The sequence below is a fragment of the Colletes latitarsis genome, chromosome 10 (genome assembly GCF_051014445.1).
Source record: "Colletes latitarsis isolate SP2378_abdomen chromosome 10, iyColLati1, whole genome shotgun sequence".
In the NCBI taxonomy this organism is placed as follows: Eukaryota; Metazoa; Arthropoda; class Insecta; order Hymenoptera; family Colletidae; genus Colletes; species Colletes latitarsis.
The window spans coordinates 11267793-11411971 of record NC_135143.1 but is presented as its reverse complement, the minus strand read 5'-3'; the positions used below and the strand labels follow the sequence as shown (position 1 = coordinate 11411971).

General features: G+C 41.1%; 1 protein-coding gene across 4 annotated transcripts; it reads left to right on the top strand.

Moving 5' to 3' along the window:
- Positions 1-59826: 59826 nt before the first annotated feature.
- Positions 59827-143902, top strand: LOC143346684 (protein apterous-like). 4 transcript variants are annotated; one of them, XR_013080492.1, is made up of 7 exons: positions 59827-60787; positions 83493-83784; positions 84123-84537; positions 127702-128231; positions 135678-135895; positions 142242-143027; positions 143163-143902. XR_013080492.1 is itself a non-coding variant. In XM_076775019.1 (6 exons), exons 1-6 carry the CDS (start codon positions 60740-60742, stop codon positions 142455-142457), a joined length of 1716 nt encoding a protein of 571 aa, XP_076631134.1. In that variant the 5' UTR covers positions 59827-60739; the 3' UTR covers positions 142458-143901. The 4 variants fall into 4 exon arrangements, 3 of the variants coding, with proteins under 3 accessions (XP_076631134.1, XP_076631135.1, XP_076631136.1); XM_076775019.1 differs by having other exon boundaries at positions 83496-83784; positions 142242-143901; XM_076775020.1 differs by having other exon boundaries at positions 84141-84537; positions 142242-143900.
- Positions 143903-144179: the final 277 nt, after the last annotated feature.

Below are 144179 nucleotides of genomic sequence, written 5' to 3'. Positions count from 1 at the left end.
GGGCATCAAAACGCGTATATACGTTTATTAACTTGTTAATTGCCAGTGCTGATTCGGTGTCGAAATGGTATTTCTGCAGATCGAAATTATTTCCTCGAAATTAATGCCGTTTCACACAGAATTCACTAAAACAACGAAGTAAATAAATACGTATCGATGGGCTTCGATCTATCGTGTCGTGTAATGTTCATAATCGGTTTTTTTGCAACGAGAAGAGAAGTAGATCTTGTCTGCATTTTAAGCTATTATTTAATGCAAAAATTAAATTAATAAACGCCAGGTGAATATGAAGATTAGTGCTCTGCCGAGTCACGAAGTATTAGTTGGAAAAATGCAGATGTACGCCATAAAAGAAATGTTTTTACGATCTGAGGAGCTGTACTAATTGAGATACAGTAATTATATAGGAGATGGCGAGTCAAAGACGTATAAAGGAGTGGTTGACGGTAAACCTTATGGAGATGAGACACAAATAATTAAAAAAAGGGTGCATCGGATACGTGCGAAAGAGAATGGGAACACGACTACATCAGCTTGTAAAAGGAGAAATAAAGGCAACGGTGGGAGGAATAAGTTCATCGGTGTTGCGATAAATAAGTGGAGCATCTATTATGGATTAGCGGTTCGTTGAATTTAATGTAAAAAAGATGAGAGATGTTCTTAATTACGTATTCGAGTCTTGTGGGGTGTTACAATACCGAAAATAAAATCGAAACATTCAGAATCGTAGTTATAGGCACAGATTTTCTAATTTAAAGAAAGCAAATCAGAAAAAAATAATAAAAATTGTGAGATGTTAAAAAGTAATATAATATAATACAAGAAATAAAAGAAAAAAGAAAACTAAATTCTATGGTGTCGTAGGATTTGAACTCGAGACAAAATATTACTAATTTCCTACACTGATCGCTACACCGTGATCATTTTTTACTTGAATATTTTGTTACTAAAATATATCATACTAAGCAACTTTTTCAAACTTTACACTTCCTTTTTTCATAATTAACTGGTCATCTACGGCTATAACTTCGGTTACGATTGTCGTACACACGAATCAACAAGCCTGCAAGATATCATAATCGATGAGTACCAGATCTGACATTTTCTCTTTCGTCGAAATTATTCAAAGTTCCGATGCATCTTTAAAACTTACAAAAATTACCAAGGAATCGATCGTCGCTGTTGGTCGTCATAAACAACAATAAGAAAAAAAAACAGCAGTCGAGTCGCCCCGTGTCGTCGATTAATACGATTCCCGGGTCGCCCTTCGCGAATTTTTCACTTGTCGGGGGCCGGTTGGTCTCCGTTTGCACTTCGATCAGTCGTGTGTACGAAAGATTACAAATTTCAATCTCACCGGTGCGTGACGCGGTGTTACATTCATGACCAACCCTCGAGAGGCAATCCTTTCACCCCTCCCCCCCCCTCCCCCACGCCTCGTCCTGTGTCACCCTGCCCCCTCCCCCGTTCGTTGGCTCGTTTATTTTAGGGACGAAGTTAGTGCTGTGCACACAAACGTTTGCGGTCGTGTTTGCTCGTAGCCTCCACAGTAGCCAACGTAAGCCAGTTTGATGCTCGGTTGCTTCGATCCCAGTAAATACCAGCCAGAGGGGTGACTGAATAATACGGCATGATTATACCGGGCCGACCCCGTGAAAACGAGGGAGGCTCGGATAATTCCCCCGACCGACCTGGGTACCGGTAATCTTCGCTAAAGGTGCTCGTTAGTTTTGCTTTTGCATCTCTCGCCCGCTGCGAGACCTATGCTCGCGCGTAGACGCTTCGCTGATTCGGGTCGTAGTACGCCTTTTTTTCCAAAAATTGTAGCGAGATTGTAGTTACGGAGTTACGGGCCGAACGGTACGGTAGAACGAGGACCCGATGCCGAGGAAAATAAATCTCAAACTCGCGTCCCGATCTTTAACAACGCGTTCTTGGGAATCGACTATATCGAATTTAAAAAATCATACTTTGGAACTTATGTAATATTGAAAAATATGTTTATAGTGTTTAAATGTAAAAATAGGAGTTCTGTTAGGTGACTTTTGTTAGCCCTTGATGGGATACCATGGGTAAAAATTCACATTTTAAATTTTTAAAGGGAATATAGTTATCGTTTCCAATATTACGAGTTAAACAATGAAGGTAAAAATTCGACCGTAGTATCGTTAGTGTAACAGTAAAGTATCGTACCACCTGAGGATTAATACGCGTTTTCTGTATTTACGCGTTGCCTGAATGGAAAACGAAAATACAGATGCCAGATATGGGATTTCGTTATTTTATTTTTTTCGCGTATAAATATTCAGTTCTACGATGCATAACGAAAATTAAATATTTACAAGGACAATATTTAATTTGAAATAGAGTACCATTACAAGAACGCGTTGAATCTGTTAAAAATTAACAGTGAATATTGGTTTTACTCCCCTTTTAAACATTCGTTGTCTATCATTGAGATAAAGAAATTGTCTACTTCTAGTTTATACTTTGAACGCAGAAAAGTATGAGTAAGCCTAATATCTGCGAAAAAAGGTTTTGCTCCCCGTCGCGGTATAACATATCTGATGTATCATGGAAGGTATACTTAATTATGAATTACTCAAACCAGGTGAAACAGTCACGGTGAATCGTTATCGACATCAATTGATCAATTTGTACGATAAATTGGCGCGAAAGAGATCGTTTACCGGTCAAGAAACCTGTCGAGTCACAATGTTGTATGATAACGGTTGGTTACACACTGCTCGGGCGGAAGTCATCTTCAACTTGGGCCGGGGAACTTATTACGCACGCGCCGTATTCTCCAAACTTAATCCTGTCCGGTTACCACCTGTTTCAGTTGCTTCGACACTCTGGTTCCACAAATATAAAAAACCAAACAGGTCGATCATAAGTAGTCAAAATGACGGTAAATGTTTTAATGCTCAGGCAAATATACTCGTACAAATTTCTAATGACCTTTAATGAAATAGAACAAGTTATATTTCTTAATTTTTTGGTAGAACTATATATCCAACGCGTTAATTTATTTTTAGAAATCTTGAAATGTCTTTCCATCGCAACAACGCACAAAATTAATGTTAACAGAGTTAATAATCGTTCATAAACTTGTTTTGAAGGATTCATGCATTATTAAGGTCGTGCAACGTCGAAATATTAAAGCGAATATTCGCGCGCAAATGTTATGCGTCCAGAGGCTGGTTTCGTTATAGTAATAATAACACTTACGTAAACGTGTTATTACGCGTTACATCGGAGGCAGTAACACGCGTCATCTGGCGGAGGATATCGTTTCTTCGTAGTAGCCATTATTTCAACAAGAATGCCGTAAGTCCAGAGGAAAAGTCGACCTAACGGCGTTCATAAATTAATTTAGGTAGCGTCTAACAACGCCGGTTGTTCCGTTCCGAGCGCTGCGTCGCACCGGGACGTGCTAAGCGCATAATAACTCATAAATTCCACTTCCTTGTTTTACGCGACGGTGTCGGAGTCACTTTGTTAGGCGATCATTGTTGCGGGACAAAAAGGGATGGTCGCGCGCGCGCCGTTCACCGCCATAATGCACGAATATAGCGCTTAGAGTTTTACCGCTTTATTCGTTTATTGCGCCCTTGAATCGATTCGAAAGATATGATTCTTTCTTCTCGACCCTTTGGTCTCGAGCGAGACGACTCAACGAGACGTCGAAAAGAAATTCGTGGTCCTTCCACGTTGTAAATTTTCATTTATATTGCGTCGGTTTTCGGGTAACATTCCGTGAACGTTGTGAGAAAACTGGACATAAAAGCGGGAAAATATTTACGAGTCGTATCGGTAGTTACCACGCCACCTTGTTTACGATTAAATACTTTTTACGAGACTTTTTCGGGAATCGTTCGGTTTCTGCGTATTTCAGGCTCGGTTGAGGGAGAGTGGGGACTCGATTATTTGAGGTGAGACATTTTTTAGATATTATCGTGGCTGTATAAGTACATTGTCGTCTATTTTGCTCAAATATAACGCGCAAGCGTGTATCTAATACGTAATAAATGGAGAGGAAGCGAAGCTCTTTTGATTCAAGATCAGTGAAATGAAAATTAACTGACGAAAGATACTCAGAGCAAGAAGATACTTTTGTTCGTTTGAAGCAGAACAATCGTACAAAAAGAATTGTTTGACTTCGTATTACGATGTAAAACAACGAAATAAAGGCAATAAAAGTCAATGGTTTAGAAAAATGATTAAATGAATGTTTATTAAGTTTTTAATTTTTCTTTACCATTGTATGACTATGTATAAACGAGGCTCTACCGTATTTGGTTGCACCTTGCTTTTGCGCAATTATTCTGGTATGATGGGCACACTTTCTTCTAGTTTGCATAATAAAGACGTTATAAGAATAACAATATACGCAAGTATAGGCAAGAGAAGCGTCCAATTTAATTATGGCACGATAAAACTTTAATGCATATATATATATTATCGATATCTACCATATTCTTAACGTATTATACTAGAATTCGAAATAATTGTGGTTATAATAATTTTTTTATCGGTTTCAATATTTCGCACAGTTTGCTTACGTAAGCATTTTTTAGATTAAAATACTGTTTTTGTTAGTGGCTAAAGAACCCAGAACTTGCGTCCAAAACCATTATACGTTCGAGAATGTTATGTATATTTTTATTTCTTTTTGACGATGATAAACAATTTATATCAACCGTTTAATAATAGTTTTATTTAAAAAACAAGACAAATAAATGAAAGGCACGTGTAAGCAAGTTGACAATTTCACAGTCAACAAATGAAATCATAAAGTAAATTAATGGCATCGTCTCTATCCACTCCGTATAATAAGAAACGGTAATTCGTAGTACAGTTTTTCAAAATTACGTCGTTAACATCACTAATCCAACGTCGTCGATCACGGTTCGCAAAATAATAGCGAACCATATCGCGGTGCATACGTTAGAACCCAAACACCGATTTAATCTTCAATAACGTTGAAGAAAATAATGTCGCGATCCTTGCAGCGACACGAAATACGATTGCAACAAACGGCGGCAGGATCAAACCGGGCGGACAAAACAGGTCGGAGCGAAAAAGAATATCCAGAACGAAATCCAAAGAGCGAGCGAGAGAGAGAGAGAGAGAGAAAGATAGAAAAAAAGAAAAGCGACCGATCCAGATCCCGATCTTCGAGTCGCGCTCGAATACTAATTACCGCATTAGCGGCGCGGCCATTACCAATTTGTCTTTCGCAGGACGAACATTTTCCCTCGCGAGCGTTCCACTCCGTTTAAATACTTATAAATAAGCCCGCCGGCGGGTAAGGGAGATTTTTACCTGCGAGCCTAACCGTAAACTCGTCCGCTGATGTACGATTTCGCGCGATATTAATTGCGCTGCTAACAGCATCCGCCTTTTTACCCCGCACAACAACGGCCGGCGCAGCGAGTGCCGGGCATGCCCGGTACCCGTGTAAAAGCGGAGAATTATTGCCACAGGAAATTCAATCAGACCTGCCCCACGGCTGTTGGTGTTCGCCTTGATTTTCCAGCTTGTAAGCAAAAGGGGCTTGCTCTCTCCCCTCTGTCGGCGACGACCTGCGCAGCCGCGGTCGCCGATATCTTCGTTAAGGCCACTCCGCATCGCGTGGCCTACGGGGGCTCACAATGGCCCTCGCGGGCCCTCACCGTGTGTGCCCAACACGCGTAATTACGCGCGAAACTGATAAGATCGATGATCCGGTGCCTATCATCTCGATCACCCTTCGATTTCATGCCGTATCGACCCATCGCCGGAACGCGCCACACTTCGAGCTTTTGGTGCCGTGGCGAGCTGAGCGACCAGAGATCCCCATTCAACGAGGGGTGAGAACGATGGCCTGTGAAAAGGATTGGCCGGTTCGTTAGCGGACGAGAAATTTCGGCGAGACGAGGCCAATCGGGTCCGAGGATCTTCTGGAAAAGCTTCGATCGCGATTGTCGCTGGTACCTACCGATAGGGGGGGAGGAGGAACCGAGAGGCTACCGGAGGTCCTCCAGAGTGGCTTTTGTGGGAACGGTTCGAGTGGCTCGGATAAGACGCGATACCCGTGAGCCCTTTCGCTGCCGCGCACTGGGACTAAGTGACGAACTAAAAGTACTTTCGTTCCTATGCACAGTGTGACACGAGCAATGGGCAAGAATAAAAAAACTGAAGTCTAAAATTCATAGCTCATTATATCTTAAAATACTAACGAAGGAACGTAGATTTTAATACTACTCAGAATTTGTAGTGAATTTTCCAATTTGTTGTCGAAAATAACGCTTGATATTTATTCCAGTTTTTGGTGAATTATTTTAAACGCGTCCTACTTGCCGAATGTTTATCTAATTAATTTGATATTTGTAAGTTACGTTTAGTATTACAAGACCTTTCAAACTGTAGAGTAACCTTTTTACAATATTGACAATTTTTGCCAATTTTATATGTTAAATGTTTATCAACTTTGACTTGAGTTTTTAAAAAAGTACCTCAAAGTACCTCTGTGATCTTTTGCACACTAACTGGTGGCCCTCGAATTTTTTTCGCGATTTTATATTAGCCTTTCCCCATTTGAGCTCGTTCAGATCCTCCGCTGGACGTCACGCGTATAGTTTGACACCTCGAGGAAGAAACTTGAGGCAGTGGCCTCATAATGGCGAGGTAAGTGGTAGGGAAGAGATCGGACGATGATACATAGAGCCACGTAGCTATCGAATGTAATCTCATACTGTTTAAATGCGGACTATGGAACGACGACAAGGCCTAAACGTTATATCGCCGTGGAATAGAGACGTTGATTTAATGTTCTAGTAAAGTATTTGACCTAGGAGATAGTTTTCAACGTTGAGTTTTTGGATAGTATCGAAAAAGTATACAAAGTTTAGGTATTCGAATTGAAATATCATGTAAAATGTGACCAGTCAGGAAACTGAAAGAGAGACTGAGTTGGAGCAGCGTTCTGCTGCCTCAGCAATCTTTCTTAAGTTGTCGAGCTATATATCTCATCGAAAGGGACGATAAGAAATAGTAGACAGTGTCCTAACGCTGCGTTACATGTTGAATATCTCAGAAAATATTCCGTTCGAAAGTGGACGAGTTCAACGACTTTTGATCCAAGGTTATTCAAGGTCAAGTAATATTAAATCTATTGGCTTTAGCATATTTCTATTATTAAAATGCTGTTTCATTTCACAAATACAACAATTCGTTAAGCCATCAATGATTTTAAAAATTTTTAATAAAATCTTGCCTCGTATCATGCTGGAATAGATTTCAAAGTAGATATTTCGACGAAAATCGTGTTTCAATTTGTAATCAATGCTATGCCTAATCAAACGAACTCTCGATAAACTTTCGATCGAACTAACAGCAAACGCTCGACGAAGTAAGAAGTTTGTAAGAGCACATAAGCAACAAATATCAAGAAAAAACCGTCCAAGTACGCTTGTCCGGTACCGTGGATGTAACGAACGTGGAACGCGTTAATTAAACCATTGCCAAGCTAACCGGAAACGAGACAAAGGCAGAAAGTCTCGATTAAAAACATGCGAACGACACCGGCCAGACCAGTATAGCGCCATTTAAGCCCCGTGAAACGCGTTCCGGGTCTTCCTGCGAACTGGAAAAGGCACGGAAGAAACGAGTCCTCGGGTCATCCGCAATTCCGTGACACGAGAGTTTCTCCTACGAGACTTTTCGCGTGGACAGGGCTCCGGGTATACCTGGACGGAAAGCGGTGGGCTCCGCGTTCTACAAAAGCGAAGGCTCATCGAGGCGGACGGCTCATCAGATAGCATTTAACAGTGGAGTCCACCGAGATGGGCCCGACGAACACTAAGCTCTGTGTGTGCGTGGCCATAGGTAAAACGCCACGCGACCACGGGGCCAAAACGTTCCTGTCGACCTAAAAGCCCATAGTTCGCACTGGGGACGTAGATGTCCGTCGGATAAGACGACAACTTGAATTATATTCACTCGGTGCCCCGGATACCTATCCGGCTGAGTTTCGGCCCACGAGATAAAGTTAATAGCTTTATTAACTGTGGGAAAGCCGGGAGTCGTCCGTTTTTCTCCTACCCTTTCTGCAACGACTCGAGGACTCCTCTCGCGAGATACGCGAACGTTCTCGCGACGTTGCACATTTGACGACAATTTCCTCGAAGACGGGAGTTTCCGGGAGCCCCGTCGTCGGACTTTTCGTAAAACTTGGAACGCGGAGTTTGGAGTGCGTCGCGACGGGGGAATTAATCCGCAATGAGATTAGCAACTTCGACGACACATGGATAATTTAACAGAGACTGCAGTCGGCTGCCTGGCAGTCTGGGTTTACTTTACGGAAACGAGAGTTTCACGGAATACGGTAAACATTCGGCACGACGCCGAGGAATGCAGGTACCGGTTGCAACGAACAAAATTTTGTTGACGGTCGAGGCAAATAATTTTATTGGCAGACGTATGGAAAAGTTGAGACGGATAAAGTTTTACTCTCCTTTGTAAGCAAAATGGCAATGTCATTTTCATATGGAATATCTTTCGAGAGACGAATGTTCATCTTATCAAATTTAGGGGTTGAAGTAACTCTCTACAAAACTCCCATCTCATTAATTCTATTAATAAAAATACAAATATATTTGCTGAACGAACATAATTCTGTGACCGACTGTAACTACCAAACCTGAAGACTCAGAATATTTCGTGGCCCCAAACAGATAACGAGTTAAGCCTCCATTGTGACAAATATTGCGACTTTCGTTACTGCGGGGCCCGGCATTTGCTTTCAATTTGTAAGTTACCCCCTGGTTGACAAGTATCGATGTAAAATCTCGCCTCTCCATGGCGTCCAAAGCCCTCCGTGGTCGGACGGATGGAGTTTCAAGGTTTCCCTAACAACCCAATAAACCTTACACCGTGTGCAAACTGGAGTCTCAACAATCGACGGGGCCCTGTCTCCGGCCACCTGGTACCACGTTTATTGGCGATAATCGCTTTTGCCCGGGCCTGATAAGTCCTCCCGGTAGCTCGTTTGCCGGAAAGTTTCCGCGAAAGGGGCAGAAAATGGTCAGCGCGTGTAGCACTTTCCTGTTCCTCGACCAAGATTATCCCGGGTACAATGGCACCGTTGAAAGGAGAGGACCGACGCGCGGCACGCTCGGCCTTAATGACATTTAAGGAAACATTTTCACGGCTGAACCTGCAAATGACCGGATTACCGGATCCAAAACGAGTGGCCCCCGGCTTCCTGCTTCTCCGTTTCGCCGGAATGCGAAATCGTCAAAGGCGGCTGCCGTGCCAATATCCTCTCGACGTCTTTGCCCGGTGGTTAACGGGTGATTTCGTACGATTCAATGCGGATTGAAAGCACAGAGGAAAGGATCACGAACAATTAAACGGTGGTAATTACGCGGTCAGCCGGCATTTTAATATTCGATCCAGCTAAGACACGATTTTTTATCACCAGTCTAAAACCGTAAAATTATTTACGAGACTAAAACTTTGATTTCAAACAATTGTACACTACATAACTTAAAACTTGTAGTACTTACTTTCGCAAATTCACTAAAATTTATGAAGCCTATACAAATTTATTTTCTTTAACGTTTCAACTTGAGAATTAATTGTTTTAGTTCCACTGTTAAAAGTTCTGTCACACATATATGGATGACATGACAGTCAAAGTGTTATAAATGGTACGATATTTTACTGTGAATTTTCACCCACACACAATAGTTACAATATTATTGTTTGGCTAGTAAGTAACATTGGAAATAAAAGACTGCATTCTCTTTGAAAGTTTATCTGTAGAAAAATTAAATACGTTTTTAATTCTATGCGTAATATAAATTAAATTCCGTACGTTTGCGGCAGGAACTAATTTAATGTTTATATTAGAATCAGTATCAACGAGCATCAGTGCCAACGAGCAAAGTGCTCAAATTGAATTGTACATTTTCATTCATTGCCCGCAAAAGTATTTAGCTATCACGAGTTCTTTTTCTTCTAACACTTTACCATAGTTATAATTCCAATCTAACAATAAGCTTGAATTATGTATGACGAAAATGTATTTACGAGGTTTTGATTTGAATAACAGCATTCAGATATAATCGGTTACAAAATGCTCGCGGCGAATTATGCAGTTACATCTGCTAGTTCTGAAAATAAGCATGTATCTAGCTAACGAGGGGGGAAAGTGGTTTCCTTATCCGGAAATTCTGATTCGCATAAGAGTTTGTGGGAACGCAGATTACGACGAAGGCTGTAGGAAATAATTTTTTCCTCTGTATCTCTGAAGGGGTGAACCCACTGTCTAAGGCTTGTATGTTTATACAAAATATCTCCTTTCACATAAATCTTGCAACATATTAATTTTTATGAAAACTGCGATTTAAAAACTCTAATAGCAGAGACGGCCAAACGTTACAAACCATTTCCAAGGCCGAGCGAACAAATTTTATTCACGAATAACGAGTAAACATTTTTATATTCGTCTGTAAACTAGCTTTCGTCCGTAGTTTCAATTACGAACGAATTTACGAGCGAACACAAACGGAAGTTAGTTTACGAATAAATCTGAAATTTGTATTCGTTATTCGCGAATAAATTTTGCTCGACTCTGGTTTAAAGTGACGTTTCCTGAACACTTCTAAATTTATGTTTTGAACGCAGACCGAATAAATTCGATAAACGCTGCGTGATGGATCTCGTTTAAAATTTCCCGTGGTCGAATAAATCAGTTTGCTATTTTTCAGTTAATAAAACTGTACGCTCGCAGAGAATCCCTGTGCCCGGTTTTTTTGTTTGATATTAAATTCTTTCTGTTTCAGAAATAGAAACATTTGTATGTATAAATTCTGAGACATAATTCTCTAAGATACCAACCTGCTTGTTATACCTAATAATAATAATAATAACAATTTTTATTTAAAAACCTTTACGAACTCCGAGAGCATAAAAATTACGTAAATTCAAATGGCATCTATTATAATAATCTGTTCCGTGAAACGCTCCAAGTCCGGGTGTTATAATTCGAAATTAGCACGGACTCACAATGAGTCAGGAAACCAACGAGACGTCAAATTAGCTTGGTTAACATGGCGCCCTAAAATTTCGGCGCTGATCGCGCCCCGTTTCTCAACGGTGTTCAAAAACGTCCTGACCGAACGAGCAATTATCGCCGAAGCGTTAAAGCAGCGCGTATTATTTTCTGGCAAATGTATGCGGCGATCAAAATACGATATACGGGGCAAAAGGCTCGATGGGCACCAAGGATGTGTTTCAGAATTTTTGACAGTCGTCTCTGTTTCTGTCTCTGTCTTCTTCGCGACGGAAATAAGCCGCGAACGCATCTTTACGCTTTCCTGCCGTCGCGAGCGCTGCTCTTTCCGACGTATCCGGTGTACAAACTATTTCCCTTGGCCTTCTCCTGCTGCCGAATAATTATTTGGCGCTGACTGACCGCGTCCAGATAAAGATTCGTTCGACCAGCAACGGAAAAGGACGCGCTTACGTCGCTCGGAAGCGGAGCAACGTGGACATACCGGTCGTCCCCGACCCCCTCCTCCTCGTCCGCGTTGTCGTCGAACCGACCAGCGAAAAATTTCTTCTTTTACGAATTAATGGAATAGTTTGTTTGGCTTTAACCAGACGATCTTATCGGGACCGGCAGACCATTTTTTTTCTGCTTGAGATCACACGTGAAGCGCGGCTGGGTCGGTCGGCGAGTGGCTCGTCCGCGCAGCCACGGTGCGCGCGATCTGCGCAGTTCGCTGGATCGCGCGCCGTGCTCACGCGCATGCGCGCTAGATCCACGTTTTCAGCGCGCCGAGGAGACCGGGATGCCGGGGACGATCGGTCGATCGAGACCGGGAGGAAGTGGAGAACCGTTAAAATGTAAACGGAAGGAGCGAGAACGGGCGAGATAGCCTGCCCCGGCATGATGTAATTAAACGGACGGTTTTGACATTATTAAGTAATAAATTCCGTGGTAGGTTTCCTCGGTATCGCTGCTCGCACGAAATTACACTTTGAATGGTTCCGCTCGTGAAATCGAGCTTGGACGAGGGTTCGCCGCGATAACGGGCTGGAGAATGGGGAGGAGGAAGATCCGACCCCTGTACAGCGGAACAAAAATTTTAAAAAACGTGGCCCAAAAGCGTCGTTATGGAATTTTTGACATTTTAGATAAGTAAGAAAAAAATTAGTTGGAAGACTTTATAGTTATTATCAAGAGACGCCAAACTATCAAAAAGACTTTATCTTCGTGCTCCTGTTCATAGTCATTCCTGGGACCGCCATTATATTTCATGCTCTCTTACCTATTGCCCAATTATCCGAGAAAGTTGAGGAAGCCAGAGACAAAGGTTTCAAAAGTATTCGCTGACATTTCACTTGGAAAATTTCAAAAGCAGCTACAAACGAGGATCTGTTAAAGATGCTCCTTATTTTGTCAGACCCTGTTATAAGCAGTTTTCATCCCCTTTTGTGCAGTATGAAAGTAGCTTTTCCTGTGAGATCGTATTGCTGCTCAAAGAATAACGGTATCTTTTAATCAGCTTGGAGAAATGACTAACGAAAAAGGAGAAATAGATTTTATTACGTTTCTAGGAAGCATTGCTTGAAAAAGATATTCACTCGGTTCTGATAACTTTATTTACAATTTAGTACACAACCGATGTGGTTCGATAGGCACGTTGACAGATCTTGTTAAAAATGTAAAGAAAGTTAATTTTACTTTTTATATCCAACCTTGTCATCTTGAGTTTGTTATGTAGGTTGACCTAATTTCTTTGAATGGAGAATGATAAATCGTTGATCGAATAAAACTGGCGATGTTTGTTTGAAAGGAGAAATTTGTAACTTTCACGTTTGCGGCCATGATGGTCGGTTTACGATTGTTACAAACATTTCTATCTGTGCTAGTTTGATAGCACATACTTAGAGTTTCTTTTTAAAAAGTGATCAACATTTGTTAGATATAGTATTCATGCATACGGTGGTAAAGATGTGATGGTTTAAGGAATGTAGAGTCTCTGAAAATTTTACGTACCTAATAAAATATTTTAATATCGAACCTTTCAGCACCTTTTTATCGCCTTTGGACAAATTTGGAATCCGTCGAGCCCGCGGGCAGAATCTTTTAACCCATAAATTAATACCATTTCTTGTTCTTCGTTTATAGTGAATGAAATCATTCAGTCTATAAAATACGAAAAAATACAAATCGAGAACTTTTTAAAATAATATCATTTGCAACAATACTATTAGTAATCGATTCATTTCGATAAATATTACTTATAAAATGAAAAAAAAGTATCAACGTAACGTTCAACGAAGTCGTAAGTCATCGTCCTGACGCGATAACGCGCTCCTGGGGAACCCATAACGCGCAAAATCTTCGCGATTTAGAAGCACACGTGAGCTCATAACTCGACGATAGTCTGAACTTGATGATGATCATCGATTCAGGAGGCAGATACCGGCGCATACATAATCACGGCATTATTTCGTCGTTCTCAGGATGGTGCACGGAGTTCCTCGTTCCCAGCTCTCAGATGTGCCAACTGCATTAATTAAAAATCTGGGATCTCGTTAAGTTCCCGTGGCACCGATCCGGTAAACCATGTCGAACTGGCGTTTCCTCGATTTGCGGGGCTTTATAATAATTGAAACGCGCATCGTCTCGCGCGATGCCCCGATGTGTTCATTTCGCTGTCAGTTGCGCGCATTCTGTTTCCTGTTTCGACTCACTTTGAAACCATTATCTCCAAGCCTGCATTTTTCATGAAATCCTCAGCACACCTAGAGCTAGAATTCGTTTCACTCGCGACTTTGATCTTTCGACGGTGATAATTATCATCGTCTGCGGATCGTTCGAGTGGTCATCTTCTTCTCGAAGACTGACTCATAAACTTCTAAGAAAGGTAGATTCCTTTTCGTGCCAGTTTCACGTAACTTCCTTTTTCGCAGTCGATAATTAGTGTTTTTTTACCCGAATTAGTGTATAGTAGTGTGCACGGTAGATTAGCGTTTCTTTAATATTCGATGTTTCGCGTAGAGATTAATTTATCGTCATCTTTGGAACTTGTAAATGGCTATCTTCTTTCTTAGATCGCAGCTTCGAGCTAGAATTTCTTCCGTTTAACTTACTTTCTCTGCAGCCTTTGATAACTTAATTACGTTACCGTCTTCTTCGAAACCGTTATTAACAATCAACATTCTTCGTGCATTCCTACATAATCTGAGGTAGATCATCTCTCTTCGAGCTTTGTTAACTTCCTTTCGTGGTGGTTCACGTTGTTGTTATTCGTAGAATCTTAATCCTTAGAAAGCCCCACCTTCCTCTCGAAATTAGAAGATCTTATCGCTATTATTGTAAATTCCTGTATATTATAAAATGAATCTTGGACTCCTTGGTTTAGAAAATAATTTGCATCGAAGACTGAGGCTATTCAAGCGCAAATAGAAATCTCGATTTTGTCAAAATTTTATCCTAACCCTTTAAATTATATATCAATCTCGCTTCTCTTTCTCGCATTTCACCTATAATGTACTAAAGGACCCTGTGATCAAACGAAGAAAGAAAAATTCCCTTCGGACAAACGGTGTCATAAAATACTTGGACCGTTGTTGAAAAGTTAATTGCGAATTAACCAAGGTGTGAATTTTTATACTCAAGTTATCGTGCAGAGCTAGCGTTCGGTACGGTTTTCGGGATATACGTTGCAAGTTTATAATTATTCATCTATGGTACAGGTTCCGGTCACTGAGTGGAGATGTTTATCCTATATGACTGGCAAGCACCTGCCAAAACCGATATGCAATTAATGCTAAATGTTCAGGCAGCATGCGATCTTTACATATTGCCCATCCCTTTGAGAGAACGAGCACCGCGTCACCTTCTCTCTCGTGCAACGTGTTCCTGCATCCTGTTTTTTCGCCAGGGTTTTGTTACACTAATGAATCGACGTAAAAATATAAAAACGACCAATCTGAAATTTACGTTTTCCATTGTACAGCGAGAAAGACGTCGAATATTTCATTCGAATCGTTCTCGATGCGTAAGTAATAGTTTCTTATGCACGCTTAAGAAATACTCAACGGTAACTGCATACTTGTGCAGGCGATTCGAAGTTACGATATTTCGTATCGACATTACGGGTTCTCTTCATTCTCTTTTTCTTTGGTGAAAAGGTTCGTTGCAGTAAACTTTATTTCTTCTTTCTTGAATGCCTTTATTGGATTCATTGCAACTCCTGTAATTTATGACGTTTTTCTACGAGCAAAATTGCAAATACTTTTGAAACACAGAGCTAGAAGCACGAATTCAAACTGAACGGGAAAACATAATTCTTTAGCAACAATTTCAATAATTTTCGTCGTGCATACTTCTCAACCCTAATCCATATTCTATTTAACAAATACTTCGCAACGATTCTACCGCGAAATTCTAAAGAAAAATCAGGTCTTTCTACTCGTTGTTGCTCATTTATACACACACGCATTTTTATATTTATACACCGCCCAAATGGGAAACGAGCCGATCGTTTAAAATATTAAAGCCACCGAGCTTCCCTGATGAGTTTTCCTCCACTATCGAACGTTATTCCCGATAAATTTTCTTAATCGTATCCTTTTTCAAAAAAACTGTCACCACTTGGCGTCTCGCCGAGTCACGCGACAATCGATGTCGATTTATATTCATATAAATAAACAAAAAAAAAAAAAAAAAATGAAAAAAACCGAAAGGGAAACGATAAGCTTCTTACGATGCATCTTGATAAGCCGTGCAAGTTGCGCAACGTGCAGATACAACGCGTTAAAAAGATATGAAACAAGGGAAACGGGAGAGGAAAAGTGCGGAAAGATCGAGCTCTGATGCCAAAGTACCGTATTTTGCATATTTCTCTGAAGTATGGGACGCTTCGATCGAATAAAGCATACCCATTAATGTAAAATTGCCCATACAAAGTGGCCCATAAAGTCGAAGGCTCCGATTAAGGAGACTTCGTCGATGGCTCGTTGGCCGGGACTGCACGATGCTGCTTAGCGTAGCGCGTCGCAAACCACCTGCCGCCCCGTGACGCGCCACGCCTGCCTCGTGCATGCGTATTACCTGTGCAATTTCCTAAAGTCACGGGATTCTACGGGGCAGCTGTAGCCATCGATGTCTCCGTGAACCTTGCGATCGATTTAGGACCGCGCGATACCACCATCCCTCGATCTTTCCGCGTTTAAAATGATTGAAACCTAACAATGGGTCCGATACCAGCCTTTCTCACGATTTTCGAGCAATTCAATGCTCGAGTACTTATTTGCCCCCTTATAATTCGTCGAAAGATTAGAGATTTGTAAAAAAAAAATATCAAGCCGTATCACAGTAACTCTAGAAGTATCGAGATTATTTAAACCAGCATCGAATTGTCGAATATTTACCGAATACAGTGATATAAATGATATTCTTGCAAATGGAGGAGACACAGAGGTCAACTTTATTTTTTTAAACGTTCAATTTTATATGCTCCATATCGATAGATTGTAGTATTCTCAGTATAAAAGCACCAAACTACGTTTGTCTTAAAATTCATAGTTTCTGAGATATTTGATTGTTTCCATGCAGCACGTTCAAAATGGCGGCCGATCTGCAACGATGCAACGTTGCAGCCTTTGCAGTATCGCGTCCCCTACGCGTCTTATTGTAGCATTTGCAATAATTTACTCGTCTCTAAAAAATCTGGGGTTGTTAAATTGTCTACGAAAACAAGTTCGCTGGCTCCAGGACTATTAATCGCTGCAACGATGTCGTGAAACAGTGGGTCCCCGTTAGAAAATACGTTCGCCGGTTATCCAAGTTGGTCTAACAGAAAAAGAAAGATGGACTTAACGAACGGGAATGGCGTAGCGATTTGCGAGATTCGCGGTTTTCTAAACGGGCGTCGGGATGCCGGGGATCGTTTCCAGCGGCGCGTCGCCGTGAAATTTATGTGCCAAAAAGTCAGTGGCGTGTTGCCGGAGCATAATTTTCGAGAGATTACCACCAAACGTGCATCAACCTTTTGCTGGAGCGTGTAATTAAACTGTCTATAGAACGCTCGGTATTACTTCATGGTAAACAGAACTATTGCTTCTCTGTTCATTGTACGGGCGCTGATTTTTCTCGTCGAAACGCCGATCGTCGCGTGACTGTTTCACGTGTCTGAACCCAGTACTGGTTTTTCTCCATTTTTTCCGTTCCAGCTTGGGGAGTCGTCCGCGTTTCCACGAGTTTCCCCAGCGTTCCGCGAAATAAGATGTACATTTTCAAACGTAACGAGACGCGATGCACGATAAAGCTACGCCCTTTTGTATGGGTTCTACCCAGCGTCGCGTTGTACGCAGGTGAACAGGAAGCAGAGTTGCCGTCGGAGGGAGAAAAACAAAACGACGAGGGTCGTCCTCGAGGAACGAAAATAAAGGGCAGAATCAATTCGAAACTTCGCGACGACGTCTTTCTACGCTCGCGATTATTCCGTGGGGTGATTAACGAAATCCCTTTTTAAAAAGATGAGAAACAGACGTGTAATTAAAATATGTTTTATTCTTTTCTAGCTACGTTGTTGGTACCACATTATAGATGCACTATGTAGAGCTTGAAAGATGATTAGCACGCCCTAAAAAGATCGCTACCTTCCCCCAGTGACTAAATAAGTAAGAGTGGATCGGTTTGCAAGGTAATGCTGCACTACATTTCGAATGCTAGCTTCTCAAAACACGAGATAAATTAGTTTCCACGATCGTGAGACGAGAGATTTCAGACTACTAATGTAAAAGGGAAATACGAAGCGACTGTGTTCATGTTTGGTAGTATAACATCGAAGTTGTTCACCAACCATATAATTCTTAATCTTTAAACAGCGATTAATTGTACACGCGACTTTGTATGGGCTAACTATAAACGAATAAACTCTTATCTCTAAAGAGTTCAAGTGAAGGTGTAGAGAGGTAGTTGATTCTTGCATCGTTAAGTTCTATCTAGCAACCCTTTCTTAAACTTTTCTCACGTTCGCAACCCTGTACCAATTCTTGACTTTATAGATACGGACCCATCCTCGTAAATGGATCACGCAGTGTCATACGTGCAATTTATTACCGTTTCGAGATAAAGCCGTACTAACCACTGTCTCACTCGACTGTTTTATATCCAGTAATTACGTTACGCATGAAAAAAAGAAAAGAAGAAGAAAGAGATCAAGACCCGTCTGCAAAGATCATCCGGACTTGTTTTCCGTGTAATTACGATTCCTTTTCCGGCGAGTGAATGCAGAGGCAAGGCTAAGGGCCCCGGCCTAATCACGTCTTAATTAATACACTTCGGCTCGACGATACTAGAAAACGAACCGTTCGCTGGCCATTCCTCCTACCTGGCCGTAATTAATCTGATAAGCGTGCACGCGTAACCGCGACATTTACACGTTACTTTCTCTACCGAGCAAACATTTACAGAAGTCTCAGGCGTGTGATCTATGCAAGATGAGAAAGATATGCCGTATTGTCGTACAAGTAGCACGGCCCCGTGCGATACGCGACGCATGGACGCCCCCTTAAAGGGGTCATCTACTCCAGGCGTTTAAAGAAACTAATATTTTCCTTTACGTTCTCTTCAATTTTTAAGCATTGGCTTCGTAATCCTACAAAATTAGCGAAATCGTGTTTCAGCTAAAACAAACCTCGAAAGAATAGAATTTTCTTCATTCAAGATGAAAAAAGATGATCGAATTGGATGCAGAGTATATCGACCAAGATGTTTTTTGCTTATCATTTCATACTAAGTTATCGCTTATTCAAAATGGTGCTGAAATTTAATTCACAACCTAATATTTTTTTAACAGTTTAATTTTTTAATGAATCTAGTTATAAAGGTTCGTATACAGTGGCGGCCAGATGTGGCTAATGGGAAATGAGATAAAATTTATGCGTAGAAAAAATAACATATAATCGATTGCGCGATCCTAGATATCGCAAAATAAATATACCCCAAAAAATTCAAAAACCATTCATCACTGTCTGGTAATTGGGTCTCACCCTATGGTGGGGATGGCTTTGAACGGTCGAAATCTTCCTCCTCGACCCTGATATCTGAAACACCGTCGCGCAGCCTCCGCCCCGTATGACTGACTGAATATCGTCGTGAACAAATGACCGTAGAACGCTGATTTCGCTTCGCGAAGTCGTTTCTGTTTCGCTCGCGGAAATCGGATAAAGAGAGAAAGATGAACAGGCTTCAGCGTTTCAGCAACCGACAAAAATCGTCGTTCGGTTTCTCCGTCCTTTCTCTTTTTTCGTCTGGCCGAGTGATCGCGCACGTGGGAATGCCGGGGCATAATGTAACAGTTTTATTCACGGCGGCCAATGTAAATATGCGAGATTATGAGCGCCGCGAGTGCAACACGGTACCGCGGCGGTTGCATAGGACCGCCGCGCGCCGGTTCGTGCATATATCTGCGACGCGTTTTGCGCCTAATTCCGCCGATCCCCGGGTCCGCTCCGATGATTCCATTAGCGGTTCGTGAGCCTGTCCCGTTCGTTCGCGTGTGCACGCCTGGCGATCCGCGATTTTCTGATAATAAACGGCTCGCGAAACTTTAATGGAACCCGCTTCTACGAACGACGTATAGACGCTGTGCCTCGTCGATCCCTCCCTCGAAAGGGAAACTTTCGGGTTTTTAGTCAATTGATGGCGAGAAAAACCAAACGAAACTCTGACCTGACCAGCAACGAAAGCTTTCTAGCAAGTGTAAGCGTTAAATTGTTTAAAATTTGTATTTTGGTGTTGGGGTTGCTGACTGTTGTAAAAAATAACAGCACGCAATAATGGTTTAATCTAAACATAAACGTTTATTGTAAACACAGGGAATTACGCGTATATGATGATACAGTGATAAATAACTAGCGGATAGACAAAATGCAGCAATTGTGCTACGTGCACTGTTCCTGTGTCTACCTTCGTTCTTTTGACTGACCCCTTTAGTCTTAACCTAAACAAGATACTTGAAACTAGGCGCTAAGATATTGGCTGTCACACTCAACGTCATCGTTGTCACGCATACATGCATTCCAACGCTGACAATATTCGTGAGATGCGAGGTCTGTTCAAAAAATAACCGAACTTTTTTAGTTGTGTGTTTGTGTATCGTCATAGCAACGAACAGTTGACAGCACTGCAATTGTCATAATCTTCCGCGTAACTGACTTTTTTACAAATTGTTTACATCTTGTTTAGTTTCCGAGTTATTGCTATTTGAGTGCAACGTGCTTCACTGTTTCACTGAAATTTTGCGTAAAACTGGATAAAACATTCATGGAATCGTTTGAACTTTTGAAGTAAGCTTACGGAAGTGATGCTTTTTCTCGTATGCAGTGTTACGAATGGTTTACCAGATTTAAAAATGGTCGTCAATCAATCGAAGATGATCCTCTATCAGGAAGGCCTTCGACTTCAACTGATGACATTCACATTCAGAAAATCAAAGATCTTGTGTGTATTAACCGTCGTCTGACTATCAGAGAACTTGTAGAAGAGGTTGGAGTATCAATTGGCTCATGTCATGAGATTTGGACTGAAAAATTAAACATGCATCGAGTTGCAGCAAAATTTGTTCCTCGTTTAATGACCGAAGTATAGAAGGAACATGTGGGTTAACAAAGGATCTTCACGCCCAAAAAAAAGCACAAGTTCAATCCTCTGTCAAGGTGATGCTCACCGTTTTTTTCGATTTCAACGGAGTTGTGCATTTTGAATTTTTGCCTCAAGGTCAAACAGTCAACGCTCAGTACTATGAAAGCGTTTTAAAAAGGTTCCTTCACCATGACAATGCGCTTGCCCACTCAGCCTTGTCAATTCGCCAGTTTTGTGCCAAAAATCAGATGACTGTCCTCCCTCAACCCCCCTATTCCCCAAACCTTGCTCCCTACAACTTTTTCTTGTTCCCAAAATTAAAATCAGTGTCGAAAAGATGCCGTTTTGACTCAATTGAGGACATTAAGAAAAATTCGTCACAGGCATTGAAGGATGTTCCAAAAGCAGCTTCCCAGGAATGCACCGTAAAATGGAAACATCGCTGGAACAAGTGTGTGAATAGAGGAGGGGAGTACTTTGAAGGAGACAAAGAGCAATAAGTAGTACATTAAATAAAAGAAATTTTTTAAAAATAGTTCAGCTATTTTTTGAGCAGACCTCGTATTTTTTCTTCGAGACGGATAGTGTCCCAGCATTATAGATCAGGTACACCTCCGGTTCTCAGCCCCGAGGAGCTACGCCCGTGGCTTTTCTCCTGCCTTGGGCGCGCGGAGGACTCGTGCGTGTCCAGGGGCAATTCACCGGGTAGATTCGCGATTCGCTCGGGATTTAATGTGGAAGGAAGCGGGCATAGTTGTACTGCTCGCTGTGATACACCGACGCACCGCCGGCGTGGCTTCCTTCGATAGAATAATACACGTACACGTACGCGTTACCCCTGTTTCGTTCAGGTTTCTGGGAGCAGCGATCGTACGTGTTCGAGTGTGTTCTGGTTTGTGCTTACCGGGCGCTGTATCGGGTGATCTGTATGTGTATAATAATTCAGAGCGATATGCGCGCGGCTGCGCGTGGGAAAACGTTACGTATGTTGTCGAATCGCGGATTGCGTTTCGTTCGTCGCGCATATTTTCATCCTGCGAACTGACGAACAAGAGTAACGGATATATCGAAGCTCTTTTTTCCTTTAGGAATGAAAATCGACGACAGGAGAGGAAATTATCGGTGCATCGAGTGCATAATTCCCGTATTATGACGGTAACAGTATCTAGAGAGATTGAATTTATCGCTCATTTCGTACTACTCTCTGTATTTTATTAGTTTAGAAGGGAGAAGAATTTTATCCGAATGATTTATGCTACCGATCCTTGCCTGAGCAGTATCCGATTGTGTTTGTGTAATAACTACGTTCAATATTGTAGCGTATATACTATTTATTAGTCAGCCTTTGTACGAGATGTTTTATTTATTTCAGTCACATATTTACCATAAATGAATTTTAATTTTTACTCTTCGTTGCACGTATGTTCAATGATTTGTTTTATATCCACGTGTTTCATTAATTGCACATGAACTGGTATTTATATATTTACTCGCTCGCAAGCCTACGACTAGTTGACCAGATTCTATTTATATTTTTCATCTATAAATATAGAAGGTTACGATATTAATATGAATGAATTTATGTATGCTATCGTGTATGGTATATGTTTATCTCGCAGAGATTTATGATTATCCCATCGTAGGAATACGGTTCAGTCGATTAGTAGAGTACTATGGATTGCGTTACAAAAAACTCTATTTATTTGATCGCAGTAAAAATATGATACGTAGAACCTTGTTAGACACAACCATATACGTTCTTCTAAAATTTGGTTTCACCCAGTTTCATAGATTGCAGATTATTTAATTCGCTAACTTTGCAGTAAACTAGATTTAAATTAAATTAGACAAATTCTAAGTAATAAGTAATGAAAACGAATTGAATGTGAACTATTTTAATGGTATAAATGAGATAGTGTCTAATGCAGATGTTCGTTAAGCTGTGAAATAGGACGAAATAGTACAATTATTTAAAAAAAGTGCAAATTACTTGAGAAAAAGATAAATGGTCTCCGTATACAGGGTGTTCGGTCACCCCTGGGAAAAATTTTAATGGGGGATTCTAGAGGCCAAAATAAGACGAAAATCAAGAATACCAATTTGTTGGTAAAAAAAAAAAATTTCAAATCGTTCTGGAAAAATTATTTTCGGTTGCGGGGGTCAATTACAATCATTTTTGGTGAATAGACATACCCCCGAAATCTTGCGCATTTTTGAGAAAAAAATTCAGTAGGGGCGAAACTTTAAACGTTAATTACTTTTTAACGAAGCCTCCATCAACAAATTAGTATTCTTGATTTTCGTCTTATTTTGACCTCTAGAATCCCCCATTAAAATTTTTCCCAGGGTTGGTCGAACACCCTGCATATAAACGACAGAACTTTTCGCCAAGGATCTATAAAAATTAATTCTCAAGATGAAATAAACGTGACTATAAAAATAAATACTGCAACGAATGTTAGAATAAGCAGTTTCCAAGTCGTCCGAGAGCGAAACGTTTGAAAATTTCATGGACTCGGTTTAGCGGTCAACGGGCTAAATATTTACAGCCGAGGAGTAGATAGACTTCTTAATGTTTTAAAGGGATTCGATAAAAAGTTTAATTGGTTGCACGGCGTTTCTCGTTAGCGTATCTGAACGACCCGAGACATACGCGAGGAAACCAAGAAGGGACACGGTTCGTACTGCGATTTAATGGGAGCCACGAACTAGATCTAGCAAACTGCGACTCAGCCACCCGCGCGTATTTATTGCCCTCCACGGACATGAGGGATGGTTCGCGCATAAAATTAGCGATACTCGTAATTGTTATTGCTTATGTGCCGGACGTCACCGCGATAACGGCTAATGTACGCTTATTTGTCGGGAAACGAGCGTGTTTCATGCGCACTTGGCTTTCCCTCCTCGTAATTAGCGACCCTTAAGTCCTTTGTCGCGTTTTCCCACCGTTTTCGTATCTGACCTTCGGTAAACGTTCTCCAGATTGCCGTGCAATGGTTTCGTATCCGAGAATCCTAGCTAGAATTCTGAAATTCAATTCTGATTCAGCTTTATTCGTTACTAGAATATTCATCGATCGATTGCTTGAATTTTGACTACATTTCGGGAAATTCTATCGTGCAACGAGCAACAGAGAAAATATCGAAGAAGAAACGTCGAATTGACGAAAAGATCGGCGGTTAATTCTCGCGCGAATGAGCGAACGCGAACGAGGCGCTGAAATAACACGATCTGCCTGCTTATGCAAGATAATTGCTTTCTCGAATGAGTTATATCGTGTATCTATTCGTGCTAGCTTACCCGTGGCAGAGCGTGGTTAATTTTTTGCCCGGAACTAGTGCGATTAAGCTTTCGTTTCGCGAAAGGAGATAAACGATGGTACGCGTCGGAAGCGATTACGATCATCGTGGAAACGGTCGTTCGTGTTTATCAGCGATTCTTTTTATATTTGGTCGATTTACCCGAAGAAACAGATACCAAAACGTGAGAAAACATTGGTGTAACCGACCTTAAAAATCACCGTTCGCAAGATAAGCCATTATACTTTTTATTTGCGTTAAGAATCACGGTGACTGCGACACAGAATCGAACGAGTCACTAAATATGCTGAATTCGAATTTGAAAATGACGCTTCTTTACAATATTAAATTCTTAAAAAGTACACACTTGGAAAAGTTCAGACGAACAAGAGAAGAGGCATTCTTCAAGTTTAAGAACAATACAGATATAAACTATATCTAAAGTGTATAAACTTATATTATTTCAATATTATTCATTCCTCCGGAGGAAGTTCTTTTTGTTTCGAGGACCCGATATAACAATTTATTCGTGGCGTATAAAAATAGAACAATCAAATTTTAATGCGTTCATTCTATAGCTAAAATGTTAATTTCTAAACAGTTATTTATCTTTTATTCATTATTCGATACCTTTATCGGGATAAAAGGATCTTGGCCATCCCTGTTGCAAAGAATAAATTTTCTTAGAAATTTCCATTTTGGCTATGAACGCTTGAAAATCACGCGCAAAACCATCAAAGATAGATACAGCAAAAACAACAGCTACTTTTTCGAGTAATGGAGTTTCACGATGTAACCTAGAAACAATTACAACCGCGAGCGTCACGCTCGGTTCCCATATACTTCTAACTGTTTTTTATCTAGAAACCATTATCGCAATTCACCGTATACCGTCAATTTTATATTTGAATGATTTATCTGGCGAAAACTTGAAAACTGGGTTAAAACTTCAGAAACATGCTATGATAAACAATAATCGTCTATTAGAAAAGCCATTACTTTCTTCTTCTCTGTTTGGTTTACGTGTTTAATGTAATTTTATTGAAATTTGACAAAAAGCAATTACATGTAATCATCTACTTACAGTCTACGTTCTGTGTATATTTTTAAATCAATTAATATTTTTTTGTTTTTCCTACATATGTCTTTCCTATTATTAGGTTGAAGTAAGTCGATCTAGCGTGCCTTATCTTAAATCAAACCATTAAGATTTGTTCTTAAGTGTATTTCAAGTAACCACTTTAGGTTCCAATTGCCTGAAGCTTTTCTATATTGCTGTGAACGCCTTTGGAATTTATAGTTTACCAAGGTTAATATTTATTTCCTCAAACTTAATAACGTTGACTTATATGGTTTTTGAATATTCTGTATTATATTTCGATTTTGGCTCATATTTAAAAATACAAACTAACTTCGAGGCTCTAAATCTAAAATATAAATGCATCGAAACTTTATATTTATACGTAGAAATGTTTTAGGGGAAATGTTCGAGTTTTCTAGAAATTTATTTCACCTAATAGCAATTTTCTCTTTCTTATTTATGTTTCGATCAAGTTGAACCAACGCACAGTGGTCTCAAATCCCGAAAAGTTGGCCGTAATATGAAAGAGTTTTTCAATTTAGCTAAAAATTTGTAGGTAGGGGTTTCCGAGGTCACTGATTACGAATCAAAAGTCATAATTAAAAAAATCAAAATATAGCTCACATATTCGAAATAAATAATTTTTTATCTAAATAGTTTAATGCAGATTTATAGCCAATAATGAACTAGATCAACTGGTCCATTAAAAAATATACAATTTTTAATAATAAAAAATTATTTATGCATTAGTTTAAAGATTTATTAAACCTAATAATAAGTCCACCCAAAATTATACATTATTTATTTGAAAAAATTTGTTGCATCTGCCACAGTTTCCAAGAAAAAATTGCGTGATTTAGTAACGCGGCCACCCTGCATTATAAAATAGGGCTGTACGATCAGGGGAGTAAAAAGTGGCAGCTAATTTTTGCAAATTCTATAAGATCAAAGTATGAAATACAAGTCTGAAGAAGAATTGTACCGTGATATTGTGGGATATGCAACTTTTTGCTTACTTGTTTGCGATGTATGCATGAAATTTTACATTTTATTTTCAGTAATATGTTGGTACTCAGAAATATTCTATTTACTTCCAGGAACAATATCCATTTTCCAAAATTGAAATTGATGCCTTCTAAAAAAACTTGTACACTTTTCACTTTATGGTATGCACTGACCCTTACGCTCTCGACAAACGACTGACTAACGAAACCGAAGTTTGGATCGCAATTGCCATCCAGATACAAAAATATGACTCATTTCATTTCCCCTAGCCTAAAGAGACGTCATTAAACTGACGATTCTAACAGGTCAAACCTCCACAACGAGAAATTATTTTTTGGGGTTCTGCGATTTGGGACCACTGTGCGACGCAACGCTGTGAATTTTCGCGTTACCAATGATTCACGGTTCCGCGAGATCAAGAAATTATCGTTCGTAACGTTCGCATTTTTCTACGAGCATACTACGGTTTCGTGCTCATCGACGCCAAAAGACGACCGGAGCATGCAACGCGGTTGGGAATACGAGCGGAAAAATTCCACGAAACTGCATTTGCAAACCTTTGTCGGCGAGGCCGGGTTAGTTTAATTCCGCGCGTCTCCCGCATTGAACGTAGTAATTGCGAGTATCGTTAAATTTCACGCGCGAGCTGTTCCCCCCGTTGCTCGTAATTAAACGCGAACGTCACAGACGAAAGAAGTCATTGCCAGGATATTATTCGGCGAGCGCGTTCCGCGGAACTCCGATCGTTCCGAGGCCTAAGGTTATCGCGAACGGAAATACGCATTAAACAGCCAAAATATTTCATCGATTTGATCTCTCAATTTTCAAAACAGCAATCTACACGATTTACAGCGCTGCTAATAATTATAAACTCAATCGTATTTATACATTTTTCCATAACGTTGATGCTAAAGTTAAAGAAACCGCGTGTTTTTACAAGAAATACAAAATAAATAAAAATAGTTGCGTTTATCCCTCGAAACCGAGCAAACTTTAGTATTTAACATTTTTCACAAAAATATGTTCTTTTCGAGATATTTAACTAACTCAAATCCGTAACTTTTAAATTGATGTAAGTATTTCGTATGTATATTCAGATATGATTTACTACATCTCAACAACAAATATGATGGTAACACATTAGATACTATTTCATTTGTACTATTCAAATAATTCAAATTGTTATTTACAATATGTCTAATTTAATTACGAAAGAAACGACATCGTATTCTTAGTTATTTCCTAGAGACAGCGATACGTAGAGGGAAGTAGTGGCGCCAAATAAAAGCTAACGTAATCTGGATTTGTCCTTTAGTTTCCCTTTGGCAATATGGCCGACGTAGGTGTGCTCCCCTTCCGAAAACCGACGAGATAATAGAATGACGAGACGCGATTGCGATCCCTGGTGGCAGGGATTCCGTCGTGGCAACATCGAGTAACAAAGGTGGAGGAAGGTAATTTCAGTCCGTGAAGGCGAACGGGAAGCAACGGCCGCGGCGATTACCACGGGGATACCGTGTTCCTGTCATCGACGGATCGAGATCTGTTATCTGATGCTGATTATGCCTGCGCGCGCACAGCCGTGTACATCGCGCCACACAATGTATAATAAAAAGGAGGTAAGGCGCGTCTTAGCTCGACTGTAACAAATATTACCTTCTCGACGCGTACAGCCCCGCGTGTACGCGTTACGACCCGTTCGGCTAGCTATTAAGCATAAATACCGCGTACCAAGTTCCGGTCTGCGGGAAAGCACCGAGTAGGAATCAACCACGCGATCCTGGCGTCTCTGATTGGTAATTAAACGCATGACATCCGACCGCTATTTCATCGACTGCACAGCCCTCCCACTCCTTGGCCCAGAACGTTCGTGCTCTTCTTGCTCAAGCATTTTTCGTGAGATATCTCAATTATTACTCCATCTCTTCGTATTGTTCAAAATCCACCAAAAATTATTACTGATTACTGACTTTTCTCGGCGAGTTTCGAAGGGAAAGTACAGTCACAAAAACGGTAAACGTTTGTGAGGTGTATGGAGAAGATAATGTAAATATTTCAACGTGTCAAAAGGGGTTCAACTTTTCTTAAGTAGAAATTATACAGGAACATAGGATAATAGATTTGTGTTATTCGTATATATAATTTCGTTAATTTTAAGAGTTCAGGCATAAGGTTTTGCAGATATATTTCTCAAAATGCAAAAAAAAATTGATTTCTTCGAAGGTTCACGCTAGGATGCTCCCTTAAAAGTAAATCTTAAATATCTAAGAGACGATAAAAAATCGTTTACAAGTATTTTATATGTGAGAAATATAATTTACCAGTGATAGGCTCCCCTCCTCAGTCTTTCTGGGGTTAACGAAGAAGAGTACACCCCGTTGGCTCTGGTGGGGGTAGGTTTGTCTGGAATTCGATGAATTAAACATTGAAGAAATTGAGTGGGAAGAGAAAATTCTGCCCTGTCTGGATCCACGAGTTTATGAATGAACGCGGTTAATGGGAACGACCGTGAGAGTTCGGTGGAAGGATGGGAGAACCGCGATTAGGTATGGAATGGATATAGGAGCGTTCTTTAGGGCAGATTATTGGTGACATAAATCTGTAAATGAAAAGTACAAGTCGTTACAGTTATCGTAATTAAAGTTGTAATTGCGATTTGTCGTTGTTTATAAAGGGCGTTGCACAATGTGTTAAGTTGTAAAACAGCGATTGCTGAATTTCATCCTTTCGCTGAAGCATAGCCATTGTTTATATTCTCTTTCTCCTTCTTTTATAGTTTACTTTATTTGCATTTTGTTATGGCGTAACGAAGTCGTTGAGTAAATAAGTAAAATTAACCAGAGACAAACACGTTACAATATTTTCTGATATGTCTGATAATGATTTTTATCTTTATTAGAAAAGATTGAGGAAAAATTTCACTCAAATTCATTTAGCTGTTTGAACGCTATCTTGTTAATAAAAAGACACCTTAATCTTAAGAACGTGATCAGGGAGTCTTAAAAGAAGAACGAAATGTTACAAATATTATAAATAAAATAATATAGTAAGATATCGTATTTAATACGCGAGCGTAATACATAAAAATTCGTAACGAAAAATAGAAATTTCCGAATGACGGTAATTTTTATGTTCCACCGACTTCAGGAGAATGATATGAAATGATTCATATTAGATTATGCATAAAATCTCGGAGCGTGGTGTGTAAATGTCTAAACGGAATGAATTACACCGGCTCAGTTTACAACGAGCATTATTGAAACACTAAAAACGCCTATAAACAGGAAACAAAGTCAGATAAGACAAATGTTTGCACGAACTTCTCTTATTGTTTTTGTGCTCTGAATTCACCTCCGAAAGCCACTCTTCATACGAAGCACTTTTATACGACTCGGAATAATTAGAATTTGTCTCCGGGACGATGAACCGAGAACTAAATGGCGAACGATCCAAATATAAATATTTCATATTTAATAACGTAAAATTGTCCATTAAACCGACATCCCATTGAATCCCACTGTTGAAATTTATTCCATGTCAGCGAATAAAAGTAGCCTGACTCTGTACCGGAATGAGTATCTATAAAATGGACGATAAATCGCGTTGAAAATTATTGCAAGAAATTTTTAACACAACCATACCTAACAGTACTTCCACAGTTTATAGATAGTAATATTGTTGATTGCTTTTGCGCGATGGAATCACATTTAATGCTTGCCTCGACAGTTCTTACTCAGGATGAATCGTTCAAGTAATGCGCAACGTAGCCCAGAAAGCGATTCACGCGCGAATTCGAGGCGAATTTGTCTCTGGATCCACGAAAAAGTACGGCGATCGGGGTCTCGGTTAAAATTAGATCGAGATTGTTTAAGACCTTTCCCAGCCGTTTCCGGGCTGGCGGGCATGGTCTTCCGGAAGATTTACGTCCCACATTGTTTCGTAATCGTAACCAGCCCGGTTCTCGTCAGGTCAGTGAACACTCACACGAACGCTATCTCGAGGATACTCGGAGGAAAGAGCGTTGTGTCGGACAACGGAATCAGGGAGCCGGTACACCCTGGCTGGCTGGATAGCTAGCGGTTTGTTCAGATCTAGATCGCAGATTTAACTGCAAATATTAATTAGGCTAGGCTGCGCTCGTGAATCCTAACGGACTGCGTCAACTCTTGCGTCGCTAAAATCCTCGGATCTCTACTTTGCTAAATTTCAACGAAAACCAAACCTACCTTTGGTCGATTTAAAATTAGCGATACATATTTCCTAGGTCTATGATAGATTTAACCAGAAGCGTACTATCTGATATGAGGAGAAAAATGCTCAGGGAACGTTAAGCTAAAATTAAGTTGAATCGTTCGAACCGAACAAAGCACTTCATTGTTACGCTTTAATAATAAAGTTTAGACAAGCTTGGGAAATCATGATTGTTCGAAAAATTTGAAACTACTTAAATAAAAAATAGTGAAATCTCCAATTTTCAGGTCGAAAGGGGTGAAAATTTATCCCTTGTGTTTGAAAATATCATGTACTTGGATGATTAATTGTTTAATGTTCCCTGAGGACTACAAGCATCTTAGGAAATAACATTTCGATACGATATCGTTCCCATCGCTACCCTTAAGTCCTTCGACGACCACTGGCACCTTCCCATCGTTTGGCCGCGGTTGTTCGAGTAATTGCGGGCAGATTTCCCCGGTGTCGACGCGGTAAAAATCGTTGTTACGACGCCACAGGAACATCAACCCTTATCGAAAGGTCGCGTTGTTCGCGTCGCAGCGGCGTCCACGTGCATCGTCGTCGAAACGACGGGGCTCGCGGACCTCATCCAGGTCGATTTGTTGAAAATAGTCATGTGCAGGATATGTTTTGCGTTATATATCGTTGGTGGTATGTCGCATAGCCGGGATTGGAGCTCGCCGGTTACAAGCGGCATCGCGCCGTACCCGCTGCGCTAGCAGCACGTCAGCGTGCCGCCACGAAATACGGTGAACTCGTACAGAGTTTCTCAAACAAGAACCTGGCAAACGGTACCGCACTGTCCAACGAGATTGTTGAAAAAATAAAGAAAAACTTGCGGTTGAGCGGCTCTGCTACTGCGGAGGGACGAATTTGTAGCGATCGCTACTGTACATTTAATCAATCTGGACTGAGAAAAAAAAATACGTTGTTACCAGAAAATTTCACTATTACCATGTACTGGTACGAGAAAATACAAATTGGGGGAGAAAGATGAAATATCCTAAAATATTACGGTTTTTGACATTTTCAAAGAAATTGAATCTGTTCAGAAATAGTCTTTCAATCGTATATTTTTCCAAAGGCCATGTGGAAAATGTCTTTAACTCCTTCAAAAAATTCATAAAATATTGTACACTTGTACATCGTTAAGTTCAACTTTTCCATAATACAATTATCTTTCGAGGTCTCGAGGTATTTGTGTATACGTGCTCCAACATTTTCTTTGGCAATATTTTATTACGAAATCCTGTGTTTGGTATCAGTGACGAATCCGAGTGCCGCCGGGAAGGTTGCCTAAACGTTTCACAAATTGAAAACGATCCTCGTCGGGGCTGGCCTGGACCTGTTTGAGTATCACTGGACGATTGGGACCGCATTCCCGGCTGGAAACCGCAGCAACGTTTGAAGACTGCATTTGGAGCGGCCACGTAATGCAAAGAGATAACCTATATGAAGAGCTGTCGGTCCGGCCGGCAGCAGTTATGCCGAATAAAATCGCTGATTTGTTGTATTACCGCCGATTCCGATTCCCTTGCGCGGCACGATGACCAACATTCCGTGGCGCGTTTATGGGCCTTCCACGTCGATCACCGATCGTTCGTACGGCCGGGCCTGATCCCCGGTCCTTAAAGGACGGCGAAAGTTTCGCATCGGGGACGGGAAAACGCGCGGCTGCACTTTATAGGATACTTAATAAGGGGCCTTATCGACCGGCGGTGAAGTTAGATACACAGGGAACGAGGTATCCACGTCGATATTGGTCGAGATATATCGTGTATTAGCCTGCCCGTTTAACCTTCCTGGCTGTCTTCGGCTGTTACGCGACGGACGTTCGCGAAATATCGGCGAGATAGAAAGTGCTGAATCGATTCCGCGGACTCCGTTCCTCGATCTTTTTTCTTCCCCCCTCTCGACCCCTTCGATCGGGTCAGGTCTCTGAATTTTACGGCGATGAACAAAACTGACAGACGTTTCCAAATGTGTTCTCGTGTATCTTGGAATCTCTTCGACGAGATAGCGGGAGAAAAGAAAAAAGGAGAAGGGAGTGGAACTTTATCGGTGAGGCCCTAGCAGGTTCTGCCTTAGCGATAAATACTGCAAATACTTTAGTTGTAAATCTTTGTTGTTATCGTGTACATAAATACGGTTATGTTATATTTTAAATATACTGTTATGATTATATATATATTATTACTTTTGGAGATATTCGTTTTGTTCGGTTTCGCGACGGTGAGTCGCTTAGCTGAGCGGAGAAACGATTTTCAGAAATAGAGGAATGATATAACCGAGCATCAAATCGTAAAATTATCCTCGTAAAAAGACACTTTTTAAAAGGAATTTTGATGGAGAGATCAACACGGGCTCGAGTGGAAAGACACGTCGGGTGAATCAACGGGATTACAAGATTTGGTATACGAGATGAAGTTCTTGGCTAGATTTATTGCTAGGCTAGGCTGGTATAAAAAATGACGCGCAGTCATAGAGTCTTTTCTTACAATGTAATATACGCTATTCAAACTTAGAAACGGTAAAGATGAAACGTTGTTAATTATAATTGTCGAATTTACAATATAATGCATTTGATTAAAATTCGTTTACCTAGATAATTGTAGAATTTATATGAATATTGGCCACAAGCTTTCAGTTCATTCTTTTCTTTTAGACTATATTTTCGTTTAAGATATTTTTATTTCGTATAAGGAAGAACGATTTACATTTATTAGCTGCAAGCAGCTTCTTTTTGTACTTACTGAATTTTTAACTTCTAAAAGGATCCTTTCAACGCAAAAATATGGAGCAGGTATATTAAAAAAAAGGAATACATAGTAATATTCGAATATTAGTTTATTAGTCTCAGCTCCACATATAATCCATACAACGTTATTATTATTTCGTTAACCAACTCGTCGAGAGAAACAAAATTTATTCGTTCCCAATTCTCTAAAGACACATTATTTAATGAAAGTCATTCGGATAGCAATTTTAAAATGAAGAATTTATAAGGTACGGTAAAAAATACTGTTCTGGCTCGTAAATTCTGCGTTACATTAGCACCATTATAAATATCCGAACGTTTCTACGGAGCGACACCCAATGTTTTACGGCTACAAACGACAGATTATGAAATCGGTTTTTTGGTAGTTTGACGACCGTTCGGGCATCTTTTGACGTTCGACGCGTTCCCGCGCCATTAGACGAAACACCGCGCCGCGGCGACGAAAGAATCCGACGGACAAAAGGATAGCCAAGAATTTTATAACGGTTTAACTGCTGTTGCCGTTGAACTTCTCATCGCGATGATTCTGTGATACTGAGCTTTCGAGGCGTCCCGCGTTAGACGGCACGCGTGTGTTCGTTCACGGAAATCAGAAAAACGTAGGAAGAAATTCTTGGAGGATCGTTGCTCACCGCGGTGATGAACGACGATGATAAACCAGAAAATGAATGATACGACACTTTACACGCGGAGGACGCTATAATTGTGGAGACATTACGTTCGCCGCGCGACGTTGAAAAGCGTTCGCTTTACTATTTGGTCTCACGACTAGCGAAAATATTTTGAATGACGTTTATTGGAGTTGACGAAACATTGGTTTCCGTTGCGCCGGGCAGCGCTGCGAAGTCAAAAGCAAATATACGATCCTCGTAAAACGATGCAAACGAACGCACAATGTAGCACAACGTAATCCGCGCCATAAAGCTGGCTGCGTTGAACCAATCTGCGTTTTGTGCCATCGTGAAAACATAATTTCGAACGAACGGATCGAAATAATTAAATAATAGAAAGAATCTAAACTTCAAGAAAAGAAGATTTCATAAACGCCGTCGCTTTTTTAATTATTCGCGATTGAAACGTTGCGCGCGCATCGTGCCGGGCGCCATATTGGTTGCACTCGGAAGCGGCGCGCGCTAAACGAACTTCGCGATCGAATTATCGAGCAAGGAAGACGAATTTTGAAAAATGTTGCCCTTGAAAATCGTCTCGTTTCGATGTCAAGAATCTATTAATAACTATAAAAGTGATTTTTCAAACATCAGTTTCCCACGTATATCAACAAGTTCCATTACAAGTTGAGGTTACGTAATTCGTAACGTTGTTTAAGATATATATTCGACGGGGAACCGCTAAATTTCCACCGTGCACGCGAGAATAATTTTTATTGCTCTATCAAAATGGTCTTTGATCAAGAGATTTGTACGCCGTCGGAGTTTACGAACCGGACCGTTTACGTCCGCCAGTTATCTTCGTTCGTTTCAAGGAAATCCCCGGAGCCTTCGAATGTTACGCCGGGGGACCGCAACGCGCGCGTTCCGAGATGAAAAATGCCCAGAGACACGTATAGCGGCATTGTGTCGCCAGTAACGTGAAACCATACGAACCTTACGCTCTTGAGCATAACACGGAGCTCGCATAACGCATGGCACGAGTCTCGGGAACGAGTGTGATAAACATGTCAGCGTGACTAGACCCCCTGTAGAGGGCCAGGGACCAGCGAGTTTGATGCCCCCTTTACCTGTCCCGAGACCTACACCCTGGCCCTGCGATATCGGGGACCTGCTTTCTCGAATTTTTCGGTTTCTCCGGCCTGCTTGCGGAATCCTTTACACCTGTGCTCGCTCGGTCGCACGACCTTCGTTCTCACGGTAGGCGCATCATTTTTTTCAAACACGTAGCGCGTAAAAGTACAATTCGGTGGACGTTTTTCGACAATTCACCGAGCTCTTGTCTCTCTACCTTTAGAATTCACTACCCCGTTTTGACTTCGTTGCATCCACTTAACCCTTTGTTTTTTTCGATATTTCAACTATTTCTCTACTCGTACTTGTTTACGTGTATTTTATTATTGATAGTCGTGACGGCTTGTTGTAGGAAGAAGCAAGCGAGATAGCAGAACAAGTGGAAAGAGAAGGAGAGGGGAACTAGTGGTCTTCGTCGGTAAGGCAACCCTAGCAGGTCCTGCCTTTGACGCCGGGATATTTAATGGAGTTACTAATCTGTATATCCAATGGTATGTCTTGTTTGCGATACAATTTGCATACTTAATGTTTCTTTTATTAACTAGATATTTATGTAACTGAGCCATGTGTGTAGATTAGTCCAATTTATAAAATGTTTGGAAGCTTTTTTTTTATCTACCATACATTGTATGGAAATGGTCATAGTTAAAAAAAAGAACATTTAATGGTCGATCGAAGAGTGTATACAGGGTGTACAGCCACCTCTGGGAAAAATTTTAATAGAGGATTCTAGAGGCCGAAATAAGACGAAAATCAAGAATACCAATTTATTAATGAAGGCTTCGTTAAAAAATGATTAAAAAATTAAATTAAAAAATTTTAGATCATACTGGAAAAATTATTTTCGGTTGCGAGGGTCAATTACAATCATTTTTAGTGAATAGATATACCCCCGAAAACCTACCCACTTTCTAGAAAAAAATTCGAGTAAGTGCTGAAAATTTTGGGTGAAAAAAAAGACTTTCGAATTGTCTTGGAAAAATTATTTTTAGTTGCAGGGGTCAATTGCAAGCATTTTTGGTCAATAGACATACCCCCGAAATCCTACTCAGTTTCGAGAAAAAAATTCCTTACCGAAAATATAATTTCTGGCCAGAAATGTTACCCCGAAATTTCACGCGAATCTTTAAAATGGCATAACTCCTGAACGGCTTGGACGATTTTAATGTTTAAAAAAGCAAACTACGCGTATTTTGGTGGAGAATATGTACAAATCGCAAAAATATTCGAAAAGTTGGTCCCTGACCTCGCAAAATGAGAAAAACCCCATAAAAATGGTCCAATTTTCAAACAGCTATAACTCCTATAATTGTGAATATATTTCAATGAAACTTTTTTCTGAAGTAGAGCTCATGGGTACCTACAAAAAAGTGTTAGACAACTTTTCTGTAGGGCGTCAAACAAAATTACTAAAAATGAAAACGGAATTTTTAAGAAAAATCGACAGGTAGTCCCCTTTTTCGGCGAAATTGAAAAGTTTCAAATCGTTCTGGAAAAATTATTTTCGGTTGTGGGGGTCAATTACAATCATTTTTGGTGAATAGACATACCCCCGAAATCCTACCCACTTCCGAGAAAAAAATTCCTTACCGAAAATATAATTTCTGGTCAGAAATGTCTGCCCGAATTTTCATGCGAATCTTTAAAACGTTATAACTTCTGAACGGATTGGACGATTTTAATGTTTAAAAAAACAAACTACGCGTATTTTGGTGGAGAATATGTACAAATCGCAAAAATATTCGAAAAGTTGGTCCCTGACCCCGCGAAATGAGAAAAACCCCATAAAAATGGTTCAATTTTCAAACAGCTGTAACTCCTACAATTGTGAATATATTTCAATGAAACTTTTTTCTGAAGTAGAGCTCATGGGTACCTACAGAAAAGTATTAGACAATTTTTCTGTAGGGCGTCAAACAAAATTACTAAAAATGAAAAAGGAATTTTTAAGAAAAATCGACAGGGTAGGTGCCTAAATTTTTTGGCGAGATTGAAAAGTTTCAAATCGTTCTGGAAAAATTATTTTCGGTTGCGGGGGTCAATCGCAATCATTTTTGGTGAATAGACATACCCCCGAAATCCTACCCACTTCCGAGAAAAAAATTCCTTACCGAAAATATAATTTCTGGTCAGAAATGTCTGCCCGAATTTTCATGCGAATCTTTAAAACGTTATAACTTCTGAACGGATTGGACGATTTTAATGTTTAAAAAAGCAAACTACGCGTATTTTGGTGGAGAATATGTACAAATCGCAAAAATATTCGAAAAGTTGGTCCCTGACCCCGCGAAATGAGAAAAACCCCATAAAAATGGTTCAATTTTCAAACAGCTGTAACTCCTACAATTGTGAATATATTTCAATGAAACTTTTTTCTGAAGTAGAGCTCATGGGTACCTACAGAAAAGTATTAGACAATTTTTCTGTAGGGCGTCAAACAAAATTACTAAAAATGAAAAAGGAATTTTTAAGAAAAATCGACAGGGTAGGTGCCTAAATTTTTTGGCGAGATTGAAAAGTTTCAAATCGTTCTGGAAAAATTATTTTCGGTTGCGGGGGTCAATCGCAATCATTTTTGGTGAATAGACATACCCCCGAAATCCTACCCACTTCCGAGAAAAAAATTCCTTACCGAAAATATAATTTCTGGTCAGAAATGTCTGCCCGAATTTTCATGCGAATCTTTAAAACGTTATAACTTCTGAACGGATTGGACGATTTTAATGTTTAAAAAAACAAACTACGCGTATTTTGGTGGAGAATATGTACAAATCGCAAAAATATTCGAAAAGTTGGTCCCTGACCCCGCGAAATGAGAAAAACCCCATAAAAATGGTTCAATTTTCAAACAGCTGTAACTCCTACAATTGTGAATATATTTCAATGAAACTTTTTTCTGAAGTAGAGCTCATGGGTACCTACAGAAAAGTATTAGACAATTTTTCTGTAGGGCGTCAAACAAAATTACTAAAAATGAAAAAGGAATTTTTAAGAAAAATCGACAGGGTAGGTGCCTAAATTTTTTGGCGAGATTGAAAAGTTTCAAATCGTTCTGGAAAAATTATTTTCGGTTGCGGGGGTCAATCGCAATCATTTTTGGTGAATAGACATACCCCCGAAATCCTACCCACTTCCGAGAAAAAAATTCCTTACCGAAAATATAATTTCTGGTCAGAAATGTCTGCCCGAATTTTCATGCGAATCTTTAAAACGTTATAACTTCTGAACGGATTGGACGATTTTAATGTTTAAAAAAGCAAACTACGCGTATTTTGGTGGAGAATATGTACAAATCGCAAAAATATTCGAAAAGTTGGTCCTTGGCCCCGCAAAATGAGAAAAACCCCATAAAAATGGTCCAATTTTCAAAAAGCCATAACTCCTACAATTGTGAATATATTTCAATGAACCTTTTTTCTGAAGTAGAGCTTATGGGTACCTACAAAAAAGTGTTAGACAACTTTTCTGTAGGGCGTCAAACAAAATTACTAAAAATGAAAACGGAATTTTTAAGAAAAATCGACGGGGGCAGGTGCTTAAATTTTTCGACGAAAAAAAAAATTTTTAATTAATTCTGAAAAAATTATTTTCTGATGGGAGGGTCAATTACAATCATTTTTGGTCAATAGACATACCCCCAAAATCCTACCCACTTTCTAGAAAAAAATTCGAGAAGTTGTGAAATTTTTCGACGTGAAAAAAAAATTTCAAATCGTTTTGGAAAAATTATTTTCAGTTGCAGGAGTCAATTACAATCATTTTTGGTCAATAGACGTACCCCTGAAATCTTGCGTATTTTCAAGAAAAAAATTCAGTACGGTCGGAACTTTAAACGTTAATAACTGTTTAACGAAGCCTTCATCAACAAATTGGTATTCTTGATATTCGTATTATTTTAGCATCTAGAATCCCCCATTGAAATTTTTCCCAGGGGTTGTCAAACACCTTGTATAAAGAAATAGGTAATCGGTCGAGTACTTGCGGAAGAGATACAGGTTGTGTGTGCCCCTCTATTGGCCAGTGCAGAAAGTGTCGCCACATAGTAACGATAACCCTATTAATATATTTAATATTGAAACTATTCGAACATTCGAATTTTTTCCTAAAAGAGTTATATTAATATTTTAGACAACAATTTCCTGAGCAGTTTAAGAAAATGGGAGGCAAATGTTAAAAATGCCGTGTTTCAAACAATGGGTTGGAGCATAGAATAATTATATTCAAAGTACATAATATTACAAGATAGACATAGCATTAGTAAAAAAATTTCATGTCGAGTTGTACAATCATACATGGAATTAATAATACCGTATCATCTCACGGGGTTTACAAATATAATTAGGACATGTCCGATTACTCTGACCGGTTGCCCTATAATTCAAATACAAGTTTCGTGAACAAGATTTAGTGGAAGAATACTTAAGCGATACGATAAAAATAGAAACCTAATCTTGCACCTATTAATCACGGAGGCGACTAAAAGATTTCTGGGCTATTAGATTCCCCGGTAGATTATTAACGCTGGAATAGACGTTTTTTTCAAGGTGAAATGCTAATTTTTCTCATTTATCACACCAAAGGAATTAATTACTCTCTCCTCTCCCAAACGAGAATGGTTAGCTAAGCGTCGACAGATGGTGACCGTGTCGGTCGTTCCGCCATTTTCGCCAAAATCACCGAATCATTTCCGGCGCTGAAGGGGCAAAAATACCCGGCACTCGTCTCGCCTATCATTCTTTTGCAACCTAACGACTTTAATCGGTCCTTGAAGAGCAGTCAGGCGCCTGGACCTCTCGTAAATTGCAGTTCAGCTGCGTCGCGACCGTAACATCTGATTAAAAGCAATTTTGACCGCATGATTAAGTATTAACACCGGCTACTGACCGCACTGCGCATCAATCGTCGATGAAGCAACTGGTTTGAACACGCTGCCAGGACAGGGTTCGCAAATTTTCGTTTGTACAATTTATATATTCATTAATTTCATATTTTAGATTGTGTTAAAGAACGTATCCCAATTATTCCAATGCTTAAGCGTGCCAAGTATCCCCCTCTAAATTTTTGTTTTATACTTCCATCAAAAAATCTATGACAAAATTTACTAACATTATATTTTCACTATTTTCGATTAAGCGTTTTCAAATTATGACGCTTCTTTAATAATACGAATTAAGGTTAGAAATAAAAAAACAATAAAACTAATTTGTAGTTCTACCAAAAAGGAGACGATGCAATTGCTAATCCCTTGGCGTACGATTTAATTACTATGTTTCAAACTACTATTTAATTTCCTTTAAATTTTGTGCCATGTTCGCAAGAAAAAGAACAGATTTGTTTTACGAATACCTTACGAACGTAGTAATCCGTTGATTTTAAAACATTAGACAAGCGTGATCTCGTAATTGCAAAACTTGGTACAAAGAACTTATGAAGTATGAGGAATCAGAGTCGCCATTGTACGGCAAGGGGTTAAGTTCTATAGCGTTCATGGAATATGGCGTAGATCAGAGTACCGAGTTCCCGAAAAACGGAAACAAGCCTGACTCTTTCCTCGAGTTGGCGTAAACAATAAAGCAACTGTTCGTTCTTGTTAGCACGAACTTGTCGGTCGAAATAGCGCGATTTCGAAACGATGGTCTTCGTGCTCCATCGCTACGGTTTTAAGCACCGCGGCGCAAGATAGATGCTTCCGGGAAACGGGGCACAGTCAGAATTCAGTCAAAGCACGACTATCTGTACGGTCCAGATGTTCGAGAGTCTTCAGTCAATGGTCCGTGAAGCGGTAGACGACGCAGATAAGCCTTAACAGCGATTTGCCTTCGAGATAACCGTTGGTCGCCTCTAATCCATCGAGGATTCCGGGGGAGTTATTGTTGGTATCTTTTTGGGCGCGTCGAGAACTCGCGCTACGAGAGAAAATATTTGTCGCGGCTCGACGAAATGACACGTGGAATCTCGACTCGTCGGATTATCTTCGTTTCGAACTCGAGAAAGAGTTCTTCGCGAATTTTTTTGAAATAGTTCTGTTATAAGACACTCGTGTTTAATATTGGAGCGGTTCTTAAATAGGTAATCACGGTTTTACCCTTTTGATAAAAATGAATTTTAATTCTTTTAGAAACGGTAAAATCAATTCCTCAAATTCTAGTAAGTTTCACAATTAGTCGTTACTCTGAATCATGCGAACTGATCCCTGAGTCACTCTACGCCGATCAGAACCAATCCTTTCCTATTCTGAAATCATGATATGAAATAGAAGCACTTGCCATAGTATTTTCCGAACCAGATATAATTGGTATTCAAAGTGTTCCGACGAAATGAAACGAGAAGTAAATTAGATACGAGCTACGTTGTTGACTCTGACTATTTCGACATTGCTAACGTGCAGTAGCCTTTCAGTTATCCCACATCGAGCTCATAACACGCAATTTAATGTTACGCTCGGCAATAATAATACACAAAAAAAAAATAATATTCCCGTAATACGGCGGAATTAGAAGCGGATTTAATTAGAATCGAGTTGGCTGGGGCAATTAAGCTCCCGGGCGAAAATGTCATCGATCGGCGTTCCTTTCACAGCGTAGCGTTCGAAAAATCACCGGTTACCTCGGAAGATCGATGGTAGATCTCGTAGACGAACGAAGGGAAGCCGAAAGGCAAAGAATAACTCGATGTTTACTCGGTCATTGTCTCCATCGCGGCCACTAAAGAGACTCGTCAAACGGGCATTTCGTGACCTAAGAAAATATTTATTTAGTCGGCGCCCGACCCGACCATGACCCGGCCTACTAATTTTTGGCAAGAAGAAAGGCGTGAAGTGGATGACGGTGCTTAATCGCGGATAATTCGCCATTTCCTATCTGTTTTTCTAAGATCTTGGCGACGGATCGCGATAAACCATGACCTCTTGCTGCACTTTCTTTCCTGATCTCATCAAAGATCCATGATGGAATGATTTTGCAGATCAACCTCGGGACTAAATAACTGATAGGATAACTGCCCGATAATGGGACAGTTAAACAAGAATAAAATTTATATATGAAGTTCGTAAACATTACAGTGTTAATATACACTCTAACAAATTTTATTTAATAAAAGAATTTTTTTTTATTTCTGAAAAGTAAAAAACATACAGGTAAACAGACAATTGTCGGGTCAACTACCCTCAAAAGCCTCAAAAGTGATTACTATTATTTTATCTTGTATGCTTCGATAACAATCCTTTTAATCTGCATTGCGCTTCTCAGACTCGAGGAAGACCAATGACCCTCTCTGGAAATTTCGTTCACAAATTTTCCGTGGCTGCGAATGACAAGGGAGCCCAGAATTTCGTCTGGAGGCAAACATTAAAAAGAAATCATGGTTCCGCTGTTACCGAAGTACGCGCAGTCCTCGAACACGATGTCGTCGCGATAACCTCGAACGTTTTTCCTTTTTTTTTTAATTCTTCAAGGATCTGAAACCGCGTCGACCGTGCTTTCTCCGCTCTTAATTTACTGGACTGTAAACGTCGCGGTTGCACGAGGACCGCGGCTTCCTCGGTTCGGGGATTTTTTGAAAGGAACGACGACCGGGCGACATCGGGCAAAAAAGTAACCCAACGCCTATCACACTGACACAATTTCCCTGGCGTCGCGGTGCTCGACGGTACGGGGCGCGCGACACACACGACGGAACGCGTGAGTTATTTACTGCGCGTAAATGAAGATATATCGTAGGGAAATCCTTTTTAACGACCGCCTCTCCTGGCTGTTTCGGGTTGCTCCCCTGAAAACCATTAAGCATCAAGCGCGTGTGCGCGGTCCCGGTGGTTCCCCGACGACGAGGTGCACGGTCCACGTGCACGAAATCGTCCACGGGGATTTAAATCCGTCGATTTTCGCGCGGGGGCGCCATCTGCAGCACGAACGGTGAAACGAAAGTCACCGCCTCGCGACTTTAACGGTTAAACAAATTAAGTAAACGCATAGATACGGATTCATAAAACGAAACACGTGATGTTCGATCGTGAAGGATACATATTTCGTATCTATTTTTTAACGTACGAGCTTCCGTGATATTTCGAAGGAGACGATTACAAGCGATCCGCCATTTTGATAGGAGAAATTGATCGTCTTTGTACCGCGAGAATATAAAAATTCTTTTGTATCGCAATTGAAAAAGGACCGTCGTGAATCGTTTGGTAAAGATTTTGCACAGTATTCGGTAATTCTGTTACAAATCATGCAACACTTGCCGCGCGCGCAGCAGCTATGTACCCGAGCCAATAAAAGCAACAGCTTGAAATTACTCGCTTTGAAACACGACTGGCCGACCGCTATGCAGAAGCCTTCCAGATCGAGTTCCAATCGTCCCGTATCAATGGTACAAAACCACCGAGCAAAACACGGCTCTCCCACCTTCGTCCCGATCGATCATATCGGGTAGCTCGACAACGAAGAATTTCCATGGTATCACCGACGGCGGACTGTTAGCGAAGATCTCCAAAGGACCGCCGAAAGGAAAGATGATCAGGACAAGCCGTCGTCGCAGCTGTGCTCGCGATGCAGTCGCATAATTTATAGCATCGGCCGGGTAGCGAAGCCGGAGAGAAACACAGCGGACGGAGAGAGGGTTCGGGAGGGCAGACGGGGAGGAAAGGATGCGTTCTCCGTGGCGATGAGACACGAAGAAACAGAGAGACGAGAAAGAGAATGGACAAGAAAAAGGGGAGAGGGCAGCGAGAGGGGCAAGAGGGGACAGAGGAACATTAAGATACCGACACTAGCTGGCAAGAGTGACGGGGAAAAGGCGCGGCCGAAGAAGAGAGGGACACGAGGGACAAGCATTCTTTATGCGTCTTATCGGGCTTATCAAACGGCCGGTAGTGATGTGACTCCGGCCAACTCGATGCCCCCCACCCCCCTTCTCGCCGTGCTTCCAGGCATATTCCCGTTGCTCGTCCCGTCGACCGTGTTATTTACGAGCATCACCGAAGCGAAGGGCACGGGGGGTCCGGACGAGCCACGGGGAAACGTCGTCTTCTCTTTTGGCTTTGCTCTAGCTGGATCCGTCCACGCGGGTCATCCTCTTGCACTTTTCGGACACACATGCGACTCGAATTCGCACGGTACGATACTCGAGATTTTCGTTTCGTTAAAGGCCACCTGGTCAGATATAATTATTTCATATTTTTAAAACTCGACCAATTTGATCAAAGTTTCATATAAAAGTAACTTCTCTACTCTTGAATTTTCAACATAGAATTTAATCGCACAACGAGTCGTTCGAATCGTAAGGTGGCTAGGGCATCATGGCTTTTATCGAGGTGCAAGTGTGACGTTATAACGCGGTCGTACAGTGGAAGTTTGGTTAAGATTTCTTCGGTGTCCTTGCGTCCCGAGTGTTCAGGGATCGTGAAACCGGGCAAATGTCCGCTGGTCCGAAAAAGGAGCCCGGTCTCCGATCTTTCTCGAGACCAGCCAGCCACGATCCATAAATCACCAAGGGGGGAAGAGTGCGCATCGGTGTCCGGCTCACTTTATTCGCCGTAGACTTAGATTATTTATCACTTTCGCATCGATGCATCCCGGTCCCGTCGCCGTTAATGCAACTGTCCATACATTTACATTGTCGAGTGCGCCAAAAGCGTTGCCACACCTACGTAACACGGCACTCCCGGTGGGAAGAAGCGCATCGCGACGTAACCCTCTTCACTCTCGAGGGGCTGTAGCCGGAGCTGGCGTCTGATTGATATACGGACTGTTAAGTGTTTGCAATAACCGACGTTTATATCCACCTCTAATACATCCAGCCATAAATAACCGGCCACTTCGAACGCCTGCACGCGGCACGAACCCGCGAGAGACGTGGAGGAGACCTGCAGCGGGACGAGGCGAATTTCTGCTGGCAGCATTCGAGGTGAGACGTTGACCAGAAGTCAGCTTTCGGGTAGCTGACAGTTTTGGGTGTCGATAACCTATTTTAACACACGGCTGGGAGAATGTATTTCCACGGTGTTGCATCGCGGGGCATCGTAAAACGGACGCTGTTTCGAGGGAGCTCTTGATTCGAAAGTTCAAAACGAAGGATCTAGGCTAAATTGGTAAAATTAAATTGAGTCAAATAGACTCAAGGGACTACAGTAGAATTCCGATTATCCGGCACTCGGTTATCCGAAATTTCCAAATAAGTGGCATATTTATTCCGACTATTCTTCGGTAAATGTTACGGATTATACTTCACGGGGGTAGGTGTCTAAAGTTTTCGGCAAGAAAAAAAAATTTCAAATCGTTCTGGAAAAATTATTTTTACTTGCGGGGCTTAATTACAATCATTTTTGGTGAATACATATACCCTTGAAATCCTAACCCTTTCGAAAAAAAAATTCGAGAAGGTGTGAAATTTTTCGGCGAAATTGAAAAGTTTCAAATCGTTCTGGAAAAATTATTTTCGGTTCCGGGGGTCAATCGCAATCATTTTTGGTGAATAGACATACCCCCGAAATCCTACTCAGTTTCGAGAAAAACATTCCTTACCGAAAATATAATTTCTCGCCAGAAATGTCTGCCCGAATTTTCATGTGAATCTTTAAAACGTCATAACTTCTGAATGGATTGGACGATTTTAATGTTTAAAAAAGCAAACTACGCGTATTTTGGTGGAGAATATGTACAAATCACAAAAATATTCGAAAAGTTGGTCCCTGACCTCGCAAAATGAGAAAAACCCCATAAAAATGGTCCAATTTTCAAACAGTTATAACTCCTACAATTGTGAATATATTTCAATGAAACTTTTTTCTGAAGTAGAGCTCATGGATACCTACAAAAAAGTGTTAGACAACTTTTCTGTAGGATGTCAAACAAAATTACTAAAAATGAAAAAGGAATTTTTAAGAAAAATCGACAGGTAGGTGCCTAAATTTTCGGCGAAATTGAAAAATTTCAAATCGTTCTGGAAAAATTATTTTCGGTTCCGGGGGTCAATCGCAATCATTTTTGGTGAATAGACATACACCCGAAATCCTACCCACTTCCGAGAAAAAAATTCGGGAAGGTGTGAAATTTTTTGACAAAATTAAAAAATTTCAAATCGTTCTAAAAAAATTATTTTTGGTTGCATGGGTCAATTAAAATCAATTTTGGTTATTACACATACCCACGAAATCCTATACACTTTCAAGAAAAAAATTTCATAATGATTTTTAACATGTAGTCCATGGACCCAAAGGTGACCGTACATAGATACTTGAGGATCCACGAATTTACACGTACAAATTTTAAATATTTATTTTCGGTTGTATACCTAAAAATACCAATTTTATCTGGAATTATTTTAACAATGTAATGTCTTGTACAGAGAAATTGCAATTTGTAATTTTCGCTAACAATTTGTCAGTTTGCTTCGAAGAAAACTCAAACACCATTTTAAACGACATCAAAGTCTCGTTGATTCGCCATTGACTGGCAAACTAGGGGCAAGTTGGTGGGCACGCTTCGGTTAATTTGTGTGAAATCAGCCGTTTACCCTTGACACGCTCAGTGTGTCGTCACGCCCTTTTGTGCCCACGGAACCATTGAATCCAATGATCTCTAGGAGGTCCTCCCGAGGGAACACCTGCGATCCCGGGATCCAGGTGTCGCCCACGGCTTAGAATCTTCCAAATTTGCTAAATCTCTGCCCTTAAGCGACCTCATCGCCGCGTCGAAAATGACCGTTTTGTTGTCGAAAGAGCATTCCTCTGGCTTGGATGAGCAAAACCCTGCGTCATTAGTAGCCAATAAGCGCCACTAAGTATGATTTGGGAAGGCTGATAGATCACACAGGAACTCTGTAGTTGATTTTCACGTCAACATACAATTCTTTTAAAAATTATTATATTTTCCTTACGTACATTCAAAGAAAGTGTATATTAAACAAATCGCATAAGAACGACATATATTTTAAAAATTGAGATAAAAGAATAAGAAACTACTGGTTATAGAAGACTAAAGTATCATTTTTCGATGTATCACAATTACAGTAATTATGTATTGTTTTAAGTTCAATTCTTCGGTGGTTTGTTTCAATGCCAGGGCCAATAGAATGGACAGGGAACGTCGTTGAACTTTTCCGACCTTTCGTTCGAGATCACCGGATTTTGCTTAACTAATTTGACATTTTATCCATCACCGGCTGCCACCGCTGTCGTTTTCATTAGGCTACGAGTCGCGGCGGCTTTTTCCGGGCTTGATGGATGAATTCTGGAAGTCTGTAACACGAAACTGGGGGCGAAGAGGCGGGGTGGGACGCGCGTCAGTCTGCACACGGGGGCTGATCGCGTTGTTTATGAGATTTTTATGGAGGCGAAATGTTGGGAAAGCGCGCACCCTCCCGCGATAAGCCGGATAATAAAACGTCGAGCAATCACGGAGACGGTTTTTTTTTTACCTCTCTCTCGAGGGTTCATAATTAGTGACTCGTGTGTCCTCTATTCCCCCCGCGGACAAGAAAGATCATCGTCGATAAATTATTTCTTTCCACGAACCTGTTGAATCCCCTCGGCTTGTACGTTCCCGACGAAGCTTCCAACTGATATTCAAAAAACTTGTAACTAGTTGTTTCTCGTGAATTTAATACACGTCGTAAAGATAAGATTACGACACTATACTTTTCTCTTTAAAGACAGGAACGTCTGATAAAAGATTAAATTCGTAATCCGTGCGTTGCTGAATGTTGTAAATATCTGAGAATCTTCGACGATAAAATACGATTCTTTTCTTTTTACGAAATATTCGGGGTGCAATCGGTCTGTAACATTGTAATTTACCCTTTTCCCTCCAAAAGAATTCTACGTGTTTCGAACAGGAGGATTTAACGAACAGAGTACTATTTTTCAAATCTATTTTTGCAACATTCGCGACGTCGACGACGTCGATTCCCCGGTACTTGCATCCCTCTTCTTTCTCTGGAAGAGAATATTATGTAAACGGTAATGGTCCGTCGGTTCTTCCCTTTTTCGTGGCGGCAAATTGGACCGCGCTATCTTTTTTTAGGACGAAAGAGAAGGAACGGCGTGGCGGGTGGCACGTAGCTTTCAGACCGTTTCCCACAATAAAGGGCACACGTGAGCTCGTCGCGGGGCGTAGAATGTAGTTTTTTTTTTTTTTAAGGGGGTATCCCTTACACGTCAGATCGACTCTCGTCTACATTTCGTATTGCTTTACACGCCGGATTAAACCGTCAAGCTCTCAAAGCACGACTTGGAGCTGACACGGTTCGTCAGATTGTCTGCGTTACTTCCCCCTCATTTCCCTTGAACCTTGAGCGCGACATTCAGCGTGGCGAATGACTTCAAAAAATTCAATTCTCGTGCGAACGTAAACATGCGTTGGATATCTCTGGCTTTAATTTACGCTCTGAATTCAATTATTGCTTCACTTTAACGACAATTCGATTACACAGTCAATTTTTTTCGTAAATTAGAATTATTGTCTACAATGAAGTTTTTGCAATCTTTTTATCTTTCTTTTTTTTTTCTTCAATTTTCTAGTTTCTTTGTTTCTTTCTGATTCTTTCGTAACGGAGATGTTCTGCAAGAGGGACAAGGCCAATTATTGTCTCATCGCGAACGCAACGTGACAGTTACAATCTTAACCTTTTTATTATTCCCTATATAAATTAGTCCGAGAGTTACACGTGTGGTCAATCGTATTAAATGAATTAAAATATCAGTGAGTGATGAGCTTCGTTCGAACGTACTGCAAATTTATGGAATCGCGAGGGAACAGTTTATCTATTACGAGTGACAAATTAATAATTGCATCCAAAGCAAAAAGGTACAAGGAATTGAAATATGACGGTAGTAAAACGAGTTGTTTTAATATTTGTTCGTTTTTAAAGGCGAATGGCTGGTAGGTGGGTAACAACTGTACCGTTTACCCTTATTGGCGAACAGGAACCAGCAATCCCCCCGTGCCGAATTTCAAAGCCATGGCGAGGCGCGCGATCGCAAGTGGAGACTCGAAAAATCTGACGTGTCCCGAATCTCTCTTAATTAATAGCCTTATAGGGCCGTGGAGAGGGGGCGCCGTTGGCCCGAAGGACCCTTTCCGTGCTCCTCGCAGGACTGGTCGGGCAAAAGGGGCACGTGCAGGCCACGTGTCGGTAAGAGGATATCCGTCCGTGCTACCCTAAGCGACCGCCTTCAAGGGAGAAAGACGGAACGAGGGGGCACTGGCAGCGTCGGTCTCAGGTGCCACGGGTTCCTTCTTCGTTCCTCCCTTTGGCGATCCTCTCCACTAGCGTGCACACACCGTGTAATCCCGGAGAGAGAGAAAGGGCCGAAAATAAAAGAAGGGAGCCACTCGTGTTGTTGCCGCTCGACCAAGCAAGGATTTCGCGCCGTAAGCGCGAGCCTTGATCCACGAGCGCGACGAATTTCGCTTAGGCGATCCGCTTCCTTCAAATCGAAGGACCAAAGTGGACGTGGATCATGCGAAGACGGCTAACGGGGAAAGTTCGATAATCGATACGCTCCGAAAATCTAAAATTTTGCACGAATTAATCCTTAATGGGGTACCATGGGTAAAAATTCACTCGAGAGAAATTTTGTCATGTGACAAATATCGTTTTATTAGTTAAATTTTTCTACGGACTTGTGTTTTAAAGAGAATATAATTTTTAAAAGTCAGAGAACTTGCAGACAGATTGAACATTGACCGTACTAAAAGAATAGTTAGACGTGCATGAGTCTTCTGAGAGGCATAATTTGACAAAAAATGAGGTTCCTTAAGGAGCCTCAGAATCATGTCGAAACGTAAATCGTCCGAATTATTCGCGTCAAATCATGCACCTGTCTCGCTGCTAATTTTATGTTAATGGTTAAAGGTGGCTAACCAATCCTTCTTCTCTCGCTAATAGGTACGTACGACGGGTTGTACAACAACCTGACATACTTTACAATTATCTTTTAAACGGCTGTCTCAACTATAGTTGTACGACTTATCGTACAATAAATCGTTACGTGTGCGACCCCTATAAGGGAGGCCTAATCCAGATCCGACACACACCTGCTTGTATAATAGTATGATTCGTTGCGACTGGGACCTTGGAATTTGAGATAACCTAACATGGATCTAACCCAGATCTAACACAGATCGGGTCTTAGGCTAACTCTTGGACTCGGGAATTTGAGAAGGTGCAGTGGGAAAAGAATACAATAAATATGTAGATATAAGCTTCGTTAGGATTAGATTTTGTAGCAAGGTTAGATTTCCTAACAGTATTTTTGGTTGTTCCTTGTCTTATACGCACAGTATTTTAACTATAATTTACCTTTATATGCATGTACATAATGTCTCCTTTAACATGTCTACGAAAAGTAGGACTAAATCTTAAAGATCGCGAAGGAGAAACCCGTTGGGAATCTCTGATAAAGAAAATCTTGTGTATACATATACGACTTTGTCTATAAGATCTATTTATATTAAAACTATTGGACAGCGATTCGATTCTAGGTGTGTCTGTCGATGGTTTTTACAGATAGAAAACAAACAATTCCTACAAAAGATAACTGACACTAAAAATTGATGAAGAACTCTGACGTCCCTTGATAATATACGGCCTAAACTTCTGTTATCAAAAATAAAAATGTTCCCTCGAAACGGACCACGGTGACAAAGCCGGATGCAAACGTGTAAAAACGGAACCACGAAACGTTAATCGCCGAAAACGACAAACAGAGCAACCAACCCTTCGAAATGTCCCTCGTCTGTTTGTTTATCCCCGAGGATCGAAGCTAATTCACAGCGACGCGCGGTGCACGCCCACGATCGCGAGACGCCGTGTCCGGCTCCGAGGGTTTAACAACTTCCCGGGACAACGGGCCCCGGAAAATTTCCCGCTACAAAGGGCCTTCTTTTCCGCTTTCTCGTCGACGACTGTCCACTTGGGCCGGACGAAAATCGACCGAAATCCCGTAATCCCCGCGGTGTCCATTGATCAGCACGCGTTTCTTACAACTTCGGGCTTAATTGTTCCGGGGGTTCCGAGCGACAGAGGTTTCCTCTTCGAGCACAATGGACGAGAAACATTTTCCAGCGGGGCCACACCGGGCCCGGAGGACGAAGGAGACCCGCGTGGGTCCGTCGACATTGTAATATCGTTGTCGAGCTGGCGCGTGTAACTGGCCCGTCCGGTCATTCATCGGCCTCGACTTCGTTCACGAGTCTATGCGAGCCAGAACCCGCACTCGTGGGCGAGACACGACCCCCGACAATGCTGACAATGCGCACGGGGTTGGAACGTTTAGGGGTGCTAGCTTTGTCGAAAATGGACGCCACCCCTCCGATAGAAATTGCCGCATTTCGGGGCCAGCGCTGCTTGCTCTCCTTTCTGACGTCTCTATTCCGACGCACCCTCGACCACCCCCTTGTCCGTTTCCTTTTCTGGTGGCTGGGCTTTTGTGCAGGGGCACGTTGGTTATGTCGGCGGTGAACTATAACTTATGATTCTTCAGACACCTTTGTAAATCTCATTTTGGTTTTGTTTTATCGACAGCCACGAAACGCTCGTAGAAACTACGAATTGCAAATAGATTGCTACTCGAAAAGAATTCAATTAATTAACAATAGGCATTAATCTGTTTACATGTACAAACCCAAATGGTTTGAAGAACTGTATTCTCCTGACTCGAATAATGTAAATTACAAATTCAATCCTGCAGAGCATCGGACCAAAACCGTGACATTAAAGTAGAACAATGTTGCTCTCGTTCTCCTTCTAACGCGAGCTAAGACAACTCTTGAGCAGACCTTCGTTAAAAACCAACGACAAACCTTGACCAACTTTAGCCAACGGCGAAATCCACAAAGCGACAGCGAGCACCACTTCTCGCACTCCAAATCTGTCTCCTCGTGCTGCGCGCTACAGTGCGTTTCATATTTATGAGAACTCTAACAAAAATTATACTTACTCAATGAGAAACGAAAAATTAATAGTCTCTGTAGCTTCCATTACAATTAATAACATTAGAAACTCTGTTTGATATGCTGTTCTTTTTTCACTTGCTCTCGCTCGTTGATCTTTTCTTCGGTTATCGCTGTATATAAAATTTGCTAGTGTCGAATTTCGCCCCCGATGTACGAAAAATTTGTTTCGTAAACATAAATTTACAGTAACATTTTATACTTTCCCTTGTTGCTTGTTAATAATGAACGAAAGTTTGTATTATTTTGCTGTTATTTACTTTGAATCGAGTCTCCTTTAGTTTCCCCATCAGTCACAATTATGAAAAATATTATATCGACGCGTGTCTGATCGAAAACTTTTTGCCAGGGCTTGTACTTCGAAAAACTGTAAGCTTGAAAAATCCATTGTATTCAAGAAAATGCTCGCGAGCAGCGTTGTCGAGACAACGATCCGACACGAGCGAGAGTAACAATTTCGCCGCCCGCGAAAACCGCTCGCGACTACTGTTTTCGCGAAACCTGCTCGAGGCGGAAGAAAACGAGAAGAAGGGCTGAGGGGGGGAGTTGTAGTGAAAAGCTAGAGAGGATTTAAGCGCTCGAAACGAGCGCCGAAGTTCTCCTTGCGCTGGCGGGAAAGCGCGTTTTCAGCGAAAACAACGCGGAACGCCGGCACGCGAACGGAATAAAAGAGCTTTCCGTCCTTTGACCCGGAATCCGCGTTTCCACCTCGGAAGCTGCTTCCGTGCTCTACGCTCTTCCGCTTCCTTTCTGCTGCGTCGTCATTTTCTTCCCGGGAACGAATCAAAGACCAGCGAAACTCGCGAGCGGAGGGGAACCCTTTGCTTTTGAATTTTAACGGTAAATAGCGCTATACTCGGGATCTTCAGTTCGTACTGGGTGTTTCCGAGTTGAAGATATTTTTCACTCTGGAACTCTAAAAAGAAGCATTGATTTCTGATTTTCTTTTTTTTTTTTTTTGTAATTATCGTTGGCAATAACTTTTTCAAACTTGGTACGTTTATTTAACACGTGTTTGGAGCGTGTGCTTTCGTTTGTATAGAATACACAGAGCGTTCGTTAAAAAAAAAAATATAATTATTTACTGTTTATTTTTAACAGGGAAAGTTAAGAATATCGAATACCCTAACTTCCATACATTGTTTCCTTTCTCTTTCGCACAATGCTTCGCTCCTTTTCCTGTACAATTCTGGGCACAATAACGACTTACTATTATACTGAAAATAACGTATTCCACCCTTTCGAGTTTATTTTTACACAATTCCTCTCTGCCCGGTTATACCACCCGTCCCGTCTTCCCCCCCCCCCTTGTATCTCCATAACTTGGCAATTACCATTAAATGCAAATTTCATTTCGCAAACAATTCTCAGCGGCGTTCGAAACGGTGGTATTGAAAAATATCAGTAACATCATTACCTTTCGAAAACTACCGGTACTGATCGCTCAATTTATTCCCAAACGTAACAAATGGATCAATGGGGGGGAGTTGGGGGGTCGTGTTCTAACGCTCGGGGAACGTATTGTGAACCTATCAATGAACGAACACAAATTTTAACAGTTCATCCGGTTACGTTGATCCCGAAGGTATAAGCGGTTTCACGGACCGACCCCCGAAACGCAAGGTTTCGCGCTTCTATGGGTCTTTCACGGATCTCGTCGAGTCCCACTCATGGGGGGTTCTCAACGGGCGGGGCCCCATTCTCCATGGGGCGCCAGCGTTCATTGTACCGTCACTGCGTGTTTAGTACTCACGCGTCAAGTTAACAGCATCCCTCCCCTTCTCACCTTTTTTTCTCCTCTCTCTCTCTCTCTCTGTTTCCATCTACGATCTCTTTCCCCTCAATCGCGTCTTCCTTCGTCGATTCCACGTTGCCGGCGACGATTTTCTCAAAGCTGGCCCCGACCAGACGCCAACTGTTTCCTCGTACCAATGTCTCCTAAACTATTTCGAATCGAGACCTCCCAAAAATAAAATTTCATTAAAAAGTATTTTTAACGGGGTACGGAAAACATTGATAATAGTTATTTTAGAATATAATTTAAAATTCACGGTTGGTTGCTATTTGAGGCTGTTATTTTTTACACGTACATATGTGGTTCTCAACCTTTTGTCGTAATGTTCTTCAGAATAATATTTTTCGATGTTAACTTTTTATTAGGTTTTTATTATTTTAGACGACAAGCAAATTACTTTGTTACTGCTACAACGGCTCACACTTTACTTCGAGAGCATTGCATATTTATATGCATACATACAAACATACCTCTGTACATACATACATACAAACATACATGGTAGATATATTTGGACAATAGATCTCACGATTTCAGCTATTCTTAACATTCGATATTAATTAATTTCAAACAATGTTGAAAATCCTAACAACTCACACGGGTGAAAACAATAAGTGAGATTCTCGTCTTAGTACCTCTGCCTAGACGGTTGCCTAATTTTTTCGGATTCCCTAATGCGGCCAGGTGTCGGGAAACCCGGGTTTTTGTTTCCAGGGCAACTTCTGACCCCTTAATCGATCTTCCTTCGAAACGTTGGGTCCGTCTAGAAGTTCATTTTTCAGATTCAGTTCCTCGAAACGAACTTTTTCGAACCACCGCGTTAATGGTCCTATCGCTAATAGAACCCTCCTCGAAAAGTCAAATGCTTTTGCAGCTGGCGATTCTGGCACGCGATCTGCAAATCTGAAGGTTGTGGATTGCAGAGAAACACTCAGATCTATTTACATTCCATCGAACTACACTTGATATTCAAATAATATAATTTTTCTTCTCGACGTTGTGGAATTATATAAAGCTTCTGTTGGAAATCCTATAAAAAAAAAACAATACAAAAACTGAAACGACTAATGTAAAATAAACGTTATTGTGCCTATGGAAGTATAAAGAATTCACCCCAAGATTCTGGACTTTTCCATTATATCCAGATACGTATATATTTAAAACAAAGGACGGCGTCCTAACAACTGCCACAGCGAGGTGTAATCGCTAGTGAACGCAGTCGTTATGCGAATGTCGCTCTGCAGATCTCAGAGGATAAAGACCATTCTTAGAATACGGTGTTTTTCATTAAATATCCCATAATATCCAATAGCTTCCAATAATTTCTATAAGCATCTATTACTTCTATTGCATCTTCAAATTCAATGTACTGACGCATAATAAAAAAAATAATTATGATTTATGGAACTTCTGCACGTGTTCGCTTAGGAGTTCGATTCCATTTGTAAAAAATAAATTTCAAGATCCTCACAGACGAAAGTCCCAGAGTCGAGTCTTCGTTGGCCGTCTCATTACGATCTAGCCGTTTTCCCGCTCGATCCACGATCCCGGTACGAATCGCCTAACCTCTATACAGTGGAGAGGACCGCGCGCGGCCGGTCTCGAACAAAAGGCGCAACAAAAAGGGCCCCGGTTTTCATTCTTTTTCCCTGCAGCCTCGAGGCACGGGCGTAACGCGCCCGCCGCTTCCTTCCTTCTCTTCCCGGTGTTGCGTCTCCGTGCAACGAAAAAAGAAAAGAAAAAAACGACAGGTTTTCAGCGAGAAACAGGACAGCGAGGCGGCCGTTGAATGCGCGGAACGAAGAAGGACGGGACGAGCAGGAGACCCGACCAGCTGAAACAGAAACGACGACTGTCCGTCCGATATATTCCGTCATAAAAAAGAACCGGTTTCGTTGGCGAACATAGACGGAAACCGTCGTCGTCGTCCCGGTAGGCTTCGATGACGCCCGTCGAACGATAGAGTCCGCGAAAATATCGTCCCCCGAGCCGGTCGACTAAGAAAAAATAGACTCCGGTCGAGAAGAAAGACCCGAGAGGAAACGTGGAAAGTGTAGGACTGCATATTTTTATTGATAGAATTAACGAAACGGGAGCTTCGTAGAGGGTTGTCTCCACCCCTAAATACAATAATTCTTACTTTAAGTATTTCTTATATTTTTGTGAATTAAAATGCATAAACATCCACAGTCTAATAATGATAATAAATATGTACAATACAATAAAAAAAAATTGTATTTGATACATTATGATCTACGAGAACCCTGTGTATTCGAGACATTTAAATTCGGGTCAGGATGGACCCCGACTCCGACGTTCGCGGTTGTAAATGGTCCGTGGGAGGGTTAAAATCGAGTGTTTATAGGCAGTCCGGGATGCGGAATGCAGAAAAACACGTCGACGAAGCGAATCGTCGTCTCGCGGAGAGGAGTTTCTTGGTAGCAGTCGTTCGCTTCGATCTTCCGCTGACTGTGTTGTATTCGGATTTTACGGCGAGATCGATTGCCGATAGGGAATCGCGGAACGGTAGCCAGCGGGAAGATGAAGAGCGCGATCACGCGCGGCATCGTCTTTTATCCGAGACGATTGCTATCCTCCCCGATCTGCCATCCTACTCGCGGCGCGGAAACGTCATCCGGGGTCCACGTGGTGGTCTTTGAAAGATGACGGTGCCTTCAGGCGTGATTTAGGGTGGAATCGTGCGATACTTAACCTTTAACTCGCGTGACGATCTCGAAATTACTTGAAACACCCAAATACGAGCAACTGTCAGCTAACGTATCACTGAACGTCATTCCTGTCTACGAAAATAATTATTTACGTGGGATTAAAGTATAGAAATGTTTTGATACCTTAAAATTTCGACGAAATATTTTTTGAAGCGTTAAGTGAAAGTGTTTTATCATCACGAAATTTTCTGTACTGAATTTTGGAATAAATGCATCATTAATTTGCCTTCTTCCTGCTAGAGCAACACGAACAGAAGTCCAAATTGAAGAATCACGAAATGACCAGTTGAAATGAAATAAAAAAAGAGAAATGAATTGTCACTTGTATAATTGTATATAGTTTCACTTTATGCTCGTAAACGATTATAGCCGCTTCCGATTCAACGGACGAGGCGACAAATTTTATGAAATATTAGCGGTACTCGCGGTCACGAAACTTTCACACCGAGTCCAGAACTGTCATGGCCACCGCTGTTTACTGTGGCTGGTTTGGAAGCCTGTTATTTATCTCACAGAAGACGCCGTTTATAATTTACATCTTTATTGGCACTAAACGGCAACGTAAATGAGTCGTAAGATTTATAGGATTTAAAATATTACACCATTGTTATTATTATTATTCGTAAATAGTATTCCAACGTTCTCTTATGTAAGATAAACTAGTAACAGTTGTCGAAGAAATTGTGTAAAAGATACATTTTTGTTTCAACTTCCGACCTTTGCTCTGGATCCGGTTCAACAAGATTTTTGGTTAATGATATTTGTAGTAATTTAACGATTGGGTTATAAAACTGAGTAGTTAAGATAAAAGTTTGAATAAACGAGTAGTCAGAGTTCTCTGCAAGTACAATATAAGTTTAGAGAATTATAACATCCGTGAAATATCTCATTTACGTAAAAGAACTGCAATTTATCATACGTATTACTAATAAAATGTCTAATTAGGTTTATGAATCCTGAGTTATAACAGCATAGTAGACTAGGTTTACGATGGGGCTAAAACCCATCGTTTTTCTGAATTACAATTTCACTATTATGCCCAACTGCGTATCAGTACACAGTCCTCTGCCATAAACCACGGAATTTCCAACCACAAAACCCACCCCCACAAGTCAAGTATTTCCTTCCAAGGGTTAAGGGCGCGCTGGAAGGGAGGATTTGAATTTACACTAGACAACTCATCGTCAGTCTTAACACTTTGATGGCAATGTTGACAAAGTTTCCAAACCGTGTTTCGACACAAAATTTTTCAATTCGACATTCTGTACGCGTCTTGATCGAAAAAAAGGTACGGAGGAGTCTGTATTCGATCGAACGTCTAGTAAACTTTTGTCTATCGTTGTGCAACGGCAAGAAAATCACAGCCAAACAGTTTAATCGCGAATAGAGAGACGAACGGACAATGTCGTATAGAAAGGCATCGATCGGCGCGTTGCAAAAAGATGAAGGCCGCTACTGTTCCGCCGAATCGACTTTCCAGGAGCGAAATAAAAAGATCGCTGCCCGATGGAGAGACCGCAGAAAGTATGGTTGGATGTATCCGACTGTCCGCTTCGCTGACTTCTGGATTATCCTCGAACGTATCGTCGATGACGCAAGTTTCGTGTCAGACATTTTTCTACCTTCCTTTCCGAACGCTTTTCGCGATGAAAAAATTGCCATCAAATCGAAGCACCAAGTAGATATCGTACAGACATCGATAAATATATCGATAGGTATCGATTCATTCTGATACTCACGTTTTTTATATGTTTCGATACTGAATCGAAATTTATAAACTGGTATCGATACTGTCTATCGAGTATTTTGGTATCAAACTGATCAAATATGACAAGTAACTATAAATCATCATTTCGAACATTTAATTTAATTCAAACGAAGGAATTGCGCCCCTAAAAGCTGTTATTGCTTGATTATAAATTTCTGAATGTAAGGTTATTCCAAAGTATGTATATATAATTATGAAAATTGTACTTACTAAAGGAAGCAGAGAGAGAGAGAAGTTACCATAAATATTTCTGTATTGAGATAGTGTATTTATCTCAGCTTCGCATGATTTAATGGAAACGTGATAAATCACTGACCCAATAATTTGACTCTGACCAAGAGCCGTAATAATTCAGTTAAAGAGTTGCAGATTGCCGATTCCTGTCATACGTTTGCCATAAAATTAGTCAAAGTTTTGCTTCTCGATAACGAAAAGACTTCTACTGTTGCTAGTAGATTTTTGTATTCTTTTAATTAATTCTGTTTAAAAAGACTAAAAGAAGCGTTGATCTACGATCATCTACGAATGTTCGTATCTTTGCCCGTCAAAAAGATAGTAGCATTTTACAACTTCTTACGAAAAAATGGGTATTTTATGGCGTGTAACAAGAAAGACACTTCGCATTCTAAGAAAGTAATGACCTGTCTAGAGGGACATACGAGGAAATATTCATTACGAGCTTCTTCTACCCTACCAAACCATCAATTCTGATATTTACTGTCAGTTATTATTAGACGAGTACGCGAACGCCTTCAATGAAACCGCCCGTAAATCATTAATAGGAAAGGAATTCTCTACTTCTAAAATAACACTCGACCACGAGTCGACTTAATGATCCTGAAAAACTTAAGGAACTCAATTAGAGAAATTTTTATTCAAATCGATGCAAAATCATTTGAAGACATTAATGCACAAGTGTACTTTTATTTATAGCAAAAAAGCATTTGTGTACATTTTGTATTGACTAACATATATGGATTACAAATTGGGTGAACTTCACGTTTGCAATAAGTAAATTCTAATACTAGCAAAATTTTTAAATAACATTACTATCATTAACAATGCTCGGAAAAATGGAGTGGTAGTTAAATAAAGTTTGCTTTAACATTGTTGAGAAGAAGCATTGCATGTATGTATTTTCAATGAAAATTTGTATCCATTGGTACAGTCCCCTTCCTTGCCAAGTCAGTACTACCTGAGAAGGACACTCGTTTATTTCACCCCCCGAGCATCTCGTTTTTTTGTCCGAGTCTCACGCTCAGTTAGCAGAAAACCGTCAAGCTAAGAACAGCATTTCCGTTTTGTAAAACTAGATTAATTAAATACATATTCAGGTCGAAACTTTATCGTATTTATTTAGCAAATAAATATTCAACAAACATCAACCCGATCGTGTTCTTTTCTTCTCGCCAGACGCGGTTCCGCAGCGGTGCGCAAGGACTCGAAGAAACGGACGTCCGACTCGTCCGGTCGAAGCGTCTATTCCGCCGAAACGCATAGGCGTCTACGCCACTGTGTGCCGCTGTCCTCTCAGCGCGGACGGTTCTCCGGAGGCAGCGGCGTGGAGTTGTCTCGCGGTGGCCGGGACAGAGACGGGAACAACGACAGAACGCCTAAGATGGAAGAGGAGAGGGGAAGCCTGGTTTCTGTGCAGGGGCGGTGCTTGTCGTTCCTCTGTCGGCGGTGGTGGGGGGCTCGGTGGGCCGTCCTTCGCGGAACCGTGTTCGCCCCACCTTCTGTCGTGCGGTTTACGAGGCTTCGCCGCGATGCGGCGCTGCCTCTGGCTGGAACCAGTTGCAGCTGTGCCGGTTCCCTCACTCCGCAACGCGGCTTCGGCACGATAGACGGGCCTGTAAAGTATTTACCGTGGCGCAGCGTGCTCGCGCGTACGTCCGTTCCCTTGGCGTTCGTTCCTTAGCGGCGTGTCGTCGTCGTCGTCGTCTGCGTCGGGTGTCGTCGAGTGCCGTCACCGGGCACATGCGCCATGAAACGGGTCTGATATGCGTCCGGTCGTTCCTTCGCCGGAGGACGGACTGAGAGATCGATCCCCGAGGACACCTCGAGAGTGGTAGTATTTGAGTGCAGGTGCGCGGACCGGCCGGGTGTTGCTTCGATCGTTCTACCCAAGTGCTTTGTGAACGGTTCGGGTTTCGGGGGCTGACGATGGAACCGGGGTTCCCGCTGGATTCCGCGTCCCGAACTGTGTATAGCGATCCCAACTAGCGCGGATGAACCTGTCCGTCAGTGATTGTGCAGTGAGGGGGTGTACTTTGTCCTGGAGGATCGTGACTCTGCTACGGTGTTTCCGTACCGTTTCCCGGGTGGGGGAGCAAGACAGAGTCGGGGGTGCTTCTTTTTCAGGCGAGATGTGCCCGTGAGGGCGCGCGTGGTTACCCTCTCAGACAGCGATCGGTACTGCCTGGAATCGTCCTGAATCGTCGTTGAAAGCCAAGGGGAGATCCGCGGAGTTGACTAGTGAGGTTGTTGAGTGCGGAATAATCGTCGGACCGAGGTAACCGCGAGAGAAGCTTAAGGTGACAGCGGTGGAGAAGGAAGAAGAGGAGGCAGAAGAAGAGAACCTGCGCAGCGGACGCCATCTCCGCGTTATCGGCAAGCGGATCCTCCGGGACTCCCCCCCAAGCAGCTTCGGCGTCGCGCACCCTCGGCGGGATCTACCCCGCGACAGCAGCCACCCTGATGGGAGTGTATGAGGAGCGCGCCCCTCCTACCACCGGCATGCACTGGGTGAGTGTCATCCCTCTGTTCTTTCTCCTTTGCTCATTGGCCGTACACGAACCGTCAAGGGGTGCCTGGCCTTTGTGTCGGTGGCCTCGATGATCTGTGGATGATGATCCTTGCCCAGCCCTTTGATCTTCTCTGTGTCTGCCTTCCTGCGAGCTCGCGCTTCCACTTCGCGGAGGGTTTTCTTTTATTGGGGGAAATTGCATCCATTGGGACACTCGTAGGATTCTCTAGCAAACGATGATCTCAGTGCACTCTAGTGCCTCCTTTTAAGACATTCGCTAAATTCTATAGACTCTACCTCGAGCATTCCAGTCAGTTAGGGTTACTCGACCCAAAAGACCATAAGCTCCTCCGAATTTGGAGTACCATTCCCATTATTAAGACTCTCGATGTACCAAGTTCAGCCAAGCGTTCGTTCTCTGTTAGGTGTCGCCGATAGTTTTCTCGATTAGCTCGCTAAAAATGCGAACAACTTTGTCTCGATCGATCTGTTCGTCGATAATTAACAGAGTTCTACGATATTAATTGAAACTCTCCGATCTATCAAGAGCAGCACGACGCCGGAGTCGGATCGGAACGCGACGTTCGTGTCGTATGTACCACTTAATGGAAACAAATCCCAGGTACAGGTAATTCGAGCCAGTGATTTTATTGCTCCTGATCCCGTAATTGGAATATTGCTGGTCGTCGCGCGACCAGTCGCGGACGAGTCCGACGCTTATCGGCGACGTAACGCCCGGGTGATATATTCACCGAGCAACCGCGACACGGGCGAAACGGGTTTCTTGATCTGCGACGTTGTAGATCGCCGACGACAGACCCGGCCGCTGACATCTGGGTTTGACGGATCGTTACGAAGGTCACGAATTTTCGGGTGTCATCGACATAACGAATCGAGACGCTGTCTCGTTTCTTAATCGATACTCTAGAATTTCGACGGTTCGTCGATCGTTCGAGAAATCCCAGTTCATTCGAGTCCTCGAAAATAGGCTTCACACGTGGTAGTAATGAAATTTATTGGTCACATTATTGGTCAGTGGGGGGTCTGGTTTTTTCTAAACAGAGGGACTCAACTATCTGATTATCCCAACGATTCTAGTTTTCTAATTTTCTCTCTAGGTTTCGCGATTCTATGATAAAATATCGATATAAATGCATACTACTATCGCGGTATTTCATAATATTCTGCGTCTATTTCTTTAATTGTACTCGAGGAAAATATGTACAATATTTTTACATTTGGGAGTTTAATATGGTTCTAAGTTAGGTTGGATTCAAATAATTATTGTTAATTATTAAAATATAATATACTTATATCGTGTAAAAATTGATACTCTGCATACATTCTCCGTTACTGTCTATTACTGTTTTTCGACGTTCTCCAGAAAATATTTCGAAATAATGGTTTAGATTTTCCTTGGTCGGTTGTAAAATATTTTTCTACTGCTTGAAACCCAACGACATAATTTACGTTCAAATTGGCTTGAAAAAATTTATAGCTGAAAATAAAAGATTCCGTAATGAAAAATGTATTGAAATAAATTTAAAGCGCGGTTTAGATTCTTACACAATAATCTCTAAACAAACTTCAAATTTAATACAAGTATTCCGACACACTGGCTCCAATATATTCTCAAATTTTTTCTCAAAATTCGCGTATTAAACAAAATAAAAAATTTCAAACGAAACGTGAAAAATAAATTTCACGATGTCCTTAAAATGAAAATAAACCCATACAAAACTCCGAAAACATATAATTCCTATACGATTATTTATCGTGATTTTTTCTTTCTGTTATTTTCACCCTCCTGATTAGAATCTAATGAGTTGCTCTAATTCAAGTTGAAATAGGGACATTTAATAAATTTAATAACAATTACATACGTTGCATCGTATCATCGACTTTCATTCCGCTCAATAATTTACATCAAAGACAATACACGAGTAATACAGATTGCAAGACAAATTCAACGCGAATCTAGAATAATTAAAATAAAATCGTATCGCGAACGAATTCCCCAGATGTTTCTCCAGCGAAAGCGATCGAATGGTGGTTTTGGGACTCGATCGAGTTACTTTGGATAAATTCCACGCGACTGTAAGACCGTGGTCCATCGATGAAAATAATTTTGAGGCGTCGAATCGAATCTGTCCCGGTGTAAGTCCGCTCGTGCCTCTCATTCCATCGGCGAAACCGCGTGTAGAATCAAACGCACGAACGTTGTTCACCGTTCTGACCGGTGACATTCGTTTCCATCTCACAAGCGTTCCGAGTGCCCGAACAACGTGCAATCAGCGTAGCCGGCGTTCATCTTCGAGGAATGTTAATTCCGTTTTAAACGACTGCTCAATGGCTACGTCGTTAACAGGTACACCTTGTAAACAAACGTAATTGATTGTTCCGTGTCACCGCGTTGGCCGCTAATTGAACCGATGCATTAACCGCGCCTACGCCGACGAAAGGTGCTGGTCGCTGAAACGATCTGGCGTCCCTTAGAGCGTTTCAGCGACATTTTTCGCCGATTCGGTTTCAAATTGAACGACCTTCGGTTGTCGGATAGTCGATATAAACGACGATCGTGACAGCTGTCGCTATTTTCCTTCGTTATCGACGGGTCAAGTTTTATCGAGCAAAGTTCACAGACATTTCTCTTGTACCGAAACTTTGCTTGTCAATGTATGGCGCTCAAATTAATTCGGAGGACAATGTTTTCGAACTATTAAGCCAATATTAGAAACGAATATTTTCTATTTAGTATATGATAATGTTTTACTCGCGGCGAGTTGGTCAAACCTTTAACGCGTCGGTCGATAATTCGTTCGAGTAGGCGATCGTTCGATCATTCGATCATTTTGCAGAGTTTTTTTTTATGAAGAATTCAGGAGGTTCTTCGATCGATTTTTATAAAATATTAATTTCAACATTGTAATTGATGGAAGGAGTTATCTTGTTTTCTGTCAGGTTTCTGTAATCTGTATGAGTATTTTTAACGCAATAAATGATTAAGTAGTTGAATAAAATGAGCATTTAGGAAATTGTCGTTTTAATCCCTTAACGCTCATACCCGAGTCTGACTGCTTTGAAAAACGATATTTTTTTAATTTCACGTTTTAAGGGATAACAATACCTGTTTTCCTTCAAATTATACATTAGATACAACATTGTAATTAACAAAAACCGTATTTTTATATAGCTTAGAAACAAGTCCAATACAGAAAACTAATCATTCTTGGGAAAAATATGAGCGTCAAGGGGTTAAGCGTACAGTAATTCTTGTATTACTAATTCTTGGTTCATTCTTCCGAGGTTAACGCATTTCGACAAGTGAATTTTATGAAAGGAATTAAGTTTCATCATAGAGGACGAACCAAACCATCGAGGTTATTAAGTGTAACTGTGTAACTAATTGTGCATTCTCTTTCATAAAGTTCTAACCTTCACTCTAATTCAAGTTCTGCTAAATGTCCATTAATCGATCGTTGTGATTTAAAAGGTTGCAACGAATTTCTTCCTTTTCTTGCTTAGATCTCATTAAACGCGTTTCATTCGCATTATTTACTACGATGCATCGATTCAATAGAGTACTTTGCTACCGAGCCACCTTTTGCAAGATTATTCCCATCCATTTGAACGCTGTTCACCGTCAGATTGTTATTACATTGTTCAAAACAATTCTAAAATCACTCGTTCGGATTTCATTGCTGATACTCAATATTCTCAGCAGTAATTTATAGCGTAATTAGGATAAACTTAGCTTGTACGAACTTGTAAATTGTCACCTCAATCTCTTTAGTTCGTTCTTCATGATCGTTTGACGACGATTTTTTGTTTCTATCGAACTGTGAATTTTTCTTCTGTTTTGGTAAAATAGTTTAAGCACATATTTAATTTATACCACGCATTAGCGTTTACGCGTATTAGAACTGTGTCAGAAGAACGTAATTAGTACTACTTTTGTGTGATTCTATTTAAATATTTGTTATTAGCGACTCACTCTACACGTGTGTATATTTTTGGCACATTTATTTCGCCAAACAATAAAAAATCGAGGACGAATATTCAAATACAAGCTGACTGTTGTTACAAGAGCTAATGTTCGTATCATACACGTGTATAATCTCGTAATAATTTATATTATTATTTAAAAAAGACGAACAACGCGTTGGATTAGAATTCTGACCGGAAAATGGTTGCTTTTACAAGTTCAAAAAAAAATGATTGACTCGTCTCGGTCCAAGGTCCTTCGAGTTCCGAAACTTGGATCAAAAATGTGTTGAATGCACGATGAAGACGATGATCGAGGACATTGTGTGCATCATTCATCATCGAACCCTACCAGCCTCGATCGATTTCGATCGACCGCCCGGTTTGCTCTCCGCTGACTGGGAGAAAAAAAGAATCCCTCGATCGTCTGCGAAATAATTCGGATTAGAAGAGTCGCCGGACAGCCCCGTGTTCGAGCGAAATTAATTTCTGTCGGACGAGCAGAACCGGTAGCGGTTCCGTCGCCCTTTCAACGAACGAATCTCGGGGTTCGTCTCTTCCTCTAATCCGTGCCATTCGTTCGGCCGGTTTAATAGATTTCTCACTGTCGCGGCGGGACCGACTCGCCATCGAGAGTCTTAATTCCAGACTATCTGTTCGATGAATTTTTCTGTATTTTCGTTAAAAAGTTGCCATACGTTAAGTCTGAAACTTAAACGGTTCAAACCGAACGCTTTCGCGACGTGGCTGCTTCGATCCGTGGTGTATTTTTCGCGTAAATTTAAATAAAATTCTAAAAATACCCTGTAGTGCATCGAAGGCCTTGGATAGCTTTACTTTTTACAAATTGATTTCTTATTGGGATTTTTAGGTCTTTGTAAAAATTCTACTGATATCAGATTTTACATTGTGCACATAGTAATAAGTACTCAATTGTTTCTCTATTTTCCACTGGAATATTTACTTGATAATTTTCTTACGCAATAAAATATTCATGCAACCATACGGACATTTATATAGAACAATTAATGAAGAAACCAAACGTGATCTTTAATTACATAGAAAAAGTTTTTACATTGGATAATCAATTTTTATATTCAGAAAAATACAGTACAATCACAACTGACCATATACTGACCAGTTATTATCATCTTGATTAAAGTAGCGAGGTCGTATCGCAGCAAAGGCACTCAGCTTATCATTGGTCGAGAAAGCGTCCAGCATTTTTATACGCATTTATGGTGTTGCAGATAATATAAATAAAAAGTGTAATTACGAGTGTGAATATTTTGTATTTTATTCTGGTAACGAATTCATTTTAATACGATATTCGTCCACGATTTTTCTAATTCTGGTACGTAAAAGGTCCTCGTTTTATTTTCACTGCTTCAGAAAAAGATTCTTTAACACTAGGTTTACGGTACGCGTCAATTTGACGCATTCAGATTCTAAACTTAACGTTATAGGACTCATAAATATTATTTGTTAGCAATTTATGTTGAATTGAATTGATGTAATGATATGGATGTATCCTCTAATTAAAAGAAAAAACTGCATTTTAATGCAACTGTCAATGTAGCGAATTATAATAAAAGTATGCGCAACGAGTGTCCGTAAACCTAGTGTTAAATTAATACAGTTCCTAATCGTGAATAATTATAATATGATTTTTAGAAATTGTAAAACAATAGAAATTCATTAAACCTCGTAGTCAGTAATGACTGGTCTATTAGGTGTTTACATTTTAGGTAAACGAAGAAATAATAAAATTCACATTTCACATTTGCATATAGATTAATCATCGTGTCGATTTATTGCAGGACAAACTTAATTTCAGCTTGTTGACATCTTTTTGAAGTTGTTAGAATTTTAAAATACGTATCGATTATTATGCAAATTTTGAAGTCATCCGTGTAAATGTGCACACTGTAGAGGAATCAAGCTCGAGAATAACTTGGTGGAAAATTCCACTTGGCACTAGGGTTGGGGTTGTCAAATTATTCTGTACTCGAGTATGTGAACGCTTCAGTGACTCGATTATTATTCAAATACTTGAGGTATTCGAGTATTTAGGGTCGATCGACTATCTGGATATTTATATAGGTACTTAAATAATGCAATATGGACCATAAATCGAACTCTTTATCGACGATACCCCATAGAACCTATGTTAACAAAGAAAACGTAACGTAGTTATAGTTTACAGCTATAAGTAACTTCTTTTCGGAATTACTCTAATTTTAATCTTATATGATCCTTCATTGTACATCCTTCGTCTTTTAACTGTCTCCAGACTATCCTAAACCATTTCTTTCAGAATCGTGAGCTTGTTAAATTAACGAAATTAATAGATAAAGAACTTAAAAATTCAATCAGAAACTTTGCACTGGAACGCGACATAATAAAATTCATGTTCGGGTCTAAATAGACCCATCAGTCTATCGTAACACGTGCAAGCTATCGTTTCTCAGCAACAGTCGTAGAAAGTCCAAGCGTGTTTATTCGTTCAAACTTTTCGTAGATCTCGTACGAAAATTCGTAATACGCGTTGCTGTTATTATCCCCTAACGTTGAACGTTAGATTAAAACGAAAACATGATTTTTCTCGTTCGTCGAGGGGAAAAACCAGGGCAGAAGGAATGGTTATCAGGTCTTTCGAATAAAAAGAAGAAAGGTCCCGTGCTGTTTAGGAATCTCTTCGCCACGAATGCGTTAGGGCGAGTGCGTGATCGTCGAGATGCGCGCGAATCGAGCGGCGTAAATATTTTGTTTACCGAAATATCGCCGGACCGATTAAAGCCTATCGCGTAAAGTCCACGGGCGCCGTGCGTTCAGCGTCCTAATCTCCTTCGGGCAGCGATTATTTTATCGCCAGAGCCTCGCACAGAGCCCGGCGAGACGATTTTTCGACGAACGAACCGATTTTCTCGCGCGCGTTGCGCAACGAGATTTTCCCGCCGCGGCACAGTAATTCATTTTCGCGGACCGGCGCGGGGCAAAACACGAAAATAAATAACCGATCCACGAAACGCCGTCGCCCCGTGAATTACGACCGGTCGAGCGAATTTTTGGGACCCGCGCGCGTCGTTTCGACGAGAATTATTCGCCGCGTTCAGAAATTCAGCGAGGGGTAGCAACCGAAAATTGACAGAGACGAATACTTGGACGAGAATAAATGGAAGGCGCGACCATAATGGCGAGAGAAGACAAAAACTGTGATTTTCTTTGCAATTCGGTCTGGAAATAATTCAAACGGAGAATGGATATTTTTTTAATTAGTACTAAAAGAACTGTTCGATAGAGATGGGCAAAATTTCAAAGAGAAGTAAAGATGAACAATTTTCTATCCGTGGATAGAAGGGGATGGAAGGGGAATATTTCAAATTAAATGTAAATTTAAAATGTCGTTGTTAGCCATGTTTGTAATGTGCTTTATTGAATTTCATTGGGGAATGAAACTGTAAATTTTTGTAACTGACTTGGGAGAGGCTATAGTAATAGTATTTAGGAGCAATTCTATGATAGCAAGTCTTTTGTATACAATATAAATTCAGAGATTAAATAAAATATGACAAATAATGCACGCTGTTTTTACATGCCAATGCTATTGGTGAGAGATAGGTACACTTGTAATTAGTTGCTTACTGGCCTCGTGCAGGCATAAATAGCACTACTATAGTATAACACGAATTGTGTATTTCGTTATCTTAAAAATGCACCTAAAGATATTACAAATAAAATTTATACTCAGATTGATTAACGATATTCTTCGGAACTTTATTAAGAATTGACAAACGTCCTAATAGATAATATTTCGCTCGGACAACAATAATTGCCAACCAAAAATATATTTACCCGTCTATCTTATTAATTTATAAGTGGACTGTGGATCTTCGTGCAAATTCATATTTTAATTAACAGAATTACTGAAATGGGAGTCTCTTAGAGGGCTGCCTCAACCCTTAAATATAATAATTCATATCGAGTGTATTTCGTAGTTCTTTAAGAATTAAAATTTCCCATAAATGTATAAACATCCGCAGTCTATTTACAAGCTTAAATTCTCCAATTTTTAAGAATTTAGTTTTCGAAAGAAGTGTGAATCCCCTTTGCCATTCTCTGAATGCCCCCCCTCCCCTAATTCTAAGATGAAAAGAAAAAATAATAACGATTGAAAAAACCTTGAAAGCTCACAAACTCCAGTTTGAGAAACGCTGTTCCAATGTAATATTTGTGACAATATAATATTGATTCTATTTTTACGTGCTCACGGCTGCACCATTGGACCCGAATTTTTCTGATTCCCCGGGGAGACAAACGCGTCACGGTATCAATGACACCCTGGCCCGATTCGGCGTCGTTTAGTCTCACGACGCTTTCGATGTTTTCCACGCTCGCGGCCCGGACGCGTGCGTCAACGCGGAGCCGAGACTCAGTCGGCCGAAGAGTGTGTGATTATTGTAACTTCGATGAGATAAGGGCATCGTGCCACGAACGTGTCTGCTCGTGATAGTGGTCCGTTTGTGCCGAGCGTAATTTATTAGACGGCCAGGCCGAGATATATACGCGGCGGTCATCGCGGCCTGAACGTTTCGAACCTTTTTCACAGTTCGACGGAACGTTTAATTTCGTTCGAACCACCTTCGTTTTATTACGTCGATTCGAGGAAAACGTGCTGGATACAAATTTCCTTTTCGTTGCTCCACTCTTCAAACACCGAATTATTTTCTGTTTACACGCGTCTCAAATATGAAACTAAAATAGTTTATTATTGTCTCCGCCAGGCATGTTAAAAACTCGTACGAAAATTGATATCTTCGAAAAATGAAGTATATCAAGTGTATGGGGTAAAGATAAATCCATTTAGAAATCCAATGTGGTTCTGAATCTTTCAGTTTTTGGAATATTCTCTATTGTAATCTGACAATAGTTTGTAGTTTGATTAACACTCGATCACAGAGTTCTAATTTGGAGTATAATAGATGCAGTCGGAAAGGGGTTGGCGAAATCAGGGGAATCAGCCTGAACACCAAATTGAAAATATTTGTTTAAATAAAAGTCTTGTGAGCGGCTGTATCGCTTGTTTCGGCGTATATCTATCTCTCAGAGACTAAACAGTTAGGCTCGTCGTGCTGAGTGAACTAAGCAAGGGTTGATAAAGAGGCGTTCCGTCGCCATTTTATTTATTGCGCCGCGATACGGTTGCCGGGTGGACTCTTGGAAAACCGCGGTTCGAATCAAAGATGGACACAATTTTATTGAAATAAAAGGTAACAGATACACGAATTTATTCGCGACATTCGTTAGAGTAGTTAATAATGTAATCAAATTTGTATTTATTCCTCACTGGAATATAAAAATTGTGGCCTTCTCTGCTGGAGATTAATATCTCAGAAATAGTAGGACACTCTCTAACCTTACTTTCCTTTATAGAATACTCAGTTGTATGGTAAACTTAGGATTTCTCGAGTAAATCAACATAAACAATTCAAATCTAAGTATAATATGTGTATATTGTCTTTTTGGATACTTTTATATAAATTTCCATTAGCAGACAATGTAACTTGATAAATTTGTTATAGTAGTGATCTTAATTTCGGAGTATCTACAACTTCGATGCACTTGAATAAATGCAGAAAATATGAGTTTTGTATAAACAAGAGATAACGAACAGAGAATCTTAATTTCATTTAAAATGTTTCGATAAAGCCCATTAATAGCTTCCAGTAGCTAAAATGTTCTCTATTATCTTTAAAACTACATTCAATTCGAATATAGACTATAGTTGTTCATCACAGTCGTGAAATTTCGGTTTTAAAATAAATAATAATATCACTAGACATTAATTGAGCTTGTAAAATTAACGAAATAAACGAAGGATTCGCAAACACGAAAACTCGGAGAATCATTGCACTGGAATACGAAGTAATAAAATTTCGATTCGACTCAAAATGTTTATCTACTATCCCTAGCCCAATTTCGTTTTCGATTGGCGGTGTTGAAGTAGTTAAAAGATTCGAGCCAGCGAAGATGTCGTTTTGTTCACTTTTCTAATTGACAAAAACTCTCGTAGCAGAAGCAAGATGGCGGCGATGGTGGTTTCCTCGAGCCACGAATTCTCGTAATCGTTGGTTCGTGCAATTTCGCGAAACGTTTAAATGGGTCTGGCGGTGGAACGGTCGAGGCGTTCGCTCACTCTGTCAACGGATCGATTGCGATTCGGGCATGATCGATCGCGGTTGGATCGCTGGCGTTGGCAGCGGAGACGCGGACAGAATTTTCGCGGAACGCGAACTGTACGTCGAAGGGGGGAAGCAATATCTCGGGGTCGGGTCGTGATTCTTGGCCTGCTCCGGCATGCGCCGCTTTCTGTCACTGCATCGCTCGTTCTCGCTCTTAGCATTTAAATAATCGGTTTCTCGTGTCTCCGAATACGTACGTGTTTTCGTTTCGACGGTGTCGCGTGGACGACCCCCGCGATCTCCGTGCCTCGATCACTCGTTCGAGATTTCGAGAACTAGGAATATCGAAACTGTTTCTCTCTTTCGTACGAGGTTCTCGTGCCAACCAGTCGAAGCTAACGACACATGTCGCGATGAAAGTTTCGATTTTCTGCTCGAACTCTTGATCCCAGATCAAAAGTTTGTAAGCGTCCGTACTATTCCGCTGTACGTTCTATTAGTATCGTATGTTTCTCTCTGTTGCAAAATTCTCCGATTTTTATACAACAATCCCTCGTCATAGATTCGGACGAGGAAACGAAATCGATCTTGGAATATTCTCTGTGCAATTTTAGTAAAGTACAAGAATTTCTATTGTTTAACCGATCGAAAGTTTTGTTAATAATTTCCTTGGTAGGATCAGAAAAAGAGAAAATTGTAAAAGATCAACTTGTGTGGTTTTCGTATATCGTGCTCCGAAGTGTCAGATTTTGTTTGTTCTTTTCAGTGAGTGAAGTATAAATTATTTTAGGTAGATTTTTTTTTATTCTTCAACATAATCTCCTTTTAGGTCTGTACACTTTTCCAAGCGTTTTTCTAGATTTTTTAAGCCATCTAAAAAGTAGGATTTTGGAAGGTCCTCAAAATAGGCATCTATTTGGGCGGTGACCTCCTCGTTCGACGTGAGCCGTCGTCCGCCGAGTCATTTTTAAAAATTTGGAAATAAACAAAACTGACTGCTGGCCAAATCTGGTGAATACGGTGGATGTTGTAATAATTCGAACTTTAATTCCATGATTTTGGCCATCGAAACTGCACAGGTCTGTATCCATGCATTGTCTTGATGGAAGAGGATCTTTTTCTTCTTCAAATGAGGACGTTTTTTCTTGATTTCTTCGCTCAACCGGTGCAATAACGACACATAATACTCTCCAGTTATTGTTTTTCCTTTTTCCAAGTAATCGGTGTAAATGATTCCACGTGATTCCGTCTTCGCCTTCTTCGGAGCTCGTTCGTCTTCAAAAACCCACTGTTTCGACTGTTCCTTTTTCTCTGGAGTGTAGTGGTGTATCCACGTTTCGTTCATAGTTATTTATCGACGCAGAAACTCGTCAGGATTGCGACGAAAAAGCGCTAAAACAACCTCAGAATCGACCACACGATTGCGTTTATTCGCAACTGAGAGCAAACGTGACACCCATCTTGTCGAGATTTTTTTCATACCCAATTTTTCGTGCAAAATTGAAAACACTGTACCTTGCGATTTTGGTTCGTCGATCACTCGAAACCATATCGTGGATTTTGTCAATCATTTCGGTAGTAGTCACTTCCACTGGACGTCCCGAACGACGTTCATCATTTGTGGATCTACGGCCACGTTTAAACTCATTTACCTAATTGTAAATAGTTGCAAACGCAGGAGCAGATGTGCCATGAGCTTCATCCAACTCACTTTTGATCTCTTTCGGTGTCAAGCCTTTTAAATACAAGTGTTTAATCACCGCTCGAAACTCACTTTTTTCCATTTTTCTAAATAAGCAAAAGTTTCTTGCTTCGATGGACAATAAAAATAAAATCGTGTGATGGATATAGCTGAGAATTTGACAGCTGTCTAGTAAGTCATGATGCTTACTAAAAACAAAAGTTTTCGATGCTACGAGCACCAACTCTTGGATTTTCTAAGGACTTATTGAACGACCCTCGTAATATGGACATGAAACTTTACGCTAAGACATTTATGCAACTAATGTTGAATTCCCAGAATTCTCTAAATTGTTACAATATTATTATAGCCATTGGAACGCAGAATGAAAATTGTGCATTTAATCGCGTACACCGTGAATAAAATAAGTTGAAAAATGAATTAGAATTTAATGCAAAATGCTATAATGGAAGAATCGCAACATTGTTGGGGTATATCAGATTCCCAGAAGAACAGAAAGACCCATGCTCGAAGCTCGTAATTTCTCAATTGGTATTACGTGTTCCTTGTTCCAAATTAATCAAATTGCTTTGCTTCCTTTCGTTGCATCTCGAGTGGTTGCGCAATAATGCAGCGGATGCACGGCAAGGACAACAACGTTCGATTTAATGTGCGTGTACCATTTGAGTTCACATAAATATTCGGGTATGTGTTTCGATACGTAGGGGTAAAACCAATTGTCGACCACCTGAGATTGTTTGTGTTAAATGTTGCAGAATTTATTCGCGTTTACGAAGTGATAAAATTTATCTGTTTTTATCGAATACTTTTAATCTATACTCTACCAATTTTGTTTGCATGATCACCTAATATTTTAAATATGTTATATTATGTATTATTACGTAGAAAAGTGACATGGACAAAATCTCGATGGTGGGTTTTATAAATATATATTTTTCCTTACATATTTTACTTCAATCGCGTATGCACGGACGTGCTGCATATTTTTTGCATACCGAGTATATTTATCTCGTGAGATTTGTTTTGTTTGTCATTGAATTTTCGCACGATGACATTGAAGCGTATTGATAATATGTTATCGATGATATAACCATACTGAAAAACATAAAATATCAAAGTTTGAGTATCTGGAAACAGGTAAGAGTATTCGAGCGTTAGATGTAGCAAGAAAACCATGTTAGTATTTAATTAAAACAGTTTTTCTAATTGTTGATCATCGGTTAACGTTAAATCTAGGTTTTAATAGGAATGATATATTAGAATATAAATTTGTTCACTGTACATACGTTGTTGATTGCAAAGATATTGTTAAATATGCTCTTGGTTTTGCATTTATTTCTTAAAATTCTGTTAATTATAATTATGAGCGGATGGTTTGTTGCTAAGTTATACACTACTTTGGATAAAATAGTTTTAAAAGTGTAATAAAATGTTACACCTGTTCGGACAATGTTCTTCACGGTATGCGTATACCGTATACATTACTTGCATATTTTGCGTTTATATGTGCATATTTTTCGTGAATATATGCATATTTTACGGTCATAAACGTCACAGGTTCGTTGCATATCTTACATGCATTAACATCCGCAGACTTGCAATATATTATGCTTGTACAGACTATATTCAGGGCCGTCTTTACGGTGTTGATGGTAACCTGTTAATAATGAACAACATTAAATACAAAATTAAAACTGCCAATGTAGTCAAACTATAAAGGGGAATCTTTTTTAATCAACTTCATTTTCTGAACATCGTTTACAAAAATTTAATTTATTTTTCTACTACGAATTTCCCTCCGCTTCTTTTGATGCAATTCTTTTAAATGCTTAGGCACTTAAAACATTATATTGGTCGGTGCATATAAAATATCAAATTTTACAAGCATTCTCGTATTAATCAAAATAATTTCCATCAAGGATATAAATAGGTGTTAGTTCGTTTTAAATCTGAATTTATAGACTCGGTGACAACTTTGACAACCACTTTAATTTCTTCTTCGTTCAAAAAATTTGTTCCCTTTGAGAGGATGCTGTAGAATCTCATAGCTTAAATCACTCAGGTCAAAACTATTGTTTGTCATTTTTCAGTACAGTAGTATGGCCAGTGTTTAATATTATTATCTGTAAGTTTTCTGGGAGTTTCGCGAGGGTCTTCTAATAAAAATTCTCCTATTTTTAAGATCGTTCTTTCTGGGCGCGCCACTTGTAAGTTACGATCACGTTTATTGAATCAGCCTGTACATTTGGAATTCGACCGGACGGTTGTCTCTCCTCCTCGTGGTGATTTTTTCTTTCCCCAGTCCGCCGAATAAACCGAGGTGGCACAGTAGCACGAGTAGCCACACGGTCCAATATTTTTGTTCGCGAGTGGCTCGATCCGGCCCGGTTGGTAGCCCGTTCGCCGCGGAGAAGTGCAGATAGCGAGCAGTTTATCGGTTCTCTGCGGTGTTAACCGTCGCCCACGCGTTTTAAGAGAGAAACCACAGCATCCCAGCCGTACGCCCGGAGTGGACGACGAGGCTGTTTATTGTTATCACTATCATGGCCGGCCAAGGGAAGCCGATACGCACCAACACGTAGACACGCGCGTGCTTGTAGAATCGTGAAAGCTGTGCTTGTGGGCCGATTGCTGTTTGTCCGACCGTGGATCGTTGGGACAAACCGGGGGGATATCGGTTTCGCTCGAGTTTCCTGGTTGACGATGCTCGGGCTAGACCGATTTTCCAACCGATAGTTTTAACCATCTATAACCCAAGTTATGTTCGGGCTTCCGAAACATATTATACGATATCACCTTTGATAAACGCTAATAACCAGACAGATCTGACGGTTTGCTGGTTGGAGAAGCGAGCGAGATAGGAGAAAAGGAAAGAGGCACGTTCGATGGTCAATCGAAGAGTGTATGTAAGAGTAAGTGGTCCGAGTACTTGTGAGAGAGAGAGGTTCAACGTAGCCCTCTTGTGACGAGTACAGAAGGTTTCTTTATAAATTTCAATAATTTTAAACCCCCTGGAGTTCTCCTTAATGTACTTCTGTCTTTGAATAATTGCCTTCTGAGTACGCTTACTTTCTAGCGGAGAATCTGATTCACTTGGTAATTAAGTTCGCGAGAATGAAGTAGAAATGGTCGGTGAAATTAGCGAGTACCGTCTCCATTAGAGTTTCAAACTCTTTGTTTACGACTTCTGTTACACCATTTTCCACTGAACGAAAGGAAGGAATAAGTGTAACGAAAATGGTCGACGAACGAGACAGGATTCACTGAAATATTGCTTTAAGGTGAAGTACAAAACTCGACGATATAATATATGTAGGAATAGGTGGTTGGTCGAGTACTTGTGAGAAAGATAAAGCTTTACGTAGCCCTCTGTTGGCGAACGCGGGTGGTGCCATATATCAAGGACTTATTTTGCGCACATTGACAATAAAGAATTGTAGTTTGGCAGTATTTTCCCCACAATTCAGAGTCGAATCTCGTTCCAAAGTGCTCGACGTCTTTCGAAGCACAAACTTTCCACCATCCCGTGGAAGGAACGTCGAATTTCGCGTTACTTTTTGCCCCCCCCCCCTCCGCCCCTGCGATCGATGGTCAAGCTTTCGATTCGAGACACGCGACTGAAAATACGTTCGTCGCGTTTCCACCTGGTTACCTGGGGGCTCCCCCGATCGTCCTTGAAACTTTTCCCGGGGAGAAGCTCCCCATGGAACCTTCTCATGACGAAGTGGAATCGATTCGAGCCGTTTTCCCATCGTTAAGCGCGAGAGACGTCTCGACGTCGTTCTACGAGCAAGGGGAACCTTCGCAGAAAAATTCTCGCGGTTGTTCCTGATCCATACCGATGGCTTCTCATAAATCATAAGAGATCGCGGCGCGCGACAAAAAGAATTGCGCTCCAATTACCTCGATTCCTTGCCCGTAAAGAGCAGGAAAAAGCAGCCGCTGACGGGAGAAAAAGTCGGGAAGTTAATCCTCTCGACTTTGTTGCACGGTGGTTTCTGTACGCGATAAGATACCGTGAAATAAATTCATTAGATACGGCCGCGGACGATATTTCGCGGAATCGTTTGCCACTACGGTTTCTCGCCGTAGATCCCGGAGTACGCGGAATCGATCTTTCCGCGTCGATCGATGGTTTGCACGCGACCGAGAAAGAGAAAACCAGCCTGAGTTTTATAAAAATATTTTCGATCGACCCGTGTTTGATTAGAAATTCATTAATTTTGTGTGTCCTCCAGTTTAGTTTTTCTTTCGTGACTATTTCCTTTTATTACGAATTTCTCGGACACCTAAAAATTTTTATTATACTAGTTTTATTGGTATTTCTATTTTTATTCCCTTCAAGTAATGCTCCAAATGTCTATTTCTCCTATTTAAGGGGGGTTTGTTATGTAATTATTGCTAAAATTATTGTCAAAATTTGATTATGTTTCGGAGAGAAATGTAAAGAGATGTTTTCATATTGAAGACAACAATTTTTGTATGTAGATTCTTTTTATTATTTGAAGAAAATCTGTTTAACCTCTTCGACGATGTAAACGATTAAAAGAAAATTTATATAATGTATCAAAAATTATACTTAAAATAACGCATAACAAAAAGTTGGTTCCACTGTTTTGTCTTCACAACACTGTATCTGGTCACATAAATACCTGAAACGAGTAACTTGTTTGGATTTTAAAGCTTTCAAAGGTTGTCGGATCATAGAGAGACAATTTATCCGAAATATTAAAGTCGAAAACTTGAATTTTAGGTACTCAACGTCGCTTTTCAGACTACCTTGCGCCACGCGGGATTCAAATTATTCTCTCTGTGCGACGAGCGCGTTAACTAAATGTAATCGTAGATGTAAGCAAATTTCTATGCAAGTAATAACGAATGGCTAATATAATCATATACGTAACAGAATCACTAATGAATATTTCATTCGATCGATTTTTCATCGAAAAGTGGACCGCGTTGGCTTTTATACCAACTGGTCGTACAAGCCACCAAAGTCTCGGACCCTTTTTTTCAACATCCTGTGTATCTTCGCGGGCGCTCGCATTAGCCATTCATTCGCTGCACAAGCTCCGACAGCGACCGGCAGAAAAATGAATCACCGATTCGTTATCAATCCCGAAGTCACGCCGCGGACTCACTAAATCATGTTCTTATCGCGCGCCGCAGTCGTTCGGCGTGTCCACACATACGGAAATAAATAAAAAAAAAAAGAGAAAAAAAGAAAAAAGGATAGGAAAAAAAGTAAGGAAAGAAGGAAAGAAAAAGAGGTGCTCGCGCGCGGTCGCAATTGGCGGTCGATATCTCGAAACGGTTCGACCACTGACGGCGCACAATCGACTGTCGAGCTGCATTTCTGGCGGCATTCTACCGGCTTTCCGTGCCGGCGTCCCGCGAGGCGGATTCCGCGCTTGTTATTTACCTCGCGTTTCGTGAAAATGATAAAGGCGGAGTCTTGTGCAAGCTCGTCGACCGGTGAAAGTCGCAAACCGTTGCTGGTCCACTCCCGATATGGATAAGGATCGTCGGTGAATGAAGATCGATCGACCGGTCGCGCCATTTCGTGGGAAATGAACAGGATGGCCGTATCGATCGGTCCATGAACGCGGATTACGAAATCGCGGGAAAATCCTAGAAATATGAAATTGGTGGGAAATCGTCGTCGTGAACCACGAGCGCGAAAACTTTCACCTTTCGCGGCAAAGATGTATCATATTTTGAATCGTTAAATGTTTATGCATTTATGGGAGATTTTAATTTTCAAAAAATTACAGAATGAAACTCAAAGCGTGATACGAATTATTATATTTAGGGGTTGAGGCAATTCTCTGCAAAGCTCCGGTTTCATTAATTCTCTGAGTTTGCCTAAAGATACGCGATAATTACGTATGTTAGATAACAGAACTTAGGATTCCAGGATTTATTTGGTTGCACGAAGGATGAAACCATCTTCGACGTATGCTCTTTTTATCGAGAGTTGGAAAATACGTTCCTTCTGTGTCGACACAAAATTGGGGGCGATCAAGTTATGGGCGTAACTATCAGCACGTCGGGTCCCTTTCATCGGTATTTTCAGTTTCGGGAATGGAAAGTAATCTTATCGGCGGTAGCTATCGAATTAAAGAAGTTGCTTCGACCGCAGGACGGTGAAAAAGAAATTATAGATATCGTTCGAATTTAAAGTCATAGATTCTCTTTTTTCATTCGAGAGCTGCATTTGAGAATGTAAAATTTAGTTGTCAAAACATTCGTAACATTAGTAACGAAATTTACAAATATGCTACACCGTTTTATATATATTTATTGTAAATAATTTTCGAAATGAGAATTTTAAAATAATCGTAATGTTCCAAGACCCTCAAAGAGTCGTTGAAAAACATAAATTAAAGATGCGTGGCAACAATAAAAACTCAAAGAAAGCGTCCCAGTAATGAAAAAGAATCGTAACGAGGAAGGACATGTGAGAAAAGTATAGTGATTGTAGTTGGTAGCGCACGATTAATGGAGTTCTAATGATCTAAATTGCGTGCAAAATATCTTATTGTTATTATTCTTTCATTTTATTTTTAACAAAGCACTTATACATTATTCGAGTACGCCGCTTTAGATACATTATATGCCGTATCCTGAATCTCACCACTAACCTCGAGTTCTTTCATCGTTAAAACGAACTTCGGTCTAACAGTACCGCTCAGACATGTAGGTCGCTAATCCTAACACTTGTGTCTGCGTAAGAAGCATGCTTGTGGTTCATAAAATTCTCGCATCAGTCTACATAGTATGCAAATACATAGGCGTTTAGTGTGCTTGTGCTCCAAAACGGGGGATGGCAAAAAGCAACGTGTTCGTGAGAAACACGCACGCCGATGGAAAAACGCGAGATAATTTCCAGTCGTTAGAAGAAATAACTCTATTTGCATTCGTTGTTGGTATTTCTTTCGTTAATGCCCAATACAAGAAATTACTGGGAAACGTTACTGAAACGCGTCGAAAGAAAAGCGGCAACCACGGGACCGACGGTGCTCCTAAAGGACATTTTCACGCGCTACACAAGCCCGATTTAACACAATGGAGTGTTAAGAAGCGCGTCTGATCGCTGGAAAAGGCGCGCATTGTGTCGGTAACTCGACTGTTGATAATGACATTAAATGCGTTGAACCGTTGTACAGTTTTTACGTTGCACAGGGTGAATCCTAATTAGACGACACCGATACCATAAAGAGCGAACCTAGAGTCGAAAACGAGATCAACCTTTATTTTACAAATTGTATTACGTTAAAGAACACGATTGAAACGATCAGTTTCTGAAACGTGCGTTGCAGCGCGTTAAACAACTGTTTATATTCGTTCAATTAAATAAACACCACGAATAAATTGTTGTACAATGGCCTTATTCGTCGTCTGTTGTTCGAATAAAATTTTGCTCGTCTCTGTTGGAATTTATAGCAAAACCCCGATAGTTGCGGGGAAATAATTTATGCAACTATGGAGGAGTGGTAACAGTCAAAATATAAATCTTGCAAATTAGCACACTTAGTAATCCATCGTGAAAGTGTTGTTTATTTTTAAATCAGACGTTCTTTAAATTTGATTTTAGACAACGTTTTCGTGGCACACAGTGATTCTCTAGTGGTTTGTTTATGACAACGTACAACAATAATATTGAATTCTTGATGCTCGTCATTTCAACTAGTCAAGCAATTCACCGTACGTTTAAATGCAGAATCTAGAAACGAACAAAGATGCAAAAATATGGTACGAGTGCAGAAAAGATATAAGACATATAGAATAAAGACTTTGGATATCAAACAAGAAACTAGAATTCCAAGAGTATCGTCATCATCCTTCGCAATATTCGCTCGCTTACCAGTTAACGGATAGAGCAAACTGGTTCAAAAATAGCATATTTGTCCAGGGAATCGAGTTTACCTCCGCGGGGTGTCTCGGATAAAACGCGCCGCAAGAAAGTCGCCCAATCAAAGTTCCAATCGAAGCTTAATCAATGATCTTCGAAGGAAACGAGCCGAGTTCCCGATACGTTGCACGACAGAAGCATTGGAAAGACACTTGGAAACGCGCGTTCTTAGAATTCTTTACGCGACCCGGTTTATTACATAAGAAACAACGGCCGTCCGCGTAACGGTTACGTTGCACGGTGAAAATCCGTCGTAACAAACAAAATTTCTATTAGTTTTCCCTCGTATGGAATAAGCTCTCGACCAGTTCTATCCGATCGATCGGATCGCTTCACGCGCCTCGAACGCACGACCTTACGCGAAACAGTAGCCGCTGATAAATCGATCGATACCAATAACAAAGAGAATTAAATCCATTATTTATACATTCTTTATTTAACGAGCAATTTTAGGTTTTTTAAGCGATATCGATCGCTCAATTGCCACGCCCAAATTAATTCCAGTAGCACAGCCAGGCAAACAAGTGAAATCATGCTGCCTAACTAATAAAGAATGAAATAGAAACATATTCTCGTAATTGTTTTTCGATATTCAGAAATCGGGTATGAGAAAATTGGATATACGTGTTTGATGAGAAAGAAGTAGGATTCCTTCGGGTAGGGACTTTTGTTAACAAAGTTTAACCCTTTGCTCTCAGCTGTCCTCTCTGGAGGGGCAATTTGGGTGTACATTCTAAGGAAACATAACGATATTATTGTTTTAAAGCGATTATATGGGACAAAATAGATAAGCAGAGAATGTAAAAGAAACATGTTTACTTGGATATTTACTATCTATTTCGTGAGAAAGGGTGTTTGAGTTAGTAGTAGGTGGTCGAAGAAAAGTCTCCGAGTGCAAAGGGTTAAGTTACTAGTGGAAATTAAGTATATTCTTGGATATCCTTGAATAAGTAAATGATTTATTTTATTAAATAAATACAGATTTCAATAAACTTCTTCTTCATATAACAACTATTTTTCCAACTCGAAGATTGTCGTTTCTGGTTTTATTGCATCTCAACAAAAATATACATGGAGTTCGAGAAAGTTTTGTCTCATAAGCCAGCGTGGAGTCGGAGTACTTGGAGGTTTTTGCACGATCCCCATTTTTTTAAAACACCTGTAATCGTGGGGCACGCTAAAAATTTTGCATTTCGAAACGTACAAATGAATGGAGAATGGTCGAGAGCGATTTTGCGACGCAATAAGAACATCAGAAATTTTTGTACCGATGGAAAAGGATTAAAAGTTATCGAAAGTGATTTTGGGGGAACTCCGCCTCCCGCGGTGGCGTTACCCTTTAAATTCGTCAGAAGCTGGGATCCTCGCGCGACGGAACGATCTTTACGACGTCCTGCGGGCTGAAGTTAACCGCCCTTCGGTGGCGATCGCAAACGCGCCGCTTTTGCTAAGGCGCAGTAAATACCGGTATCTGGTGTCGTAAAGTGCAGCATTGGTTTTCCACCGTGAGAGCTGGAGGGGAGGGGAACAAGAACGGAGCTGGAAGGAAATGGTGAAGAAAGGGTCGAAGGGAGGAGAGACAGAGAACGAGAGAGAGAGAGAGAGAGGGAGAGAGTGCGGGGTATACACACATATAGAGAGAAAAAAAAGGCAGGCGGAAGGAGAGGGACGAGAAAGAGAGGACCAGGGCAGCTCACCGCGTAATTTATGTCTCGAGCGCGCCGCGGCCGCGTTGACAGTTGAAACACGGCGGCGGCTCGGATTGGTCGGCTTCGGGCGCCTTATAGGGTCGCGCGCATGCGCACACCGCCTTACGACATCCATCAGAGGCGACCGGCTACTGCCGTCAGCGTGCCACTCTTTATCTTTCTCCTTTTCTCTAGCCCCCTTGCCCTTTGCCGATGTCAACCGAGCCGTAATCCGCTGTCACTTCGGATACTCTCCCCGTCCTCGTGTTCGTGCCGGTTAGGTTGTTGTCCTATTTCGCCTATTCCGGTTAGCTGTCGCTGACGGCGGAGGTAATCCTTACGCGAACGTCTTCCGACGATGTCCTTTGCGGTCCCTCCTCGTCGACCACGGTGGAAAGTGTCTTCTCCTTCCTCGGTCGTTCGTCGCTTACTTTTACTCGATAAACTTTTTTCCCCCCCTCCCCCTCCCCCGCCTCGTCGTCGCCGGAGGTTACAGGTTTTCAGGAGGCAGCCTCGGGTGTCTCACGACGCCTTTTGTCCCCGCGGAGCTCTTTTCTCTTTGAACCCTTAATTGGATGCTCCTTGATTACTTTCACTGCCTGTTTCTTTTTGCTCATTGATTTTTCGCTGTCGACTTTTTCTCGCCCGACGATCACCGTTCGAGTTTACTTGTTTTCGAAGTAGATCTGGATAGCCGTTTAAGGATCGCGAGGCGCGAAGATTTCATTCGAGTCGATTCTTCCTTGCAGATCGGAAGGATTAGGTTCTTTCGAGGCCTGTTTTACGATATGATTATCGAACCGTGAAGAATGGAGCAACGGTCCGCGCACCTTTGAGCGCCGCGAGATCGCGTTGCAGAACAGGCGCCTGTTGAACAATCGTTTAATGGTACGACACGGCGGTAAGGATCAATTAATGTACCCATTCACACTCCGTACGCTCCCTCCTCTGTTCACCACCGCTTCGAACGAATAGAAACGTTCGACGACTTTGAAATAGACACAGAAGAAGATCTCGACGCTTCGTCATCGAAACCTAATAAACGCGATCTCTCGTGGCAATTAAGAGAACGTTGCCTCGCGTTCCATTTCGTCCGGCGTTTTCGCCGATAGCCTTCAGCATTATGCAATTGTGATCAGCGATTCGTTGAGCAACCGTCGAGTGACCGTGCAGCGCCGCGTCTCTCCACGAAAGCTGAAGTTTCTAAAGTCCTCGACTCGGTGTTTGTTCCAGCAGCCGGCCAGCTCGCAGGAGCGTGGCAGCGGCTTGGCTGTGGGGCGTCAAGGGGGGCCCGGCAGCGCGGGGGGGCCCGGAGCAGTGGACCAGGCGAGGGACCTAAGTCCCTGCCTCCCCGCGTCCATGGGCGACGCTGCACGACCTACCACCTTACCGTGCAGTCCTCCTGCCGCCCACCATCACGGGCCCCATCATACGCCCCTGCATCAGACCCACTGCGGTACCAACAACAACTGCTACGACGGACCCACCACCCCCTACGACTCTAGGGACTACGATTCTCCTGGAGGTTGGTTAATTTCTGCTTTGAATTGGGCTCTCCTTGGATCTTTCAAACTTTGCCATCCGCCCTTTACGTTGTAGACTTTTGTAATACTTTCGTTTCGATTTAACGTACTTTAAGATACTAGAAAGTCTTCGTTTGCATCGCCACGCATTCGCCGTAATTGTAAAGTTTCACGTATCTTTCGTAAATTATTACAAAAATACAAACGAAGGTCAATATCCTGATCACGATCACTTAACCGGTCGCTCCTTCCGCAGCCTCTTCATCCCCAGCCTCGTAGACCAATTTGTAAACGTGCCAGGAATTGTGATTGATCGTAAAAATTTTTTTTTTTACCCAAGTGTTTAAATATCGATTAGGTGGACAAGAGTACAGGAACAACAATAGCAACTTCGAGAATCCGAGCGACCTGAGCATGCCGCCCCAAACGACCCACCACCACCATCACCATCACCACCACCACCATTCCCATCTGCATCACCAAACTCATTCGCAAGAACAGCAGACCACGGAACATTTGCACGCTATCCCGAAGCTGGAGCCGCCGCCCACCCCTCCAGCGCAGTCCGAGGACGTTCCAGGGGTGGTTTGCGCCGGATGTGGCCTCCGGATATCCGACAGGTTCTACCTGCAGGCCGTCGACAGGAGGTGGCACGCCGCCTGTCTTCAGTGCTCGCACTGCCGTCAGGGCCTCGACGGCGAAGTCACCTGTTTCAGCAGGGACGGAAACATTTACTGCAAGAAGGACTACTATCGGTGAGTCGATGGCACGTTTGTTAAGGCGGTTCAACCCTCGGCTAGCAGGGTTGAAATATTAGCTGGAAAACTTGTTACATAATCTGGTGGTGGTCAATTTGATTCCTGTCAAGGATACAAATAGGGGATAGTACGTTTTAACCGAACCTCTAACTCGTATTCGCGTTGGTCGTGCAATCTTCGAAATCAGAGTAAATGGTTTTCCACTGGTAATAAATTTATTGTAAATGTAGTAATCAGATGTCATATTTTTGAAATCAGATTCGTATACGTAAGTAGTCGAAGCATGATCTTTTATAGAATGTAGTAATTGTTGATCCCACAATAGTAAAGAACCAAATGGAATTATTATTAAACAGTAATATGTTTACAAGTACCAAAGAAACAACTGACAATACGTTTTAACCGAACGTCTGACTGGTATTCGCGTTGTGCAATCTTCAAAATCAGAGTAAATAGTAATCAGAATTATAAATATAATAATCAGATATCATATTTCTAAAGTCAGATTCATTATACGGAAGTAGTAGAAGGATGAACTTTTATAAATAGTAGTAATTGTTGATCCCTTAATAATGAAGAATCAAATGGAATTATTATTAAACAGTGATATGTTTACAAGTACCAAAGAAACAACTGACAATACGTTTTAACCGAACGTCTGACTGGTATTCGCGTTGTACAATCTTCAAAATCAGAGTAAATAGTAATCAGAATTATAAATATAATAATCAGATATCATATTTCTAAAGTCAGATTCATTATACGGAAGTAGTAGAAGGATGAACTTTTATAAATAGTAGTAATTGTTGATCCCTTAATAATGAAGAATCAAATGGAATTATTATTAAACTGTGACAAGTTTACAAGTACCAAACGACAATTAAACCTCTAATTGATATTCGCATTGGCGTTAGTTATGGAACTCTAACCTGTAAAGTCGAGGTGAATCGTTGCTGACTGGTAAGAAGTTTACAGGTATAATTACAGACAATAATTAGATACTTTGGAAGAATACTGAGCGCCGGAACGACCTTACTCTACCGACGAAACAAATGGAATACACGTTTTATCGAATCAAGATGGTAGTCGGTGCTCGCGTTAACGTTAATTACGTAACTATAATTTCCAAAACCAGTGCGAATAGTTGCTAACTGGTAATCATTTTACCGCTAGAGTTGTAATAATCGTACGTCGCCTAATTACATTTCTATCCGATGCTAGAGCCAGCCGTTAATTATGGCGTTCGAATCTTCAAAGCCACGGTAAACGATTGCTAATTGGTAATAAGTTTATTATAGTAATTAGTTAGATAGGAAACCTCGAAAGAACAATCTATATCTCTTTAACCTCACCTTACCGGTCGTGGATTAAAGCTTTCAATTAACAATCCGCGCATGTACCTATGAATCTTCGCATCGTCGGCTGATTATCTTCCCAAGCAGAGCAATTAGTTGTAACCGCAAAAGGGTAGCGTCTCTGTCGTTTATCAACAATGTTTCCCGTGGAAGTGCTGCGGTTAGGGCTGTATCGTTGCTTTGGAACCATTATCTATCGCGTGTAACCTTGATAATTTTATACGCACAACTTTTACATTGCACCTGCAGCACTTCCGGAATCGCAAACTTTATTTTCTCCCTTTTATCATAATCTTGTTCGTAATGTTCCTTGTCAAGAACAGTATTTAATACTGTAGGGTCAATGCACATCAGCGTCATTCTGTTGGTAAAATAGAACGATGTCAAAAGTAACAATTTGACTTTGGAATACGATTTTATAAGAATTGTTACGGTTAAAAGTGTTACGACTAAGGACGAAGATACAATTATTAGCTTTATTAACGAGAGGATAAATAATCGTGTAAAAGTTAAACTTCTCACGTTTTATAATTTTTTACAGAAATATTTCTAAAGATGGGCTCACAAATTCCACCGAATCTTAAATATTTCTTTGACCTTCGGAGTTCGCATTGCGTCGACTGCTCGCTGATCATCGCCGTTTCCTTCAATCTTTCTTTCGCGTTTTTTCTGCTCCCTCCCCCTTTAGCTGACCAATTTTCATCGACATTACATTGTTCTCCGTTTCCGCGGCGCGTCGTACAATTTCAATAACGAACAATCCATGCAACGGGGTCAGCTCGTAACAATCCGCCAAGAATAGTCGGGTCGCTTGTCACGTCAGCAAGTCAAGCGAGAAGCAATTTCTGTAATTTCAAGAGCCGTTTGAAGACGCTGTTCGAGAGTACTCGTGTCGCATCAAAGCGGACGCCGTTTTGCGCAACGCGTCGACGAAGGCCTCCGGGTTCTTTTCGACCGGGGCACGATAAGGGCCCGTTTTATCGACGTGCACGCGATTGGCATCAAATTACCGTTGCAACGACGCAGGACGAGGACGAATCGAGCTAGGAATAACGATAAAAGTATCGCCGCCATGACGGTTGGTACGTTACGTTACTCGAATCGACGCACAGCTGGTCAAAATTCAGTTTTCCGCTTGAAAGTATAGGAAATAATAAAAATTAGCGGGAGAAATAATTAATTTTAATCAACTTCAGTGGTTTTAAATTTATTGCATTCAATCTTTATACAGATTTTTAAAAATTTAAATTAGTTAATCCGATCGTGGACGATTTTATCAAAACGAAAACGAAATTGAGGACTCGTTTTTCCTATATGTTACAAGTTCTTGATGTCAAGTTTTACAATCACTCATCCAGTCTTATATATTAAAATCAATACATTTTTACGTTCACGAGATATTCGCAAAGCAAATCTATTCTTTCTCGTAGTCACTTTTTGTAAAGCAAATTTAAACAAAATTAAATAATATATGCGTTTGAAGAATTATTTGTAATTAGATCGTACGTCAAGGGGTTGTACTTGAAATAGTTTTGGTAGATTTGCTGACAAAAAAATCCTCCGACGTAACGAAGACACAGCCGCCATTGTGAATGCTTTCATAACGTAGAAAAGCATTTCTGCGCGAATAGCTCGTCGTTTGATCAATTGTACCGTAAGATATCGGCGATAAACAGTACACCGGAAGTTACGCGAGCGCGTCGACTTCCGGAGGGCGGGAAAAAGCGGAGTTTTTAAGCGCGGATGCAGGAATGCACGGCGTTGTGTCTCTCCGCGGAAATTCCGCGGCTCCTTTAACGAACGAATTCCCATACGAGACCCCCCACCTATGCACTTGGCACAGCTTAATAAGCATTCTCTCACGTTTCGCCGGGTCTGCGGCGATATTTCCATTCCGAGGAAAACAATTGCGCCCCCCCGACGGACCAGTAGTAAACGGAAATCACCTGTCTCGCCATATTTCGCGCGTCGATACGAGACACTAATCCACGACGGGGGAACTCGAAGGGGACTCGCGATAATTCAGCAGGTATACGGCGCTAACCGGGACACGTAATCTTTTCGAGCGAAAATTGCTACCTTTAAACGCCTTTAAACGAAACCGTCGACCGTTTCTCCGTGATTTTATATTCCGGTTTGGATCGGGATACATTGTTTCCGGTATTCGATGCCTCGTCGAACGCTTTCGATTTGGATTACATATTCACCTTGGTTCCAGATAATGATCAAATCCTTCGAAAGTAACAGAAATTAATTACACGTTTGAATCGTTCTCCCAAAGACAGTATGGAATCGTATAAACACGATGCAAATTCTTATTAACCCTTTGCTAACTCGTTGCAATTCTTGATGTCAAGTTTCGCAATAATGAGGCTACTCGTCATCAAGTCTTATATAGAGTGTTCGCCACTTCTGGGAAAAATTTTAATGGGAGATTCTAGAGGCCAAAATAAGACGAAAATTAAGAATATCAATTTCTTGATTGAGGTTTCGTTAAAGAGTTATTAAAAAATTAAATTAAAAAATTTCAAATCATTTTGGAAAAATTATTTTCGGTTGCAGGGGTCAATTACAATAATTTTTGGTGAATAAACATACCTCCGAAATCCTACGTACTTTCGAGAAAAAATATTCCCATAGACCTAAGGTGACCGTAGTTAGATACTTGAGGATCTCTTTAGAATCTCTCATTAAAATGTTTCCCAAGGATGGCCGAACACCCTGTATATTAAAATCAATACATTTTTACATTCACGAGATATTCGTAAAACAAATCTACTCTTTTTTATTATCATTCCTTGCACGAACAAATTTGAACGAAATTAAATAGTATACGTTTGAAAAATTATTCGGAATTAAATCGTACGTCCAGGGGTTAAGAGACTGAAAGCGATGCAGCCATCTTTTCCTCTGTATTTTGTCCAATATCTCACCTTTTGCTCAACTATATTAGTGGAACTCAGAACTACGTGGTTGAAAGTGTAAGTAAAAAGTGTTCTTTTTTAACTTGCTGTGAGGTGATTGCGAGATAAGCATGTGTGGTCTTGTTTTATCTCAAACCGTGATTTAACGAGACCCTCTAACGTTTGGAATTACATATCCTCGAAACAGCTACTCGCGATTACTGATCTAAAGCTTTTAAAGATGATCGTTTTCCATTTTTTTTTATTCCCATAAGTAGATAGTAACAAGGGGCATGTGAATATTCCGCACGGTATCTTCAAAGTTGATTTATTACCATCGGTTCAAATCACCACAGGTGTACGGCTATCAATTCACACATCATATATGTGTGAGACGCTAGATCCTAACAATACTTCGCGAACTCCATTTCCACCTTTCATGTTCCTTGTAACATAAACCTCCAGTCCTAGGCGGTCGTCGACCAAATCTATAGAGTTATCCAAATTGAGTGTGACATCTTTCAATTGAAATAAAACACAAACTATTTGAGATATTTCAGGTTTCTTCATTTTAATAGCAATGCTACAAACATTACGAATATTATATAATCCATAGCGACAAAAAAAATTCCTCAGAATCGATGTATCGTACGCTCGTTTGACGGGGAAAAGGATAAGAAAAGACACAACATAAATTTCATGCTCTAAATCGTATCTCACGCATTTATTAATTACTAGAAAATAGTCGATTAAATGTGTATAAAATGGGGATCAGAATAACAGTTACAGCAATTTATTTTTATTTTCGTCGTGAAATATTTATTTTTATAATTGAAATTCGTATCTCCAACGTGTAATGGATAAACATTCGTTATCGAAATTCGTATCTGGATAAGAATTTTCCTCGTCTCAGATCTCGATCAGCTGTTTGAGAATCACCTCCTAAGCGTAAACGACTGTTAATTTTCGAAAAAAAAAATAGACTCATAGATCTTAACAAAAGGAGCAAAAAAGTCTAGTACCGCGAGCTTCTAAAACGCAGATTTGTATCTAAAAAATGCAATTATTCCTTGAACATCGTGCGATATTTAATGCATAGCAAGATGGCGTCGCTCGTAGAGCGCTGCTCACCGACCAAGGAGACGACGAAGAAGAACCGCGTTTCCAGCTATAAATATTCATTACAGAAGAAATAGTTATAATTTTTGCTCTTTTCGTTCAGATCTATACAACGATATCGGGCCGTTTCCTTCGTACGAGTTGGAAATATTAATCGTCGATCTTATTCGTTCCGTACCAACAAAGAATCGTGTTCGTTAAACGATCGTCGCGGACCTATACGGTTCGAAACACACACAACTCGTTACCGAACGCGTGCTTCCCACTTCTCTTCCTCCGCTCGAGAGGAATGAAAATATCAACCTTCCCGTTCATCGCGATTCGCTCGTCCGCCTACTGATCGTCCCCGACAGATCGGCGCGCAAAATAATTTAAAGGTTCATGCAGGGAATATCTCGGGTGGACGTTGGTAGAGAGACAGGAACATCGTGTTGGGCCGTGGAAGGCCTCACACGGCGCGGATATTAGCGTACTCCCTCGCCGGACGATTCGCACACACGGCCAACCGCGTATGTACGGACTGACCAGTCCGTGGACTAATGGTCACGACTCGACCATTTACCTCCGGCGAAGCGTCGATTCTTGATAAGTAAATCACCGTCGATCTACATTTCACCAGCGCCAGACGATATACACGTGCAGCGGCCGGACGTCATCCGATGGCGCACCGACGGCCGTCATCCCCCGGATGTCCTCGGTGCACTTGCTCCACTTCGTCCTTTTTCATCCACCTATCCACCTCCCCCGACGATGAATTTGCTTTATTCCTTTTTACATTTAATTAAATCGTCGATAAGCTCAATGGAAATTAGGGAACGTGTTGTTCGAGAGTTTCTAAAAAATATCGACTTTTACAGGATTACCTTAAAATTGTGGTGAAATTTTAAAAAAACTTGACAATGTTATTTGGACCTTAACCCCTGCCGTACAATGACGAGTCTCATTCGTTGTAAGTTCTTGATGTCAAGTTTCACAATCATGAGGCTACTTACTCGATATCGAGTTTTATACAGGGTGTTCGGCCACTCCTGAGAAAAATTGTAATGATAGATTCTAGAGGCCAAAATAGGACAAAAATCAAGAATACCATTTTGTTGATGGAGGCTTTCTTGAAAAGTTATTAACGTTTAAAGTTCCGCCCGTACTGAATTTTTTTCTCGAAAGTGGGTAGGATTTCGGGAGTATGTCTATTCACCAAAAATGATTATAATCGACCCCTGCAACTAAAAATAATTTTTCCAGAACGATTTGAAACTTTTCAATTTCGCCGAAAAATTTAGGCACCTACCCCCTGTCGATTTTTCTTAAAAATTCCGTTTTCATTTTTAGTAATTTTGTTTGACGCCCTACAGAAAAGTTGTCTAATACTTTTTTGTAGGTACCCATGGACTCTGTTTCAGAAAAAAATTTCAATGAAATATATTCACTATTGTAGGAGATATGGTCGTTTGAAAATTGGACCATTTTTATGAGATTTTTCTAACTTTACGAGGTCAAGAAACAACTTTTCGAATATTTTTATAATTCCTACATATTCTACACTAAAATACGCGACGTTTGCCTTTTTAAACATTAAAATCGTCCAATCCGTTCAGAAGTTATGATGTTTTAAAGATTTGCATGAAATTTCCGGACAACATTTCTAGCCATAAATTACATTTTCGATTAGGAATTTTTTTCTCCAAAATGCGTAGGATTTCGAGGGTATGTCTATTCACCAAAAATGATTATAATCGACCCCTGCAACTAAAAATAATTTTTTTAGAACGATTTGAAACATGTGAAATTTCAGGGGAATCATTCATTCATGATCAGACAGTACATTTTCGATAACGAATTTTTTTCTCGAAACTGGATAGGATTTCGGGGATATGTGTATTCACCAAAAATAATTGTAACTGACCCTCGCAACCAAAAATAATTTTTTCAGAATGATTTGAAATTTTTAATTTTTTTAATAACTTTTTAACGAAGCCTTAGTCAAGAATTAATATTCTTGTTTTCCGTCTTATTTTTGCCTCTAAAATCTCCGATTAAAATTTTTTCCAGGGGTGGCCGAACACCCTGTATATTAAAATCAACACATTTTTACATTTACGAGGTATTTATAAAAAAAATCTATTCTTTTTCGTGGGCAAATTTAAAAGACCATACTAATGTTATTGGACCTCATATAGGACTGCATACGGTGCTATATTGTAAATCTGTTTTACTGAAAACGACAATTTTTTCGTCTTCGCTCATCTTTGTCGATCAACTTGAAATTTGAATATGGTATATAAAAATATATCATTCTGTTAATTATCCTTCTTGTACGAACTCATTTTAAAATGATCTTACAAGATTAGAAGGATGTTGCAAATGTAATAATTTATAGCTTAATCTTAATAAATGCAAAGTTATCGGATTCAATCTTAATGCTAACTTGAAGCAACACACCTTGTTATATAACTATCTTCTATACTTGTATCTCTTTCTGTATTAATGGGTGTTTAATAATAATAAATAAGTAAAATGTAAATATAACTATGTATGGGGCGATATGATCGCCATTATGTGTAAGATGAACTTTTTTATGAAACGTGAACGTTCCTTTTCTTCTTCAAACGCCACAATACTTTCAGTACATTTTCCATAAATTATCGTATAAGCACGACGCGAATTTAGAGTATTTTGATTAAATTAATTTTGATAGTTCCGTCCATTGGATTATTTAAACTATTATGGTCTGATCGAGCGAGGAGATCATCGTTCCTACCGAACGAGCAGAATGTTTATTTGGCTGTGCATCGGCGGTAGTGAAATTTCTCGCGATTTCGATAGCCAAGCGCGTAGCAGAGTCTCCTCTTGGCGGTCTTTGGCCCTGTTTGCTCTTCTTCGGGCTTCTGCTCGCTCGTAGACGCGGTGGTATGCCTCGAAAATCGCGCCAGCCGATCTCTGAAGCCACGGTCGAGATCCCTCGGGATAAGTGGCTGGTTTTATCGCGCGAACGAGGACGCGGCAGGGAAGACACCCTCTGACAGCGACGAGATTAAAGTTCGCGGGTAGAAGAGTCGCGTATCAGATATTCAAATACGTATCCCGATGATTTCGCGTACCGCCCGCGATACTGAAAATCCAAATTACGGGAATTTTAAATTTATTCAAAGTTTCACGCCAAAATCCTGCTCGAAGTATCGTGCATAACACGTGGAATTATTACTTAATTATTAATATATTATATATTAATGCGATCGACAGTCTTTCGATTTGATTAATCGTACTCCGCTGTGTCGATTTATTTACAAATATTTCGGTGATTTGTTTCACTGCTCTCTGGAATTTCTTACGTATCTTTGGTGTATCGTCACATTTCTTAAATAACAAATACCCAAATAAAATCGACAGTAATAAAATTACACACAAAATAGTTTTAACAATTGTATTACTTTTTATTTTGAAAGGAAGCTGATTTCAGAGCTCGCGAAGACAAGTATCGCCAAAATATTAATCACGTACGAATATTTTTGGTCAACCCAGTAGAACGTTGACTTGGAATGGAATTTCAGGGGTTGAAACGTACATTTAACCGAACCCTCAAAGAAAATGTCTTCGTGGGCGTATCGAACGAGGAAAGATTCTAAAAAGCACATTATAATCGACGTGGGGACAATTCCGTGTCCTTTCCTTGGAAGTTGCAGGTTAGATTGGTACATTGGGGGCACGGTTTTCGAGACGGTCGCGTTTCCCATTGTCGCTGGGCGCAGGAACTTTATTCGCGGCGGATAGTGTGTCGGCGATACGCGATATCTACTAGGAAAAGGAATAAATTTGTCGCTGCGATGTGCGGCCGCGATTCCCCCGTGATTTACTCGCGCGGCACTCGTAAATTAAGCCTTGAAATTTGAGAACGTAGATTTCCCGTTGATGCGATTGTGTAAGACGAGCCCCCCGGGTTTTTGCACGCGCGCGGATCACGTTGATTCGTTGTTTCGTGCCCAAGATGCAAATGTTGCGGTCGACGATTACGCGAGAGCCTCGCGGTTGCCTCTGTATCAGCGACAAAGGATCGAGACGAGGGCCAACGTTTTCCTCGATATCCTAGAAGAACGAAATGACCCTACTCTCGTTGCAAACAGAGATGGCCAAATTCTACGACTCGCGACTCGAAGTGATCGTTGTCTTTTGGTGTTTGAACGGACGAGCTTACAAATTTAATTTCCAACAAAATATATCGTACGTACTTTTGCTGCGAAAGCAAGCTGAAACGAGACTTTTATAGTTGGTATCGCTAATTACTCCTCTTTTGATAGGAAGTTTAAATTTCATTGTAATCCCTTCAATTCTGAACACGATCACCACTTAGAGATACTGTAGTAATTAAAAAAAATAATAGAAGCTGTCGAAATTATTAAATCTTTCTAATCGGGCGTTGAAGAGTAATGCAATGCAATATAATTAATAAAAGGAAAAATGAAAAAAACATTCTACGTCCTGAGATTCGATCCCTGAATAAAATATGAGTTGTTTCCTATGCTAGCTGCTGCACTGCAGTAATTTTTTACCATGACGATTTATTACTAAAATATATCTGGCTAAGCGATTTTTTCAGACTTTATTTTTTTCATAACTAACTAGCCATCTGTACACGTGAATGTACACTTGATGTACACGTGAATCTACGAGCTCGCAAGATATCATTAAAATCGGCGAGTATCAGATCTGACATTCTCCCCCGCGAGTCTCAGCAATAAGAGTACCTTTTACCATTTCTCACAAGGTTCGTGTCAGATTATCCGCCATCAGTTTCACCTCAACAATATGTGAATCTTTTAATACGATCCTCGAACAAAGCGCACACTTCTCACGAATCAAACGCTTATGATCGAACGATTAAACAACCGACATCGGATGCACAGTGCTTACCACGAAATCGCAGGATCGCGAGTGTAGCTATTTAGTTAGCGAGGTATAACTGTACGTAGCATCTAAAAGATCTGCTCGAGATAGGATAGGTTGAAACACAGGATAATAACAATCTATATGAACACAAATACGAAACTTCATTAACATGGTATTGAATTTCTCATAACCTCTGACTGTAGTATCAGTGTTACCTAACGTCCCCACTCAACAATAGGCGAATATTTTGATACAAAGTGCTTCTCACGAATCGAAGGTAACGCGATCGGGCCATTAAAAGCTGGAATCCTCTGTGTACTAAGTATTAAGTTGTACAAAAACTGCAATTAGCGAGAAACGACAGGAATGTGTTATTTAATCGTTCTGTATCGATTTCGTTCAAATTTGGCGTGTAATTCTATCTATTTTTATAGATATTTCAACTTCAAAATACTGCCATTTTTTTAATTATCAATTGTTTTCTGCCCTTTTAGTACCGGCTATAGAAAAATGCACCCTAATTAAGAATCTTTTTGACTCAGACAAACAGAATGACTGGAATTATGGAAGACATTAGAACATTTGTACTGTACTGCCACTAATTTTGTCTATTTCTCGTCATAAAAATTTCTGAATATTACTGAAAGAGTAATAAACATATATGAGAAACGCCGATGCAAGAACTTGCATAGCGTCTTTATAAAAAAATACCAAAGAGAACATTAAAAAACGCGTTTTATATTAGAAGACCCTCTTAAGGGTTAATTGGACAATACGAATATTGTCAATTTCGAAGCTATCGCCCGGAAAAACGGTCTTTGTAGCATTTTCCAAGATCGGTTCGAGTAGTCGGGGTGCGAGAAACTGGCGAACGAAGTGTCTCGAGGCAGAAGGCGTGGCGGAGTCGTGTTCACACGTCGGTCAGCCCTTGCACGCGAGACCCTGGGACGCACAGCACGCTTCCTCGTCGTAAGAACTACGGTATTTACCCCGTGTGTATGTGTGTGTGTGTAGAATCCGCGCGGACTGCATATGTCGTCATACAAGACTGACAGGCAAGATGGAATAGCGCAGACATCCCGTCACGACACGGCTTCGGGCCCGAAACTCTCTTATCTCGGTGGCTCGCATGTGCGATCTGCTGTTGTCGCCGCATAGCCGGCGTGTCGTTGCTGCCGCAACCGGTGTTATTAGGCAGCGCGTTCGCGTGTCCGTCCAGTGAACCCGGTTTTGCGCGCGTGACACCCTTTCGTAACTCCCGCGGAAGGCTCTATCGGAAGGAATTATTTCCAGCAGCGGTCCCGTGGCCGCTTTTCTAACGCCGTGGAATCGCTACAGCCAACGATTGATCCAACGCGACGACGCGTTCAGCCGTCCAAGCTTTCTAAGTGTCGGGTTACTGGACCGATCCACTACAGCCTCGACGCGTTGACGATGATAGGGGTTGTTGTCTGCGCGTCAAAAGTCGCCTCCGCGAGGCGTACCGCCGTGAAATTTCGTTCAAAACTCAACCAGCGTGCCAACCCCTCTTGCATACCTGGACTTCATGTCCATTTTGACCCTTGCAAATTATTTAAATTTTAAACCTACTGTTTAGCTAATTATTCCCCCTCTGATTGTTGTCTTGGATATAGTAATAGTATTCATCTCCAAGATCAACACACTGTACCATAGAGAGATGACGTGTTGGCTAGGCATTTACAAACAGAAGAGTGCAAGTGCATAGCAGGTCTTAATTCCCACCAGAAATCCCCGCTTTAATAAGGAATAAAGCAAAACATTCGAAGTAAATTTGTTAGCACTGATGATCCTCGTTTCACGGCGCGTTGACGGTGATAGGGGTTACTGTCTAAGCGTAGTTAACTTCGCTTTAGCTTCTTCTAGACCCCAATAATCCACTTAAGGATTAATCACTTAGTCAGAACCTTCAAACCAAGTTTCTTGGCGCTTCCAAGTTCCCCAGTCGGATACGTCAGAATCGAATGCAATATCGACGGAAAGATATTCCATGGAACCTTCCAAAATACTCGCCGAAATCGATGCAATCTCGCGAACACAGTCTCGCTTTGCCCGCTATCCGTGTTTATCAGCGGTCCTCGAGAGCACATCGCTCCGGCAAAACGAGAAACAAAGCGTGGCTCCCTATCCGCTCGGTGACCAGATCTTGATATTTTGACACCGAACAGGATGCAATTAGCGAAAACGGGGAACCAGTCGCAGGGTTTCGGCGCACAGGTGCCCCTTCCCTCCCCCCCTGGGGGGTTACACGACTTATTCGTTTCATTTCTCGAACGCATCGACGAGCGTTAACGAGCCACTTTCCAAGGGAAATACGAATAAGCACGGTTCTCCGTCGGGCGTGGAACGTCGAAAGTAGTGTCTGGTCGCCTCGCGTGTTCGCTCGGCCCGGCCGGGTGGCTTTGCCGTAAAAATTGCTTGCGCGTAAAGAGATAGTTGCATGGGCTAGGCAAGAAGCTTCCTGGATTGTTCCGTTTCTTTCCTCCGTTGGTTCTCGTCGCGTCGTTGGACGCTTCTTTACCCGCTCCGTCTCTCGTTTACGGGCGCGTTCGTACGGCCTGGATAGTCCGTTAATATGAGCGGCGTCGGTAATCGAAGCGTGTCCAGCCCCCTGATCGCTGATAAATTCCTCTAATGCGACTAATGAACTACCCGCTACAAGATCCCCGAGCGCTCTCTCGGTTGCTTTCGTTTGCTTCGCGAGACCGACGACGATGGCTCTGCGATCGCTAGCGCGCGCGCCTGCGCGCTCCCCGCGACAGGGAAGTTCAATGCCGGCTTGGTAATTAATTCGGGACCCGTCTCGCTTCGGGGACCTTTCGGAATTTGTTGCCCACGCCGGGCAAATTCGCCCGTTAAACGATGCAGATTCGTTACGTAGGCGGCCACCATTCGGGATATCAGCCTCGAACCGGACCGATAATTAATAGGCAGAGGCGTTTAATCATTTTAGGATTCGTTCTTTTGTTCCTACGATCGGATTCAAGCAACTGGGGAAAGTTTATAAATCGAACTCTTGCGTTATTTTTATTTTAACTTGAGTTAAAACGTCTGTACGTATGCTGCAGTTCCGTGTGCCTTTGTTTCCTTATTTATTTTCTATTACTTTCTTCGTTTCTCCATTTTGACCATTTTACCATCAGTGAGTTCAATATGTCGGCTGTATGCCATTGCATGTTACTGTAGGATTTAAAGAAGAGAATTGTATTTGAAACAAATATACAAACGTATTTAAAACATACTGTGCACATAATCTTTTTACACAAATCAATATTACATAGGAATCACATCTGTTCTTCATAACCACTCAAAAAATCGTTTTGTTCTCAAAAAATCTCAATAAAATTTATCTCTTCAGGAATTATTGAAGGAAGTAGACTATTATCCATGACAACAGTATTAATTGAAAAGTTCGATAAATCAGAAGTTTTTATAGAAACACTAATTTGATGATCTAATAATAATCCTTCATGCGATAATTACTGATATCCTGGAACTTAATATTCTGATTATTCACTTTCACAATGAAGTTCTCGTAAATTAAGTGTAATTATCGTCGCTTTAACTTCTTCTAGGCTGGTCGAGCACTTCTTTGAACAATATTGAAAGTTTGTTGGGTTTTCTAACGTTCACCTAATAGATAAGATAATTCTAAATGTGAACAGTAATTATTCGATGAAACTTCATTTCTAATAAAAATAGAAAGCAAGGCAATTCACGAGCCAAGTAATTACGAGGATATCGTTAAAAAGTGATAACGATTTGTATTATTTTATGGATACTGCACGCGATAATATCAAGCTTACTAGGAGTTTGACGATTTCAACGATGGTTTGGTTAATTTGTGAGAATTAATTCAATTAGCTGATAACTATGACAGGAACAGGAAAGCTTCGTGCAATATTATTAACACAGCGTTTAAAAATAATATTTTTTCGTCATACATTCTGTCCAATTAAATATGAGTAATCTAAAAGGAATTTATAAAAATTCTGTTCGAAGAAACCAGTCTGATTCTGAACATACAGATAGAATTACATTACGAGTCGAACGCTTATAGTGTATGTATAGCATGCAATCAACGATTCTAACGACAATGTAATTATTCTACATGAGAAAATGAATTAAAAATATAAAATAAAGTTTTAACATACGACGCTTTGTTTTTGAGAAAATTAATTTTGAAAGTTCATCGGACACGCGCGCGATTGACTGACACGTCTGTCCATTACTGGTTACTTCTACTTCAAGAGAACCGACTTCGAATACACTGCGAAAAATGCTTTTGGAGAATACGTTTGGTTCAAATTCACGTAAATCACGATGAACAGAGTCATTTGAACCAACTGTAGCTCTCAAAAAAATTCTTATCAACTAACAATGATACTTGACTGCATCGACTCGACGGATTTTTCTATACGTATTAATTTTATTTGGTAACCGAGTACGCGCAAGAAACTGAACGCTCATTTTTTAATGGTAAAAGCAAACTCTCGTATTATTATTAATAATCAAAAATAATAGTAAACATTTATAAACAAATTTTCTATGAAACAAGTAGAGTAACTGTGACAGTGATCGGACAATCGACGAAGCTTTTTCTCAATATTAAAAAAACAAGATGTGTTTAGGTCTGGGTTACAGTTTTTAATCTTATTCCTAAACGATATTCATTTGTTACGTGATTATTGATACATCTAGGTACGTTCTGATTACAATAATTTCGTTGAAATGAAAGGACATTGGATGTATTTATTTAAAAAATTTAAACGTAGAAAGTTTTATGACAAAAACGATCGTGTTAATCAATTTCTAAGAAGTAAACATTTTATTTTGTCTTAATCGTTGAATTATTGGGGAGGTTACTCTATAATGCATACTTTAATGCTGATAAAGAAATCAGGGAATTTCTTTTCTTCCCGAAACTTTTACAATTTGCGTTTCGACGGAGCGTTACGTGAAGATATTCGGAGGATACACGGGGCTACGTGTTTCCACGTGTCGCGGGAGGGAGAAGTACGGGAGGGGTCGTTAAATTTACCAACGAGTCCGAGTACCGAAGGGTACGTCAGATCGGATTTGTCGGAACGTTCGTTCCTGCAGGTTTATTTTCGCTATTGGTAGTCGAAATCATCGCTGGAACCCCACGTCCCCCTCCCTTCCCTTGCCCTTCGATGGGTTTTCGAGAACAGGAGGGGGAAGGATGAGGGCACCGGTCTCGCCACTCATTATTTATCGAGTAAACTCGTACCAGCGCCACGTGGGACGCTGGACACGCATAATTTATCGCGTGGCTTTTTTACATACAGCGAACGTATGAACTTCGTCGAGGATTTGCACGTATTTCGAATCGCGAGTTTCACGATTTCGAGGATTCGTAACTCTTCCGATAACCTCCAACGATACAGAGCTCTACTAATACTTATGGAATTTTGAATGGTATCGCTTAAATCCGTCGAATATTTTTCAAGGTTTGCATCCGCCATCTTGAAAGACACGATTGTACGCATTCTCGATAAAACGTTCAAGATTCGGCTGTAATTTCGTATCTTGTAGACTTCACAGTAACACGGTAATAAAATGTTTCTTCGATATGCATACAACGAAAATAAATGAAGTAATTAACGTCGAGAACGTTCAGTTTTGTTTCGAGCGAAAGAAACGCGAAGATAGAAGGTATCGAAAGATAGTTATAGACTCGAAGATTGTGACAGTCCGCGTTTACGTTCTATATAAATCACTATGTATACTCGTGTATTAGTCAGTATCGTCGGAACGTCATTATATTTTCGCAATGGAAGATACACGACCGCATAAAATTCACTTATTCCTTGTAGAACCACCGATACGTTTGAACCGGTTCGGTAGAGTATCTCGTGAGTCGTCGTTCGCCAATGGCTCTGTTTCCACAGGACTCGAACGACTTAATGCCGTTCCTCTTGGACTTCATTTTACCTTCTTTGGGTTCCAGTTTCTTTAGGATGCTGCAAACACTGTAACTCGAATGTTTTCTCCATAACCAGCGTTGACTTTTCAATTTTCAACCGGATAATATCATTTCCAGTATCCCTTTTCCAATCCTCTTTCTCGCCATCAGCTTTTGCAATTTGGAGTTCCACTCGTGTCAAATGTTCATCTCTTAAAAAGTTTCATGAATGGAAATATCTATTAGAAAATATAAAAGATGAGATACACCAAGAACACTGGTCTCGAGAGCTTGATGCAATTTCGTTTGTGGCGACAGTTTCCACGCTCGCCGCCGGAGGACTATATTCTCTCACAAGTACTTGATCGACCATCGAATTCTACATGGAAATATCCACTAATGAAAGTAACTATACGCAAACTGAGACTCCCGAAGTTTTCTACTCAAACTTCTCAACTTGGACGGTCTGCAATCGGGCACAACAACGAGTTTCGTGAAATTCTTGGCTCCGAAAAACCTCATAAAACGCGTCCACTTGAGGCGATAAAATACTGTCATTCCATCTTGGCTCGTCAAGAAAATTTAGCAATTTGGCTACCTGCTCTCCAAACGGAACTCGAGATTTTGTAACCTTGAAATTCGACCAAAGATCGAGTACAAGTTGTGGCTATTCCAAGACAGTCTGCTTCTAAGAACGTCTGCTGGTGGAAAAAAGTATACGGGAGATCTGGAGACTTTCTTTGTCTTTATCCTTGGCTCCTCGACTTTGAAAGGTTGCAATTTGCAAAACCCGAAGTCAGCGACGTCTTGTGAACGACTCTATTCGAAACTTAGTAGAGACGATGACTATCTGTCGGGAGGACACAAGAGGACGTCGTTCGTAATTGCAGACGAAGAAACGTCGGGGAAACGATCGCGGATCGGGGCTTGGCGAGCTCGACTTCCTGGAGTTTCTGGAGGCTGGCTGTTCGGGCCGGTGGCAGCGGTCATGCATCGTGGCCATGGCGTGTGTTGTGCCAGGACGCTTTCGTGCGATTCACCGGCGTCTAAAGCGCATCTCCGTGCACGGTTGTACGTACATACGCGTCTCGTTGCGCTCGGATATTAGTCGTAAAGTATATATCGCTGTAAACGTCTCGGCGGATAAGGCTGCCATGCGTGAGGCCGCTACCGACAACTGAATTTGGATTTCATGATCTCGTCCGCGCCCAGACATTGTCTTCCTGCGTGCTCTAATTAGCTGAACGAAATTCCCGTCGCTTTCTTCTCCTTCCTGGATGATCTAGTTCCTTCTGTCTACACGCGACCGACCGTTGGGAACATTGGAAAACTTGGCCATCGGTGGAAGTATTCCTTTCGTAGCTATTTACGTCGATATCTTATTTATTAACTAGAATTTTTGGTAATTAAATCATAGTTTTCTTAAAAATGCTATCAAATATTTGTATATAAACATCGATTAGATGTTTATACGTTGCCGAATTTTATTATTTTCTCCTGCGTGAACGAGTTTTGAAATTTGAATTTTTTGTAACAGGGTTTCCCAACATTTGAAAACTATGCTGAAAGCTCTATTTTTCTAGTGTGTATTTCTATCTGGAATCTTTTAAATTCTTCGTGAAATTGTACGGATTCGTAGCCTTTTTAAAGAATTTCAATAGCTATGATTTTTTGTTTCTGAACTTTCGAATAATCTGCTCTAAATTACTAATTTTAGTATCGATAAACGAAACGACTTTCTTCACGCTGAATGAAACTTTTCGTTTGTAGTACAATGTCTACAGACAGCATGGTAAACATTACGAGATCGCAATGTTTAGATTAGAATACTAAATAGTTGCGTGCAGTCCGGCACCGTCATTTTAAGTTTTATGATTTCCTCCCGAAGTGGGCTGCAATTACCTCCTATCTGATCACATTAAATTTCGATTGCGATCTTTTACGCTTTACATCTTAATCTTTCGATGACGAGCTTGCCATTGCAATAATATCATTCGTGAGTTGCCATCAGAATGCTCGCAATTACTCTTCGCACGTGACGTACCGTATCGTGCGTCTCTTTCGCGATCATTCGCCCAATTATATGAAATTTATTTTCAACAAAGTTAAATCGCGATCGCTGGGTCTTTTCAGACCCATATCTTGCACTGTGCGATTCTTATACATTCTACAATAATGTAGAATATTTACTCTACGCATTTGTTAAAAGACACAATGATCCTAATTTTGAGTTTTATTAAAAGAATAGATATTTTATTAAATTCATTTTAAATAGTCTCAGAGTGCATAACGAATACCAGAAAAGTAAGTGTTATCTGGGTCCAAACCACCAATGTAAAATTTGATCTCGATAGAATCTTTACACCAGTGAAACCTAAAAATTCCAACAACATCAAATACAGTTTCATATAAAAATTTTTAGTAGAAGGTTCTCTCCGTACAATTATTGCACTGCGAAGCCATTTTTGAACGCATTTACTGTATCTGGTGAATCGTTTTACGTAATCTCCCGTAACGAAACGCGATCGTTAACGATCCTTCTCGGAGCATCGCCAAATTCGTTTTCAGGAACGAAAACTAGTCGAGCCTGGAAGAGTCGCGTAACAATCGCGAGCATGGTTCGTCTCTATTCGCGGCGAACGATTTAAAGATTGCCCAAAGAAGGAGGCTCGAGCGGTTGTCCCGTGAATCGAGAAAGATCAAACGGTGCTCCCTCGTTAAAGGCGGGGACCGAGCGAGTTTCTCGCGGTTTCTGCCGGCCGAAACGATCACGAAGGACGTCCTTTCGGGCGCAGGAAGTGGTCGCCTTAAATCAACGGCTCGCAAAGGAAATAGCGAGTGGTAATTGAGCCATAACCCTCGGCCGGCGAACGCACAAATATTTCAGCGCCGGGAGCTCGCTCATAATTTAGCCCTCATAATTAAGATGCGCCAGCGCAGACTCCGGGGCCCGCTTAACCCCCTGCTCGTGTCGTACGCGCGAGAATCCTTGCTCGAAAAAGGACGACCGTGAAGCCCGCTCTACCAGTTCGTCCCGAAAGATTCTCGCGAAAATAGATACCGACCTGTTTCTGACCGCTCGCTCGAGATCGTTTCTATTTCGGGCCTAGCTTTTTTTCTCAGAAATCTATTGCACTGTTTTTGGGGGAAACATAACTTTAGGAAAGGAATTTTAACTGTAATTTTGTATTAAAGTAAAGATTATTTATGGGATATAACTCTTTGAAGATAGAGAAAAGTAACTATTGGAGATAAATTCGTATTCGTATAGCAGAGTGATTAATCATTTTGTAAGGTCCCTGTGAAATATCGAAGCAAATATTAATTTCTGTCGCAATTGTTGAATAAACCTCTAAAAGTAAAGTTTCACTCGATCCAAGAGCCTCAAAGCGAGGGCCAGAGCGGACCTCGTCAGTCGGCCATCAGCGACAGAGGATGACCCTCGGGGCGACACACAGTGGGCCAAATAGCGATTGTAGCTTGTAAAAAATCCTATTTGTCAGAGACAGTTTCTTATGTCAATTTTTGTGGCGTTGCTGGGAAAGGGAAGACATCATTTTTCAAATTTATAATGATGCAGACCGTGAAAAAGATGTAAGCTGCTCACAGTCGTTCGAATTATCTGTAATACGTTTAACAAATTTAAGATAAATTCATGTCTCTTTAATTTATCTTTAATATAATTATAAACATATGCGCTTAAATTTAAGCGAAAAGAAATCATCTAAAATTGTGGCAAATCTGTTTAAATCTGAACACTGACAGGGGGAGGTCACGACCTGTCAACCTGGGATTTGAACCAAAGGGTATAGCCGAATAAGGGGGTCAAATGTGCCCCCAAACCGAATTGAACGAACGATGGGCCATTCAATAGCTTATCCAAAAAAAACCATGTGTGCAAATTTTTAACTTGAAATCTCGACCGTGGGGGTAGTAATGGGGTGAAAACGAAAATCATGTTTTTGAACAATTTCTCTTAACCTATTGAGTAAAAAAATGTAAAAAAATTCAGAGACACTTCGGGTACTGGGACACATATTTTGGGAGATTTTCAGATTTTTTGATCGAAGAACCAGGTAGTAAAAAATAAAAAACCGCAAAAAATGCCGAAAAATGCCAATTACGTATCGAAGGAGGCCCGGAACTACTTTTATACTTTTACAGTAAACACGTATTGCTATTGCTATTATTCTCAATTTTTTTCAGATTTTTCATTTTGGTGCGCCGCAGTGAAAAAAAATAAAAACCGATTTTTTCCTCATTTTCTGCGTATTAGAGTAACTTACACGTTGAATTTTTATGCATTCTTCAATATGCGAGTGTTTTGTACACTGTTTAATGTTTCTACACTAAGCAAAATTACATAACAATTGAAAGAAATAAAATAAACCAACCGTTGAGCGCAACATATCCTAAAAAATCAACGATGTTTTCAACGACGTCGTTGGCGCAGCGTTAGAGTGTCCGACTGTGGAACCGCTGGAAGTTTTTTTACCGTAGGTTCGGGTCTCTCTTTGGGACTTAGAATTTTTTTTTATTCGTTATTTTTTTTTTCAAATTCTAACTATATAACAATGGTTTATATTTATTTATAAATATTCTAAAGGCATTTTACAAATATTTTAACCTGAAATATGTATAAATATAATTTTGGTGCGATTTTTGCATAGGATGATTTTCTTATCTCCACATCATTTAAAAATAACTTCAAAAAAATTAAGGATACATATTGTTAAACTATAGCAATATTTAATATACTGTTAAAATCCAAAGTGATTTGAAAATTCGGTTTATGACACAGTTTTCTGGTACATTGTAGCTATTAGGAATGGTTTTTTTCGTAAAATTATTTTTCGTTATTAGTCACTCTATAGCAAGTTACTCTGTAGCAAACATTCATATTTATCAAAGAAAGAGAAAAAAAAGGAAAGATCTGCTTGATCGAAGGGGTTGAAGAAGTAATAGTAAGCCAGTATAGAATCTTCTGTTCTAATCCATTCACAATAGTCAAAGGTAAGAGATTTGATAACTAACATTTCACATTAAGTTCAGTTTAAGAGATGTTAAACAATAATCGTGGTTGACAAAAAAAATAAGGACGCAAAGACGCTCCAAAATTATATTTATATATATTTCAGGTTAAAATATTTGTAAAATGCCTTTAGAATATTTATAAATAAATATAAATCATTGTTATATAGTCAGAATTTGAAAAAAAATACTAAGTCCCAAAGAGAGACTCGAACCTACGGTAAAAAAACTTCCAGCGGTTCCACAGTCGAACACTCTAACGTTGCGCCAACGACGCCGTTGAAAATATCGTTGATTTTTTAGGGTATGTTGCGCTCAACGGTTGGTTTATTTTATTTCTTTCAATTGTTATGTAATTCTGCTTAGTGTAGAAACATTAAACAGTGTACAAAACACTCGCATATTGAAGAATGCATAAAAATTCAACGTGTAAGTTACTCTAATACGCAGAAAATGAGGAAAAAATCGGTTTTTATTTTTTTTCACTGCGGCGCACCAAAATGAAAAATCTGAAAAAAATTGAGAATAATAGCAATAGCAATACGTGTTTACTGTAAAAGTATAAAAGTAGTTCCGGGCCTCCTTCGATACGTAATTGGCATTTTTCGGCATTTTTTGCGGTTTTTTATTTTTTACTACCTGGTTCTTCGATCAAAAAATCTGAAAATCTCCCAAAATATGTGTCCCAGTACCCGAAGTGTCTCTGAATTTTTTTACATTTTTTTACTCAATAGGTTAAGAGAAATTGTTCATAAACATGATTTTCGTTTTCACCCCATTACTACCCCCACGGTCGAGATTTCAAGTTAAAAATTTGCACACATGGTTTTTTTTGGATAAGCTATCGAATGACCTATCATTCGTTCAATTCGGTTTGGGGGCACATTTGACCCCCTTATTCGGCTATACCCTTTGGCAGAGTTGTAGGGGCTGATGCCCAAATGTAATCCGTAAAATACTAGACGTTTATGGCCAGGCATTTTTGAAAAAAATGACATTAAAGTTTAAAATTTTGAAGTTATCGGATCGAATTCGTTTTTTTTTTGAATTGCATTTATTTACGGAATGTAATTTTATTATACCCTATCTATTGGTTAATTATCTATTTTCGCGGAATTATCTGCCCCAAAGAGGCTTGGCCCAACAATATTAGTAGAATTCTTGTAATATTCTAATTAAAATAGAGATACTGCTACTGTCAGTTTATAGAGTAAATTATAAAACAAAATATGTTGAAATATCGACATATCTTTCAATAATATTTCCACTAAACTATACGAAACAAGAATATATTTAACAATGCTTAACCCTTAAGTGGATTATTAGGGCTACTGCGCCCCCCCCCCCCCCCGCAAGTTTAAACTAATAATCATTTAATGTATGTCGATGTAATTATTTGAAAATTTATGTAATCCTCCATTAGTTCGTTATTTTTTAAATGCTTCAAAGTGGACGTTAGGTAAAATAATTCAGTTGAGATTGGGAGTTCACTTAAGGGTGAAAACAGAACGCACACATTAATATTGACAGAGAAGGGAAGATAATTGCCAGCTTTTCTTAATTTTTGCGAGAGATGTGAGAAACCTCCAAACCCAGGTCGTCTTTCTATATAAATGCTCGCCATGTATCCGAGAGTCGCGTGAAACCAAAATTCGTTGATTCGAAGGACCTTCGATTACCTTTTTACCAAGCTAGAATGGTTGCACCGGTAGTAAAAAAGTGCGGCATTAATCAGAACGCAAGCAGCCCATCGCTAGAGCGGGCTGGTGCAACGATAACGAGGTGCACCAGGACATAACTCGGTGCCTCCACCGTGTTACGATCTAAGAAAGGGCCCGAGAAATACTGCGACACCGGGACGGCTACCGATGATGCATGTCCCAGAAGTGCGAGAGCGCCTGTGCACGCGTATTATGTTACCGTGCAACGCACCAGGACACGGCTGTCGTCTACCGTGCGTGCGTACCCGGGTCCCAGGTCGTGACTCTATCATATTTATGTCCCCCAGGCCGGCTGTTCCCGTGCCCGGGGAACGTCGAAAATTCCGGGGGGGACGCGGCGTAGATGCGAGCCCCGGATAAGGGACGATCTTCGATGGACGCTCGGTTATCTTCGCCGTGGTCTAATCAGTCCCCACGAGGGACAGATTAGGGGACGCGAACGGAGAAACCGAGAATACGCCGTACTTTAAGGGCCGATTTCGAAGATAGCCTACGGGACACCGCATTCCTCTCGGTATAATGGCGGCCAAGTCCTCGACCAGGGTAGAAGCAGTGTGTTTTTTATCCGTTGGCCCGGGAAAATCGTTGGACGATCGATTTTTCGAGTCGTCGGGAGTGGAGGGACGCAGAGATCGTTAGATGATCGACGGTCGACGACAGCTCGACGATCGCGGTCGCTTTTATCTGCTTCTGTTCTTTGGTCTCTGGTGATCATGGGGAAGAATATTATCGTGTCGTAAATATACCCCCGGAGTTTGATGTACCATGCTTCTTGTAAAGAATGGAGGCAGTTATCTTTGTTAACTTTTTTTTAAGTAAATGTTACATCTAATGCTACAATTCTTTTTCGCAGTTTACTTGACTGTCAACAATAATTTTTTCTAAATATCCAGTAACATAAATTTCTAACCTTATTGGCCAGAGGGTCAAAGTGAGTTCAATATATCAGCTCTGTACCATTATAGTACCAGCACAGTTGAATTTGGCCTTCTTCTTCTTATTCAGTGCAATAAAATCTTTGTTGTTATTTATGAGGAATTCTTTTTTCCACGAAGTGTAGAATCATTATAGACGGTGTTTTTTTCTTCTCAAGAAAAAATTAGAAATATTCAAAAATTTGTATCTATATACAGGGTGTTCGGCCACCTCTGGGAAAAATTTTAATGGGAGATTCTAGAGGCCAAAATAAGACGAAAATTAAGAATATCAATTTGTTGATTGAGGCTGCGTTAAAAAGTTATTAAAACATTAAATTAAAAAATTTCAAATCGTTTTAAAAAAATTATTTTTGGTTGCAAGAGTCGATTATAATCATCTTTGGTGAATAGACATACCCTCGAAATCCTACGCATTTTGAGAAAAAAAATTCCTAATCGAAAATGTAATTTATGGTCAGAAATGTATCCCGAAAATTGTATGCAAATCTTTAAAACATCATAACTTCTGAACGGATTGGACGATTTTAATGTTTAAAAAGACAAACGACGCGTATTTTAGTGTAGAATATGTAGGAATTATAAAAATATTCGAAAAGTTGTTCCCTGACCCCGTAAAGTTAGAAAAACCTCATAAAAATGGTCCAATTTTCAAACAGCCATAACTCCTACAATAGTGAATATATTTCAATGAAATTTGGGGAGTAACTAGAGCTTATGGATACCTACAAAAAAGTACTAAACAAATTTTTTGTAAGGTGTCGAACAAAATTACTAAAAATGAAAAACGAACTTTTAAGAAAAATCGACAGGGGGTAGGGTGTCTAAATTTTTCGGCGAAAAAAAAATTTCAAATCGTTTTAAAAAAATTATTTTTGGTTGCAAGAGTCGATTACAAACATTTTTGGTGAATAGACATACCCTCGAAATCCTACGCATTTTGAGAAAAAAAATTCCTAATCGAAAATGTAATTTATGGTCAGAAATGTATCCCGAAAATTGTATGCAAATCTTTAAAACATCATAACTTCTGAACGGATTGGACGATTTTAATGTTTAAAAAGGCAAACGACGCGTATTTTAGTGTAGAATATGTAGGAATTATAAAAATATTCGAAAAGTTGTTCCTTGACCCCGTAAAGTTAGAAAAACCTCATAAAAATGGTCCAATTTTCAAACAGCCATAACTCCTACAATAGTGAATATATTTCAATGAAATTTGGGAAGTAACTAGAGCTTATGGATACCTACAAAAAAGTACTAAACAAATTTTTTGTAGGGTGTCGAACAAAATTACTAAAAATGAAAAACGAACTTTTAAGAAAAATCGACAGGGGGTAAAATTATTCGGTGAGAAAAAATTTTTTCAAATCATTCTAAAAAAATTAGTTTTAGTTGCAGGAGTCGATTATAATCATTTTTGGTCATTACACATATCCCCGAAATCCTACCCAGTTTCGAGAAAAAAATTCGTTATCGAAAATATAATGTCTGATCATGAATGAATGATTCCCCTGAAAGTTCAAGTGTTTCAAATCGTTCTAAAAAAATTATTTTTAGTTGCAGGAGTCGATTATAATCATTTTTGGTCAATAGACATACTCCCGAAATCCTACCTACTTTCTAGAAAAAAATTCAGTACGGGCGGAACTTTAAGCGTTAACAACTTTTTAACGAAGCCTCCATCAACAAATTAGTATTCTTGATTTTCGTCTTATTTTGGTCTCTAGTATCTCCCATTGAAATTTTTCCCAGGGATGGCCTCTATATTGATGTCTTTAGGAATTATCGAAGTAGAGTATTATCCATGGCAACAGTATTAATTGAGAAGTTCGATAACTCAAAAATTTTGATAGAAATACCAATTCGTCACAGTGAGGCTTTCGTAAATTAAGCGTAGTTAACTTCGCTTTAGCTTCTTCTAGGTTTCGATAATCCACTTAAGGGTTAACCTGGTGAGATTGGAACAGGTTTGAAACTATGGGAACGCGTAAAAATAGACGATTCGGCTGGAAGATCGAAAAAAGGACACTGTTACGATATCTCGATGTCGTAGATCCTCTGGGCGATAACTCGACCAGGCGTATTTGTCCGGCGACACCTGCGCGCAGGACACTTCATGTATCAGCCACAGGATGCAACCGAACGCAGCGAGAACACGAATGATAGCTCGTCCGTGGGGCGATATACCTTCTTGCCATTATCAGATTCACGAGCAATGGCGCCCCGCTAGGAGTCACTTCGCCGTTCGTGTTACAACTGCTGTCATATCAATTTTTTTGCCGGTCGGGATAGCCGCTCGGTATTAATTCCCGATAATTCCGCGTGACTCTTGAACGACGATAACGATAATTTTGTTTGCCTTTCAAACACGAAAGTGGACGCGAATCGACGATGCTTCTCAGTCTTTTCATTCAAGGATGACGATTCCCTTGTTTCCGTCGCATTGCAAGATATTCGGTTCGATGATGGTCGGGGAACTGGTTGAATTGTTCAAAATACGTTTAAAATAGCTTGAATCGAAAGAACTTTTATTGAATAAGTACTATTAGTATCGTATATTCTAACGAGGGTTAAATCTGTGTCATGTATTCTGATATAGGTTAGCTAGAGCAATCTTAAAAATTACACGATTTTCACCTTGTAGCTCAAGTTTAACCCCTAAGTGGACTCTCAATCTCAACTGAATTATTTTACTTAATGGTGATTTTTACCAAATTGGTAAATGGAAATCAACTTTCCTTTAAAGCATTTAGAATCCTCCCTCGAGGCACTGAATATTGCTCACTGTTATCTGTGTTAGGTTTGATCGCATTTTTAATGTTTCTTTATACTATGTACAGGTTGTAAAATCATTCAGGAGTCAAAGTATGCAGTTTTTTTTTTACAAATTACACAATTTTCACCTCGTAGTTCAAATTTAACCCTTAAGTGGGCTCTCAAATTGATAAATGGAAATCAACTTTGAGGATTACATTTACATATATTATACAATATTAGTTTAAGTCTTACAATTGGAAGGCTGATTCGTTAATAATTGCTTCACGCCAAATATGGTCTCGTTTACAGTATCGTTTTCATCTCAGAAAGCTCAGGAGTACGATTAAAATAATTTCACAGTCAAAAATTGGAAAATATAACAATTTTATTTTCGTTTTTTCAAGCGATTCGTAGTTGCGTGGTTACTGATCGCGAATTTTAGGAATTGACCACTCGCTGATATCGAGTAGAGATTGCAGATTTCTGAATGGCTCGAAAGTAAGAAGGGACGTCGTTTGGCGCGTTCGATTCCTTCCATTTGGAACTCAGCCGTGGCAAGAACGAGATTCTGGGTCTCTTAATTCGTACGCATGCCAACGACACGTTCGCGCATATAAACCCCGTTCTGCATACGCCTCTCCGGGGATTCGTACGGAGTTTTTACGAGTGGCCGGGCCGTTGGTCATCGTTACTCCTTAAGAGGATTCGGCGTAGCTCGACAGGGGGTCCATCTCGCAGGGCCTCCCAAGGTCACAACGAGTCGTGTGTCCGCCACGGAATTGCGAGTGTCACCACATAAACCATTCGTTGCAAAAGTATCGGGTTACCGCGATGCTTGGACCCTGGGACTACCCTTCTTTCTTCTTCCTGCTCTCTCGTACCGTCTCGCTCTGCATGAACGCGCAGATGAATGGCTAGATTGTCGCTGGTTGCTAGCTGAGGCGACCCTAAGCTAGCGGTCGTACGAATCTTTTTCTACCCCGAGTCATTTTTCGCGTTAAAACACGTATTATTCGTTAAACATTTTAAATATTATTTTATATTTATACTCTAAATGGTATGTTGCTAAAATACACTTAATCATGCCAACCCCTTATCGTACAATGGCGAGTCTGACTCGTTACAAATTCTTGATGTCAAGTTTCACAATCATGAAGCTATTTACTCGTCATCAAGTAGTATATATTAAAATCAACAGATTTTTACATTCACAAGGTATTCGTAAAACAAATACTTTTCCGTGGCCATTCCTTGTACGAACTAAACAAATTGAATAATTTACGTTTGAAAAATTATTTGAAATTAAATTGTACGTCAAGGGGTTAAAGACCTGTTACTTTCTCTTTTAACTTGCTTTTCGAATTATGAAAATATTATTTCAAGTAGTCTCGGTTCTCCGGTGCTTATTCGTACAGCTTCTAAATTATTTAGAATTCTCTATTGCGTTAAATGGAAAATAATGCATAGATAGCAGCCATTTTAGAGTACCAAGTTTGAATTCCAGTTTAGCAATCTGCGAGGCTGACTATTTTGCTCTCAGAAGGAAACTAGTGAAATTCTGTCGAGAAAGATGCGAGAGCGAGTTTCGATACAAATGATACACTTATGTTAATTTACCGCGACGCAGGAGACAGGACTGTAGACAATGCTAGCAATCTCCATTAGAAGATGTTAATAGAGAAAAGAAAGTTTCGAAACTCCTAGAAACGTTGTTGTAAGTTAATATCTAATAAGATTCAGTCTTGCAATTTTAAGTAATATTCGAATTTTGAATACACTAATTATCTGTATCGTATTTGGAGTAATTTACACGTTCCCTTAAACTACGCTGGCCATATTGCCCGAAGGAAAATAAAGGACTTTAGGTTAAGTTAGCTCTTATTAGAGAATGATTGAAATTCCTTAATTTTTAACACTGTTGGAGTATTCTGACGTGTATCAGAGTTTGGATGCGATCGAAATATGGTAGTTCCAACCGATTGTAGGCGTAATTGAAAATATTTAAACGAGCATCGCTGTAAGTTCGACGATTCCCGAGACTACGACCTCTCCGAGCGCTCGCTAGAAGGCTCGTTTGAGTTACAACTGCGCAACATTGTAATCGTACGTATTTATTGCGCCGGTGAAGATGAGGTACGTACCCTCTGGCTAGATACCCCGCATATCACGCGACGCAGCGTGTCTTCCCGTCGAGTTTATATTTCCTCGCCAGGTTCCTTGCCTCTTTTTCCTTTTCTTCTTCTTCGTAGATCAATAATCAGATTAGACTGTTCGTGAGATAAGCGCACGTTCGCGAGGGAATTCTGTGATTACTATATCACGGAGGAGGGTTTTATGGTTGGTGGTTAGGAACAGCTCGTTAGAAAATGTGAATGGATTGAAGTTTCTTCGGGGCGAATTTTAAACGAAAGCTATCGAACGACCGTACCGCGCTCGACAAAATTAGATATTAGAAAATTAACCTATTACAGAACAGAACGGAGCCATTTTAAACTTCCCTCGAGCGTCGTTTCGAATTTGTAATAACCTAGAATTTTATTCCCAGCGCCGTTGGGTTCCAAAACGAATTGAAACATTTTTTAAAAATCTTTTAATTTATTCTATCTTGAAATAAAATATTCTTTGCTGGCGGAATCCGGATCGAACGGTTCCCTTGGATCGTTCGACGCATAATTTCACCAGCTTTCCTTTCGCGACTTCAGCAGCCGCGATCATCCGGTCAATGGCGGACGAAACAGTCGTTAATCAAGCCTTGTTCGAGGCGAGCCACGGACTCGGTTCGAAAATCGGTGCCGCAACCCCGCGTGTAGCTCTAATATTTCCTAAAACGAAAGAAACCGTGGATATAAATTTTCACCGTCGGTCCGTGGGCGTTCATAAATGGATAGCTTGGCCATTTTCGGACCGGGATCGATTCGTATTCGCTCTTGTTCTACTTATAGACGTCGTCGGCCCGTAACGATGCTCGCGTTTGTTAGATCGTCCAATAACGGTAGCCGCGAGGCTGCGAAACGACGATCTGGATACAAATTTTCCATCGGTGGTGTGGCACTCGCTATCTGTCTTGGTCGCGACGATATTGCAATTATCTGCAGTCGCAACGTGACACAATTGTAATTATATAGACCGTGATATACATTGTATTACGTAACGCGTGGCACGCGGTGTTGGTTCGATGCAATTCTTCGCCATTTTCTCAACTATTGTCTCGCACAATTATCAACGACAAGCTACAATCAGCGTTTATAAATGTTTTCTTCTCGAATAACTGTTAATCTTTAACAAATGTATGGGCGGTGCTGGATCTCGAATGTTCCGCAGGCAAATAACTAATTTTAAATAAATTGTTTTCATTGGATAGTTATTTGGCAATCCGTGAAATTTAAATTCCAAGAGAAAAATATTCCGTACGAGGAAAAAGAATTTCTCGGTAAAAGATAAATTGATTACCATCCATAATCGGGCCGTGTATTCCCGCAGCTGATTATATTGTTCTTTATTTCCTGTCTGAATGCATCAAAGAAAATGTAACCTTTATATAATTGCTTGGAAACATAGAAGTTGGTAAACATAATCACGTTGCAACTAAACAACATTGTCTCGAAAGAATTAATTTATCGATCATTCGTAGAATTCCATCGTGTTTCTATTTCCGACATACCGATAACATTAGGTTTCTGGTAGTTTATCTTTTGCTATAGAAGTATAGTCAAACTACTCTACATATTACTAGCGCTTCACACATCAAATCGTTAATGCATTAAATATATTCGATTCGACTCAACGAGGACAATTTTTAAGCTGAATATTTATCAATTTTCGAGAAGTTAAACTAACCATTCATATCTGTCGATACAAAAAGAATACTAATGATATTTTTCGATGCTCCGTCTGAGTAGAAGATTGCATAAAAAATGGCGATGAACTCGGATGATACTGAGTATCCAAGCGAACGTATTATATGGAACATTTGTACCCGTAAGTAGTACTCGATTCCAACGAAGTGAACCTTGGATAACGAATTGATTGATATCGTGAGTACATATTGAACTCGAGCCCGCCATTAGCCGTAGCTACTCGATGAACGTTGCAGCGCGTTTTATCGATACATCAGCCGCGGTTTTTCACGGTGCACGGTTCGAGAGACGTTTTCCTTTTAGGCTTCTTTGTTGGTGAGTCTCGGGAGGCGAGGGGGAGGGAGGGGAGGGAAGATGCTAATGGCGATGAGTCGCCGCGATACGGAACTTGTTTGCTTTGTGAAGTTATTGGTATTGATACAGGGAATATGACATCTTTATGTCTACTTTGGCCAAGTTCTCGTGCGAATACGCCGGGTTGCGGGGCCCCAGAAGCCGGAAATTTTATTCGTGCCGTAACCGATCGCGGTATAATATGGAAATTTTTTGTCTTGTTTCACCGCTGGCGCCGGAGAAGCTCCTTTATCATCGACGAGCGTGATATGTTGTACATTTCCTTACTTTCACGATTCGTTGTTACGAGTTTCCGTATTCACCATGGTATTCTACTTACTCTATTTACGGTCGATAATCACCCATTGCTTTATTTCGTACGAAACCCGTTATATTCGCGATGTAATTTCGCCGCATCGACCATCTATTATGCAACATATTAATTTTCGTAAAGTATCGGTTGCGAGAGGAGCTGTATCCATTGTTCCTGACCAGCCTTTTCGAATTCAATAACTGCCCTACGATCGAATTCCCGACGTTCCCTCTTTTTCTTTTATTAATTATAACGAAAATTACATATTGGTTATCCGTACGCGACTATGGACTATTTAATATCGAATTCGATATCAAATTTGATATTTCTCAATCTCAACTGAATTATTTTACTTGACGTTGATCTTTACCAAATTGGTAAATGGAAATCAACTTTTTTTTAATACGTTCACTGCCGCACCAAAACCGTACAATTTTTTACAAGACCAAAACTTCGATTTCAGACAATTGTAAACTGCATAACTTAAAATTTGCCTTCGGTGCTTATTCAAATTTATTTAACATTTCAATTTCAATTTCAGGACGAATTGTTTTAGTTCCATAGTGAGAAAGTTTTGTCACTCATATATGAGTGAACTACTGGAGGATTACATAAATTTTTAAATAATTACATTGACATATATTATACAGTATTAGTATACTTGTGGAGGCTCCAATAATCCACTTAAGGGTTAAAAAGGGTGATTCGATCGTTCGTGTTAGGTCACTGTTGAGTCTTAAAACATACGTCTAAGAGATTCGAGCGTCTCCTTTCCTCCCACGCGATAATTTACGCTTTTCCACGTATTTTGCACAAGCAAACACGACATCGCGGCTCCGATGGAACGGAAACGAGCAAAACGGCGAAGTCGAGCATCGCGTTTTCTCGCGTTTAAGAAAAGTCTGGGTGACAGGGTTTCGAAGGAAATCCGAGGATTGGTCCGTTCGAGGGGCAGCCAACAACCACGGCTCGTGGAGATAATATAATGCCGTGATCTAGATTAATGTGTACGCTGCCGGCAGCATCCCACGCGCAGCGGTGTCCACCGTCGAGCAGCGTATCCACCGGTAGGCTGTCGCTACATTATTCATAAAATAAAACGCGCGCTGCTGGCCGACGCGCGGACGAGAAAATCAACGAAGACGCAACGAGCCGAGGCGAGGTGTGCTGTTACCGAGATTATGCGAAAATCATTCAGGGGGCCCGGGCAGCGCTTCCGGCGGCCCGCTCCGTAATAAAGCGATACATGCTGTCGGCCTTCCGTGTTCAAACCATGTCAGAAACTGGACGTCTCTTCTTTCCACCAATAAAAAATAGCAAAGAAAGACTCCAGAACCTACTCTAAGTCAAGATAACGTTATTTATTCCCTACAATCCGTCAAAAACGATCAGTTTACAATGCTGCACTTTGCGTTTACATATAAAATACGAAGGAAAATAGTTGCCTCCGCGTTTCTTCGAGTCGTAGGGTGAGATTCCAAAACTGGACGCTTAAGTTTTACCAAATTATCAGATTTTAACGAGGATCGTCTCAAATATACGGTACATGTGCGAATAAATTTAATTTTGACTGTTTGAGAAGGTCCCGAATACCAGTTAACGCGTCGACTGCAATTTTTTTTTTGGTATCGACCGAGACTGCAGAACGTCTGGATCGTGTCTGCAAAATTCTATTGGGAAATTCTTACAATTAACAAAGTTACGATACTTTGAACGAGTCGGTCCGCTCGAGATCCACTTTAACTTCAACCCCTTGACGATGGCGGACGAGTGACGGAAACTCGACTGTGTCGGCCGGGAAGAATTTTAGCAACTCGACCGTTGTACAGCAGTGTTCGAGAGATCTTGTTCCTTTTTAGTTTTCTTTCTCGTCGTATTTCTTCTGCGTTATACGGTTAGATGCCGTTTTAATAATCAGTGACTTCGATTTGATGTCTTCTCGAGAAATCTCCAACAGAACTTGAACGTTTCCTATAATTCTCAACAATTTGTACACGTTGTTGCGCAGTGTAGCGTTCCATGACGATTGGTTCATGTTTTGTGATGAAATATAACAAAGAACAATGAAACCGTTTAGTAGTCCCATCTTTTGACCGTGTATTAATTTGCTTTGTGAGTGCAATGAATAGTTGTCGAATAGTTACAACAAATTATACCAGTAAACAAGAGGAATATTAGACCCAAATATAGACCAAGAGACAGCGAAAGTGTTGGTAGAAACATAAATTTCAAAAGTACCATCGCGAGGGGTCGATCGTTTCGCCATCGTCGACATCTTTCCCCGCGAACTGTCGCGGTTAATCTACGCGAAAACGATCGTTTGTCTATCGCGGCAAAAGGGTCTCGAGGAACGGCATCTCGAGGAGGCGGTTCGCCGCCGATGGGAGTCTCGAAAAATGTGTCGGAGCGCGGTTTTCTCGGTTGATACGCCGGTCACGTCGCTCGTCCGAACGAGGACGATCGTCGAATCTCGTCGATCGGGCTCAACGCGACTGAAAGGACAGAAGCCGGGGGACCGTTTATCGCTAGATGCATTAATTACGCCGTCCACGGGAATTCCAGCCGGAGAGGACAAGCTTTATCGTGGAAATAATAATTTACAGCGTCGCGAGGCCGCCGCGGCTTAAATCCCGGCGCGCGGCTTGTCAGAAGCGTAGCGAGGCCAGCGGCTTAATGTACGACGCCGCGGAACGGAACAGAGCCACTCTTATGGATCTTTTCGACATCCAGTACAGTTGACTAACGCCACGGGAACACGGTAGATCGTGGCACGCGCGTGATCTGTAACACAGACGGGTGAAACGAATCCAAAAACACTTCGAGGCACACGATTTTAAAGGAAAGAAACCCCAAGTTGCGTAGAGTATTCTTTTAATATAAAACAGTGAGAGAAGAACGTTCGTTTCGATCGTTTAACACAAGAAAGGTTGGGACAGTTTCTAACTCGCCTAATCTCAAAGAGTCGAGAGCTCGTCCGTGCTGGAAACTCAGTAAGAAACTCATGAATCGTCAATATCGACTTATTTCGGAAAGTTTATAATTTCTGCAACATTGTTTATTATATAGATAAACAGCTTTAAAATCTTCGAATTATAATAATATCGTTGTTCCATAAAATTCGAAAACATCGCCAAACACGCTATGCTTTTAATTCGTCAATTGTCTGATTATACGCATGGTTATTCTACTTGTTTTTCTAACTTCCTCGAAACGCATGATTTTTCTACGTTTCTTTAGCATCCTGTGGTGTCTTCTTAAGAGTCGTCACAGCGAAATAGCACACAATTATAAGCCACGATCAATAAATATTTTCCAAGTTTTATTAGAATCTTCTACGAAGCAAAACTCCTGTGAATATTTTCGAAATACAACCGTGATATACGCAAAGCGAAAGGCATAAATGGGTTAATTAATTTTCTGGACGTGATTGGGGTTTCTTACGACGGTGTTCGAATCGTGTGGCGATTTGCACGGCGTCTTAACGATGTTGCTGAGCGAATTTAAGGACCGACCAGGCTAAAGTCCCGCGCTGATGAGGTTTTGTTACTACATTATGGAGAAATTGCAAGAATGTTTAATCGACTCGAGATTCGGGAGGGCCACGCAAATTTTTAGCTTAATTGTCGATTTACAGAGAGTCGGATTTCGAAGAATCCCACATGCGTTCGGTAATATTTATTTTAGTTCTCGCGGTTCTTCGTTATCGATGAATTTTCGTTAGCCAAGGAACACCGCTTCTTTTTTAGTTCTTTACATTGTTACTCAAATTGAAGTTGATGACTTTCTGTAATAGGTTGTTTCGAGAAATTCTTTTAAAAATTAACACAATGCCTAGGAAAGAAGATTGTTAGTAAGCCAGACAACAAACAGCAATAACTCCGAGTGGGAAAACATCTGTAATTATAATAATGAAGGTGAAATGATTCTGTCCTTGGTAAACATCGATTATACCAGGATTATTTCAACGCGACGTACAAATATTGAAAATGCAAGAATAGAATCATTATTAAATCGCAGATAGAAGAGAACAATAATTCCAGAACAACGGGCAATTATAATGGGAGATGTATATTCATAAGAAAATACGTAAGAGTGGCCTCGATTCGTAGTAATCATCGCATAATTGCCTACGAATAGAAATAATTCTTCGATGAAACTGAGTCGACAGAGGACCCTAACCTCGATAGGAACAAGACTTCTGTAAAAAGTTGCTGAGTTTGAGTGCGCAAAAGCATTTGCAAAATGCTTAGATGTCTCTTCAGTTGGGTTTGAATATATTTGACTTCGTTAACAACGATGGTTATCTACAAAGAACATTAGTAAATACGAAGATAGAAGAATGGAATAAATATTCCGAGTTCACTAATGAATCTTGTCATGATGGGAGCTTCAAACCACGAACAACAATCGCACATATCGCAGCACTTATATCTTAATCGTCATAATCTTAAGCTCTATCAAAGTCTACTTTGTTTTCTTTTATCGTTACTTTCAAACTTCGTGTCTTGAAGACATTCGTCAAAATATTTATCTGTAAAAATTTGTACAAACATCGTCAAACTTCTCATCGACAGAATAACGATTAATGGTTCCTAACCCATGCAGAATCGCTAAACTCAATAACGACACCGTAACAAACAGCACATCAAACAGCTTGCAAACATTCTTAAACTTCTCATGAACAGAACGGATAGCTGTACCTTGAAAATAATATCGAAAAATCTTCGTATCTGTGCTGACTTCTCCATACAACGATGAGAGGTTCTAACCCACGCAGAATCGCCGAACCCGATGGCGACACCGTAACAATCAGCTCTCAACCCAGCACGTCAAACAGCTTGCAAACATTCTTAAACTTTTCATAAACAGAATGGATAGCTGTACCTTGAAAATAATATCGAAAAATCTTCGTATCTGTGCTGACTTCTCCATACAACGATGAGAGGTTCTAACCCACGCAGAATCGCCGAACCCGATGGCGACATCGTAACAAACAGCTCTCAACCCAGCACGTCAAACAGCTTGCAAACATTCTTAAACTTCTCATAAACAGAACGGATAGCTGTACCTTGAAAATAATATCGAAAAATCTTTGAATTTGTGCTGACTTCTCCATACAACGATGAGAGGTTCTAACCCACGCAGAATCGCCGAACCCGATGGCGACACCGTAACAAACGGCTCCCAACCCCAGCGTATCAAACAGCTTGCAAACATTCTTAAACTTTTCATAAACAGAATGGATAGCTGTACCTTGAAAATAATATCGAAAAATCTTCATATCTGTGCTGACTTCTCCATACAACGATGAGAGGTTCTAACCCACGCAGAATCGCCGAACCCGATGGCGACACCGTAACAAACGGCTCCCAACCCCAGCGCATCAAACAGCTTGCAAACGTCCTCGCTTCATTAACCCATCAGGGCTCTATCCGCTAATCTCATCTCAGGTCTGGACCAGACCCGAACACCTCGTCGAAGCGTCCTGGGCCCGCAAAAGCGAACCCAGCGGAGGAAAAAAATTCCGAAAGAAGTCGACCAGCGGCAAAGGAGAAGGAGGGTAGGGGAGGGGGGTGGTTAGAGGAGGCAGACGGTGTTTCGGCAATTCCTTACTCGTCGAGCGTGTCTTCGGTCCTCGCCTCCCCACGAGTGCTATCCACCAATGGATGAATGAACGAAAGCAGGCTCCGCGACCGGGAATAACCTCATTCACGTTTCCATCCGTCCTTCCTTACACACATCCGTGTTTCAGGGCTGACACGGTGGGGGGACGCCCGCAGAGTTTTACACGATGCGCCATATGCGATACATTATTATACAATGTGAGCGCGTATTCTAAACGCAGCGGAGGGTTTTTTTTTCGGGGTCCGTATTCCCCGTCGCTGCTAAACAGAGACTACGCGCCACTCGCCACAAAGAGTCGGAAATCTTTTATACGCGACTAGTCGCGGCGGGGACCACTTGCCGCGCGTTCGCACACTCGAGCACCCGCGGAGCACGTGGATTCTCCCGTTCTTTCTTTCCGTTCCGTCCTGGCCGCTTCTTTCGCCGGGCCCTCTTTCTTTCGTACGCGGGGCCCCCCTTTTCTTTTCTTCGTCCGGCCACCGAGATATGCCCGCGAGGACACGAGCCCCGCAGAGGCCGCGATTTCTCACGTGCCGCCTCGGGAACTCGCGCGCTGTGTGCGGCGAACGCGTCTTCATCAACGACCGTTGCTACGTACGACGTCACGGTGCTCTGGAAAACGGTCGTTTCTAGTCAAAATTCGATTCTGAACCCTTAAAAAAACATTGTTTACCTCAGAGGCAATCAGCTCTATTTATATTAACGCTAGAACTAGCGACAGTTATGGTGTATTTATTTGTATCGAAGAAATTGAAACGATAGATGCTCCAAGAAATGTATAATACAATGGAATTAAATGTTTATTTATTCTACGGTAAATTTTCAAAAATCTAGTACATTCTCTACAATTTTTATTAGAAATTACGAATGGGTCGTTTTGATTAGTTTGGTAGTTCTAGTGTTAATCTTGTGTACAGTAGTACATCTTTAGTAGAACTACGCACGAGTCACCAGGGTATCTTTTTTCATGTTTCATTGAAATAATTTTATTGCATTTGTAACATCGCAAAATCGAGACGATAGGTGTAAGAAAGCAAATCAATGTCTTGTCTCTTGTAGCAGAAGTAATACTAAAAGGTAGTAAATTTGTAATGTTTAATCCATACAAAGACTCTCCTATTCGTTTTAATGTATACTATACAATTCGAAGAAAACAAACATAACGTGTCTATCAAAAATGAAGCCTAAGATTTTTAAAAAGTGTCACTCTAAAGAATTTTAATGGTGCATCGTTTAACTACCACTAAGAATTTTTGCTATATTTCCACCGGTTCATTTTAAATTTATTCTCAAGAATTTCTAAACGACCCTTCGTCCCGCTCCATTTTAAAATATTTACGAAAACCCCCAATGAATTAGTGAAACAGAAACGCCGCGAGTAACAAAGAACATGGTTCCCTCGCTGAACGCCTTCGAAACAATTTCTACCTTGGTCAAAGGTGAATCTACTGTTGTACCAGTTTAGAATAGGGCCCAGTCGATTACCCAACACGGTTCAATGGATCCGATTAGGCGAAAATACGCGGTCTTACCCCGCTGGGCGAAAACCAGACCACAGTAGCCATTGTGCGCCGGATGCGTACCATGATTGGGGCTGTCAATAGGATCAGAACCCATAACAATGTATCTCGCGCCAAGAGACCCTCGACGGTACGGAGACTTGCCGTGGCTAATCCATTAGATTAGGTTTAGGTTTTACGCCGGGTATACCCCGGTCGAATCCGTTCGAGTTGACGGCTCTGTTTCGTGTTTGGATTTGCTGGGACCTTTTGCGCCCAACGTGGAACCAGCTTCCTGAATGACTAGCTACTTTGTAAGCGCTCAGGTTGTTTCGTTGTTGGCTTCTGTGCGAAGAGGCGTCGACACGGCTTGACGGTAAATGTCGTGGACACTTGAATGGGGGACCTCCATTTGCCAGACGTCTCTGGGACGGTATTCTTTTCCTTAATTTGATTGGATCACACTGTTCGGTCGAACGTGAAATTGCGAAAGAGGATTAACCCTGCGTGGATGTTGTAACTCTTTCGAACAATTCATTTTTTGCTCGTTTTTGAAAATGGTAAAACAATTACCTGATCACAAACATCGTTGTAATACGTTCACGAGATATAGGAGACTATGCCAGAATTTTTAAAAACAAGAATTTTCCTACGTAATTTGACTGTTAATTGGCGGGGAACAGATGGTTATGGCGTTTGAAATTCAAAGAATTATTCAGTATTAAATAAACACGAAATAAATAGTGTGCTTTTAAAAATTTCCGATCTTCCTCTTTGCTCTTTCTACGGTTAATATATAATCTAGACCGCAGAGGTGGTTTTAATCTTAAATTTATTATAGTTGAGGTATCGAGCGAATATATTCCTTGTATTTTGAAATATCAGAGATCCCAGAAGACCGGAGCGTAGAGACGCGTTATTTCATCCCGAAACAACGAGACTCGTTATGCTGCGAGGCGCGGCTTGCTTTTCCGTTCGCGGTATCTGATCATTATTCTCCATTTTCTCGTTTTCCAATTGCTGGGATCGTTGCTCCACGGTGCGTGCACGATTTCGTGTAGCCACATCCTCCTTTTGTTTTCCTATATTTCCCCATTCACTCCATCAATATCAGTAATCTCTGAAAAATCATTCTATCGCGATACGAGCTGACATGATTTAGAGAGATCTTTCAGGGGAAAACGCTTCCTCTTCAGCGTGTCACACTTTCTCTATCCGAGAGAAGAAAACTTGGTTCCGACCAAACTGTTTTTTCCATTTTTAAGAAGATGGAGATCCCGTCACAAGTGAATGGACGTTCTTCTTCGTTTCGTTATATATTTTGACGATTCTACAAGTAATATTATTTCTAATTCAAGTATTTAAACCTTTGCACTCGTATTTATATTTGAGAATTTTTATTTATTTCATTTTATATACGCACACACGTTTAAGCAGACTCTAAAAGATACATTGTAATAAGTTATTAAGTTATTACTAATAACAATTTCTAGAAGGAAATACTAATGTAAATACTATATGTGTAATAATAAAATGTAGGATGGCGACTACATGGCGACATACGAGTGAACAGTTAATGGTACATCTGGTCACAGAAATATGATTGGATTTTAAACATTCAAGGATCCTCAGCAAATAGGAAACAAAATTCGAAATATTAAAGTCGACAAATTTGGATTTTAACAAGTGATGCTTGAATTTGGGACTCCTTGAGCCCCTCCCACTGCTATCAGGTCCCCAAACAGTCACAGAAATATGCTTGAATTTTAAGCTTTCGAGGATCCTCAGCAAATAGGAAACAAAATTCGAAATATTAAAGTCGACAAATTTGGATTTTAACAAGTGATGCTTGAATTTGGGACCCCTTGAGCCCCTCCCACTGCTATCAGGTCCCCAAACAGTCACAGAAATATGCTTGGATTTTAAACTTTCAAGGATCCTCAGCAAATAGGAAACAAAATTGGAAATATTAAAGTCGACAAATTTGGATTTTAACAAGTGATGCTTGAATGTGGGACTCTTTGAGCCCCTCCCACTGTTATCAAGTCCCCAAACAGTCACAGAAATATGCTTGGATTTTAAACTTTCAAGGATCCTCAGCAAATAGGAAACAAAATTCGAAATATTAAAGTCGACAAATTTGGATTTTAACAAGTGATGCTTGAATTTGGGACTCCTTGAGCCCCTCCCACTGCTATCAGGTCCCCAAACAGTCACAGAAATATGCTTGGATTTTAAACTTTCAAGGATCCTCAGCAAATAGGAAACAAAATTGGAAATATTAAAGTCGACAAATTTGGATTTTAACAAGTGATGCTTGAATTTGGGACTCCTTCAGCCCCTCCCACTGCTATCAGGTCCCTAAACAGTCACAGAAATATGCTTGGATTTTAAACTTTCAAGGATCCTCAGCAAATAGGAAACAAAATTCGAAATATTAAAGTCGACAAATTTGGATTTTAACAAGTGATGCTTGAATTTGGGACTCCTTGAGCTCCTCCCACTGCTATCAGGTCCCCAAACAGTCACAGAAATATGCTTGGATTTTAAACTTTCAAGGATCCTCAACAAATAGGAAACAAAATTCGAAATATTAAAGTCGACAAATTTGGATTTTAACAAGTGATGCTTGAATTTGGGACTCCTTGAGCCCCTCCCACTGCTATCAGGTCCCCAAACAGTCACAGAAATATGCTTGGATTTTAAACTTTCAAGGATCCTCAGCAAATAGGAAATAAAATTCGAAATATTAAAGTCGACAAATTTGGATTTTAACAAGTGATGCTTGAATTTGGGACTCCTTGAGCCCCTCCCACTGCTATCAGGTCCCCAAACAGTCACAGAAATATGCTTGGATTTTAAACTTTCAAGGATCCTCAGCAAATAGGAAACAAAATTCGAAATATTAAAGCCGACAAATTTGGATTTTAACAAGTGATGCTTGAATTTGGGACCCCTTGAGCCCCTCCCACTGCTATCAGGTCCCCAAACAGTCACAGAAATATGCTTGGATTTTAAACTTTCAAGGATCCTCAGCAAATAGGAAACAAAATTGGAAATATTAAAGTCGACAAATTTGGATTTTAACAAGTGATGCTTGAATTTGGGACCCCTTGAGCCCCTCCCACTGCTATCAGGTCCCCAAACAGTCACAGAAATATGCTTGGATTGTAAACTTTCAAGGATCCTCAGCAAATAGGAAACAAAATTCGAAATATTAAAGTCGACAAATTTGGATTTTAACAAGTGATGCTTGAATTTGGGACCCCTTGAGCCCCTGCCACTGCTATCAGGACTCAGTAAATTCCCTAACCGTCCATCGGAGAATGTAATCTCGAAGGTAGCCGAATTCTATCAGTCCTTATCGCGTAACGTTTGCGATAGTAATTCTTCCACGAGGTCCGGCAGGATCGAGTGATCCGTTGATCCTGCAGGGAGCACGGACAGAAGCTTGTCGACCGAAAACTCGTGCGTGTTGCGGATCGCCGCGCGGAGGAGGTCAGCCCCCGGTATAAATACGTGGCACGCCAGCTCGCCGGGGACTGGATCCGACGCGGCATCAGGGTTATAAGATCGGCCACGTCTCTATCTAGGTTCTTTAGTACGGCTGCGAGGGGACGTAATATATTTGGGAGGTGGAGAGTGAGATAGGTGGTTAGGTAGGTAGCCGCGGTGGATGTCGGGTAGATAGTCGACCGGCTTCGGTAATGGAGACTGCAGGGTGCCGCTAATGCAGTAGCGATGTCACGGTGCCCGTTGCATCGGTATATTCCTTCCCTTTCCGGCCTTTTGCTCCACCGCGGTTACCATACGTGTCCCTTCTTACAACGATATCACCCGGAGTTCTACGTGTCTCGTCGTCTCTTGGCCCAAGGATCCTCTCCTCCTCCTCCTCCTCGTCTCCACGTTCTTTATCTGCCCCCGCCGCTTTTTTTTCTCGATTTAACGGAACCCTATCTCGGGGGACACGGCGGATATCTGGACGATGAGAAACATTCACCGCGCGGATGTGTTTGTATCGTTTAAAGCGAATGGAAAAATGGGCGCCGCCTGTATCCCCGCGGTTACGATAATTTCTTCGTTATTTTTGTTACGACCGGCGCGGATAGGCTAGCTCTCGGACGTTATGCGAACGTTGCTCGACTTCTTGCCTCGTTAATTGGACCGACGATCGCTCGAAAAAGTACCCAATATAATTAGGCGTTTTGGATCGCGCTCGTTTGAGCAGGTGTCTTTGATCTTTGCATATTTGGTAAGTGAAACCGTAAATAGTTGTAACGCAATGCGACATCCAGGTGAAAAGAAGCTTAAAAATCAGAGTTTCCGCAGGGCTTCAACGAACCTTAGGATGTGTATAAGAATATGCGCTAGCCTGTTAAAAATCGCGGAGTAAGATTCGTGTTGATCGAGATATTGTCGTTTCTCAAATTCCTTAAGGACTTGTAAAAATATCGTCATTCGTTACAAGATCTTTAAAGACCTGTTTTCTCGTGACGTATTGCTGACACGGTCCATTTGTTGCACGATTTAAATAACGTTCTATCTGAAGTGGTCCAGCACTGGCAAACTTGTCTCTGCTTATCTGTATTTTTCAAACTGTTTTATCTAGAAAAGGCTGTGTAATCGCTGGAATTCGAATCAGAATACCGGCACTCAAAGTACAGTATTATAATTTAATAACGCCTATGTCGAACGTATCGAAAAGCGAACACTTTATTTTAAAAATAGCTTTTTTATCGTAACGCTGTGGTTCGATTGTGGTTCATTGAACAAACTCGTGGGGATAAACACTTCGATAATCAATTCTTTCTTCGCAAAAATTGATCGTCTCTAGTTGCACCGAGTACTTGCATCGACACTAATCGGTTCTTGTTTTCTGTTGCAGAATGTTTGGCAGTATGAAACGGTGTGCCCGATGTCAAGCAGCGATCCTAGCCTCTGAATTGGTGATGAGAGCCAGGGACCTCGTGTTCCACGTCCGTTGTTTCTCCTGCGCGGCCTGCGCCGTACCCCTAACCAAGGGCGATCATTTCGGCATGAGGGACGGCGCGGTACTCTGTCGTCTTCACTACGAAATGGGCGCGGAGCTGCATCCTTCTCAAAGTCCTCCGGTTCCGGTCTACCCACCAGGACCGCACTACCCTGGCCAGCCCTTTCCTTCGCCGGAATTCCTTCATCACCATCACCATCATCCCTCCCATCCTCCGCATCCTCATCATTCCATGCACCCGCAGCATCCGCACAGCCACGTGAGCCCTGTACCGCTTCAACCCTCGACGCCATCCGTGCCCGACGCGGGATCGCCACCGAAAGTACCGTACTTCAATGGCGCCGCGGTCGTACCGCCACCCAGACAGAAAGGCAGGCCGAGGAAAAGGAAGCCCAAGGATCTCGAGGCTATGACTGCTAACATAGGTGAGTTATCGATGCACAGTTTTAGAAACGTTCCTTTGGTATTTGGTCTTCTTGGTGTAACGTGTTATCACAGACGAGGTATACGTGTAGACCTTATACGTTATGGTCTTTCGTGACCCAATCTGCCTGCCATACCAAACTGAAATTTCGAAGGAGATTTTAGCGTCCTCTTCTCATGGATGAGAAATTAAAAAATTACAAATCATTCTGAAAAAATTATTTTTGGTCGTGGGGGTCAATTACAATCATTTTTGGTCAATACACATATCCTCGAAATCCTACGCATTTTCGGGAAAAAAATTCATTACCGAAAATTTAAGGTGAAGCCAGAAATGTCTGCCCGAATTTTCATGCGAATCTTTAAAACGTCATAACTTCTGAACGGATTGGACGATTTTAATGTTTAAAAAAGCAAACTACGTGTATTTTGGTGGAGAATATGTACAAATCGCAAAAATGTTCGAAAAGTTGGTCCTTGACCCCGCAAAATGGGGAAAACCCCATAAAAATGGTCCAATTTTCAAACAGCCATAACTCCTACAATTGTGAATATATTTGAATGAAACTTTTTTCTGAAGTAGAGCTCATGGGTACCTACAAAAAAGTATTCGACAACTTTTCTATAGGGTGTCAAATAAAGCTACTGAAAATCAAAAACTTATTTTTAAGAAAAATCGACAGGGGGTAGGTGCCTAAATTTTTCGACGAAAAAAGAAAATTTCAAATCGTTCTGGAAAAATTATTTTCGGTTGCTGGAGTCAATTACAATCATTTTTGGTCAATATACATATCCTCGAAATCCTACGCATTTTCGGGAAAAAAATTCATTACCGAAAATTTAAGGTGAAGCCAGAAATGTCTGCCCGAATTTTCATGCGAATTTTTAAAACGTCATAACTTCTGAACGGATTGGACGATTTTAATGTTTAAAAAAGCAAACTACGCGTATTTTGGTGGAGAATATGTACAAATCGCAAAAATGTTCGAAAAGTTGGTCCTTGACCCCGCAAAATGAGAAAAACCCCATAAAAATGGTCCAATTTTCAAACAGCCATAACTCCTACAATTATGAATATATTTCAATGAAACTTTTTTCTGAAGTAGAGCTCATGGGTACCTACAAAAAAGTATTCGACAACTTTTCTATAGGGTGTCAAATAAAGCTACTGAAAATCAAAAACTTATTTTTAAGAAAAATCGACAGGGGGTAGGTGCCTAAATTTTTCGACGAAAAAAGAAAATTTCAAATCGTTCTGGAAAAATTATTTTCAGTTGTGGGGGTCAATTACAATCATTATTGATGAATACACATACCCCTGAAATCTTACGCACTTTTGAGAAAAAAATTCCGGAAGGTGTCTAAATTTTTCGGTGAAATTGAAAAGTTGTGAATCGTTCTGAAAAAATTATTTTCAGTTGCGGGGGTCAATTACAATTATTGTTGGTGGATACACATACCCCCGAAATCCTACGTACTTCCGAGAAAAAAATTCCTTACCGAAAATATAATGTGTCGGTGTTTTAATTTATTCAATATGGAAGTTACGTACTCCGTTCTTTCGCAAACATCAAAATTTTATATTTTATTGTTGTTCGCGTGAAATCGCATGTATATAGCAGAAATGTGCAACCAGTTTGGAAATCTAGTAACAGCTTAAAGAATAAATAACAAAATTGTAAAGAGTCTGATAAAAGAGATAAGTTTCTGTACGTTGCTCCGCGTTAGAACGTATCGTGCAATACGTACAGTTTGCAGTTAGAAAGCAATGACTTGTATCTCATGAATTTGGTATATTATTTTTTGGACCGTGAAGTTGGCGAATATTCGCTCAATAACAAGAAAGCACTAGAAGGCGTGGAGTGTTATTGAACCCTTTTATCTCCTGGCGCGAATTAGTAGCGCGAAAACTCTTCGTTTATCAGATACATGCACGAAATGCTTCGATAACATTTAATTTTACGTTATATAATATAACTCATCCGTCACAGTTTTCGCGCGAATCTTTATTAGATTCCAACCGGAACTCCAAAGTTGCAAATTGCCGGCTCTAAAAAAAAAAGTTTTATTCCATGGCAATTTCCTTTCGAAACGTGTAATCTAAATGTCACAATCGCGTTAGCTGGTTGATCACCGGCGAGCTGGCAAAGTCGAACGCAGTACAAAGGCTCGGCTAAATCAGTAAATCAACGAACCACTTGAGAGAGTTCCGAGACGCGTGTCCCGATACCGCCCGACATTCCCTCTAATTACACTAATGTCTTTCAAGTCGAACTTGATCTCTTTCGTTCGAAAATCACACAACAAGTGCTACTTCGAAATATCTTTCGAACTTAGAATTTAGAATTTGCTACGACACTGTTTAACACACTTTAAACGCCTACGCCAAGTGTTCGTGTTTGTTGATATCGATAAATGTTTATTGCACACGATTCCTCGGTTTTCCAATTCGACTGGATCCGTAGAAGCGGACTGGGAACGAAAGCGTTGCATCGACTCGAGGAAAGAAAGTTGCATTTAACCGGGGAATACTGTATCGAGAAAGGGAAAAGTTTCAGAGACGAAACGTACTCGTCGATGGCTCTGAACAGTTAAGTTTCGCGTCGATTGCCGTTCGAAAACGCGCTAATTCGATTTAAAACGTCAGAATCGGGTTGATCACCGGCTCGCTGGCAAAGTCGAACGCGGCACAAAGGCCCCGAGTAAATCAGCGTTGCCGCGTGTCCGCTCGAGCCCGGACTACCTGAAAGAGTTCCGCGACGCGTGTTCAGATATCGCCGGCGTTCCTTCTAATTATATTGCACGACCAGCTGTCCGCGTAACGTGGTTAATTTAGCACCGCCGTCCGGCCAAAAGGCTGTAACCGCGAAACGAAGGAAGTCGCCGCAGCGGCCACGGTGAGTTATCGACTCTTCCTCGCGCGGTATCATCTCTAGCTGTTCGCGCGCTCGGTTGTAGCGGTTGTCGGTACCCGGCCGGGATTTTCATTATTCTTGGCGGGCGGTTGTTCCGCGATGGCAATCGCCGAAAATTCCACCGCGACAGAGGCCTGGTCTTCTCCTCCCCCGGCCTCAGGTTCCAAGACCCGTGAGCAGTTCTGGTCCGCGAGACGTCTCCAGCGAGCGGTCAGATCGCGCACGTACACCGCGCGTCCCGGATACACGAATCCCGACTCCCTCGGCGTGATTTACGGGCGCGCGTGGGCGTGCGGTGTTTGCCACCGAACCCTGATAAAATTTGTCGGCGCGACATAAATTCACGAATCCAATCCCAACAAAGCGTGTACGTGTCGCGCGTGGGCAGAGCGCGCCGGCACTCGGCGGCAGCTTCCTTTCCTCCCGACCAGCGAAGAACTTAATTTTCGATTGTTGACCGACCGTGGGAACAACGGCTCCTCGCGTCGAGCGGATCGACGGAACCACCAACCGAGAGTCCACGGGACCGACGACCAGTTTTTCGTCCTCTTGTTCCCCTTTTTGCAGTTTTCAGTTCCTTCTTTCGTTCCTGTTTTGTTTCGACGAGCCGATCTTTACGGACTGAAAATTCTGATTGCCGTGAAAGCGAATCGGACCACGGGTTGCTACGTTCGCGTGGATTCGTTTTACAGCGATCTGGTACTATTAAATTGTCGATTGTTAAGCTTGATCGCGTTGCACGCGAAAGGGAGAAACACCGAGAGCGAACAGAGAAAAATGTTCAATGTGTGTTTATACTACTGGTTCTAAAATCATTCAGAAGTCGAGATATGCAGGAAGGATTGGAATTGCCGCAAAAGTGAATCGTTCTACGGTGATCTCTTGTTAACGTTCGCTGGCTTGATCCGCGATGCGAACGTTATCGAGGGAGGTATTATTAAATTGTCGACTCTTACTTCTGTCAATTTTAATCGCATTGCAGACGAATGTGCAGAAGTCAAAGTATGCAATATTGTTATAATTTAAGTCTTTACATTAAGTTCGTGTTGGTAAACTTAGCACACGCTCGTGGTAGAATTCCACAAGTTCAGACCGGTTTTAGAAAGATTTTGTATAGGAGCAAGTTATTTGCAATCGAAAGTTTTGATCTGCGACTTATCAACCAAGCTGTTCTGGTTGATTAATTTATCGCGTAGAATTCTACAGTTAATTTTAGAATTATTGTAAAAGTTTTGATCGACTTCATTTTCATCCGGTGCCTCTTTCTTTTTTTTTACCGTGGGTAATGTTGCGGATTCACGAATGACTGGAAATTACTTTCTTCTATTTGCTCGTTCGAGGGCTGGTCCGGACGAAGCGCGAGAATTTATCGTCGGAAATAAAATAATTTGATAGCGGGGACTTCTGCGTCGATCGGGCCTTTTTTTCTGGCAAGGTCATCCGGCCCGCTCGGAACATTAACGTTTGCTTTGTATTTTCTATTTTTCGACGATCTTCGTCGCTTTTTCGTCGCGACCAGAGAAGAAGGCCGGGCTTGTCCGTGAATGAGACGTTGCGGGTCTTCTTTTAGAAATTTGAGATTGGCTATTTGAGCCCCGACGGGCACGGGAGACGTTTCAATTTGGAGTAAAATCGTTATTTAAAGACGTATATTTTTAAACGATCAACATCTATGTTTAACTTGTTTGCATCGTAGGAAAAATATGTCAGTAATTTATTCTGAGCTACCACTACCCGATCACAATATCGATAGTTCAAGTATTCATTAAAAGAGCAACGGCCTCCGACGTTCACGGTAATCAGTGAAACACAAAATTTCTGCTTCTAAAATAATTTAACATTCACCATCCCCCGATATGGCAGCAGAGCTCAAATAACCCCGGTTTAACGACGAGTAGCGGAACGTTAATCGCTTAAAGGGCCTCAGAACTGCCGATAAATATATTTTTCGGTAATGAAAATTTAACTCGTCGATAACCTCGACTCCCACCCCTCGAGCCCCGAGCTTTTTGCGATCGAGTGATGGTTCTTGTATTACCCGCGTTGCAAATAAAATTTTCGAAAAAAAAAAATCTCGATCCTCTCTGGATGAAAATCATCAATTAATCCCAGCGGCCAATGAGTGGTAAACTGATAAAAAAAAAAAAAATCGCTCGCTCTAGTTACCGGAGCTGGCGTAGATGAACGGACGATAACCGTAGCGATCTCGATCTTATCGATCCGGTCGATTCATCGACTACCGGAGGCCCGCGGTCGTTCAGCGACTGTCAAGCGGCGCTTTATCTTCCGGGACAAGCGAAGTCTCGAGGACAAGATAGGTATACCCGGAATGAGGTATCGTGCCTACAAACTATTTGCTGCATAGAGTTGTAATTGGCCGTGTATCCACTGGTCTTTCGCATACGCTATCACCCTTCTTGTTTGCACTCGAGGAGCTAATGAGCTGTGATACACATCAAACAGCGCTAGAGTCGCGACCGGCGGCATTGCCCGCTTCCGACGGTTCTTCGCGTTGCCTCGGCTCTTGCGATCCTCGCTTCGAGAACTTTATTCGCCATCGGGACGCGCACAGACCCTGTCAATACGATCATCGATCTAAATCCATGAAATTTCATGCTCGTTTACGCGGTACAATTTTGTTAACCCATTCGGGACTGAGGGAATCTAGCTAGTGAAAAGTTAGGAGATCTTGGTAGCTTCTTGTTACTTAATTTTGCGAGGGTTTCTACGCGTTAGGGCGGTTTGTCGAAATACAGATTATTGCAAACATTACCCAGTACCATTTATTTTTTAATATTTATATTCGCCTTTGAACAGGTATCAGAATATGGCATAAAAATATAAGACAAAAGTTAGAGTTTAATTTAGCAAAATTTTAATTGTCATAACTTTTGAACTAACGTGTTTAGATCGTGAGTTCTACAGTGCTTTTCTGTAGAGATTTTCTCTCTAGTCTAATTAAAAGTATAATTTTTATTTTAAAAAAGGTACAATTACATTTCCCATGCTCGACGATGCACAGAAGCGCATACAATTATTTTCCTGATTATTTGCTGACAGTGAATTCGTACAGTCAAAATATTCTCATAAATTCAATATCAAAAATAGAAATTTTTTAGTTCCGATATTTTGGGTGCCCCCCATCTATACAGGGTGTTCAGCCACCCCTGGGAAAAATTGTAATGGGAGATTCTAGAGGCCAAAATAAGACGAAAATCAAGAAATTCAATTTCTCGATTGAGGCTTCGTTAAAAAGTTATTAAAAAATTAAATTAAAAATTTTTCAAATCGTTCTAAAAAAATTATTTTCGATTGCAGGGGCCGATTGCAATCATTTTTGGTCATTACATATACCCCCGAAATCTTACGCATTTTCGAAAAAAAAATTGCTTATCGAAAATCTAATGCGAGGCTAGAAATGCTTCTCTGAAATTTCATGCGTATCTTTAAAATGTCATAACTCCTGAACGGATTGGACGATTTTAATGTTCAAAAAGCCAAACGCCGCGTATTTTAGTGTAGAATATGTAGCAATTATAAAAATATTCGAAAAGTTGTTCCTTAACCCCGAAAAATAAGAAAAACCCTATAAAAATGGTTCAATTTTCAAACGACAATATCTCCTACAATAGTAAATGTATTTCCATGAAACTTTTTTCTGAAGTAGAGCCCATGGGTACCTACAAAAAAGTATTAGACAACTTTTCTGTAGAACGTCAAACAAATGTATTAAAAATGAAAAACAAATTTTAAAGAAAAATCGACAGGGGGTGCCTAAATTTTTCGGCGAAAAAAGAAAATTTCAAATCGTTCTGGAAAAATTATTTTCGGTTGCGGGGGTCAATTACAATCATGTTTGGTCATTAGGCATACACTTGAAATCCTATCCACTTTCGAGAAAAAAATTCGTGAAGGTATGAAAATCGACAAAATTAAAAAATTTCAAATCGTTCTGGAAAAATTATTTTCGGTTGCGGGGGTCAATTACAATCGTTTCTGGTGAATAGACATGCCCCCGATATCCTGCACATTTTCGAGAAATAAATTCAGTACGGGTGAAATTTTAAACGTTAATAACTTTTTAACGAAGCCTCCATCAACAAATTGGTATTCTTGATTTTCGTTTTATTTTGGCCTCTAGAGTTTCCCATTAAAATTTTTCCCAAGGGTGGCCGAACACCCTGTATATTACAGTACATCGATGATAGAGAAAAAATTTTAAAGCCTTCCCTTTTTCCCCCAAAGGAATTCCCCAAGTAACCCGTTTACGCGAAACGATAACTCGAACGCACAGCGAACAATGTAACATCGTAACAATGTTGCCGGAACGTTGACGTAAGTGGTATCGGAACGATGGACGGTGTTCCAGCCGAAACATAAATCTAACTGGTCCAACCCCTCGCGGAGAGTTCGAACGCCGCCGGAAAAGATCCACCGTCCTGATACACCCGATACGGGCGGTTTCAAAAATACCCGCGCGACACCGGTGTTTAATTAAGACGCATAATCCGGATGTTGGGATTTATGTTGCAGATTTAAACGCGGACTACATAGATATGCCCTTCGGTAGAGGGGGCCCGGCTACTCCCGGCATGCCTGGTTCCAACAGCAGAACAAAACGAATGAGAACGAGTTTCAAGCATCACCAGTTAAGGACGATGAAGAGTTACTTCGCGATCAATCACAATCCCGATGCGAAGGATCTCAAGCAACTTTCCCAGAAAACTGGCTTGCCAAAAAGGGTGCTGCAGGTAAGATTTGCCACGATTCCCATAGTCTAGAGTCGCGTCGTTTCGAGCAAATCGAGCCTCGTGTCGCGATCGAGCGTGCCTCGGCGGCTAGCGTTCGATCAAAGTCTGTTGTCTGACGATACACGGGTCTCTGTCACTTGGCTCTTTCGTGCCTCGTTTCGAGACAATTCGTCGCGAACGGTAGGCGTAAAATTGAGCAGGTAAAATGTTACATGTGTCATCGTTCACAGAATTAACGCTATGATGTGTTATAACAATGAAATGCCTATTATGATATAAACGTTGACAGAGAGAACGATATTTATTATGCAAAAATAAGAAGCTGGTGTCTGGTATAATCTCTTTCCTATGGATTCTCTCTCCCGAGTTTGTAGGAAGTAGATTATACTATAACCAATCAGACCAGAACTGTTCACCTCTGAATAGTTCAAATACACGAATTTTTTACTTACAAAATTCCAAACTGCATTTACAAAAATACACTTATTCGGAGATCTATTTTTTACTCGATAAAGTGATTCGCTAGAAATACACAACTTTAGACACAACTGATAATAAACGTGGCCTTCCAGCGTTCCTAACTGTCGCAGAATCTATTAAAGCATATTACCAAGCATGATTTTCTATAAATATTATTTACATCAGAACTTTGCGTCCAGTTTCGTTCCTTGTTTTAGAACCGAATACGTGGTAACTTTATCTTAAAGACCAGATAAGCACGAGTTTGCGCAGAAAGTAGACTTTGAAATAGAAAGTGTGGTCATCAAAGCGTACTGGTTTTACAAAATAACATGGTTATCGTTTAAATAAATAGAGTATTTACGAGGGAGAGGAAGGCTGGCCAACGAGCGATTCGTAACGCGTGCGAAGTGTCGCGGAATCGTCGCGATGCGTAATTAAAGTGAAATTTACAGGGTGGCTTCGCGGGAAAAGTATTCGCGTCGGGGCGAGCGAGCGGCCTCCTCCAATTAGTGCGCGGCGTCAATGACGCATGACGCCCTTCATAGACGCTAAAAGTATCCGGGACCTTTGGGTATACGTCGTTTTGGACAGATTGTATCGTCGGTGCCGTCCTCGTGTTGTTCGATTCGGGCTGTGTCTTTGGAATTTATGCGACCGCGTTACGTTTATTTCTGCGGCCCTTGAAACGCCGAAACACGCGCTCTCGGTGGGAGGTTAAAGATAGAAGAGATTGTTAGTGCGCGAAAAGGCCAGAGAAAATTGTTGTGCCCTGTTTTCTGACTTGCAACGAAGATAAATACGGCGGTCGTTCTTTCAGAGTTTCAAAAATTCAACGATTCGAGCACTATTTTCGTTATTGAATGGTTCTTCCCTTTGCTACTTTCGCGATTTATCGCGTGAATCAGGATCAGGACACTTTTGTAAACCGAAAATTTGTTGAACCTCTTATAAAATTCGTAACTAATACACTTTCCTGTATAATTGAGTGAATTGCGAATATTTATTCCCAAGTGTATACCCTGAAGAGGATGGGTAATGAATTTTTGAGTAACATCTCGCTCAATAAAAAATATATTAAACTACTTTAACGAATAAAAATATCGAAGGCTCTCGCGAGGAATATTGAAAGAGCTTTTGTTAATGGCGCGTAGGATCCTCAAAATCATCTTGGAAAAGGAAGCCCCGTTATTAAAAGAGAACGGTACTCTAGGATTTAGTATTTATTCCCGAGCGAAGGAACGCCTTTTATTCGGTCGTGCCGCGAATTATTCCGAGCGGCGCGTGAAAACGAACAAATCGCGAAGAAAAAGGCTCGCAGAAAGTCTCATTAAGGGAATCGTACAAAAAACTCTTGGTCGATTCCTCCGTTCCGTCGTAGCAAGATTTCCCCGATCTTCTTTGCGAACGGAGCTCTCCGACTGGTACCAAAATAAAGCACACGAACGCACGGTAGAAAGTCTCGAAGATGGTCTCTCTCGCGAGCAACGTCAGATATCCATCGCACGACGGCGAAAGAACGGTCTAGGGAAGGAGGAGGCTGTTTTCCAGTGCTTGGTTAAAGGAACAAAAACAAACGAGAAAAAAATGGAAAAACGCCGAGAAACGCGCGGAAAAATCTCGAGACTGACGGGATGAATAAGTGCCGAGTATAGGTCAGTTTTATTCGTGTAAATACAAACTCTGTTAATTCCTCGCTGTTCGAATATAATTACAAAATTTTCTTCCGACATTGTTTCGGGATTTCGAGTAATAGAATTTTCCTTAAGAAAAAGTATTAATAGAAAATCGTGGGATCCTCTGAGTTTTCAGGGGATTCAAGGAGTCTCGCGCGAATTCGAGTCGTATTTAATACGTGATAATTTCTCGAATACGATCCTCTCGCTATCCGACGAAGAAAGGACAGTCGAGGGTAGAAGGGGGGAGACGCGGTTGCTTTCAGAAAAAGAAAAAAAAGGGATGGAGAAAAAGCAGAGAAAGGTGCAGAGAAAAATCGCGGCTGGAAGATGGATAGCCGGTGGTTCTCGATGCGTATTTTTTCCTTTTTTTTTTTCTTTCCCCCTGGTCGCGCGTATGCCGGGACTCCTATAAAAATATTCACGTGCGGCCGAACCCGCGGAGACGTACGCGCGCGCTTCTCCCAATTAGTGCGTGCTGCCGGCGGCGCGTTGAGGTAAAAGAACCGCATGGGCCGCGTGATATTTCCGTCGACGAAGCCTCTGTGGCCTTTCTCCGTAATTATGGCCCTCCGTCAATCCGCCGCTGCTCGAAATCCCCCCGGTCGGGTCTGGTCGGCGAAGTTTTGTTGTAACGAGCGCGACCGCCGCTGCTCTCGTTAACCCACTACCGTTAAATTACATAGGCGAATCTATTCAGTTGGCCCTCCCGCGCTTTAATTCGGCCCAGGGACCGCCGATCGATCGCGGATCGACGATTAACGCTGCCCCCGGACCAACGGAATCACCGGTTACCCGTCGATTAGTCCTCGTGCTTCCGAGCTTCTGGGCTTTCGGGCCCGCTCAGGGAACACCGAGACAGCTTCCGGTTGTTTCGCGGCTGGACCCCTGGGTTTTTATGGGAAATTAATCTGTGCCGCTCGAGGAAGGCCCTGATGGACGGTTTGAGGATCGTCAGCCGTTCCACGGACCAATTTCATGGGTTGGCGGAAGGTTTTGGGCGTGAGTGAGCGTCTCGGGTGAAGGAATTGCGGTTTCTGGTGTTTAATTACCGGTAATAGGCACCATGACGAAATAATACGGAAATATATCTTGGGACTCAAAGTATGATCAATGCTGACTAATGCTTTTTGACTGAGAAATATCCACCTTGTTCGAATCAGATTCGGCCGAAGAAATTGCAGTTTTTGATGTTTAATTTCCAGTAATCGCTATATATGACTAAAACTGACTAATACTTTTCGACTGAGCAAAGTCTACGGCTATAATTCCAGTTACGATTGTTATGATATGAGATTCTCCTTATGAGTAAATACCACGCCTCAGTTTCACGAGTTTCGCTAACTCTTTAATTTCAAACTATCTTTTCCCCTATCGAGAATTTGACATCCTCTGTTTCTGAGATCGAGTAAATTAAAAATTTCCTAGATTCCTAACTCTTCCTAGAAGCTTCCATGCTGGCACGGAACCCCCAAAACACGCGGTTCGCCGGAGAACTCCCAAAGAGCGTTCTTTCGACGTCCCGTTCGCCGCGCCTCCATTCTTGCATCCGTTTCCGTGCAACAAACTTCGCATCCTTGCATCCAGCAGCCCTTGGCGCGTCCCTGAGTCCATTAGCTCGACGCATCCTGAGCGTTTAGGACAAAACCGTCGCGACTACAAAGCCCGGAGCTTCTCCCTCGTGACGAAAGGGTAAAATCCTCGAAATCCTTGGCACTTTAGCTGGAACCGGGAGCACAGACTCGCCTTGGGATCCATGCAGACGCGGTGACTCGATGGCGCCGGCAGCAGCCAAAGAAGATATAGAGAAAGAGAAAAGACTGGGGTCGTCGGGTGGCCCGGGGGAGGAGGAGGAGAGCAAGGGAGAAACATAGAGAGAGACAGAGGGAGAGAGAGAGAGAGAGAAAGAGAGAGAGAGAAAGAGAGAGAGAGAGCCAGCCTATTGTATTCGGTGCGGCGTAGGGTTCTTGGTCGCCATCTTGCTTGATATTGATCGCGAAACGCACGAATACTCGCTCATTCGCCGCGGCTGCGTTCGTCGCCGCTCTCCTCTTTCGTCGACTGTGTGCGTGTTGGCTTGCACACGCTCACGGACGCGAGCACCTAACTCGCACACAGACGCGGGTCTATCGCGTGCGCACCGCGGAGAGAAACACTCGTACGCTTCGACCACGAAGGGGAGGCCCACGTTGTGTCGGTTGGAAGTCTCTCCTGGTTTTCAGTCCGCGGGGGAGGAGACTATCTTGAAAATGGCGACGCGGATCCCGGTGCATCGAGGTCGTCTTTTATCTATCAGGAACACAGGGGGTAGAGAACCACACTGAGGAGGAGGGGGAGGAAAGGGGGGATGGAGGAGAGCCTCGAGTGTGCGTCGTCGCATTATATATTGTTGCATTGTACGGACGATGTAGCTATCCTAGCAGGGCCCAGGACCCGTCGCTGACGTGCCGGTGCGCGCGTGCTGTTGCATTTAAATTACTCCCTCCCCCACCCCCCTTCGCGTGTAAGCCCTCTCGATGAAGATATATACGAGGCGCGCGAGCTTTTTGGTCCTCGTTCCTCCGAGTGTTCTTCCCCTTTTGTCCCGGTCGCCGCGTTTCTTTTCGGGCGTCAAGTGTAACGACGCGCCGTTCAGGATAATCCCCGGATAGGGGCGCGACGTCTCTTCGTTTCACGGGAGCGGCACTTTGCCCGCACGAATTCGAAGAACGGAGGCGGAGGCATCGGGACGCTTGGAATTGCAACGCGTTCACCGCCGGACGTGTAAACCTTGCAATTCTTTGCGAGACTACAATTTTGATCTTAAACCTTTGTATACTGCGTAACCTAAAGCTTGATTCGGTACTTATTTTTGTAAGTTTGGTAACATTCTTATCTTTCTCGATGTCTGAACTTGAGAACGAATTTTTCTAGTTTCGCGGTGGAAAATCCTGTGCTCGAAACTTAGCGAACCGTAATGTGTTGGTGGAAGGGAAGAAAAATGGGGGTTGTAACTCCGTGAACCGGAGGATCTGCCTTCCTACCGCCAGGGAAATTGCAGGAGAGTGTATCGTTACAAGAGTTTACGCAATAAGTTATAGAAACCATGCTTGCAAGAACGAGTGAATCGTAGAAGAGAAACTACGAGAGAAATAATTTATGACTTTATGAGTTTATCGGTGTTACGTGCTTCCCTAAAATGTTCAGTGACTTAGAATTTGCTAGATTTTAATAATGGAATGGTATTCTATCGTTTTCGAAATCGCCTTGAGAATTTTTGGAATCGACCACCGAGAGTTCCGAGTTCGACGACGAAGAATGCTTGGAAGCTGACGACAATTATTTGTATTTAATGGAGGATTTCTCCTAGTTCCAAGCTCTGAGATAATTAGAATGCAAACAGTTAGCAGTTGTCGTCTGTACTGTTGAACAGAGCTTTGCGAATACCTCGTGAATCACAAATGCCTAATAACTTTTGATACTTAAAAGTAAGCATTTATCTGTAAATTTCAACGATCTATTCGAACGTGTTCCTAGCGATAAGAGCATTATTCATGTTTAAGCATTCGTGGCTCTCCAAAAGAGTACCTCGAAAATCTTTCCCTCTTTGAAAGTATCAATTTACGCGTATAACAAGTTCCTCAATTTCCATTCTGCTAAGAAGTTTTATAAGTTTGTTAATTACTAGATATTGAAACAGAAAGACGTTCGCTTATTTTTAGACTATTTATTCAAGGGCAACTGCTTTTATTTTTATTAATCAGTACACACTGTTAAATAATAAAAATTCCATAAATTACTCGCGCAAATTTCATAAATATTATCCAAACTTAATACAATTATCAACCCTTTGCGCTCCAAGAATGTATTTCGATATAAGCAACCGATGCAATGTTATCATGCCATTTTAGAGAATTGAAATTGTTCTTTTCCCCCAGAAAAATTTACAAACGCATCGTAATTAAAAATTTGTTTTAATTCGTTAATTAAGTTTGTATCGTGCAAAGGGTTAAGCAAACAATCCGGTAGACCATTGTCACACGCTCGAGCGATCATGGACGCTCGGACCTAGCCGACCGAAGCCGTCGGGATAAAAGTTTTTAAAAAGGTTCTCCCAAAAACCTAGCGATTTCTCGACTACTGGCGATTCTGTCTGTCCCTCGATCACCCCTTCGAGCGAACGTGAAAAAGCTCGACACTCACCTGTCGCCTGTCTCTCTCTCTGTTCGCAGGTCTGGTTCCAGAACGCCCGCGCAAAATGGCGGCGCATGGTGCTGAAGCAAGAGGGGAAATCGGACAAGTGCGACGGCGGCGTGGACGGCGGTTCCCTTGGCGACCTTGAGCTTTATGGGAACAGCACCGGAAGTGGCGGTCCGCCGATGAGTCCTCCATTCATGCTCGGCGGACCGCACAGTCCTGCGTCCTTGGCGTCCTTGGACTGCGCGTGATCCCCGAAATCCCGTTTCCGGACCAGGCCGATCGAACGAGACCAGCAAATGGACTCGTCGATGTTCTACGCGTCGAGGATCCGCGAACTGGACGCCAGAGAAATGGACGCGGGATTATTCTCGTCGGATCCGCGGATCCCGCTCGTCAACGAAGGCGCCGCGACGCTGTGAATAATTTATTTGTCGCGAACGAACCAAGTGGCGCTTCGCGTTCGGGGAGTTGGACCCGCGAAAAAACATCGGAGTGATTAGAATTCTAGTAGTTCGCGATAATGGACTCCTTAACGCGATCGTTTCGTGTCCGCAGGACGCCATTTCATTATTGGTAATTGACTTTTCATTAACGAGAAGCTCGTTTGGCAATCGTGTCGCTATGTTACGAACGAGCGGGGAGAAATACACGGTCGGATCAAAGTCAATTGGCACGGTCCTCTCCGAGAGGAAACTGCAAGTAGGAACCCTAGATCCGCTGGAGGTCCTGAGACGATTCTTGGATGAAAGGGAACGTGGACAGTGTCGGGTAATTTTTACAGCTCCAGAAATCAACTGTACGGTCCGATAGTTCTAAAGGTCGTTAAAATCGCGTACAATTCCTAATTTTATACGAACTCCTCGAGCGACTCTGTTACCCCCCTACATGCTGTACAGTAGAATCTCGATAAATGCCTGATGTTGAAGGTAAAAGTAACAGATCATGAACACAAGTAGTGGAGATATACTTCCTATGGTTCTTCCGAATCTCTCGCAATTATAGAGGTTTTACTGTAAACGCAACATGGCGGAGTTTCTCAAATCTTGAACCGCCTCTAGCAACTGAACACACAGCCTCGACCACTGCTATAAATTTGCAGCGTACAGTTTTTGTCACGGAGATTCCTACAGCGAAAGGGTTAAACTCTGGAGAGACAATGCGCGTGTGCCTAGCAGAGCAGCCAAGCGACGTGGCGGGGGTGGATGGACGACGCGTGGTGGTGGGGGGTAACTTTTTTTCGGCCTTGAGCGGCCAGTTGATGTTGATTCGACTTGGCGAACGACTTTCCTCCGTCACGGGATCGTCGACGATCGACCGTCGTCTCCCCGATCAAATATGGAGGACACGATTAAGGATCGATTAGTCGAACGAATAGAAAGCGTTGTATTTATTGTAGTCGACACGTCCGCACGTGTACACCTTTTCCGTCGGATCGTTGACTTCGTAACGAGCTTCGACGCACGCGTGGGCGTACACGCGATACGCGTTTCATCGAGGCGCTTCGACGTCGCCTCGTTCGAAAACGTTTGTAATTAGTTGTCGATGTCTATTTATTGGTTATAAGCGTTCTGAGGTAAGCCTAGTTAAGGGTTACGAACTTTACCAGTGCTGTGTGAAAATCCAACGTTTCCAGAGCGGGAGGAGGGGAGGGGAGGGGGGGAGATGTAATACTTTCGCTCGTGTTACGTAATAATATAAATAAATGAATATATATATAAATATATGTACGAACATAATAATATATATTAATATTATTATCGTTAGGTGAATTAGACGAGCTCTGATCGAGTGTATCGAGTCGATTGCGTTCGATTTCGCGCATCTCGATGAATATTCGTTTTCGGGACGTTGAAGTGCGGCGTGCGTCGGCGGAGAGTCATTGAAAATTGTTAATTAAAAAACGGAAAAGAGAGAAACGTGCTCTGGCGGTGTTTTGTGTCGCGCGAAACGTTGGGTTTTAACGTCGAGTA

Coding starts and splice junctions, on each gene's coding strand:
- LOC143346684 (XM_076775021.1), top strand. CDS start 60,740: ATGGGAGTGTATGAGGAGCGCGCCCCTCCTACCACCGGCATGCACTGG. Junction 84,538..127,701: donor TGCAAGAAGGACTACTATCG/GTGAGTCGATGG, acceptor TTTCTGTTGCAG/AATGTTTGGCAGTATGAAAC. Junction 128,232..135,677: donor GGCTATGACTGCTAACATAG/GTGAGTTATCGA, acceptor TTTATGTTGCAG/ATTTAAACGCGGACTACATA.